Source organism: Microcebus murinus, chromosome 11, assembly GCF_040939455.1.
Source record: "Microcebus murinus isolate Inina chromosome 11, M.murinus_Inina_mat1.0, whole genome shotgun sequence".
NCBI classification, from domain to species: domain Eukaryota; kingdom Metazoa; phylum Chordata; class Mammalia; order Primates; family Cheirogaleidae; genus Microcebus; species Microcebus murinus.
In genome coordinates this window covers 27,644,736-27,788,914 of record NC_134114.1, presented here as the reverse complement: position 1 = coordinate 27,788,914, position 144,179 = coordinate 27,644,736, and the positions used below count along the sequence as shown (strand labels likewise).

Here is a 144,179-nt window from a genome sequence, read left to right as displayed (position 1 = left end):
TGGGTGGGACAGGAATAAGCTCTTTGAGTAACTGAAGCGGCCCCATTGCTACCATCAGGACTACATTATTCTTTGCATTTGGAGTCCTCAAAATGGTGGGTATATAAAGACCTTGAGGGCTTAGCAGGTGCTGGGAAAGCTACCACATTACTGATCCTTCAAGAGACCACTATATGAAATAGTGCTCTAACATCTGGTCTTTCTGGTTACTGTTACCTCTCTGTCATCATCTCCTACCACCCTCATTTCTAGCCACACTGGCCTCATCGCTGTTCCTTCAATGTGCCTCAGGGCCTTTGCACTGGCTCCCCTCTCTGCTTGGTCCACTCTTCCTCAACATAGCTACATACTTCACTCTCTCACCTCCTTCAGTCTGCTCAAAAGTCACCCTCTCAGGGAGTCCTAATCTTACAAAGCTAATTTAAATTATGCTCCTGAATTCCCTCATTTTGCTTTTTTTCTCATACTGATCATTACCTCTTAACATACTACAAAATTTTCTTAATTTTCAATGTTTATTGCCTATCTCCTGTTTCACCTTTCTTCATGCATCTCTGAATCTAAACTCTATGAGAATAATGAGTTTTTTGTCTGTTTTGTTCAATGGCAACACTCAGTGCCTAGAATAGGGCCTAACACCAGGAGGGCTGTGTAAGTATTTGTTAAATGAATGAATGAAATTAATACAAGTGGTAAAGGACTTGGGATCCTTTGGTTGTGGAATATGGCTCAGATATGTACAAACTATTCTGAAGTATTTCAAAAGGAAAGACATCCTCTGTTTCTCCCCCTTATTCTCCAAAATCTCTATGGATTTAGGGCTTGACATTCATAAGATAAGATTGCTGGGAAAAGTGCCCATCGATACATGAGTGGATCAATAAAATGTGGTATATGTATACCATGGAGTACTATTCAGCTATAAGAAACAATGGTGATATAGCACCTCTTGTATTATCCTGGATAGAGCTGGAACCCATTCTACTAAGTTAAGTATCCCAAGAATGGAAAATCAAGCACTACATGTACTCACCAGAAAATTGGTATTAACTGATCAATACCTAAGTGGACATATAGGAATAATATTTATCGGGCATCAGGCAGATGGGAGGGGAGGGGATGGGTATATACATACATAATGAGTGCGATACCCACCATGTGGGGGATGGACATGCTTGAAGCTCTGACTCCGGGGGGTGGGGGGGGAAGCAGGAGGAAATGCAATACACGTAACCTAAACACTTGTACCCCCATAATATGCTGGGAAAAAAAAAGATTGCTGGCAAAAGTTAATGAAGAAAGAAAAACGAAGAAAGAAAAGAAAAACGAAGCAGTTAAGAGTATGGGTTTGGAGTCAGACCCAGGTTCAAATCTATACCTTTCCGTGTGACAGCTGTGTGACTTTGGAGAAATGATCCTCTCCAAGTCTGAGGAGGAAATGTATGTGGGAAGCCAAGTGGTAGCTTGTATCATTGATGGAGATGGATGGAAGAAATGGAGCAGTGAATTTTAAAAAGGCAGTTTTTTCCACAGCCATTTAAATTGCCTCAGAGCAGAGAATTCTGTTGGTCTATTTAGACTGGAATTTCTGCATATGCTTCCCCAACATGTGGAGCCAGGTTACCCAGTGCACATGGAAAATAGCAAAATGCAAATTCTGTGGGTTCAGTTGAGGAAAGCAAAGGCAGAAAGAGTCTGAAGAGGCAGATAAAAAGTGAGCCAGAACTAAAGGCTAGGGAGGTGGCTTGGCAGCTTTTTATCTAGAGTGCCTGGCTTCAGGTAGAGACAAGGAGGTGGGAGAAGGGAAGTTAGAGCCACCTGGGCCCACCTCGATGTTGGGACTAACCCTCCTCAACAGCCCAGAAGAGGACTTGCTGGGCAAATGGCAGCCTCCCACTCCTCTTCCCGACCCAATGCCGGCTCCAATGCTTGGCTTCTTCTCTATACCGCTTCCCCTCTCCTTTACTGACTTCTTTTGGGAGCCTCTCCTTAATAAAGCACTTGTACCTTAATCACTGACTCAGGCTCTACTTCTGCGAGAACCCAATGAAAGACAAAAAGGTGCCAACAGCTTCTGGTGTCTACAGCTCTGGAAAGGATTCTGATTGGTTAGCTAATAGTCACATGACCCAAAGGGGCTTTGATTGGCAGCTGTTGCTTCGTTCTTACTCCCTCCCACACACCCATGAGCTTCTGAGTAGAGGCTCCGGCCTATTAGGGGATGGGCATAGCACCAGGCATTAAGGATGCTATGGCGAGCAGTCCTTGCCCTCAAGGGCTTGCAGTCAAACAGAGAGAGCATTAGTCACATAACTCCACACACAGGTATTTACAAATTGTGGAGAGTGCCATGAAGGAACAGCCCAAGGTGCAGTCAGGGGGCAGGGGCATGGAAGAGGAAGCGCCATGGTTGCTGCTGGAGTGTAGGTTGTCAAGAGGGCAGGGGTGAAAGCCACAGCAGGGAAGCTGGTCAGAGTTGGTGGTGGCTTGATCAGAGTGGTGGCCCTGGCTTGGAGAGAAGTAGAAAAGGCTCAGAGCCCTCTAAGGACCTAAGCCATTGCCACTGTACACCGACCTCATCCTCACCAAGTCCCTGTCGCTGACCCAGGTTTAAAGAAACCAAAAAACAAAACTACATTGCAATTGCATTGCTACACTAGAAAACTTTAGGGGGATCAAAAGAAAACTGAGTGGTGCCTGCTAGTCAAAATATTTGTCCTTTTAGTTAACCTCTCCCTCCCTCTTCTTTATTTTCAACAAGTGCATCCATCTCCACCCACCCATTTTAAATCCATCTCTACATAAAGAAGGATTTCTTTCTTGGCTTTTGAAAAAGATTGCCTAAAATGAACGTCCACTATGGAGTTTCCCCATCTTTCCATTCTTTTTATTCCCTTTGGGGATAGGTATCTAAAAGATAATAATCTGGTTCCTGTTCCTGATTCTGTAGGTGATAGAGGGAAGCTGTTTTCTCATGTGTCTTTCATGAAATTATTCACATATGAAGAAAAGAGATCTCGAAAATAGAAGCTCTTTCATAGTCTCTCCACAATGTAGCTATAGTCACCAAAGTGACTATTTTGTGGAGATGCAATAATTTGGAGTGGCTAAATCATAAACCTGAAGTGTATCAGATGCTGCCAAGGCCTCTCCTATTATAGGGCTGAGAGTGTAGGTGTTCCTGGTGGGCCGGGCGGAGGCCCCTCTCTTCTGCTGCTAACCTTGGAGTCAAGCCCCACTGGTCTGCACTTCCTCTGGGCAACAGCAATGGGTTTGTCTGGGGCTGCCAAGCATATTGAACCGGGCTTGTGTCTAAGCAATAGAAGGGGCTACAGCATGGAGGAAAGTCCCAAGTAACTCAACCCTGAGCCACTAGCTGTGGCTGAAAAAGAGGATTCCAAATTTTCAAGAATCCAAGTGATTGGTCCATGTTATTCCAGTTTGCCAGATCATTCTTTCATTCAGACCTTCACTAGGCTTATTAACAAATATTTACAAATGATACTGCTTAGAATACAGAGGGGTGTCCTTGTTGTCTTGTGTACTTTTCTTTTGTCTTGCGTATTTAAGCCTTCAGAATCCATCCGCACTCAAGCTCCTTGGCACTTCTAGTTCTCTCCCTTAAACATGCTTCCATCCCCCAGTATTCAGTTCCTTTTATTTTTGCCCAGTTCCCCTTAATTCTTATCCCATCTGTATTCTTTTTTTTCCCCCTTTAGTGTGCTGTTCCCTTGTCCTTTTTCTCCCCCCTTCGTTTTTCCCCCCATTATTTAGTCCCCTGCTACTGCACAAAAATCAGATTTGCCCTCCAAATGCCAGGTAATACCACATGCATCACCATCTATTCAGTGGCAAAGGCTGCTCCCTCTCTGGCCTGGAAGATGACAGTTCCCAAAGTGTTCACTGTAGTGGCTGACCCTTTTGACCCAGCTAATACCATCAGTTAAAATAATCCTGGCTCAGGCCCATGAGACTCACCAGTTATGATGCGGTATTGAAAAGTAAAACTAATTTGACAGCCTCGTTAGATTATAATCAACTCAAATCTTCCCTTCTGGCTTCTCAGAGCATAATATGTGTCCCCAGAAGTGGCAGAGGGGAGAAAACCACCTCTCCTGCCCAGCTAGTGGTATTTCTTCTAGGCTCTTGGCTCAAATTAAGTCTTTACTCTGTTAGAGCAGAGAGTCATTCATTGGCCACCATGCCTGTCACCAGAAACCCTAGTGGGTTTCTAATTTGTTTCAGGAGCTACTAGGGAGCCCCAGGATAGCATCTACAATCTCATGGATGCAGTTCCAGGGTACAGGTGGTAAGGACCAATGGATACTGGGCTAAGAAGTTTGGACCACATCCAGTAACAATAGTAATAATGGCTGCCACTTACTGGGTGCTTATTAAGTACCAGACACTGTTCTGTATTGACTGGTTTAATCCTCAGATCAACCCCATGGAGTATGTACTGTATTATCCTATTTTAGGAGGAGAACACTGGCACACAGAGAAATTAAGCAACTTGCCTAAAGAAACAGAGCTAATAGTTGGCAAAATCAGGACTGGAGCCCAGGCAGACTGGCTGCAGAATCTGTGCTATTAATACTTTCCTGTACAGGGAGCTATAGAAGGTTGGTAAGTAAGCATGACCTGAAGACAATGGTGCTTAGGAAGAGTCATTTGGAAACATATAGAGTGATTGATGGCAAAATCCAGGAATCCGTTAACAGAGTCTCTGGTAATAATCCTGGCATGTGAGTATTGAAATCCGAATTAGGGTGGAAACAGAGAATGAGGAAAGCTATAGATGTGCAAGATGGTAGGGAGGACACATTTGACCTAATTTGGGACACAGAGGGAAGAGCATGGTTTGGAGCATTCCTCCTGAGAGAACAGGGGTGGCAGAAAGCACCTCTGACTTGGCGTGCCCTGAGATATTGGGCTGACAAGGTTTCAAAGATGCAGAGGTGAAGCCACTCCCCACAATGCTCTGTCCCCGAAGGAGGGCTGCTGCTGTGCATTAGTTACACTCCATGGGGCCAGCATGCTAGAGTGGGGCTCTTGCTGGAAGAAGTGAAAAGACTATAAAAAGAATCACGCTGCACCTTGTCTCCCCCAGGTGAACTCTCTTCAGTGTCTTCCCTGCCAGGTGCTAGGTTATGGAAAGTCGGTCCAGAGCACCTCCGGGCCTGAGTATCCCCAATTCCCTTGGAAGCCCTTAGGGATGGGTCAAGGGGAAAGAAGCATAGAGGAGTGGCTTAGGGGAAGGGCATGCTGACGTTTTCCCACTTCCTCATACTTCCTTCTCTAGAGGGAAAATGGTAAGATGTGCCAGTGGGAAACATGGTGGGGGCAGGAGAGAAACCAACCAAGTAACAGGATATTTAACCTGCCTTCACTGTAGGTCTGGTGCTAAGAGGCAATGGGTGGCCAGGTGCAGTGGCTCACGCCTGTAATCCTAACATTCTGGGAGGCCGAGGCGGGTGGATTGCTCGAGGTCAGGAGTTCGAAACCAGCCTGAGCAAGAGCGAGACCCCATCTCTACTAAAAATAGAAAGAAATTAATTGGTCAACTAAAAATATATAGAAAAAATGAGCTGGGCATGGTGGTGTATGCCTATAGTCCCAGCTACTTGGGAGGCTGAAGCAGTAGGATTGCTTGAGCCCAGGAGTTTGAGGTTGCTGTAAGCTAGGCTGACACCAGGGCACTCTAGTCTGGGCAACAGAGTGAGACTGTCTATGGAAAAAAAAAAAAAAAAAAAAAAAAGGCAGTGGGGCCCTCAGAGCTCAGCTCCCCAGAGTAGGGCTAGGACTTTGGGACTGAAGCTCAGCCTGTGTTGAAGACTGTACATTTTCCCTTGAGCAGCATCTTCCTCTGTGCCCAGAAAAGTCATGAATGGGGTAAGATTTAAGAATTCAGAATCTGCCTTTATCAACATAATGGTTTTTTTGTCTACCCAAACTTAAATTCCCCTCTCCAGTTCTTTTGTGTCCTAACCTGCCTATATTTGGCAAGGAGCTAAAAGGAGCTATAAAAATAGAGACACCCCCCACACTCCCAAGTATTTTGGTGCTTGATAAAATGATGATATCTATAGCCTTGATTATAAAAAGCTCTCATTGCTAATAAACAAATAAAAACCAAAGGCTATGTGAATATTAATAATTTGGAGATGTAGGTGGAGGTATTGATATTCTTGAACAACATATGTTCACACTTCATCATTTTAATTAACGAAGTTCTTTTTCAGCAGGAGGTATCCCAGGGTAAGAGAACAAGACCAGGATTTATGTGAATAAGATTTTTTATTTCATCACTGAATCCAAATAGAGTTTTCCTAGTGTGAAAACAGATGGCGGAGACTTTATTTGTGGTCAAAAGCATTATGTCTGAGAGTGAAACTTTCTTTGGCAGGATATTTGAATAAATTCAGGAAGTGATTTAAGACATGATGTGTCTCCTAGAACCCAATCCACAGCAGGTACTTTTATTAACAAAATTTATACACTCAAACACAGTGACTGAGAGAAACTAATTTTCATTTTGGCAAATCATGATTTTTTTTTTCCTTTGGCCATTGACTGTATATGTGGAGATTAGAATTGTCTTGGAAAACTCACTTTGTGAGTCAGAGTTTGCATGTCTTTCGCATCCTAGCTAAAGAATGTCTTCTGATCTGTTTTTCAGGACCTCCATATGTTTGAAAGAAATTATTTGGGAGAGATTACCAAATCCTGGCTTGCTGTTCCCTTATTAGTCTATAAATTATAACTTTTGTATCTCCAACAATGCAAAGTTTAAATGAGACACTGTCTTTAAAAGATGCTTGAAACCATAAATTACTTTGCAAACGTAAGGAGGTGTTATTTTTACAACATACAGCTTTGATACGAAGCCAGATTTCTCCTACATTTTCAATGGAAATTGGAAAATTAGTTTAACTCTTCCCTGCTTCCAGAGTATAATTGGGTAACTTGGTTTTGGAGCCCAAGCAGGGTACCTGCAGGGAAGTTTCTGAGGGCTGTACATGGATGTGGGGATTAGTAGAAAGACAGAATGTGCTTGTAGTGACTTAAGGTTGTGATCTACTTTTGGATCAATTTCCTTTTCATAGTTCATCAGTGAACTTCTCTGATTGTAATTTCTTGACTTCTCTTCTCAGTCTTTTTTCAACTACACCAACACACTGACTCAACTTCATATAATGAAGGAGTGTTAGGTGACAAAGTGCCAGAATAGGGCTGAGAGCTCTGACCTGGACAAGGCAGAGGTGATGTGCACCACTCAACTCTTTACTCAGCTGCTTAGGGCCCTGTAGGTCTCCATTGACCTAAGGGATCTCAAACTTCAGTGTGATGATAATCTCCTGGTTTACAATCAATTATCTTGTGGAAAACAACAACAACAAACCAAAAAACAAATCCTGATCCATTTCTGGGATGGTGCCCAGAAATCTGTATTCTTAGCCATCATTCCAGGGAATTCTGATGCAGCTGGTTGAAGGACCACAATTTGAGAAATACTCCATAGAGAGAGAGTCCTAACTCTATGGCACCCTGGTGCTCAAGAAAATTGAGTGTAGCTATTAAAGTCTCTCCTTTTCCTTTTGTAGAAATAATGTAAGCCAGGCGTGGTGGCTCACACCTGTAATCCTAGCACTCTGGGAGGCTGAGGCGGGCGGATTGCTCGAGGTCAGGAGTTCAAAACCAGCCTGAGCAAGAGAGAGACTCCGTCTCTACTATAAATAGAAAGAAATTAATTGGCCAACTAAAAATATATAGAAAAAATTAGCCGGGCATGGTGGTGCATGCCTGTAGTCCCGGCTACTTGGGAGGCTGAGGCAGTAGGATTGCTTGAGCCCAGGAGTTTGAGGTTGCTGTGAGCTAGGCTGACGCCACGGCACTCACTCTAGCCTGGGCAACAAAGTGAGACTCTGTCTCAAAAAATAAAAAAAGAAATAATGTAGTTCCGTCTCAGCAAATACAAACATGTCATGTCTACTCTATGAGGCTTTGATGCTTCTGATTCTTTCTTTGCCAAGGTTGGGAGATGCAAGGTGAGAGTAGATAGCCTCAGAGATGTGACATGGTCATGGTGACCAAAGACAGCAACATGAGAATGTAGGTTCAAGTTTTCAATATTCTGCACATGAATTACTTTTGCTGTGTTGACTTGTAAACCAATAAAAAAAGCCACTGGAGTCAGTCAATTAGTAAATAAACAGAGAATCAGGAAAAGCACAGAGGATGATGACATAAAGCAGCAGGGATCTAGTTAATCATATAGGAGCAAGATAAAGAGTGACAACCCAAAGAGCTGTGAATTTTAATGCTCCAGGAGCTAAGTGAGCACAAGGCGATTCTTAGTCTCAAAATGCTATTGTGTGGCTTTAATAAATGTATTTATATCCTTATTTTTCTGGGGATTCACATATAGAAGGCTTAAGTGTGGGGCACAGCGTAGATAGCATAGAAATGTGTTAAGTGGCCTACAATGGTTTACCTTTGGCAGGCACTTGGAGGAAAATGGAGCTGCGGCTCTCAGAGCTTCTAGGTAATTTGACACATGTTTCTTGTGCACTTACTGCATGCTCAGCATTGAACCTAGGGCTGCCATCGGCCTGACTCATGTTCTGTACTGACGACCAGCCAGGCAGCTGCCTTGCATATCTCAGAGCTAAACTAAGGCTCACTTTCAATTTCGGGATGTAGTAGACAGGTATAAGCAGCTGTCTAGGGTTCTGTGTTTTCACTCTTTTTGAAGAGACGAACTAGATCCCTCAATATGGAGAGATTAAAATGTCAACTAATTGCTGCAGATCCCTGATATATAGTTCAAAACCTGGAAAAAAAATTACTAAGGACCACTGATACACTTGAGAGATGCACCTAACCCCATGAGTTACACTGTGTGGGAGAGAATATTGGGTAAAGGGGCAGGATATGGGCTTTGGAATTCCTAGATTTGATTTCAAATCCTGATTCTATCAATTCTTGCTCTCTCTGAGCCAGTTTTCTCCTCTCTAAAGACAGATAATTCTACTTACTGAATTAAGTTTATGTAACAATTAATAATATACAAATATATATAGCACAGTGCTGGCCCATAATAGAGACTTAGAAAATATAAAATGCTCCCTTCTTCTCCTTGTCCTCATATCCTGGGCCTTTATGAAATACAGTCTCATTTTTGGTAAGCCTCTAAATCAAACAGATAGTTCATTTTGATTCACACTTTCCTGAGATGGCAAATTGCTTGGGGAGAAGTCCTGTGTCAGAGTTCACTGCAAACTGAGCATAAAACATTTGAGTTCTAAAAAACAGAAATCATCATCTTTCTAGGGGCTTGCCTTAAACCCTGAGTTCCCTCCGTGAAGTAGATCATGAGACAAGAGTTTGCATGTAAGTAGCTTATTTTTAGAAGTGACTTCATGGAACTGGAGTAGGGAACTGGGGAGGGGGAAACAGGGAAAGATGGGAAGACATTACCTACAAAGTTGTGTTGTTAAGTTTGTTCACAGTCATGGAAAACTGGAACCTGATACTTCTGGGGCTCCCTGAGAGACATGAAGAATGCATCTCACAGTTGTCCACTCAAGGGACACAGTGGGGGCAAGGCATCCACAAGTCCCCATCCCCAACTGGTCAAGGATCAACCCCAAGGTGTTAACTCCCTCACACTGCCAGGTTTGCACGAGTTCTGGAAGTTCTGGTTAATTCCCATAGGTGTCCCAGGCCAAGTGTCTGAGAAGCCCCAGGCAAGCATGCAGCAGAGGGAGGTGCCCAGAGGAAAACTGGAGTAAAATGTTAGGTCCAGAGAATGTGAAATGAACTTATACCAAGTGCAGTGTAGGCCTTGGTCAGCAGAAAAATGAGCAAATCTGCTTTTGTTTTCAAACCTTTTACAAAAGCAACCACTAGAATATTCTTTAGTTGCCTCTATGGGTAGACTCACTGTTCTCTTGGTCTTCTGAATTTTAATTGCATATATAGTCTCAGTAACGTGGCATTTGATGTGCTTTTTTCCTCGTCCTATAATGTCTTTATATGTTTTAATTGTGTCTCCCTTTGCCATGAGAGACACCAAGCTCCTTGGGTAGCTTGAGATTGAGTCTTCAAATTCCTTTTTATCCTATCAGCACTTGACTGTACTCAGCAAGAACCCATTGACTTGAGCTTACTTGGTAGATGACAAATTCTTTCTCTGTATTAACAATTATCTTTTTAGAGGCCAGTGGAGTCTTCCTACTTCCTAACTATGTGGAGACCCTCACCAATTAATGGGGCTTGGAAAGCAGCCTTTTTAATGAGGGGAAGGGAGCAGGGAGCACAATGCCAGTGCCTCAGGGTGTTGTAAGGTTTTCATCAGCAATTCACTCTGCACTCTTTGTATGTGGTTTCATTCCAAGTGCTTCACAGCCAGTAGCACTCAGAAGAGACGTATATTTAGATTAAACTCCAAGCCTCTTATTGAAGCTTTTTGTATATAATGAAACACAAATGTGCTGGTCCTTTATCTGCCTAACTTTTTCCCTCACTACAGCTCTTGCTGGCAGTAGATACCGTCTAGGTATGAGTGGTGACAAGGACCTGCAATAGGTCTGCAGGGTACCAGTGTTTGCCAGATTCTTTTAGTTGGCAAGATATTCTAGTTACCTTAGTATTTCATAGTGTGAACTTGGAGCCACTTACATAAGAATTACTACTCATGGCTGCCACATTCAGCTGGGCAGCTTGTGTGCCGCACAACTCTCAGGGACATTCCTGTCATAGTCAATATGTATGTGCCCGCTAGAGGAGTGCAGTGAATAACCTGTGTGGCCAACATTGGCCCTATTTGAGACCCCCCCCCCCACCAGATCTACTGAATCAGAATCTCTAGGGAGCTAATCCAGGAATCTACATTTTAACAAATATCACAGTTTTCTATTGACGCTAAAGTTTGAAATTACGCTTAGATGATAGGTTTTAAGAGAAAGGTACACCAGAAGGAAAGAAGTGTGGCAAATTATCTCAGCCTCTATGCCATCCCTGGATCCCCTGCTTCCCAGGCATAAATGTACAGCTGGCTACATGGATAACTCAGTGAATAGTTGCCATTCCGATTATGCTGGCCCTTCTAGTGGTCTGGTCATCTTTTTATCTCCTTCCAAGCAGGCCTCTCTTGCTCTCTTTTCTGTGTGCTTACATTCATATATTTCAAGAGGGAAGATCTAATGAGGCTGGGTTGTCACCACCTGATATGGAGTACCCCAGTTGGGTAGGGTCTCAAGCAAAGTTATCCCCTTAGAAACTGGTCTTGCTTATGTTTGGTTTACTTATACACATCTGCCTTTGACCTGAGTACTCCTCTTTGGTTCAATGCCCATCAGCGATGGCATCTTAGGAAAGGACTTATGACTACTGTCCTCTGTAGAGAGCCATTGGCATGTCCAACACTTAATGCTTTATTTTTTGTTAGGACAGGAAGGGAATATAATTACTCAGTGTACCATTTAGATGCCATGTCCAATAATAATATGAGTGAATACGTATTGCATTGGACATATGTCCTAAGTGCTTCATTAGCACTCATACATAGAGTTTAATCCTCAGAAACAACTATCTGTGGTAGATGTTTTGTTGTCCTTATTTTACAGATTAAAAAATGTAGGCATAGAACTTGCTCAACAGTTCATAAATGGTTCCACAACTGAAACCCACATACCCACACAGTTTAGCTACAAACCTGCTGTTCTTTATGACTGTTGGGGTCATGATGAAGGTGTGTGTATGTGTGTGTGTGGTAAGTAAGACAGTGATAAGAGGGAGAATATAGGACACACCTTAGGTCAGAAAGGCAAGAATGTGCAAAAACTTCCACTGGCACGTTTTGGGGGAAGGAGCGGGATGATAGTGACAGATGCCACAAAGCAGCAGGACAGAGACAGGCTTGCCTTGAGGGCCACACAGGACTCTAGCAAGAGACTGTGGGGGCTTTCTCTTACTCATGCCTCCCCTGACTTCTTATAAAGTAGCAGAAATGGCATCTTTTTAAAAATAACACCACATTGAACACCTTCCTTTGGAGCTATAACCTCCATCCTAGCCAGTACCCTGTGGGGCTGGCTCTACTCGATAGACAAGCCTTGGGAATTTAGGGTTAGATAGAAGAGGATTTCAGTGTGTTTAAGGAAAGAAAATGGAGGGGGTCGTACTCGCATTGCTGAGGGACATGAAGTTTGCAGTAGGAATGTAGGACTGGAAGACTGCTCTACCCTGAAAATGACTCTTAGCATCCAAGCCCAAAGTAGCTACCAAGCCTGTAATCCAGTCTCCACTAAATATTGAGGCAATTATTTCAGTAATTCAGGAGGAGGGGAGCTATTGAATTACTAGAATAATTAGAATAATTATCTCCACTTCCTTTCTTTGCTTTGGTTTGTAGAAAGAGAGAGAGAGATCTTGTCTGCTCCCATCGATGTGTGCCATATCACTAGGCTGGGACTGCCTCTGAAATAGCTTTTTGAGTAAAACACCATAGTCAGTGAAATGGCCTTTTTCGGGGTTCATATGGGCCTTTCGAAGATCTGCTTAGTGCTTCTGAAACTGAACATTTTCACCCTCATTACCTAGTTTTCTTTCAATCCATGGCTTAGGGAGTAACAGGGGAGACTTGATTTGAGAAGAAAATGGCGATTTAGTGTCTCATGTCATTCCCAAGTCACAACTGGTTTCTTATAGATTGGGAATGATTTTGTATAGTCCTTACTGAAGGCAGGGGGATGAACAGGATAACCTCTGACCTCCCAAATTCTGAGCAGACACGGGTCTGCCCAATACTTGGCACACTGTGTGAATTGGATATTTATACACTCCAAATGGGTCTTGGTGCTGAGAGCAGACTTTGAAGGAGGGAGCTATAGTTCTCTGGGTCAGTCGTTCCTCTGAGAGATACTCACAAAGATGTTCTCTGTTTCAGGCAGAATGATTACTCCAGGGACCTTGGGAGTTTCAAGACAACTGAATGCAAGATAAGAAAGAGGATATCTTGGAAAAGATAGACTGTTCATCCCCACTGGGACTCTTCTGTATAGCGCATTATTGACTTCAAGGCAAGAGGCCATGAGAGTGCCTTTCCTTAAGACAGTAAACTCTGTTTTCTAAAGCAAATGGAAAAAAGGCTGTTTTGGTTCCCTATGTCAATTTCCAGAAATCAGTATATTGTACAATGTATTTCAGACTACAGTGCTACTGAATATATTAATAATTTACTGTTACTTGGATGATTCAGAAGCCCCTCTGGGATCTTGTCAAGATAAACAGCAACTATTTTGTGCGGCAGCTGGGCGGAGGAGACATTTCTCAGTGATTTCTAGCAAAGGGTTAGAAAAAAAGCCTTTCCTTGTTATAACATATTCCAAGCCAATCATTCAGTCAACTGGAACTTATAGTTTACCTATAACTGTCAAGGGATTATATCAGGTATGTGGGGAATATAAAGAAGTGTAAGCTATGGACTCATTGCCTGCAAACAGAGTTACATGTACATGGGTTCTTTGTCAGAGCTAAGACTAGAACTTAGTATGTGGGGTTTATGATGGGTTCGGTAGACCTGCTCCCAATTTCCACCCCACCTGCCTTCTAATATGCCTTCCTGCACTTGCAGAGGCTGGAGGACTAAATACCACATTTTTAGACCCCCTGCCCTTAGGATTCTGGATGTGATTTAAAGCCAGCCATTATGTTGCACTGGTGCAAGGTATGGAGGACAGAAATGAGGCAGAGGCCATGCTTTTGTTGCTTCTGCTTTTTCTTTTGGAATTGGATGTGGTGACATTTGGATTCTCTGTGGCAGCATTAGCAGAAGTTTGTGGGTGTCAAGAGGCAGGTCACAGCAATCTCATACTGCAGGTGAGGATTAAAGCATGTCTGGTCTGGTGTACAGCAAGCTTCCTATCCATGAGGGCTTCTACACTGTAGGGAATATACTGTGGCTTCCTGATGTTAGCAGTCAAACTGTGGTTTAAGAGGTGGCAGTTTCCTAATCTTGAGTGACCCAAGAGTTTCCTGGTGACCTAGTTCTACCATGTGGCTTTGGGAGTCATTTCTGAAATCTCAGCCTCAGTCTGTTTTCTTGTCTCTTTCAGTGATTCAGTGAGCTTTTTTAATGCTCACTAATAAATCCCTTCATGCTTAAACTTGCTAGAATGGCTTATGTTCTCTGCAATGGAACCCTAACTGTGACTGTTATTGGTACCAGGAGGGATACAGGCAATAGGCTCTAAAAAATGGAGCTCTGGATTTTTTTTTTACTTGATTGGATTTGAAAGGAGCAATGATTAGGTTAGCATTGGAATATGGAATACTGGTAGTGCATGACACGTGGTAGCAAAATAGTTGCCTAAAATATCGCCCATTGGTCACTTGGAGTGAAGTGCCCAGTGAAGGCAAGCTTTTGGTGGGCCGAGTGCCTCCCAGGTGCAATGATGAGAATGAGGGATACAGGACTGTGGAGTTGGATGGCTGTTTCTACCTACGCTGGAGAACTACAAGAAAGAAAGTTATATGCTAAAGATGTTAAATTTATTGGTATGAGGCATGATCAGAGGACCAAGGAGCTTCTGTGACTTTCTGGAAGAATCATTCATTTCATGTAGCTGCAGGGCTGATGCATTCTCACATCAGATACTTGGCTCTAGTAACCCAGCTGATCTAGTGGTGGTTGAAGTGTCAGACGAGGACGGTGCATGGAGCCTATAGCAAGCCTCTACAGGAGACTTACAGTGCTGTTCCGTAGGGCTGGGTAGCAAAGTCATGCCCTATTTGTCAGTTTATTCTCCCTTTGAGAAACAGGCTGGCTTCTCACGAGCTGTCCATGATGAGCAAGGTGTTATCTGATTAACCATGCTGTGAGATCATGATTAAATGACGATCTGAACTCACAGTGTCACTAGGTCTCTTATGTGAAAATTTGGGTATTGATTGGGAAAGAGTGGGAACTTGAGAACTAAAATGGGGCCATTTGGGTGGGTTCAACTGAATCAGAGTACATGAATCCCCAAAATGCCATTGAACCTTCCTTGTCAGTAGAAGCATCTTCTCCTCTGTCGTTGGGTTTCTAGGAATGAATATAGATGGCTAGTCTACCAGGATCATACTTGATTACACACACACATTCACCTCCCCCCCCAACACACACATATATATGTTTTGTATTATGCACATACACATACATAATAAAAGTACTGTAGATCTGGAAACCATAGGCCCAGCTTTGACTGCAATGGTGAAAGGTCAAAGGTCCAGACCTAGGCAGTTTATGAACCTAGAGCCATTGAATGGAGGGGAAGCCAGGACCCTGAGGTCCTACTAAGAGAATGCACTATAAATCTTCCTTCTAATATTCCTCAGAGAAACAGGTAGCTATTTAATAAGTCAGCTCTGGGTTTTTCCCTTAGAAAAAGGGAAAAAACAAGAGTTTTGAGGGCTTCTTAGATTCTCTTCATGAACATTAATCCCCTAAAACCAAGAATATAACTGTGGTTCTCTACAGGTGATAAATGAAATTCCAGTCTGAGTTTATCTGTCAGGATTCCTAGTGGGGTTGTAAAGCTGTCTTGTGATTATTTCCCCAACTCTTGAGTGCATAGTTGGAGTAGAAAATTCAGCAACTGGAGAACTGCCACATTGGCTTTGGGGAATAAAGGCTTGTAACTATCAAGAGTCAAGTGGAAGCTGGAACTACTCCTACCTATTCAAATGATACTCCCTCCCACAGATGCTACAAGCCCCCACAAATCACAGAGATTAGCACCACCCTAGAGGGTTTAAAAAGTGTGGGGGTGGTGATTCCTCTCATAGCTATTCATCTATTTGGCTTTTACAGAAAAACTATGGGTCTTGGAGATAGACAGTGGATTACTGTAAACTTACTCAGATGGTGACTTCAATTGTATTTACTGTTCTACATGTCAAATTAACATAGTTCCTGGAAACTGTCATGGTGCTATAAATTTGGCAAATACTTTTTCTTCCTGTGCTAGTTAGCACAGATATTAGAATCAGTTGTCTTTTACCTCACACAGAGAGAGTAGTACATTTTCCCTATCTCTGGGCTATGTCAAATATCAGGTTCTCAGTCATACTTTCAGTTTGCAGAGGCATTGATCATCACTCCATATTGTAGAACATCATACTGGCCCACTATATGCATGCCATCATTCTACTGGGCCTGGTGAAAGAAGTAGCATGTGCTCTTGGTAAGAGGCATACATGGCAGAGACTATTTTAAAAGTCATAAAAATATAAGGGTCTGCCACCTCAGTAAAGTTTATGGAAGGCCACTGGTCTGGAGCATTTTGAGGTATCCCATCCAAAGTGAAAGACTAGTTGCTGCAGGAAAGAGGCACAAGCCTGGCAGATCTCCTGGCTTTTGGAGATGATATCTACCATATTTGGATGTGCTGCTCAGACCCATTTACTGAGTGACCTGTAAGGCTGCCAACTTTGAGTAGGGCCCAGAGTGTTCAAAGACTTTTTGGATGATCTAGGCTGCAGAGCAAGCAGTGCTGCCACTTGGCTCTAGTAACCCAGCTGATCTAGTGGTGGTTGAAGTGTCAGAGGAGGACGGTGCATGGAGCCTATAGCAAGCCTCTACAGGAGACTTACAGTGCTGTTCCGTAGGGCTGTGGAGCAAAGTCATGCCCTATTTGTCAGTTTATTCTCCCTTTGAGAAACAGGCTGGCTTCTCATGAGCAAGGTGTTATCTGATTAACCATGCTGTAAGAATGGGTCTTCTCATTTTTTTCATTCTTCAACACATCATTGTTAAATGGTCTTGAAGGCACAGTGCATTGTATGGGCAGAGGGCTCACACTCTCAGGGGATCATCTACTGCTGCATCTTCCTCTCCCTCAATCAATACCTATAGATTCTTGAGGAGTGCCCAGTGAACAAGTTGCCCGAAAAAGAAAAAAATCAAGCCTGGTTTATGGATGCATCCACACGACATACTTGTGTCACTTGGAAGTCAACGGACATAGCATTATAGCACCATTCAGCGGTGACCTTGCAGTACGATGGGGAAAGAAAACCTCTCAATGAGCAGAACTTGTCAACATTGCCTGAAAATAAAGCTTTTCAGAGGTCCAGGTCAACACAGATTCATCAGTAATGGCTAATGGGCACTGGATTAGCTGGGTGGTCAGGAATTCGGGAGGTAAAAGATTGGAGAGGTGGTGTCAAGAAGGACTGGGGAAGAACTTGTAGAATGGGCACAGAATGTGAGGATATGTGTGACCTATATGTTTGTTCACAATAGGACAGGTATTGACAAGAAGTTGCTGAAAAATAAATTGGACACATTGACCTGTTTTGTGAATGTATGTAAGCCTCTTTCCCCAATTTGAGCTTCTTTATGACTAGATTGAGGGGATGCATTTTTGGCAGGAATACCACCTAACCAATGTTATGTCATTCTTAATGTAATACATCAAGAGGCACATGATCTCAGTGTGTCTCATTGAATTGGAATTTGAGATCACCACTGACCATTTGGGCAAAGTGTGTTGAAGAACCAACAGGCAAAAGGGGTCACTACTGTGTCAGCTCGCTGATTAATCCCTAGGATCAGGGGAAATAGGATTGCTGGTATATAATGGAAGTAGGGAGAAGTATTTTTGAAACCCAGGCATTACCTCAAAGTAGTGCCATGCTGGTAAAAACCACCTTAGAGTAGCATTATATATTTAATGTGTATATATATTTAATTTACATATTTAACATTAACTTTTAATGGAAGACTACAGAAATCTAGTATAATCAGAATCACCAAGGACTCAGATCCACTAGGAATGAAGATTTGGGTGACTCCACAAGTTAAATAACCTGTGTGCCAAATAACCAGCTGTGATGCTGACTGAGGCCAAAGTAACATATAATGGGTGGTGAAGGAAAACAATTGTAAATACCAATGATAGCTTTGTGACTGGGACTATCGTAAACACCAACATTTTCTTCCTTTCTCTGTTATGTATATTTTTAATATATTAACTATTTTCCTCTTCTCTTTCCTTCTTCCTCAAAATTTCATAAATGGTCTACTGATGTTGCTTAACTTTATAAGGTAATTTATACTGTATAGAACATATAAATGAGATTCATGATGGGATTGGACCAAGCTAGAGAAGAAATGAATATCACCCAGAGATAGATGCAGAGACTTAGGGGACTTTGGATTTCTCCTTTTAAGGGATGGTGAGTGAGCATGGTGAACATTTTCTTTTTTGGTACAAGGGACAGATATATTGTTCTTATTTGGAACTTTAAATATGGGGAGAAGGTAAGTATGGGTGTTAAATAACCAGAGAAAAAGTCTATAGAATTGTGGTGGATTGGTGCTCAACATCAACTCAAGCTTTCTTCTAGAGAACTTTCCTCAACTACAGAAGTTAGATAGTAAAAAATTATTTTTCCCAGACTCTCTTGCAGCTAAGATTCTGGATGCCATTTAAGTTGAGCCAATTAAATACACTTGTGCAAGATCTGGAAAGCAGAAGTGAGGGAGAAGCTGTACTTTTGCTGCTTTTTCTCTAGAAAGCACAGCCATGGAAGGATTTTTTTCTGCAGTGGCATTACTGTAGATACCAGCATCTGGTAACAAGTTGGTGAGTACTAAGAGGCTGACCACAAGCATTCCTTCTGCTAGAGTGTGCAACAGCAGGCACGGTGCAACTTCCCAGTGTGGCAGCTTCTTCATTGTAGCAGTTTCCTAATTGTGGCAATGGTGTGTGATTCTAGAGCTGGCTACTCCCTGGTCACATAACAGGCAGAAGCTGCTTTTATAACCATTTCTACATTGTGGCTTTTGTTCCTGAAAGCTTGGTTTCGAAGCTATTTCTTCAACTCTCCCAAAGATTCAGTAAGCGTTTTAATGCCCTGTGATAAATATCTTTTCCTGCTTAAAGTAGCTACAGTGGATTCAGTTCTTTGCAAGTAAACTCTGATCAATCAATGTAGGGCTTTAGAAACCCACTGTCCTGTGCCAATATTTTATACAAGGAGCAAACAAGGTTCGGGTGTGGCGTCTCCACTATCGATTATAGTTACACCTCTGTTACTCTGGGGAGAAATCTGTCAGTTTATATCTTTTATTGTTCTTTCATCAGCCTTTGATAGGAAACAATTATGGTCTGAAGAGTATGAGACTGAAAACTAGTGAGACACTGAGGGGTTAATGACAGTGGTTCTTAACTCACCTGCACATTAGAATCATCTGGGGAGCTTTTAAAATTCCTGATTCTTGACTTGTTTCCAGACTAATTAAATCAGGCTCTCTGGGTCTGGGGCCCAGGATTCAGTATTTTGAAAGCTTCCCAAGGAATTCCAAAGTGTAGCCAAGACTGGAGAACCACTGCTATCTGGGAAGAGAAAGAGGTGAACTCTTAGGTCATGTATGAGTTGCAGTTGGAGAGAAATAACATACTAGTAAAGTAGTAAATTTACAATCTGACAGTCAGCAATATGAAATAAGGTCTCATTGGGCTAAATCAAGGTGTTGGCAAAGCTGAATTCTTTTCTGGAGACTCTGGGGAAAATCTGTTTTCTTGTCTTTTCCGGTTTTTAAAGGTTGCCTGGATGCTTTGGTGCTTGACCCCCTTCCATCTTCAAAGCCAGCAACGGCTGGTCGAGTCTTTCTCACAATGCCATCTCTGGTGCTGACTCTTCTGCCTCCTTCTTCCATTTTTAAGTACCCTGTGATTACACTGGGCTCGCTGGGATAATCCCAGATAATCTCCTCATTTCAAAATCAGTTGATTAACAGTTAAACTCCATCTTTAACCTTAATCCCCCCTTGCCCTGTAACCCAACATATTCATAGGTTCCAGGGGATTAAGATATGGATATCTTTGAGGGGGGCATTATTCTGCCTACCCTGCAGTAAAAAGGGACAAGGTCACTGGGGAAGAGATACCTTAGGGATTCCTCTACTACATTTTTTTTTTCCTTTTAGAGATGGGGTCTTACTCTGTCACCCAGGCTAGAGTACAGTGGCATAATCATAGCTCACTGCAGCCTTGAACCCTCAGATTCAAATGATCTTCCCTTCTTAGCCTCCTGAGTAGCCAGGACTACAAGATGCATGCCACCATGCACAGCTAATTTTTAAATCTTTTGTAGGGACAAGGTCTCACTATGTTGCCCAGGCTGGTCTCAAGCTCCTGGCCTCAAGTGATCCTCCTGCCTTGGCCTCCCAGAGTGCTGGGCTTATAAGTGTGAGCTAACGTGCCCCTCACTCCCATTTTTTGAATCAGAAGAAGCAGCTGGAGGGTCCACAGCACTCAAGAACTGTTATGCTATTAATTTAGATGAGATGGGAAGCCTGGTACATAGTATATTCACACTTCTGTAAGAATTAGAGTTAGCCAAGTCAGAATGGATTACCAAGAAATTAGATAACTTGAGATTGTTTTTTTTTGTCTTGTTACTTTTATCTATTTGCAAAGTTATATTTCAATGATTTGAAACTTCCTTGCAGTCACCTGGATGCCTGGCTATAGATGACGAGAAAATGCAAACATGCAAACCTTCCAGTTTGCTGATTTGTGGCTTCATGTTAGGGACCAGGAGGGGCCTACCACAAACAGGTGGTTCTGTTAGCTAATTGTTTTCCTTTTTTCAAGAGCCACTCAATATTAAACATTCTAAATTGAAAATTATTCTTTTGGCAGATGTCCTCCAAAACATATTGCTTTATATCTAGTACCCACCTGCTACAGGCCAATTCATCTGGTTCCTCTGGGGGTATGTTGTGCAGCTAATTCATCCAGGCAGATTCACTGGGAAGCTGTTGCTCGCAAGGGTATTTCTGAGTTTGTTTTTTTTTTCATATTGCTAAATGATTGGTAATACCCATGTTAAATATTTCCCATGCCGAGAGTGTCAGAGCCATGATCTATAGCATAGAATGCCCCAGGCTTAGCATTATGCGTTGCTGTGCCAGAGTAGACCCTTTTCCTCTAGGAAATTCCTGGCTCTGTCCACAGGTACCCTGGTGGTGCTCACTTTGCTGCTTGCTTGTCTGCTCTCAAAAACATCCGGACCCATGCTTAACCAGCATCTCAGACTATCTACACTCCCAGTCCTTGACTGGAAACTATTAATAGTAATCTGTGCTTCGCTGGGGCTACACTAAAGGTGATGGGGGTGAGTTAGGCTGCAATAAGACGAACAAAGTTGGGTATTGCTGGCTCACTGGCTGTCTCTGTCCAGACTCTTGGGCCTTTCAGCCTCCCCTCCTTCTGTGCTTGGCCCTGCAGTCTTCCTGGTGATTCCAGTGGCTCCTGCCATTCCCTTCTCTCTCATCCTGAGGTCGGCCTCCTGGACCCTGGCTCCTAGGGTGCTGCTCTGGCTGCGGGGAAACTTCTCTCTCTAGCTCAATTTTAGGCATAATTATAGCCCCCATGTAAGCTGTCCTGGGCTTTCCCAGTCTCTACTTCCTATTTTTATTTACACTGCCTCTGCTGCTGCTGATTCTTTATTCTAATTTATGTCATAATATTACTGTACGTGATTTTCCTAAAAAGCTCTTCAAACCCTCCATGGACCAATACAGGACACAAATAAGTAAACAGAATGTTAGTGTTAATGTCCCTCTCCCCAGTGAAAGATTGGTGATGAATGTCAGCTGTTTATTTTACACCAACACACTGAAAGGGCAGGGAGGTGGTGCAAATTTCACCCATTTCACTGTGGTGATCAAGGGGGGTCTTGGTTGCCTGGCCAGGAGAGGGGAGCTTTACTCGATCAGGCACACTTTCCATATAGTCCAGATTGGTAAATGGCCCATGAAACCATAAAACCAGAAAAGAATCTCAGGGGTGAGAAAAAAAATCATCACCTGGGCCATTCATTTTTGTAAAGAAAAGAAAATAAAGAGAGCTAACTGCATTTGCATCTTGGAAATTGTTCTCTGATCTAAGTAAAAAGTATGACAATTTCAGCTCAATTGGCAGCATCGAACAATCAGATACAAATATTCATTTTGGAACGTGCATCTAGGGTAGAAGTTATCCTGAGGGAAAATTTTAAAACTTGTCTGATTGTTGGTGTCTCTTTTTCTCTCCTCTTTCTCTCCCTCCCCACCTCTTACTGTGCATTCCTCCTCATGTCGTTTCCTCCCTTTGCCTGCTACTGGATGCAGTTTCCATGTGGGCCCCACTGCTGTGCTAATAATAGCACGAGCTGCTATTTATCAAGCCTTTACCAGGCACCGTGCGGGCACCCTAGACACATGACCTCACTTATTCCTCCCAACAGCCCTCAAGGAGAATGGGCATCTTTGCATAATGAGCTCGGTCTGACATGGTGTTTAATTGCTCTATTATATCCTTTTTCAGCTCTCCAAATAATAAAGTTATTGGTATTTTAATCTTTTTCATGCTTGACTTACAATATAATGATAAATATGATGCTGGCCCTGAAAAGAGCTAGCAGGCCGACTGCAGGGAATTGGAATTATGCTTTGTTATTATTATTATTTTTTACCCTTTCCCTGAGCAGTAATTACTGGTGGTAAATGAAAGTTCTGGGAGCCGTTGTTTCACGTTGAAATTTAACTGCTTCCTTCCCCACAGTAGCACAGATACTGGTGAGCTGGAGCTAAGGTGAGTCGGAGTGTTGGATGCAGGAAGGTGCTAAGTTTTGAACTCAACTTCTCCTGATAGGCTCAACATCTACCATCAATTTCAATGCTTGATCATATGAGAAAAAGAAAGTACCAAGTCTCTGCACTGACTATTCCCGGGCAAGACCTTCTAGGCTGTCTCAGCAAGATCCAACCTTTTGAGTCAGAACAAATGAATCAAGAGAGGATGGAAGGTCAGTGGAGGAGGGGATTTTTGTTTTTGTTTTTACTTCCATTTGGAGTGTACATTACCTCCACGTTCTGCACTGTCCTAGCGAACCCACCTGTGTATGGAGCTCTCCAGCTTCACAGCTAGAGGTTGCTTTCAAAGTCACAACCCTAGGGGCTCCAGGGACTGGCGAATGTTCCACAGTCAGACAGCCCGGTTTTCACACGGGGCTCGGAGCCAACCTGTTCAGGCACGAGGGCACTGAGGGAGCGCCGTCTTGCATCAGACGCTGACGATCTTTCATCACGTTGCTCTGACAATGAGGCTGGAACAACCACAGTCGAAAACTGATGCAACAGGACGGAAGGGGCTGGTAGCCCTGGGAGTTAAGTTACCCTTGTGAAAGAGAAGACAGAAGATTAAAAACAATATCTGTAGCACTGAATTTAAATTACTAGCTGCATATTACCTGGGAATGTCCTATATGTTTTATGGTGACCTTAAAGGGAACAGAATTAAGTCACTTAGAGCGAAAATGATGAGGGACGTTAGAGAGCCAACAGAATGTTAGCTTTACTTAGTTTTATTAACATGAACAAGGTCTGGACAAACAGTTTTGTTGTTGTTGTTATGATTAATTTGTGAATGAAAATTCATTTAGGCCAAGCGTGGTGGCTCATGCCTGTAATCCTAACACTCTGGGAGGCCAAGGTGGGAGGAGCGCTCAAGGTCAGGAGTTCAAAACCAGCCTGAGCAAGAGTGAGACCCCGTCTCTACTAAAATTAGAAAGAAATTAATTGGCCAACTAAAAATATATAGAAAAATTAGCCGGGCATGGTGGCGAATGCCTGTAGTCCCAGCTACTTGGGAGGCTGAGGCAGGAGGATCGCTTGAGCCCAGGAGTTGGAGGTTGCTGTGAGCCAGGCTGATGCCACAGCACTCTAGCCCCCGGACAACAGAGTGGGACTCCGTCTCAAAAAAAATTCATTTAAAAAAACCAACTTACTATAGTGAACTAAATATACCAGGTGCCCCCTGAAGATACCAGTTTCTAATCCCTGGAACCTGTAAATGTTACCATATATTGAAAAAGTGTCTTTGCAGAAGTGATTAAGAATCTTGAGATAAAGAGATTGTCCTGCATTGTCCATTGGGCCCTAAATGTGACCTCAATGCAATCCTCGTAGCAGGCAATTAGAGAGAGACCTGACACACACAGAAGAAGGGGAGATAGCAATGTGACCACGGTGGCAGAGATGGGAGTGATGTGGCCACAAGCCAAGGATTGCTGGCAGCCACCAGCAAGGAACAGAGGCAAGGAACAGAGCCACCCCTAGAGCGTCTGGAGGGAGCATGGCCTGGCGAATACCTTGATTTTGGCCCAATGTTACTGATTTTGGAATTCTGGTTTCTAGAACTGAGAGAATAAATTTCTGTTTTTTTAAGTTACTAGGTTTATTGTAATTTGTTACAGCAGCCACAGGAAACTAATACATGTACCTAACTTAAGCCCAGTGAGTTAGATTGCTTCAGGGAAACACAAAAATAGTTAATAGGACTTGTCAGTGGGGTGGAAAGTGAGATAAGGGGGTGAAGGAAACTTCTATGGTTTACTCTGTATATTTCCTTGTCATTCAAATCTTTTACAAGGAAATGAATTCATGTACTATTTTTAAAAACATATGAAATAGGGAGGAGGGGATGGGTGTATACAACCACAATGAGTAAGATATACAACGTTTGGGGGATGGACATGCCTGAAGCTCTTACTCAAGGTGGGAGGGGGGCCTGGGCAATATAAGTAACCTTAACACTTGTACCCCCATAATACACTAAAATAAAAAACAAAACAAAACAAAAAACATATGAAATATAAGCAAAAGGATTTAATATATCTCTTTAAAATAGTTTAGAACAAGGAATGGCTGCAGAACCGTAAAGGATTCTTCTGGCATGTTTCCAGGATACAGTCTTGATTATCTGAGATTGACATGAAGACGGACCAGACTTGGCCATAACGTAGCACTAGATGCCATGGTCGTATACCACATGTTAGACTGTAATTGACCACGTGAGTCTTACCCTGTATGGACATTGTCAAATAGGTATTTTATTTCAGATTTCTAACCCTAACACAGCTCCTTCCTTCTTTCCTTGCTTTCTTTCTACAACAAGTGCAGGACTGTCGTAGGTATCACATGGGATATAAAGAACATACACTCGGCTCTTGCTTTCAAGAAAATGACATATTGGCTTGGGAGATAAGACAAATGAAAAGGAAGCAGATGATATGTTATAGAAGAGATAACACCATAGGCTCAGCATGTATGTGATTAAGTTTTAAAAGTGTAAACCGTCATAAAGTGTTGTGAGGTCTCATTACTGATGCAGATTACAGTAGATCTGACCACATAAGTGTAAATAAAACGGAACCCTACTTAATTCTCCTCCCGCCGATTGTTCTGAGTGCTTGCTTCAATATTGGTTCCCACTATTCTCAAACTGTTACTGTGAGATTAGCTGGCCCACATTTATTCTCCACATAAGAAGTGTGAATGGATTCCTACCAAGTGATTTTGCCAGTAGTTCCCATTCTTGCTGCAAAGAGTGGTATGCTCGGGCTTAAGCTGTAACACGTCCACACTCACCTGTCACCGGATAATGCCTCTGTTGGAATGCAACGTGCCCAATATCACACAGCCAGTGAGGGGCAGAGTCAAGAGTTGAACCAGGCAGTCTGTCCCCAAAGCCCCAAAGCCCCTGCCTTCAGGAAAAGCAAGGGAAACTAAGCCCTGTGGATTAGCTACTCTGTGCTAAGCACTCTGTTAATCACTTCCACACACATTGTTTCACTCAATCCTCATATCAATTCTGAGAAACAGCTATTATAATCTCCAGTTTGGTAGATGAGGAAGAAAATGTAGGCTCAGAGACATTATTAGGTAAGTTGCCTAAGGTCACATAGCTGGTGCACAGTGGTAGAGCTAGGACTCAAACTCAAGTCTTTCTGACTCCAAAGCATATGCCTGTTCCATCATGTCAGGTTGTAAGAATAAAAGTCTTTCAAAACATAGTAGTAGGGCACTAATAAAAAGGGGTCCTTGGTAATCTGGGGGTATCTACACCGTATGCCTGCCTGGCTCCACACTGGGCTTGCGGTTGTCAGCATTTCCACTCTCACATGTCCCTCCAATCCCTGTCATTTCCATTAAGGCATCCTCTCCTGCTCCTGGTCCCCTTCTCCTTCCATCCTTCATCCGTTTAATAATCTCATCTTTGATTTCCATCAATAACACCATGAGCTCCTCCATGGCTCTCCTGGTCTGTCCCTTTGGGCGCCTTATGTAATTTGTGTGAAAGTTTTTTTGTAATGGGTATTTCTGTTGCTTTTCCCCTACTCTGAATTCTCTGAGGGCGGGAACCAGATCTCATTCATTTGTCTTTGTTTCTCTCAGGTTCTGTTCTCATGGAGCAGGCAATCAGCAATTATTTCTTGACTTGAATTGCCTTCTAGTTGCTCACAGAAGTCCACTGTAACCTCTCCTTCCCAGCTGTATTCCTTTTGTGCCTTCTCACCCCCAGTTTCCACCCTTCTCAGCCTGTGTCCTTGTCCTGAGCTCAGAGAAAACTCAATGAATGAGACTTTCCGCCACGATGGCCATGTTCTCTATCTGTGCTGTCCCTGTGTGGCTTGGGAGCACTTGAAATGTGGCTAGTGTGAGTGAAGAACTGACTTTTTAGTTTCATTTTAAATAAAAGCAACTAATTAATTTAAATATTTGATTTAAATAACTTATTTAAATTTTAATAGCTCCCGCTATATTGGATAGCACAGCTATCCAAATATGGAACAAACAAGCTCCTCAATCTTAAGCCCAAACTGGAGCACGGGCTTTTGCAAAAATTCTGCAGGAGTGTATTCTTGAGTTTTCAGAAACGAAGGCTGATGGAAAGCTGCACAGTTCATTTCCAGGCAGGTCGTGGCTCACATTTGTCCTCACGTTGTCTTGAGCAAGTGATCATGCGATCAATCTGTGGACTAACATGTAGTCACCACCTGTTGTCTGTGGGGTGGCAGCTCCATTTAAAATAACTTTCACATCTATAGGGGCATATGGGGCAGATGCTTAAATGGTCCGTTATTGAATTGCCCTAAAATTCCTTCAATGACATTGAGAAGAAACTAACTGGAAAAAAAATTCCTTCTTTTCTTCCTCCCCTTCATTTCTGTCAAATTTAATTTTCTTGTTTTCTTTTCCTGAAACTCTAGTAGCTGTCAAGAATGTACTGCTGGAAGCCAAATCTGTCATTTTATCTTCAGCAGTTGAAGAACTTTCACTTTTCTTTCTAGGACTAATGCATTTTCATTTAGAGGACAGCTAAGTGAAAACGCACTCCTGAAACGAGATTTGTTCTGCTGGCTTCCTTGAATTTGCCAAAAGGACAAAAATCTTACCAGCCTCACTGTGTAATAGTGCCCTGAAATTACTTGGAATCATCTTCCATCTGCTTTTCTTGTCCCTATTATCCAATACGTGTAGTAGGGAAGAAGAAAATGAACATATTTACAAGGTAATGTTCTGCTTATACATGTATTGGCAAAGCTAATTGTTTTAATCAAGATGTTTTATCTTTGATTAAAGTGATCAGTGCCTATGAGTATAAAAGAAATGATGGCAGCCTTTCAGTCTTTTTCGTAACAGTGTCCCATACTTCACGCTTTTGTGTACTGACATTGACGATGAAGACACAAGGCCTGACTTAAACAATGGTTATCCTTCAAAATACAACGGTGGATTGGCACGTTTATTACAGAAATTCCTTGAGGTTACTTCTTGTCCTACCTAGTTAGAAAGAGAGGCATTTTTTGAAAAATCACCATTTGCAGAGAAAGAATCTAAGACCACCAATCAATCAAATCAAGGATTTTTGCTTTCCTGCCACAACTAGGTATCAGCAATGTTGAATATTCAACAAAACTTGTAAGCCTTCTAAATCCCAGCGCCATCTTCAAAGCACATAAGGCATTTCTTCAGGCTAGCCGTTTGCTTCCGATGCCTACTGCTTGTGTATTTGATGTTAACCACAGAAAATGAGAAATCAGGAAAAGATTCTTCTAGTTTTCACCAAGTTAGTCAAGTAGAAAATGGTGAATACTATGTCATCTGTGCCCTGGAAAGGCGACCAACACTTTTGTGGACCCTTTATCCCTGTCATGAGCAGACTCATCATGGTAATGTTGTTGCTGGACACTCAAGTTCACTGTGACCCAAGAGGGTCCCTGCAGCTTGCACATGACGCGTAACTGAGAAGCAATGGCCTTAGAGGTGAAATATAAAAATTCCGTAAACATTGTGAATGCCTGATTCAAGGAAAGTACACCCCATAGGAATCAGTGCCATCTTTTAGCTACAGTGGTTCTTGACCTGGGGAAGGTACTTTTAAAAAAGGATACTTAAAAATGTGTATGTAAGGGTATTTTTGGTTGTCATAGCAACAGGGATGAGAAGGTGGGAAATGGGGAGGGGTAAAGGGGAGGGTAGAGTGGGGGGGGGGACCTAACAGCATTTGGTGTCCAGGGGCACTTCTCAGGGCAGTTCCACCTGGTGAATTGTTTCACCAAAATGCCAGTAACACTGGTACTGAGAAACATTGAAGGGGAAGGGCACAGTACCAAACAGATGCTAACACTGGCCGTTTGGAATGCCCCATTTTATAGGTATATATATATATGTGATATGTATATATATATGATATGTATATATATATATGATATGTATATATATATGATATGTATATATATATTATATATGCATATATTTATTCTGTGTCAGGCACTGGGGTCCAGTGGTGAAGAAGACATACTTTTTGCCCTAAAGAAGCATGTAGCTGGTAGGAGATTGACCATATTCTGCCATGGTAGCAAGTAGCCCAGGAGGCCAACGAGAACAAAGAAGGGACCAGAAAGGCTTTCTGAAGGGCATGCTGCCTCCATCGAAGTCAGAGTTGCAGTCAGCAAGGAGAAGGTGTGCAGCATGGTTTGGGGGTGCAGGGGGCAGTTAGGGTAGGGAGGTGAGGTAAGGGAAGTGAGGCTTCCAGCCGAGGAAGAGCATGTGTAACTAAGGCCTGGAGTTAAGAGAGCACAGTGACATGGGAATAACACAAGTTCATCCTGCCACCACTTCACTTCCACTCTGACATGGGTGAGGTTGCAAATGAGGATGGAGAGGGAGTCAGGGGGCTGATAATAACGGGCCCTGAAACTCTGTGTAGGAGTTTGGGCTTTATCTGGAGCCATGAGAAGCCACTGGAGGGTTTAAGTCAAGGGAGTGATAAAAACCTCTGTCAGGAATGAATTGAGAACTTCCTTAGTGTCAGTATTATTGCCATCTGCCCTCCTACACAGGAAATCTGCTGAGAATCACCTGGGACTGTAAGATACTGGGCTATAAGGATAATGGACACCTTCCAGCTTCTGTTTACTGCTTGTTTGCTAACCGCAAGGCATTATGAGTACATTATGGGATGCAGAGGAAAAAGACAAAGAACTCGGAAACTGGAGTCTCTCAGCTAAGACCTGGAACAGGTTAGAGCCTATCAGGGGCAGGATGAAGATTCACTGTGGGGGCGGATGCATGACCAGTGTGTAAACAACTGAGTTATAAAAAGGGGACTAACACACAAAGGAGGGTCCCTGCCCGAAGAAGATGCCACTGCACTGGCACTCTGGGGGCTCAGACGCTAGCTCGAGCTAGACAATAAAACTCCTTTTGATAATTACAGCCTCGGTGACTCTGTCTCTCTGTCCTGTGGCCTTGTGGATCTCGAATAACAGGACCAGGGCCTTCTCTATTTATCTCCTTGAGGTCGCACTACAGTAGTGAGGTCACAAAGGCTGGACCAGCCTCCCTTGCCAGGGTGACCTGATTACGACCACTGTCATCAACCTCCTGGTGAGGAAGTGCCTTCTGTGGGCAGAGATGGCTTTGCTCTGAGATCACATGCTAGGTGGGAGGCTGGATTTACATGAAAGACTAAAGGAGAAGACTGGTTAAGACCAAAGATTCTAGATTTGAACTATCTGAGTTGGAATACCAACTTCACCATTTGTTTACATTGTGACTTCAAATTATTTTTATTTTATTTTTTTGAGACAGGGTCTCATTCTGTTGCCCAGCCTATAGTGCAGTGGTGTCATGATAGCTCACTGCAACCTCAAACTCCTGGGCTCAAGCAATCCTCCTGACTCAGCCTCCCTAGTAGCTAGGGCTACAAGTGTGTGCCACCACACCCAGTTAAGTTTTCTAGTTTTTGTAGAGATGAGGTCTCACGATGCTATCCAGGCTGGCCTTGAACTCCTGGCCTCAAGTGATCCAAAGTGCTAGGATTATGGGCATGAACCACCATGCCTGGCTTCAGTTTAACTTCAGTTTTCTCATCTGTAGAATGGAGATAGTGATCATAATTATAACAGGAGGCAGAGTTAAATTTAGCTCAAAAGTTAAGAGTATGCCCCTGGAGCTATACTATTGAGTTTAAAAATGTGTGGCCTTGGGTAACCTACTTAAACTCACCCACCTCATTTTTCTCATCCATAAAATTGGGGAGGATGAAAGTCTCTCTGCTTCAGAGGGCTGAAACTACTTGGTTTTACCATAGAACAACCTGGCTCATTGTAAGCACTCCATAAATATTAGTTGCTGTTTCAATGAAGTAAGGCAGGCAAGCAGTGATGGAAAGGAAGCAGGACTCTGGACTTCGAAGGACTAGAGAGTGTGGCCTTAAATAATAGCAGAAGGAGGAAGGGAACCAATATTTTTTGGATGCTTAATAAATACCTGGAAGTTAATATCAAAGGAGTTGTTTTTGAAGGTTAAATAAAATAAGATACCCCAGTGCCCACTGTAGATTGTTTTCTTATCGTAATTTTGCAGCTCAGTCCTTCAGAGTTTAAGTAGTTTGCCAGGATCCCATCATAGATTACGGCAGCTGGCGACATCTGACTCTAGATCCTTGTCCTTTCCCTCCACCCTGCTGAGTCCGGCTGCAATGGAGAAGGGAGGTGATCCAGGAGGGGTGTGGGGACAGCAGGAATCAATTTGCCCGAGTCAGGGTTGGTACTTGGTTCCCAGGTGGATGCTTTCCTTTAAGTTCGAGACTCAGGTGCCAGCCTCTTGACGACCACCAGATGTCAGTGCTAACAAGGAATTCCTCCACTTAGTTCTGTTTCCAGAGCTATGTGCCAGCGCGCACTTACTTCTCCATTTGGCAAGCAGCACCAGCGGCTACTGCTGTTTAAGAGAAATTTAACCTGGTCGTCTTCAAATTCGCCAGTGTGAGGCGATTTGGGAGGACTGGGTCAGAGGAACCTCTGTCAGCAGAGCCCAGAACTGAATTTGGGAAATGAGCGTTGGTGGAACACTTGGCTCTTTAAGATATCAATACAATCCCACAGCGTCACTTCCTAAGGAATAATTTGTATTTGGAAGATGGAACAGTCCCTTGAAGATGGTGAGTTTCTGGGAACTGAAAGGCACTCAAACTCTTGAATTCACAGGGTGAAAAAATTATCGATTGCTTATTGGTTATAGATCAGCAAAAGCTTGGAACTGTAGCTTTAAAATTTGTTAATCAAGATACAAGCCTACACACATGTAAATAATTCAGATAAAAATGTCCCCAAAGCAGTACTTTGATACATGTGCTATTTTCTATTCTATTCTTTCATTAAAAAAATGCTAACTGGGACACATTAAGCTGAAAACTACAGCTTGTAAAATGCCGACCTGGGAGAGTAGCCCACGGCTTGTTTTAGATGAAGTTCTGGTTTGCAGTGCTTGACCGGACTGACTTCCCAGGGTTAGTTTAAGGCAGAAAACACCTGCTTTGGATTTAGATGTGAACTCAAATGGCAACTCTACCTTGAGTTAAGTTATTTGTCCTCTGAACCGCAACTTTCCCGTAAATAAAGTGGATAGAATAATGCCTATACACTGGGTTGTTTGTGAGGTGCCTGGTATAAAACAGGCTTTCAACATATGCTTTCCCCTTCTGTACTTGAAGGTTTGTGTATCGTATGTGGTAAGAGAAGCTTTGCAATTTGACTAACGAGGACGTTTCTGCAGAGAAAGGGGAATTAAGGACTAAAACCAGCGACTGGAAATCTTTAAGAACAGCATAATCCTGTTTGTGTGGCTCAGGCGAAGTGGCGCTCACAGGCAGAGGCTGGACTCCCTGCCTCTTGGGGAGAGGAAGGCGCATTTAGTTGACAGTGTTGCCTTCGCTGGGATGCCGCTGTCTGACCCTCGGGGCCTGACTGATTTCTGGTGAGGGCCCTCTTCCTGGCTGGCCGACAGCTGCCTTCTCGCTGTGTCCTCACATGGCCTTTGCTTGGTACTTGCCTGTGGAGAGAGACTTCTCTCCAATTCTGTTGGACTAGGACCCCACCCTTATGGCCTCCTTTAACCCTAATCTCCTCTCATAAACTCTATCTCCAAACACAGTCAGATTGAGGGTTAGGGCTTTAACATATGCATGTTGGTGGGGGAGACATAATTCAGTCCATAGCACCCTATATTACACATGTGATAAAATGTAGCTCCATGAAGGGAGGGACTTTATCTACATTGCCCATGCCTGTGCCTGGCACATAGTAGGCCCTCCATAAATATCCGTTAAATAAATGAAGGAACTGCATTTTCTCCGTATGTACTAGTGGTAGTGTGAGCAAATTTGTGACCCCATTATTATAATACCCCAAACAAGCATCCTTTACCAAACATGCCAGCGACTTTACCTTTGTTTCTGATCTAATCCTCAACAATCCTAGAAAATAGAAATGATTGTCACCACTAGAGGGATGAACAAATTGAGGCATGGAGAGGTTAAGTAACTTGCCCGAGGTCACACAGCTCATAGGCAAAGACAGGATTAGAACCCTGCTCTGTCAACCCCAAAGTCTATTTCTGCTTAGAGTCTAGGCCAGTGGTTCTCAAACTTTAGTGTGCATCAGAACTACGTAGAGGGCTTGTTCAAACAGTTTGTGGGGCTGAGCCCGGTGGTGTGTGCCTGTAGTCCCAGCTACTGGGGAGTCTGAAGGTGGCTTGAACCCAGGAGTTTGAGGCTATTGAGTGTTAAGATTGCGCCTGAGAGTAGCCACTGCACTCTGGGCAACAGAGCGAGACGTTGCCTCTAAAAACAAAACAAAACTAAACTAAACAAAAAAAGATTGCTGGGCTCTACCTTCTGAGTTTCTGATTCCGTAGGTTTAAGGTGGGACCTGAAAATTTGCATTTCTAGTGAGTTCCCAGGGGATGCTGATACCGGTTAGGGGACCGCACTTCAGGGATCAGTGCCATTGCCACAAATCACTTCTAGTTCCTTTTTCCTTGCACCTTCTGAACTATTTTCTGACTCTATAGCCTTCCTTGAGCCGATCAGTAATCAGTTGCCCGTAAATGCTCTGTGTTTCCACGTGGTATGGTCTGGGCAGCTCTGGGCCATCCGGCGCCTAGAGAAAGACCTTTGCCACAGGGTGGCAGCAGCATGCCGGGCACAGAGGAGCCTTTGGCCCCACGCTCTGGACAGCTCATTAGCACACCATCCCCTGGGTTCCCACCGAGCGTGGGGCCTGACTGGCTCTCCACCTCCCTTGGCAGGCAGGAGGACAGTAGGAGGGGGCCTGGCAGAGGGGGAGGTCGCTGGCACACAGAGGGACGGTTTTGTTCTCTGGGAGACTCTGAGAGAGGAAGCTGGGTGGTCTCCTCAGAGCATTGGATTGTGCCCTTCACAAAACCGCCATGCAGCGCGGGGCTGCTGGGAGAGCCGGCTTGACAAAAGGCCTTGGAGGAGATGGGCAGGGGCTGCCGGGCCGCCCCGGGCGCAGAGGCCCGGGCCCCTCAGTGAAGAAGCCTGGCAGTTTCTCATGATGCTGGTTTCCAGGGGTGACGGCTCTGCAAAGCCTCCCTCCCGGGAAATGTAGGTCTGTGGCCTCCTCAGGGAGTTCCTTCCAGCTCACAGCAGGCCCAGATGGAGGGGAAGCCACTCTCCCCTTCTCCAGCATCACCCCCATGCTTCCTCCTCCTTAATTGAGCAGAGTTTGTTCTGAATATCTTAAGAATCTTGCTGAGTGCCGGGAACTGCGCTGAGATTTTTATATCTAGATGTCATCTACTAAATTCTCATTACACTGTCACAAAGAAAGTATTACCATACGATTTATGATGTGGAAGGTGAAGTTTAACCTATTATTTGCCAAGGATAGTTGACCATGTAAGGTCTACTTTAAGTCTAGTGTCCCGTCCAATACAGGGCAACTGATATGAAAGTTGGTTTGGAGATGGTGGTTTCCATCCAACCCCCACACATGCAAATAAGGACACTGAGGTGCACTGTCCTGGACTCTGATGAGCTGCTCAAGAATTCAGGTGTGACAGATGTGGATTCAACCACCACTCTGAAACTGAAGGCCTTTAGGTTTCAGAAAGCATGAAGCTGTTTTTAGTCTAGCTATGTCATTTTTCTAACTAACATATTTTCTCAAGTTTGTTTTCTACCTTTTTGGCTAAGCTCCTCATCAGCTTAAATGAAAGAATGCCTCACTAAGGCACTGTAGGGCCAAGGCAGTGGAATTTGGTGACAGTTTTCAGGCTTGTGCTGCTGATGAAAACTTTGCGTGCTAAGTGCTCCCCAGGGTGGATGGATCGTCAGTGCATTGCGCTGGGCTGAGCTAAGTCCCAAATCATCTTTATTTTCTCTGGCGACAGCTATGTCTGGAAGCTCCTGGCTGGTTGCTTTCAGGACATTCATGATCTCCTGAACCTAAAGAATTGAAAAAGAAACCCAAAGGTTGTCATCTGACACCTTCTTCTAGTAGACTCACTGTCATCTTTTTTTTTTTTTTTTTTTTTAAGAAATTACTATGAAATTCCATCACTGTCATCTTTAACATGGTACAGCATGTGTCACTGTTGGGAAAGAGTTTATGACTTTATTTTGCTCCTCTCTGCAGTATCAGTTGGGGCCTGCTTTTCACATCCTTCAGCCTTGGCTTAAGGAAGGGGCTTTTGTGGGAATGATTCCCATCCATCGAGGAGGCTGGAGTTTGCCCTGAAAAGACTTTGGAAAATGCCTCATTTCCAGCTTTACAGTGACTGGAAAATGATCGACTTTGAGTAGCACAATCTAAAAAAAAAAATAGGTGTTTTTCTAAAAGGTGCCCTCCCAAATGAAAAAAAAAATGTGTCCATCATTGGGAAACAGTGTGCGAATGCCAAAATTTCGAGCCCTATAATGTATTACATAAAACATCTTATGTTGAGGTGGGGGGAAGGTGAGAGTAAGAAGTGAGAGAAGGAATGAAGAAAATAGGGAAGGGAAGAAAAGAAAAACAGATGTGAGTCTTAAAATATTTCAAGCATGTAGCACAGTCATAGCATTGTTATAAAAAAAAAATAAAAATAAAAAAAAATATTTCAAGCATGGATAACTAATATATTGTTTAATTTATTTAAGACAGTTTTGTGAAGTCTTAAAGGTAATTCATCAGGCTTGTTAACTTCGGCCACAAGATTTACAAGCACATAATGAGTGATGATGTCCCCAGAACAAATAAATAGTGGAAAATGTCAGATCGAAACTGCCTTTTTAAGCATGTTTTTGCCTTCAGAGAGAAATTCAAAATTAGGATGATTATTTTATAACGAAGATCTTCCTCCCCAGCACACAAACTCTTTCACCTATAATATTCACTTCATTGATGCAAAAAAATTGTCTTGAGTTTTTTTTTCATTCGTAATGTAGAGTTACCAGGTTAACAAAAATACATGCAATATTTTGCATACGTACACTGACGCATTATTTCTTATTTAATATTTACATTAAAACATTATTTATTACTTATCTGAAATTCGAATTTCACTGGGTGTCCCATGTTTCATTTGACAACCCCACTTACATGTGCAATTCAGCAAAATGTGAACGTTTCCTATTTGAAGGTTGAGATGGCAGTTTTGTAGGCACGGTGGGAAATGTTACCATGCCACCTTCTGAATATCTGTCTGTGGCTGGGAAACCTAAGCGACAGTGGGAAGATGAGAATCCCAAAGAGGAGATGGGAGAGAAGAGAGAGGTAAGGCTCACGGCAGGCAAAACAGGATACCCAGAAAGGGAGGGGCTCCATTGGAGAGACCAGAGAAGCCAGGTGACCAGAGGGACATGTGAAATGGGGGCACTGAAGAGTTTTAAACAGCCTGATGGCTTTCACAGATTGATCCGTCTGTGCTCCTCAGACCTTGGAGTTCGATGTTACCCACATGGGATCTCTTTAAGAGGAAGTTCAGCCGCTCCCTGAGAGCTCCTGGCGGAAAAAATGTTAACCTGAAAAACTTTCCTAGCTCCGTTCGCGCTCAGACCTGAGACTACCACGTGAGCTCCGCGCGCCCCCTGGTGGCTGCGGTGAGCGTCGCGCCCGCGACCTGCCTCGCTCTTCCCGGAGACTTGACTTCTGCCACTTTCCCTCGCGGGACGCTGCCGTTCGCTCTCCCTTCCTTCTTTTCCTGTCGGCTCATTCATTCGAAGCCTGCCCTCGGCGTGACACCTCCCAACCTCTCTGGCCCCAGGACGAGGCCACACAGAGCTGGGCATTGTTGCCCAGTTCTGGGACCACCCGGGTGGGAGAGGGGGAGTCGCGGCCGCCGGGGAGGCCGGATGAGTGACAGCAGCCCGGGGTCAGCCGCGGCGGCCCGGAAAGAGGGCTGGCGTCCCCGCGTCCCCTCCCTCGGCGGGAACCGAGCCTCTGCTCCAAGCTTCATTCCATGACCAGCACTAAAATTTCTGTTTTCAACCTGGTGCAGGTGAATAAACGCATAGAAAAAAAGGATTTTATGGGTAAAGTCAGATTCTTCCCCTTGGGAAAGGGAATCCTGCTTCAGTCGGACCGTGGTGGTGACAGGATGAATATGGGAAGGCGGGGACATAGACTCCCAACTTCCGAGAGGAGGATTTTAAAAAGTTGCTAAATGTATTTTCATCAGAACATTTAAAATTTAAAATACAAATTTGTTAAATGTGTTTATTGGAAAAAAAAGTGTTAACCTGAACATTTTTCATGGCTCCATTTGGGAACAGATCCGTGACTACCAAGTGTGTAGGTAGGGCTGTACGCCCGCTTGTCAGTCCCTGCACACCCCCGCAGGGCTGCTTGTCCCTCAGCGGCAGTGGCCTCCCCACAGACCTGCACCCAGCGGGTGGGCTAAATCCAGCTCAGGCTGCAGAAGGGAAGGAAACTGGTCACTGCAGGAGGGAGCACTTCCTAGCAGTGGATTGATCTTTAGTGGCATTTCCCAGAATGTTTCTCGGTGTCCAGAATGCGCCACAGGTTTACAAATATTGGTTCCCTCAGGGGGCCAGGTTTACATCCCTCAGGCTGTGACCAGTCTTCCTTTTCCCAAAAGGGCCATGTGGATTCCAAATATGCCTTCAAAAAAGTTAGGATGGATATGGATCAAACTCAGTGATTTGCGGATTTGTGGGCAGGGTGGGTCATAGATCCTTTAGAGCAATTTATGGAAAGTAAGGATTTCACCTCACCCCAAAGACAAATGCACAAAACTTCTCCCACAATTCCTAGGGCTCTGAACCTTGAAGTCTTCATGTGGAGGACCTATGGGTCCCCTACTTAAGAGCCTTTCCTCTAGGTGGCTGCCATCTGCAGGTAGAGGGTCAAATGAAAGGATCTCCAGACACAACTTCAATCTGGATATTTCATGTTATTTCCTGCCAAATCTTTATTAAAAAGCACGAAGGAAATAAGTCATTCTTAATGAGTAGAGTGGTTCACTAGCACAATGGCTGTTTCTGGAAATCCCTTGAGATCTTATTCAGCTCTTTCCGTAAATGGTGGTAGTAATCAGAGAGATAAATCTACCTAATTTGAAGGTCAGACAGGAAATTACTCTTTTGGAAGAACCCATGGTGGCATTACACTTTTCTAATCCTAACGTGGAAATGATTCAATTTACCTGAGAAATTTAAGTCTGACACGGACAAGTAAGTGCAGGCTATTACAGCAAAGTGCTTCTTCCCTCACCTCCTCCTGTTTCCAGCTCCAGTTCTTGGAATGGAGCAGGGGGGGCATGTCCTTCCTTGTTTTCTTGTGGCTCCCCCAGACCCCACTGGTTCAGCTAACATCTTGCCCTGCTGCATGGCATCCTTCCCCAGCATGGCCTGAGCTCATTGCAATACTTCCATGAATGTAAAATTTATTTTCTTCTGGGGAGAAGAATGACAACAACATGCAAAGATATTCATGTAAAACTATTTTTTTTCTTTATTGAAAATACATCTACAAAGTAATGCTTCCCAGTCCACACTGGGTGCACGCGTATGCAGAGTCACCCTAAAGGACCTGCTTTCCATAAGAAATGGTTAGTATAAAAAAAATCACATTGTGTAACAGAATTAATTTGACAGGATTAATTTTTGCTCTACTAGTGTCATGACAGCCATGTACATTATCTTTTGTAGTGTATTTCCCAAATAGAGCCTTGACATCAAATGGTTACTCCACCATTGCCTAATGTTAACTTTTATACACATATAATGCTCGGGATCTATATAAAAATATCTCTAATTATATATCAAAGGATGTACGTCTAGATTTTCAGTCTGTTAGCATAATTAAGTCCATTCTTCACCACTTTCAGTCAGAAACTCAAAACACAGCTGGTATTGTCGTCTGACAGCTCCCACTCGGCGTCTCTGACGCTGATATTCCTGACGGGGTAAAAATTAATCTCCTCTAAACCTGGGAGCTCCCTTGCCTGAAACTAATGCCCCTGCTGTTTTTTCTTGCATTCTCATTGACACTGTCTTCATACTGATTCATCTTCTACCATTTCTCTTAGGATGCAAACAAAACAAACGAAACCCTACTCCGGCTGACGGTTTTGAATGACTTGGTAAGTGGGATTCCAACATAAAGAAATATCTTATTTCTCTCATTCTAAGAACTTCTGATTAAAGTAAAAAACATTTTCAAATATCAGACCACTCATCCACGCATAGATCTTTATCAGAGAGCTCATTCATTTGACTTCTTTAAAATACATAAGTGATCTTATATTTTGGTATACAGACTTCATTGGGGAATGATTTTGAACTGAAGAGAAAAAGTGTTTCAGGTAAAACAAAACTAAAATGAACCTCTCCTTTTTCATTCTTCCTTGAAGACCTAGTCTCTTAATATTTTTAAATCCATTTTTTATAAGGTCAACTTTGCTCCATTCTTTCCTAGCTCTTTAGTGTTTCATAGTACGACCACAAGCACCCTTGCTAATTACTACTAGTCTTCTGTTTTATTTTCAAGAAGTCTATCATCAGTTGAGGAACGGTGGGAAGAGACATCCTTCCCAACACAGTCCTTTCAGTTTGGGAAGAGTAGGAAAGGAGGGAATACTTTCTCTGTTGGGAAGAACTGGGCAGAGGGTTTTATGAGTAAAACCCACTCCTGGAATGGCCTCCCACCTGGCAACTCGCATACATTCCTGGCATTTTGACCACAGGACCTGGTCAACCACACAGCCATCCTCCTCCTAATTAGAAATATTTACTCACAGTAAGCATCCTTTCTGAAAGCCCGGTGCTGCAGGGACTGATACGTGGTACCAGGTGTTCCCAGGGAAATTAGAGTGCAGGCTCTTTCATGATGTCACAGGATGTCTGGGCTAGAAGTGACCAGGGAGGCATATAGGGAAGTCACTCATTTTATAGATGAGGACACTGAGGCCTAGAAATGACATATGACTTACTCAAAGCCATGCAAAAACTTCACTTTCTGCCCCTCCCCACCACTGTGCTAGGAGTGTATATTTACCTAGCTACTAATAAAATATGTATGACAGTGTGAAGAGAAAGGGAAAAAACTCTTCCACTGATAACAGATGGCAGTTCATCAAAGTTGTAATATTTTGAGACTAGAACTCAATTCTGTTCTGAAGGATTTTTAAATGGCAAAAGTTGATTTAAAAATGCTTCTAGCCTATTATTTGTTTGATTCTCTAACTTATAAAAAAATCACATTTATAGGATTATGTGCCACACACACTTATAAGATCTGATCAAGACTATTTTTGATCTCAGTACCTCATTGAGTAAGACTAATATGAAATGATTTAAAAATTTCAAATGTGGGATGAAAATTATACATTTTGGCCACTGCAAAATGCTCCCCTGTTTTTGGATGAATACTGTCCAATCTTCTCAGAGTAAGGAGGGAGGTGAGGGGCTTACTGGAGAAAATGAGCTGTAACGAGATGCAGACATTTTATAAAGGTTTTCAAACACCTGGTGCTCAAGAAAGCATTTCTTTATGTTAGTCTACATCTTGGTTTCACTGTCGATGGGTTTCTCAGTTTCACTGTCCTGGGAAATCAGCTGATATGGTTTCTTCATTTCATTTTCTTCAATCACCGAGTTACCCATTTCAACATCTCGGTTCTTCAGTTCATGTTGTGACAAGTGCTCAACAATCCCAGCTCCAAGGGAGTCTCCCAGCACGTTGGTGGTGGTTCGGAGGCGGTCCCTGCAGGCAGGGTGGGAAGGAAGGAAAAATGAGGCTCCTATGAACATCATGAGATTTCAACTTATGCTATGAACTGACTGGCATTGTCTTTAGAAGCATCTCTTAAAATTCAGTTTGGCGTATCCATCAACTGCATGATTATATAACAGATGCATAACATTTATAATAGTACCTATTAAAAGGTATAAGGACAGAGATGAACAATGTTCACTAAGTGACTAGTCTGACTGTAGCTAGAGTCCCAACAGTGGGGAATGACCCTTCTCATTCTCCTTTCGTTTAAAATTTCTCTTCTTCGGCCGGGCGCGGTGGCTCACGCATGTAATTCTAGCACTCTGGGAGGCCGAGGTGGGAGGATTGCTCAAGGTCAGGAGTTCGAGACCAGCCTGAGCAAGAGCAAGACCCTGTCTCTACTAAAAATAGAAAGAAATTAATCGGCCAACTAAAAATATATAGAAAAAATTAGCCGGGCATGGTGGTGCATGCCTGTAGTCCCAGCTACTCGGGAGGCTGAGGCAGGAGGATTGCTTGAGCCTAGGAGTCTGAGGTTGCTGTGAGCTAGGCTGACGCCATGGCACTCTAGTCTGGGCAACAAAGTGAGACTCTGTCTCAAAAAAAAATTTTTTTTTAGAAATTAAATACATAAATAAAATTTCTCTTCCTCTAACTCACACTCCTTTATACCAGAGGTTGCCAAAGTGTGGTCCAGAGATCCCTGAGGTCAAAACTATTCCCATAATATTACTGAGATGTCATTTGCCCCTTCCACTTTCATTTTCTTATGAATGTATGTTGGAGTTTTGCAAAGACTCCACCCACCGTGTGTGCTATCACAACACAGAGAATGCAGAAGCAGTTATGAAACTCTAGCTGTATTGTGCTAAGCCAGACAGTAAGGAAATTTGCAAAATGTAGAGTGCTGCCGTTCTTTTCACTAAATTTGTAGTTTGAAAATGGTTATTTTTCACAAAAAAGTTATTTATGTTAACATGTAATGAATGTATTAATGTAACCTCTAAATCAATTTAAAATTTATTTAATACATTTAAACATTTTAACATTTCTAAGTTTTTCTAATATGACAAGTAATGATAGATATAACCCATGTAGATAAAATGCTTTTTCATTCCTCAATAATTTTTAATGTAAAGATCAAAAACTTTGAGAACCGAGTGCTCACTGTGGGCCAGACAAGTGTGCCGAAAGCTTTCTAAGCATCATTGCCTTTGACCCTCACAGTACCACTAGGGGCTAGAGGGCATGAGCATCCTCACTGTATGGAGGTGGAAACTAGGGTGGTTGGATAACCTGCCCCATGTCACACAGGGCCACAGCGCAAACACAGGTCCAAGTAGCTGGGGAATAAATCTCCCTACCACCCCCCACAAGCACAGAGCTCGTGCACACTGTCGAGCTCTTTGTGGTCATTAGTTTCAGCAAAGTCAACATATGTTGACTCGGCACCTACTGTGTTCTATTAGGTATTTGGTTTGGGCATCTTGGGGAAAAATTTTTCAAAAGTGGAAGGGGAAATTTTGAGAGAAAAGGGGCTGAGAATGTCAGCTGGGTGAGTGAGGTAAAAGGACAGTGGGATGGGCCCTGGAGGTTAGGGCCGGAGGGTATGGAGGGTACATTTCTCGGAACTTTCCCCAGAATCAAAAATCGATTCTACTTAATGGTGCTAGCTGTCTTCCCACTGTCTGCATGACCCCTCCTCACCCTGTTGGGCTCAGATGGGGACATTGCTGCCACTGGGACGGGAAGCTCGAGGGGGCTGGGGGGCCGGGCCTGAGCAAGCATGCGGGGCCTGCAGTTCTGCTCCAGCCACTGTGGCAATAATGTGTTGCGCAATTCAGAGACGGCCTTGCTGATTAATGTCGGCTTCACAGAGAGCAGGTTTCCCAATCCCTGAGCTGCTTTATGGAGTGAGAAGTGCAGCAGCCAGATGCGCCCCTCGGGCTGATAGGCGAGTGAGTGCGCATGGCGCATGGCGTCTGGGGCTTCGTCTCCAGATAAGGGCCAGAGATCAGGCCACGAGGACAATTTAATTACCGGCCAACCTAATCCTCTTTGGAGTTCTTTTGGCAGGCATGCTAGGCTGCCTGGTGCCCTAGAGTGACAGAGAGGGGCCCTGCGACAGTGAGCCGGAGCGCAGTGGGGTGTACTCACAGGAACCAGTCCACGGCGATGATGAGCGTGATGTCATCGGTGGGCAGGCCCACGGAGGTCAGCACGATGACCATAGTGACCAGGCCTGCCTGAGGAATTCCAGCCGCCCCAATACTGGCGGCCGTGGCTGTGATGCTGTTGGATGAAGAACAAAACAGAAAACATTGTTACAAAGCCCTCCAAGGAGAGAGTATGCCCTGCAAAACACGCACAGTGCCCGCTGCCGACTTGCCATGTGACAGAAGAGGATGTGCTTCCGAAAAATGTAAATGAGATTTAAAAAAATCATTAAGATCATAATCATACTAATGGCTTTATCATGTGCTTATTATTATGTGTCATCTGATATGCTGAGCATGGCTTATCTCATTTGATCCTCACAGCAACCCTTATGAAGTTGGTCCTGTTGTGATAGTTGTTTTTAAAAGAAAAAACTGTCAGCTATATACTTTTTCATGTCCCTGAAAGTATTCTGTAAGGTCTAAAATGCTGTTGAGTTACAATAACAGTTTCTAATCATTCCCCTATCCAAGTAGAGGGCTGTAAAGATACTGAACAGGCATCATTAACTGTAGAAAAAAATCATTGATTAATTCAAAAGCAAGATAATTTATGAACAAAGTTCTATAGTGAAGTATAATGTTATGCTTTTAAAAATGAGAAATATCCATAGTATGTATTTTGCAGACATCATAAAAAGAATGAGCCAGATATATTTATAAATGGTATATTGATAAGCAAACCAACCAAGGAGCAAAGAGCATGTAGGATATGATTCTATTAATTACAAAAAAGAAGTGTGTGTATGTCTACATATAAGAAAAGGGTTTTCTAAGTCAAACACAAATACCTACAGAAAGACGTGGAGTGATATGGTAGCAGGCAAGTTTCCCGTATTTCTTTATACATTTCTGTTTTATTTGAATTTGGTTATTGAGTGTGTACATCTTTAATTTGAAAACTAATAAAAATATCTAAGTATAAAAATACAACTATTCCCCGCAACCCCAAACTCCTGATTATGTGTGATCCCCTTCCCAACCAGTTTTTTCACCCAATCCTGATCATCCTCTGGTGTTTTAAAGACAGTCTTCATAAAATGTTGTGTAGAACTCGTTCTTTGTACCTGATTGTAATAATCTGTCCAAAGTTCAGTTCAAAGTTGTTAACTTGAGCGATGAAGATGGCGGCCAAAGCCTCATAGAGGGCAGTCCCATCCATGTTAATGGTGGCCCCCACGGGAAGCACGAATCTGGTGACGCGTTTGTCCACACCGTTGTTCTCTTCCAGGCACTTGAAGGTGATGGGTAGCGTGGCAGAACTGAGAACAGTGGAACAGAGCACGTCAGCTGAGGGTCCTGGTAGTTCAGACTCTGTCTGTGTGTTTGGTCTTTTGCACAGACAGTTCCTTCCTCTCCTACATCCTAACTTAGAGGGAACTAAGTCAGCACTTGTATAAATAGGAGAGCGGGGTTAGGAACAGTGTGGTCCCCTCACGGGGTCACTTGGCAGCTCTCCTGTTTCTGGGTTCCTCTGTGAGGCACCACTTGTGATCACTCCCCATCACAACAGCCTGTGCCAAGTCCCTCCGGCCTTTCCCCCTATGGTAAATATCAACTGGAAGAGGGAGAGGAGAGTGGGCAGGAAAAGATAGTTGATTTCCATTTTGTCCCCCAAAAGAGTACATAGCCAGCCATTCCCTGAATCCTAAATAGGTCTGATGAGCGTCAGACATGAAGAAGCCAATTCATTATTCCTGGAAGTTAAAACCCAGAACAAATTGCCTCCTCCTACCCGCAACTTGAGAGGCTCTGGTTCAAAGTAACACTTCAAACACGATTTCTGATAGGAGTAAGCTGGACACACACACATACCTTGAAGAGGTCCCCATAGCTGTGACAAGTGCTTGCAGCAACCCTCCAATAAAAACCCAAGGGTTTTTCCGGGTTACCAAGAAGTAGAGGAGGGGCAGCACGATGACTCCGTGAATGAGTAAGCCAACAATGACAGTCACCGTGTACATGGCAAGTTGCCCCCCAATCACACCCATGTCTTCCATCTCCACGATTTTCCCGGCGATCAGGAAGAGGATGCCCAGAGGGGCGTACCTGCGGGGAAGCCACACGCGCACAGTCAGAGTCTGGTTTCCACCAAGCTAGTCCGCAGAAAGTCCGCAGAAAGAAAAAGGGAAAGAGACTTGATTTCCAAACTTTTCTGCCCATGGCACTTATTAGGACCTGTAGAAACTGCGAACTTCTTTCTTTTCTTATTTAAATATAAATTTCCCCTGGTTATTGCAGAATCGGGCTTTCCCCTCACTTAGTATTGCTCTAGGACGCCACTTTTTTTTTTCCTCTTAAACCTGTGAAAAAAGGCAGGTACCCAGCTATTGTTACTCATCTCCATTTTCCTCGACAGTTCTTTCGCCGCACCTGGGTCACTTTTCTGATCCTCAGATGCCACTCACCCCCTCTGCCTCCCGCTCCTCTGTCGAGTACCTTGAACTGCTAGAATCCACTGTACTGACATTCAGAGTTTGGAGACATTTTCCACGTCAGAGCCTGATTCCCAAGTCACAGCAAGAGGCACACAATGCTACGTCAGAGTTTCAGGTTCGCAGTCAGCTCTCTTCTTCAACGACCACTTTATTATTTTTCCATAGCTACACACCACTTGCAGTTTGACCTAGTATTATTCTTAAAACACCTTTTTTACTTAAGTCAATTTACTTTAAGAGAAAATTTTATGTTATAGTGCAAACGGAAAACTAGTACCACTTTCCATAAATAGAAGGTGTCTATAAACTTAATCATGTGCTTGTTTGTGTTCCCATATGAGGTTATAGGTGGTCTAATCAAGCAATTAACACCCACAGGCTGCTATTGCCTTTTGTGAGCTTTTCCCCTGCAGACTGTAAGAATGAACAACTGAGACACAAAATGACTTGTACATATTGAAATAACCCTGGCTGCTTAAAGGCCTCGCTGCCCCCTTTCCACTCCTTTTGTCTGATGTGTGCAGTAAATTGCAACCAAACTCACATTACCAATCACCCTTAAGGAATAGAGTCTGCTGGGAACTGTAGAAAACTTATTTCAAATTGAAAAAATACAATGCTTCTTTCAAAAGTCCTTAAAAACACAGGCCAGGAAATCACAGGAGTACCTGTTTTCAGAAATGTAATAACTCAATATTGAATGTGCAGGCAAAATGTACAGCTAGAAAGGCTACATGTGAGGTTCATTCAGTGGCCTTGAATGGGCTTCTTTCATAAAAGAGGTGAAAGGTGGAGGCATTTTAATAATATGAAGATAAATGTCCACTTTCATTCCTGCCAGGATTTCAAAGGAGCCTTCCCATTGGGGGCTCCCGTGGAGACCACATTCTGATCCGTCTTTGTGCGCTCGTTCATATTCATCTTGAATAAACTCCTGAAAAATGAATTTCTCTGGCCTTTGGTGGCATTAAAGACAAAGAACATTTTTAATCATGTTGGTGAGGGAGTGCTTTTCTTAGCAATGGATGTCTTCCTGCCTCAGGTGCCAAGGAGGAGTCTAGATTAAAAATAAGGCATAAAAGACAGGCAACCCCCACGTGACAGGCAAGCCAATCAAAGGATTCTCTCCCTGCTGGGAGAGTTAACTTTCCAAGGTCAATGTTCCTCTTTGGATTTGGTCTTTTCCTTTTTCTCCTGCTCTCAACTTTAATAAAGGAAGTCGTGTTATAAATTGTGGCCTGGTGCTCTATAATACTTCCCTTGGTTCCTTCACATACCGCAGCAGAACCGCCATTTACAATGTTTGTTAGGGCTGACACAGAGTGAGGAGACCTCCGTCTTCCTGGTAGTCTAGGGGCCTCTGCATTTGCTTTTCCCTCTGCTGGGAATGCTATTCTCCTCGCACTTTGTATGACTGGCCTCCTCTGGTTATTCGGGTCTTAGCAAAATATGTCACCTCCTTATACGCCTTTCTGTACCATCCAGCGCAAATTTCATGCCCTCTCCCCAGTCACCCATTATTTTGTTTTATTTTACTTTTTCATAGCACTTTCGACTAAAGCGTATGATTGATTTGTTTGTTTATCATCTGTCTTCCTTAAGAGGACATAAGATCCAGGGTATTCTTATATGTTTTCTTCATTGCCATATGCACAGTGCCTGGCACTATATACTTGGCATATAGTAGACACTCAATAAATATGGCTTGGATGAATAACTAAGAACGGGATTCCATCAGCACCTGGGCAAAGGAGCTGACACCTTTTGAAAATAAGGAAGCAAACTTATTAAGAGAGGCTTGCAGGTAGGTTTAATGCCTCTACAGGCCTAGAAATTCATTGATTTTCTTGTGCTTACCAGAGTGAGATAACTGCAATTGGCCATCCTGCCTTGTGGCATCATCCTCAGTACAGAACACATGCTGATAGCAATAAGCACCTGGTGCACATCATATACAGCAAATGGCAATACATACCACATTATCACTGCTACCAATCTCATGATGGCTTCATTAAGACAATCAAAGAAATCTTTTAGGGCCTGGCCTTGCTCCTTCATGTTGCCAATCACAAAACCGAAGCACATGGAGAAGACAACTAGTCCCAGGGCATTGACCCCATTCACAGATCCTGGAACTGGAACCAGCTCCTCTGTGATCCGAGTGAGAGACTGCATGGCTTCCGACACGTTGTTTATCACAGCCCCGATAAGCGTTTCGTTGGACTGGACGGGCACTTTAAAGCTTCTCTTCTCATAGTTGGTTTTAAACTTAAAAATAAAAAGAGCAACAGGAATTAATGGTGATTTTTACTTTTTCTCTATACTTTCCTGTTGTCCAAATTTTCTATAATCGTATACATTACTTTGTATTCAGAGAACATTGTCATAGACAATATCCATCTATCTAATCTGTAGCAAACCCCTACTATCTCCTCAACACGGACAGGCAGACAGACACACGCACAAATAAATAAATGACTCATAATAGGAAAGAAGTATTTGGTTAAAGATGGTGGACCAAACACACACGTATGCTTTTGCTCTCTTCTGAAATCCTAATAAAATTACTACAATGGGATTAAAACCCCAAATAATCACAATAATCCTTTCACTTTCCATGAGGATTGTGCTATGGGATTGTAGACAAATCACCTAACATCCTTTGTTTCATATTCCACAGCTGTGAAACAGGAATAATTGTGCTGGTTCCACCTCACAGGCTTGTCTTGATGATCAAATTAAGCAGAATATATGAAAACATCTTGTAAATTTTAAACTACTATACTAATGATGGCTAATGGTGCTCAATAACAAAGCCCTTCAGGGATGAGACTTAGTTGGAGATTTCAGTAGGTATTAAAAGTTAAAAATTGCTGGTCATGGTGGCTCATGCCTATAAGCTCAGCAGCTCAGGAGGCCAAGGTGGGAGGATCACTTGAGCCCAGGAGTTTGAGACCAGCCTGGGCAAAATAGCGAAACTCCATCTCTAAAAAAAATAAAAATAAAATGTACAATAAAAAATAAAAAAATAAAAATCCCCACGCAAACAATCTTTAAGCCATTCCTGATATTATCAATTCTTAAGAATAGATGTCTGATTTAATAGTTCACAACCCACTTTCTCCAAGTCTGCAGTGGTGTTTCTCTTTTTCTAACTCAAGAGATGGTCTTTGCCCCATAGTTTCTGTACAGGTGCCTCACACAGGAGATGCTGAGGACGTTACTGGGGCCACATGAAACACTTGAGCCCATTCCTTTATGATTTTAATGAGAGTAGAATTCCTGGTCTTGATGGTGATTGTAGTAAAGCATCAGTGAGAGTAATAATGTGTGGGTGGTGACAGGATCTAGAGTCGGGGGAAGCACTGCCATATATGAAGTGCTTGACCATTTCTGTACCAGAGTAAACGGGAGACTTTCTCGTCCACTGGGAAGCCACTATTCCCAAACAAGGACATGCCCAGCTGTCAATACTGTGGACACATTCCAAATGATCAGTAGCATTGCTGGCAATTTCAAACAACAAAACAACTGGCCCCTGTTCATCTCCTATTCTAATCAACTCTCAAAGTTCTTTATTCCACAGGGTGCCTATGCATTTATGGATTGTGTGGGGTAGATTTTCAGTCCTAATTAGCCTTTCTTATGTCTCCAACTCTGTTCCCTTAGACACAGTTTGTAGCCTACACAGAAACTGCAACCTTGTTTGCATTCTGTCTAAGCCAACTAGACCTGGGGAAAAACATTTGCTTCCCCTTCGAAATCCTGTAAATGCAATCCCAAACCAAACATAATAAATCTGCACGAGTCATCACTTTTCTCATCTGAAAGATCTAGAAATCAGCGTTTTTGATATCACCAAGTGCCAGCTGACTGACTGGAATAGTCAGCCCCATGGTGCTGGGGTTGGCTGGTCAGATTGAAGGGGTTCATTATTTATGGTTACAGTTGTTTTTGAATAAAGAAAGTTAGATTTTGGCCTCTTAGGCTTTTTATTTTTTAAAGAAAGAATTGTTTGAATTTTGCAATGTGTGCATGCATTATTTATTAAAATAGACTTAATAAAAATTTTTAAAGGGGAAAATAACAGAGGGGGGACTTAAATGTATAAAACCTGGTCCTCCATGGGCTGGGTTTTTTTTTTTTTTGTTGTTGTTTTATACAGATCCTAAGCAGAAGGGCTAGGGAATTACAACAGGGAGAATATCACCTGGAGAAATGTTTGGGAAGCATTATGTAACCTGGGATGTCTGTTTCCCTGTTGATATTTTGGGCAACGAAGCCTTTATATTCAAGTGAAGTTATAATGAACCTGATTGATTTTTATCCCCTAATAATAGTAAATGTAATTGTATCCAAAGCATAGACCACCAAGAGTCGCTTGGATATGAGCTCAAAAGGAACCTCACCTCACTGTATCCTCCAGGTAGGTGTCTCATCACCCTGGATATTCCTTTCTTGCAAGCAGAATGGCGTAGTAGAAAGAGAATAAAATCTGGAGCCAAGACAAGGGATTTGAATTCTGGGTCTGCCATTTACTACTTGTGAGAACTTGTGCCTGTTACATAATCCCCCTGAATTCTATAGTTGAGTTGCCTCATCAGTGAAATGAAGACAATGATACTCATCATATTTATGTGAGGACTAAATATAACATTAGTGCCTGGCACATAGCATGCACTCCATAAATGATGATGCCATTCCTTTCTGATGTGGTTCTCCTTTAGAACCCACAAGGCCCTTAGTAGACGTCTAAAAACCAGTGCACTGGATTTTTAAATCAAACTCAGAAACCTGAATAATCTCTCAAATATTCTCTAAAGCAAGTTGTAAATGTATTTTATATTGGAATTTGCTTGCTTGGTAGACTTCTGCATGTGGGAAGTGTGGGCAGTGTGAGGGGATCTTGTGATTAGTCTTCTTACCAGGAACAGAGACTCAATGGCTATTTGTATGTAAGACATACTGTGTCTGGCAACTAATATGCCTTCAGTACAAGGTAAGAGCCACTCCTCCCTGCAAAATTGTAGAAAAATAGAAAAAAAGGGTCCTATTTGGTGTGGTATGCCAAAAAGGAATTTCAAAGGTGAATTCGTGGCTGTAGAGTATTTACCTGTTTAAAGCAGGCTTCCACCAGATTTGGAGGGAACATGTTCCTGCAAAGAAAATATAGTAGCTTGAAAATTTCTCCAAATAATGTTTGTTCCTTAAAAACTATATCATTGTATCTAAAGTAAAGATTGCATTGAACCAAGCAGCAAAGGGAAAAAGAGAAAGATTTTGGCGGATTTTATGACTTGAAATAGAACCTATGGTCCCCCCTAAGTTGGGCCCATGTAGTTCATGTTTTTTAGGGAAGTCTCCAATTCAATTCTTCTATCCTCTTGTCAGTCTCTTTGTGCAGTCATTAAAAATTATCAGAACCCTGCTCCTAGGAAGAATCAAAGTGAGAACAGAAAGGGCTTTTATCATTAGCATTCTGGCTAACAGAGGTATTATTCAATAGTAGTCATTTTGGTTATTGTACCATGTGTTTAGGGACTGAATGTTCTGAATCAAAAGTCATGGTCAGACTTTGGAATTTTGTTCTCTGAAAATTCCTCCTAAAGGCCTTTTGAGGGCTGAGATATTGGCACTGAACTGTTGAAGCTTTTGGGGCTCTTTGGAGGCCAATGGAGAGATGGCCCACAACATTTGAACTTGAGGCCCACATGGCAGGGTTGGTCACTTCCTCAGAGTCTATGTCAGAGCAGTGTTTGAGTTTGTTGGGGTGGTGAGGGAGGAGCCACACTTTGGTTACGGATTTCTAAGCAGCTGTGTGGCATTGGCCAAGTCATGGCGCCCATTTATGTCTCGGTTGATTCATCTGTTAAAGAGGAGATTGGATTAAACTGTCATTAGGGCTCCAAGCTGGAAGACCATGGAAGAAGAAGACACGACCTGGACAGTTGTCTCAAGCTCGAGATCACCGCAGTTGTGTGCTATTTAAGTTATATTTTATGGTTATAAACTCTTGTCCCTTTCATCCTACTACCAAGACCATCTTGTTGTCTTTTCCTTCCTGTCTATGCTCAAGGGTTTGTTTCTGAAAACCTTGATAGAAGTGTGCATTCAGGAGATTTCAGGATAAGTGCTCAAGTTAAGTGACTGGGTGGGGACAGGATAATCATACACTTGTCAACTGAGGCAAGAAGAGGCAGAAACACAGAGCTCTGACCAGACTAGGGATGACAAGATCTTAATTCTTCAAACAGCGAGTAAAAATTATAGGGGAAGAAAATATAAAATATAATAATGTATTCCTAATCCAAACTACCAGAGGGTAAAGCTCATGAAGAAATGGTGAAAAGCCTTAATTACTTGTATGAACTAAATAAAAGCATAGTTATCAGGCAACCACCTGATATGAAATAATGTTATAGGATGGCTTGTTATATTCAGATCGTTGTGATTAATTCCCTGAAAAAGGGCTTTCAAGAAGAGGCCCTATGGGTTTGGGTGGTGTTTACGTATAGAGGGTACAGGGTCACCCATGGTGGGAATAGAGAGATGCTGCTGAAAAGATGGTCTGTTCCCCAAATAGCTCTTTAATCTACTTGCCACAGACTCATTCTTTGAGGTGGCAGGTGAAATCAATCCCTTGAAGGAGTTTCCTTCAGATGATCAATGGAGCACCTTTTAGAGTAGGATTGGCAAGCCCAGATCCTTTGCAGGGATGGGAGGGAAGGGCTGGGTTGGGAGGGCAGGCAGAGAAAGGCTGCACAATGGGGGACTGCTGAGCGGGTGGGGTATCTAGAGGCCTGGGCTGGGATATCTCCCCTTTACCCTTCCAGATGCACTTTCCATTCTGCTCTGTGCCCTGGGACACTGAGCCCTGAGATACTGACCCCTGTGGACTATAGCATGTAGGTTCTCTTGCTTCCATTTGGTTTATCTAGTGGTATGCACTGACAGATCACAGGGTACAGGGAGAAGGAAGTCCATGTGTATACTCTCCCAGTTATCTTTGACAGGTTTGGAGGCAGCTTCCTTTCTCCAATTAAAGCTATGGCTTCTACCCTGAAGCCCCTTGCTACCATGGCTCCAGCTCTTTGTGGTGGGTTCCAGTACCAGCTCCCTTCCTTTGCCCCATCATAGCCAGGAGTGGTAATGAAACAGCTTCCTATTGTTGTTAGTATTCTGAGGCTTCACCATCCCTGTGGGTTCCCTTAACTCTGCATGCACCTTTGCAAACCTTCTTCAGTGTTCCTCTCCAGTGCATGGTATGCCTCTGTCGGGACCTGACTAAACCAGGCCAGGTGTGTGGAGAGAGAAAGCAGGAAGAGCCAGGATCAAACTCTGACTTACTTCTCAGCCCTGTGCAAGGCAGCCTCTAGGACCAAGTCTGCTCCAAGTGTTGGATAAGACTCATTTGTAATCAGTGTGTGGTTTGTACATAAAACGATGCTTAAGAAGCCATCCTTTAAATCTTTTATTGCTGATCTGCCAAATGCTTTCTTCATAAATAGTACAAAAGGAAAGCCCTGCGACAGATATGACCAGATGATCTAAAGAACTTATAACGTCCCTTCTGGAACTAACTTGTGTATAGTGGAGAATGATACAGATCACAAGTGCTAAATCAGAAGAGTCAAATGAACAGGACATACTTGAATAAAAATTAGCCTTAAGGGGCAGGACTTAAGAAAAATAGGTTAAGAATTATTAAAATTCCAAGATGAACAGCATATTTGAGAGGAGAACTGAGTGACCAGATTCTGAGTCCTAAAAGCAGGGCTCTCAGACTCTACATCCTCTCCTCGTTCTTCCCGCCTCTTTCATATGAGATCAGAAAATGGATCCTTACTGGAATTTCTGTTAGAAGGAAGCAAAGATATAGCCTTTGTTTTAAGTCTGGCCAGGCTGGGTCAGTCAGATACCCCTTCCAGGGTTTGATGAGCTTCCCAAAATAAGAGGGGTTGGGTGGGTCCGAACATACCCAAAGACAGGGGTTTGCAAGGACATACCTGATCAAGTCCAGGAAGGCATCTGCAGCCGTCACTTGTACAACTTTGCCTTCTCTGTGCATGTTTTCCTTTGAGCCCTTCCCAGGATGGATGATGATGACAATGATTATGCCAATCACCACGGCAATGATGGTGGTAGTCATGTAATAGACTACAGCTCGCATCCCCATCTTCCCTGATGCCTTACTATCTAGGGCCGCCATTCCTGGTGAATGCAAACAGAAGATTTTCAGGAAGTCAGTCCAGGGAATTCTCCAATGGAAGACAGTGGGAACAGTATTTCCTTTTACACTCCCCTACCCTCATCCCGGCCCGCAATGGGATTCTGTACATGTTATGAGAACTTGGCCCCAAATGTAATTAGGACATCTCTAAAGGAAAAGAGAAAAAGCCACAGAATGGCTAGACAGCAGCTGTGTCAGCAAACAATCACTCGTTCTCCACCCCAAGAGTTGATGTCTCATGGCCAAATAAAAATTGCTCTCCAATTGTCTGGAAGTGCAATCAAATTCTTTCCTACGTTACTTCTAGTTGGGAAGCTATAAGTGTGAGTAGTGAGCAGTGCGTGTGTGTATACAAAAATATTTTTTAAAAATTTCTGGCAGGATAATATAAATTTAGCTCAAGTTTAAGCATTGTGATGATTCACAAAGATTAACTGCCATTGAATTATGTCAAAAGAAGTATTATTTTGTCTATGTATTTGGGAGTCTTTTTGGATGATTTTAATGTAAAATTTAAGCTATTATTCTGATCATCTGCTGCTCTATCTTCAATTTGCATATAAGGTAGACATTGGGTAATAAGGCCAAAATTCTCAAATAATTTCTCTGTTGTTTCATTTCATCTCACCTAATCAAAATTTAAAAATTAATTATTTTGGCCAATCTGAGCAACATAGTGAGACCCTCTCTCTACAAAAAATACAAAAATAAGCTGTGTGTGGGTGTGGTGGTGCATGTCTGTAGTCTCAGGTATTTGGGAAGCTGAGGCAGGAGGAGGATTGCTTGAGCCAGGAATCCATGGCTGCAGTGAGCTATGATGATGCCACTGCACTCTAGCCTAAGCAATAGAGTGAGACCCTGTCTCAAAATAAATAAATAAATAAAAATAAATAAAAAAGAAGAAGAAGAAAGAAAGAGTCCTACCAATAACTTAAAAAATTAAGAAAAAATGAAATGAAATAAAAAAATCATCTTGGTGCAGTAGTTCCCATTCTTGCACCCTGCCTTCCTCCGCCTTGTCCCACAGGTCTGGGATACCTCATCTCATTTTAAAAACCTCTCTTGTCCTGAAGATTTTCAAAGTCTACCTCAGGCAAGGCAAGATAAAAAAGGAGGCATGACTTTTAAGCCTTCCCTAATGGCTCTAGCTAATGGAATACTTCCCAATTCTTCTTAGGCCAGAAAATAATTGGAAATGACACAAAACTCTCAAAAGATTAAATTATCTATAATACTGTGGGCTCTTTAGTTTCATTAGCTGTTTCCTCACTTTTCTTCCTTCTGTCTCACTAAAATACTAAAATCTAATTACAGTTAATCAAACTATTTTTTTTACTATTTAAAAAATTGCATTTCCATAAATGTAATAAAGGGTTACACTATATTTCAATGAGTATCAGATTCTACCATTTAGGTAGTGACTCTGTTCACACAAACATATTTAGACGTAAAGTATTGAAAAAAATAATGTTCCTGATTGCCAGATAACTGGTTGGGTTTTTTCAAAATTTCTGATGCAAAGGTAATTAACTGAGGTGGAATTGAAGCCATGATATTCAATTTATAATTTCATTTGAATTTGAATCGTATCATTTATAATTTTCATAACAATCATTTACTTAGTACCTGATATGATATGCTCTTATTTTTAACAACCTATAAGAGAGATTAAAAACCAATTAATTGTCTAAGGTCTTCATTAATGCCAAATAGAATGGAGCAGGAGCTTGAACTCAGATCTTACGTAAGTGGGTTTCGTGCACTTTCTGCCTCTGAGAAAACCAACTGCAGCTCCCACAGATGAAGCCAATTTTGGCTTTAGTGTATGAGCGTTAACCTCTTTTATCATCACCCACGTTCTTGAAACCAAGGGTTAAGTATTTATTTATTGGGACACACCACTTTAACACTTTAACTACATTAAAAATGGGCTACATCTGTTCTCAACCCAAGCACCCCATTCCCCCCATTTTCATTCTCAGGTCTGAATCACATCTCAAAATATCTCGGCTTGGCTGTGCTCACAATGAGTTTTCTCAGAAGGGGCCCACTCTCTTTCCCGTGATTGCCTGAACTTGTCGCCACTGAAGCCTGCAATTCTTCGGGCTCTCTCCCTGTTGACCTCGCGAGTGTTGTAAGCACAATAGACCGGGTATCTCTGGGCACCAGGGGGTACCAGGCAGCAGTATTTTCTTCCTCCAAGACGCTTGTTTTCCCTCTTGCCTTCTATTCTGTGGTGCTGTTCGGTTCTCACGCCAACTCTTCGCTGATGCTCCTGCCCACTATTCCCGACCTATAGCTATTCAGAAAGAGCACTAAGTGGTCAAGGCCGAGCACTGGAAACCAAAGTGGCAAACAAAGGATGAGGCTCAAGTCTCCCTCCTCCACCATGGGGAGAGGGCTGGGGAAATTTATCCCAATACCCACAGCTACGAAATGAAGTTTATAGGTTTTTTAAAAAAATGTATTTTTAAAGTAAAAACCAATATGAAAGCATTTCCCCATTCTTTCTACTTGCGAAATAGGTGAAGACAACCATCAAGGCATTTTTTAGCCATAAGCACAGAAGGAGAATCAATAGTCAAATGAGAAGCCTCCCCCACCTCTGCATATTGGCCCCTTTTCCTTTGAAAGGGAGTTAAGCAACAGTCGGTATTGTTTCTGCCAAGAAAGGGGAGGGGGAGTATATTTATTAACCAATTCTCCACGTAGATCCTTCCCCTAACGGAGATCCATGTCCCACACGGGGCTGGCTACCTGCCCACCTCTGCTCCAGGTACTCCAGCTTGTAAAACTAACAAGACCACCAGGAACAAGGCCATATACTGTTGCCAGGGCAACAGCAGGACAGATGTGTACAATCTGCTACATACACAATGGCTTTGATACTGGTGGAACCAGGAAAACAGAGGAAGAACTATGGAAGACAAAACCCCTAAAGAGCAGGTTATCATTCTTCCTCTCACTCGCCTAAACTCTGTGACCATCTCCTTTCCCCAACCTCATGAAACATGAGAGACTAACCTTTACACAAGTGTCAAGGTGTCTGGGGCAAGTTAAAGTACTAAATCACTTTGTAGAAAAGGGTACTTTGGCAGAACTGCCCTAAATGTTTCAGAAGGAAAAAGTTTACATTGGGCCTTGTCACTTTAAAATATATGGGAGTTTTCTCTTTTGGGCACTGTGGCACTGGGGAGATAGGAAGTCACCTGGGAATGCAGGTGCGTCTGGGAGTGGGTTATAGCCACACATGCTCACCTAAACATGTATTTGAGAAACACATTCCACAGAAAATGGCAAAGATAATGACCTTGATTAACCTCTTTTTCTTCATTTGATCTGGGCTTAGCTAAACCAGCCCCATTCAAAACAACCTGACATCTTTATTATGAAAACAACCTGCCATCAGAATCAAGACCCTCTTGAAACCCAAAGAAATATTATATTGTACTATCGCTACAAGTATCACAGTGGCTCTTCCAGTCACAGTGACATGTTTGTATGTTTGTGTGTTTTGTATATTTTGAGTTACCTTTTATGCTGGTCTACCAACTCAGTCACCAAGTCCTACCTCTGACTGATGGCACATATTCATTTAATTCCATGACAAGTTTATAATGCAGATATTGTCAATACTATTTTATCAACAATGATAAACTATGAAGAAACAAGAGGCCATCCAGAGAAGTCAAGCAACTTGCCCAGTATTGCACAGCTAATTTATGGAGGGCAGAATTTAAACCCACACTTCCAAGAGAATACCCTTATCACTATACCTTTCTTCTTATGGACAAGACAGGAGTCACCACATTTCATTTGCTTGTTATCCATGCTGACTTTCTCTAACTTTCTTGCATTTGAGTTCAATGTTGAGATGAGCCATTTGGCTTGAGGAAAATTCTGTGGAGTGAAAACTGTCCAATTCCACAGCATTCCCTAAAGCTACTTAAGGCCCAGCTGAGTAACACTGGTCACCAGAAGGGCCAGCTAGAGAGATGATATATCACTGCAAATTCTTCACCATTCCTAGAAAAACAGCCCAGAGCATGTTCTAATGGAGTGTGGAGGGCCATGGAAACTTGCTGGCTGTGAAGGCTTGAGTCTTGTTTTCCTTTCTAAACTGCTACCCATCAATAACCAGCGGTCAAGCAAGCAATCATTTTTGTAAACCTATTTATGTTTAGCAATGAGTTAAACATCAAAAGGAGACCGAATAAGACACTTTCCAGAATGTAAAAGATTAAAACTTTGCTTCAAATTATCTGGGTATTTTAGGCAAGAGTCACTTGGAAGAGAGAGGAAAGGAAGAGAAGATAATTTCTTGAAGCAAATAGGTAATTACCTCTTTATTTATGAAGACAGTCTTTTGGTAATTGGTTTAGCAAATATGCACTGAATTCATACAATTGGTTGGCGGGAAAGAGGAGGGAGTGTTTCATAAATACATATGTGGAACTCTGTGAATCTGTATTGTAAATTAGATATCTTTTGGTATAATAATTAGTATGACTTCTTGGATAAATAAAACATGTATTCATCCAAATATTAAAGGATAACATAAATGATGCCAAGGTGCCAAGGTTCTGTCATTTGGCGGGATGTCATTCTCCCATCTGCTGAAAATCTATGTCTTACGCATTAACATGTCTCAGTGTACTCCCCCCCCCCCCAGGCAATTCCTGTCTCTGGTTTTGAAACATGCATCTAGAGAAGCAGCCTTCTGTTTTGAATTCTTTTCCCACTTATCCCCATGATGTTTCATTGCCCTCTCAAGGCCACTGGACCAGATCCAGAAGGAACAGAAAAGGGTGATGGCAACTGCTGATTCAGGAAGAATTGTTCTGTTTCAGTTTTTATTATAGTTGTACTCCTTCTCCACAATGCGCTTCTCAAACACTCATCTAATGAAAGCCGCCTGTTCTCAACCCTCCTAGAATTTCAAGATGGGCAAACTTACAACAAAGAAATCAAGGATGAGCTCCAGTATGTACCGTATTCATGCGAATACAAGGTGATGGGTTTTTTAATGAGAAAATGAAACCCTAAAAATATAATATACTTCATATTTACAGATGGAAAAATGGGCTCCTTTGTCCCGAGCAGCTGCCCACTGCGGGAGCCAGGGAACACCATCATCCCAGGAAGGAGAGGGAGGCAGAGGGCCAAAGCTCACCCAGGACGGGCACCGAGGGAGCGGACTAAGCACGAAGCACGTCACTTTCAATCTTCTAGAACTGTATGAAATTTTCCTGCACTAGCATGTTTTCTTCTGGCCCCTTTATAGACTAGATTGTAAAAACACAGTAAAACAAAACAAAACACCCTGTAAAGTTCTATGATCCTGAGGTTCTGGAACTGAAGGCAAATCCTTAAAAGTTAGATTCCAAATTGTTTATAAAGAATGGTTGTATCACAATTTTGAATTATAGTTAGTAAGCAGGTTATGGCTTTAGAACTTCATCTGGAAGTTCTAGAAATACAATATTCAAACGACTTAAGGCCAATCTCAGGCATTTTGAGAAGAACATTCTTTAAAAAGAAATTATTTATGGCACAGTGGTTAAGAGTTCAGGCTCTGAAGTTAGAATACCTGGATTCCACTTTTGGCCATGGTACCATGGGGCCTCTCTAAGCCTCAGTTTCCTCATCAGAAGAATGAATAATAAAAGAAGCTCCCTGATATGGTTTTCATCAGTATTAAAGGGGCTTCTATACAGAAAACACTTAGCATAGTGCTCAGAACATGGTAAGCATTAAGAAATATTCGTTGTCATTATTTCTAATTAAGCAGATATATAATAAAAAAGCTTCTCTCAAAGTATTATTTTACCTCTGTAAGCTTTTATTTCCCATTTAGAAAAGAAACTAATAATTCCTAGATTGCAAGATAGAGAAAACATACATAAAAACTCAGTACAAAGTAGGCCCTTGATAAACAACAGTTATAATCTCCCTCTATCAGAACTTTAGTACCAAAATAACAGGACCATCTGTTTTATTCATTGCTGTAGCTTCAGTGCCTAGAACAGTGCCTATATATAGGAGGCGCCCACTAATTACTCGTTGAATAAATAGTCATTCTTCTTACTATTATTGTTGTTGTGTTGGGTAGAGGCTGCATGCTTTTTAAAAAACACATTGGGTTACTGTGTGAATTATAAGTTCTAAAATTGCTTTTGTTAAAATACTCTTTAATTCTCACTAATTTTTGTTGATCTTCCCCCAATTAATCCAAAATATGAGGTTCATTCTGTCTGGAACAATGACAGACAAACTGTGTGGGGAAACAGTGACAAAGCAAACCCAGCGTCATTGGGAACTTCATTTCCGGAGCTGGGGACCAATTCATGGCAGCGGGTCCCCAAGGCCGTCAGGAAGGCTGGAGGCTGGCAAAGCTCTACATTAAGTAGAGCTCCCCACCACGCCCACCCATTGGCTTTCTTTTTCTTTGCCTTCCCTCTCCCACTCCTAATATTATTTGCTCTCTTTTGCTAACATATTTCCCTCTTGCAAATAAGCCTATAGAAGTAACTGCTATAGTTCTATCTGTCTACACGTTAGCAGGGGAATGAGTGAATAAATGAAAAAAATGCAGAGAAGGGAATGGAACAGAAGTCTCAATGCATGCTTACTATGCGTGTTATGAAATCAATTTACTAGGTCAGGACTAGCATTCTTATCAATTAATGAAAGAGAATAGAATAGAAAATAACAGAGTGCATCATACATGGTAAGAATTGTTTTGTGGGAATTTTTTTGAGCTCTCTGTGTGTATGTATGTGTGTGCCAGGTCACAGTATAAAATATATTTATTATTGTAGGTTCTGGTTAAAAAAAAAGTTTGCAAACACTGCCATAAACCCCCATTCTGTTAATGGCAGAGGCTTTAAAAAAGGACCATGAGCTGTGGTCTTCCCTTCCTATGCCTCAGGCTGCCCACGCAACCCAAGAACTTACTTCATTCTCACTGGTGGAGACCAAGGAAATGAGGGGGCTGATTTCTCGGATCTGGTCAATTTATTTGAACAGAAATTTTATGGGCTTTGCAACAAGGGAAAATGTTTTGGAAAACGTTCATTTCGTGGAATTTTGAGCAAAGAAGGCAATTTACTTTTATCGGTGATTCTTAGTGAAGAGAGTTAAACCATCTCCACAAAGAGCTGAGAATGATTTTGTAGAATTCACAGTCAATTAAATCACAAGTATTTTCACATGGCTTCTCACCCTGGCCAAAGTTTCCTTCCCATTATGGCTGTTCATAATATCACAAAACTCAACATTTCATTAGCCTGTGACACTACTTAGTTTTATGAGGTTATACTGCATGAAGAGGAGGGAAGCGCTTTTCTTACAGATATGCTGCTTATTGATCCTTAAAACTTGTCAACAAGACTTTTTTTTTTTGAGCACCAGGAAAATGAAATGCAGGAAACCAAAAGAGAAACATTCTCTTTTGAAAGATTGTTAAATGGAAAAATCAGTGGAGAGGACATTATTAGGGGCAGAAAAAGTCAAATAAATCATTTTTATCCTCAGTGAGGCAGGACGAAGCAGACAATCCCTTTTCTCTGGCTACAACGTACTTTGAGAATTAACTTTCATATGGAAGCAGCGAGAGGAAACTGAGGCCCAACTTCCACCACCACCACCATCTCTAATGCGAAAGAGCTTCTAGTGTCTTTTGGCTTAATATTTGGGGCAGTGACTGCCTCTCCTGAGGAACCGGCCAGTGGGGTCCTTTGAGTGCTCAGGCTTTGCTTGTCCCTACACGGGTCTTGACCATTCAACACACTCTTTTGACAGCCCAGCAGAGCCTGGAGATGTCCTGGTGATGCGGTTTGCCACAGAGCCCACCGCAGGGACTTCCTCTCACTCTGGGCAAGGCTGCCGGAAGCTCTTCTCAAGAAGGGGCAGCTCTGAAATTCGCTCCTCAGAGGCCCACAGCTGCCGGCGCGAGACCCACTGTGAGGTGATTTAGATACCCATTTACCCTTCACATTAGCCCGTCCTTCGCTCACAGTATTGGAATGTGCCGCACAATATGCTTTTTTGAAGAGGAACCAGAGAGTAATTCATCTTCTTTATGTGTGCTAAGCAGAGCAAGAGGGAGAGGCGAGCGGGACCCACGATGGGCTGGGGAGTAGTGATTAGTAACAGCTGACAGCCTCAGACCAAGAGCCTTTCTTTGGTTACCTCATTGTAATAGCCGAGCACAAAGGAATGACTGTCCTCTTGCCAAGATTTAGAAACCCAGGACCACAGAAAATTGCAGCAAAAAGAAAAGTGTGTGTTGGGCAGTGGGGGCAATGGGCTGACCAAAGCAACTCTGGGTTATACCTGCACAGCCTGGCTTCGAAAAGAAACCTCTACCCGGCGGACAGACGACACGCCTCCCCGCAGCAGGCGCCCCCAGCACCCGCTCATATTGGGGACCCTTCGTGAAGACACTCACAGAAAGAGCGTGGGGAGATCAACAAATCGCTTTGGTTCAATGAGAGGAAGTTCTTGGAGGGCCCTAGCCCCAGCCCCTCTGCCTTTTTTTCCCCCCAAATCATGACTTACAACCAACCCCTGGGTGACTCGTTTGTAATTTCCAAAATAGCCCTCTTTCCTTTGGATTATGTTTCTTGTTATGGAAAAGAGTGGACCTTTCCCTCATGACTTTCTTGGGAAGATGATCAAGATAGCACGTTTCCCAGCTGGCAAACGGCTAAATTGGACCGAATTCCACAACTGGGCTCGACTTGTCCAAAGTTAACCAAAGGGTGTCTCAAGTTGACTGCAGGACATGTCAGATGCAAGGAGCGCCCTTTCTTCACAAAGAAGGCCTGTCTCTCACAGAAGAAAAGGAATTGAAATGAAAGCCACATAGAAGCTGAAAGCAATATACGATGTTAAAGACCAATTCCACCTGGCCCTGCTTCCCCAGGGCACAGCTGAAGCAAGAGTGTGACTCCAGGCCTAGCAATGCGGCTAGGAAGCAGCAGATTCCCTGGTCCAAAAGAGCTACACACACACACCTGTGTGGACCGATGTCCACCCACCTCCTCACCCCCCCCCCCATTCCTTGGCATCAAAAGATTCTGGAACCCTAACCCAACCTGAGCACTCTGAAATGGCCTGAGGTTAAGCCTGTTGCTCGAAACCAAAATTAAGATTTTTCAAGAAGGTGTATTTCTCATAAAAAAGAGAAACAGCCACAGAATAAAACATGTTCACCTTGTCTATTTTCTAAATTAAGTCCAGAGTTGTGAATCTTATCTACTATACAGGAGAATACATTTTTAAAATGCAGGTCCACATTTTGGCCAGTTAAGAGAAAGAGTGTGCAAGATTAAATCTCAGGATAAAGCTGGGGGCTGAGGAGAAGAGAAAGGGGAGGTAGTGGAGATGAGAGTGTTGAGAGAATGACAGAAGGAGAGAGAGAGAAGAGAAAACGTGGAGAAAGAAAGGGAGATGGAAAAGCAGAGGCGTATGGAATGGAGAAAACGTTTCAGTAGGTGCTTTTATCGCAGTCAGCAGATTTCTTGGGCTGTGGCCAACAACACCCCCTTTAGTTGTGATTAGTTTTCTGAGCATTTAAAAACTCATCAATTTTTCTTATCTAATCTATAAAGGAATAGTCACACCCAGGGAGTGGGAGATTATTCTCCCAGCTACCTGAGCCAAACAATAAAGCAGCATCATTTCATAGAGTGACACAAACTCAGTAGTGAGCTCTGGCAGTGGTTGGCCTCCCTCATCTCTGCCCTGTTCGCGGTAAGAGAGTATTTTCTCCTTGGAACAGGAAAAACTGCGTTATCGCCCCCAGGCCCAAGAGCAACAATGGAATTGAATTATTCCTGATATATTCCACAAGTTGTGACAAACACTTTTACAGCTTTCTTTCTTCTATAGAAGGGAGCTGTTTCTGCATATTCTACTTGAGTTTTATAACACCCAAGTGCATAACTTCTATCCACTTCTCAGCTTCATATTTTGATGTTTTCTTCAAGAAGTATTTAGGAATTCCCAAAAATTCTCCAAAGAGAATGGTGGACAGTCCCTTCCATCAAACTTCACTTAACATGAATAGATTTCAGCCTGTTGCCCAGGCTGGGCTTGAACTCTGGCCTCAAGAAAACCTCCTGCCTCAGTTTCCCAGCGTCCTGGAATGATAAGGCGTGAGTCACTGCCCAGTGACAGTGATGTTTTTGTTTTTTACAAATATTTTTGGCTCTGAAAGGGTTCCTTGGAGCATATCTGTAAAATATGAGAAGTCAGTACAATTAGACCCTATACTGCCAGGCATTGTGCTAAGTGCATTATCAATTTTACTGCCCCCAAATAACCCTCGAAGGTGAGGACTAACAATGGTCAATCCTCATTTACAGGTTAGGAAACAGGGAGGTTAAACTTAATCTTGCTCCAGATCACACAGCTAATAGGCAGCATTACGGACATCTGATGTTTTCCCAACTCCAGAACCCACTACTTCTATTGCTTTGTAGATTATCTGTGAAATAGATTCTTCTTCACATTTGATTTGTATCAATGGTTGATTTGCATTTGATCCATCTAATGGAGAATTGTGACAAAAATCTGTTTAAATCCATATTTGAAAGGACACGTTTATCACAGTAGAAAAGGCATGTGTTGTAAAATAACTCAGGGAGGGTAAGTGGCTACTGTCCCAGCACTGGGACAACCCAGCATTGGAGTTTATTTGCCATCTCTCTTTGAACTACAGCTTTATTCAGAAGGTGATATATTAATGGATAGCCTACATAAAAGAAGAAAGAAAACTCAACCATGGATAATTACATTTTGCAAATTACATGTGTAATTATATTTGCAACGTGTAATTGGGTAATTCCTAGAACTCCCAGGCCACGTAGTAAAGCTGTAGCATTTCCCCCACAACTCCATTTAGAGTGTCAATTATTAAACTCTCTGAGTCTGTCCATGATCATGTTCATAATCTCCTAGGTTAATTCTTCATTATTGGGTAGCTTCGATTTATTTTATTTTATTTTTCTTTTTTTAGAGACAAAGTCTTGCTCTGTTGCCCAGGCTGGAGTGCAGTGGCATGATCACAGCTCACTGCAGCCCCCAATTCCTAGGCTCAAGCAATCCTTCTGCCTCAGCCTCCTGAATAACAAGGAATATAGGTGCGTACCACCATGTCTGGCTCATTAAAAAATTGTTTTTTTTGTATAGACAGGTCTCTCTATGTTGCCCAGGCTGATCTCAAACTTCTGGTTTCAAGTGATCCTCCCTACTCGGCCTCCCAAAGTGCTCGGATTATAGGCAGTGAGCCAGTGCACATAGCCCAGCTTTAATTAAAACAGAAAGAAAAGTGCCTGGGCATGGTGGCTAACCCCTGTAATCCTAGCACTCTGGGAGGCCAAGGCTGGAGGATTGCTTGAGCTCAGGAGTTCGACACCAGCCAGAGCAAGAGCAAGACCCCATCTCTACCAAAATTAGAAAAATTATCCAGGCGTGGTAGTGCATGCCCATAGTCCCAGCTACTTGGAAGACTGAGACAGGAAGATTGCCTGAGTCCAGAGTTTGAGGTTGCAGTGAACTACGATGACGCCACTACACTCTACCTGGGGTGACAGAGCAAGACCCTGTCTCAAAGAAAAAATAAACATGAAATAAAACAAAACAAATGTACTTAGAGAAAAACTGAAACCTTGTTCCTTATTACCCTTGTCTCTTGATATAAATTTTTGCTTCTGGAGGAACCCAAAGCAAGTCTGGCTTACATTTACCGGGGGGACTTTGGTCTCCTTTTCTCCAAGGGTAAATGCACATCATTGTTTCTCCAACTGATCCTCATGTATCACTATTTCCAGATGCACCATCCTGCAGTGCCTCCCGCTGCCTACCAGTCAATGCCCTCAGTGCCCTCATGCTCTGGCTCAAACCTTTCCTCAGCTTCATTTCCTACTCAGGCCTACCCTATTCTTCCAGGCAACCCAGATTATTCAGTATTCCCTAGACAAGCCTTGAGTTTTCCAGTCTATGCATTTTTGCTTTCCAGGCTTCCTCTACCCTCATCCTCATTGCCTTTGGAAATCGTACCACGAGTCCAGCCCCTGAATTCTCACAGCACTTTCTTTGTGCTTCTTTGCTTCATAGTCTGTTTTGTTTTACAGTCTTGTATGTACCTATCTAGCTCTTCATTTAAATTTTCAACTCCTTGAGGCTAGAGACTGGCAATGTCTCTTTGCATCTTTATTGCCGGCACCCGTTAGCACATTGCCTGTCCCAAAAGGAGTCTAATAAATGTATCTTGGATTAGATTCAACATCCTCTTAGTAGCTATTCTGCTTTGTCAAAGTCTCTCCTGAATGTGCTCGGAACTAAACAAATTACTCCCGACGCAATGCGACCAGTGTAGAGTACAGTGAACTATTAATATTTCTACCGAGGAAGCACACGGCTATATTCATTCTTTTCTAGCCACCACTTCCTACTGTTGGTTCACATTAAGCCTTTTTAGTCACATGAACTGCTGCCAAGCTCAGTTGCTCCCCATCCTGTAATTGCGCAATTGCCTTTTGAATGTGAAAGCAGAAATGTACATTTATCCCCTGCTCAACTTCATCTTGTTGGTTTCCATCCAGCATTGCAGCCTAACGCAGCATTGAAGTCATTCTGAATTGTGATCACAGGCATATGGAGTAGAAGCCAACCTCTGTGGGCTTATGTCATCTGAAAACACTATGTAGGTGCCTTCTACGTCTTTGAGTCATTGATAAAAACATGGAACAGGACAGGATTTTTTGAAAAGTTATCAGGGTACTTTGCCAGGTGTCTTTCCAGGTTGACATGGAGCCTTAAACACTCATTACATCCAAATGTTCAGCCAGCTTCAAATCCACTTCACTGTTTTTATCAGGCCCTATTTTACTGTCAAAGAAATTAGGGAAGACTCAAAAATTTTCCAGAATAACCAAAACAAATGGTATCAGGAATTCCATAGCCAAAAAGCTATTATAGAAAGAAAGTATTTTTAAAATATAAAAAGATTTCTTATAGTACATGAAGCTATTGCAAGATGTTTTTGAGAATATTGTAAGCCTGACTTTGTAACTTTAGGAATAACTTCCTTTTCCTAAAAGAATCAGTAGTATCAATCTAGAAAAGTATAATCTGATAAATATCCTTCCCAACTAAATAGGAATGTCATATATTTGGGCAGAGATGTAAATGCATTAATTCAAGGATTAATACAAATACAAATTATTCACATGTGAAAGAAATAACATCATAATTATTTTAGGCTTCAGAAAAATTCACTGGATAATTCATTAGCAAAAAATTCTGGTTGGGCTACCTTACTATAAAGTTTATTATTTTAAAGTACATTATTTTAGTTCTTCTTCACTTTTATTCCCTCTATAACATACCAGCTTGTGATTTTCTAGTCACAGAACTTCAACTATAATAATACGTGATGGTCTGTACTTATCACTGTATGCCAGTAGCTAACATTGAAGGAACTCAATATATCTTTGTTGAATGAATGATGAATGACAAAATCCTGCAAATTTAGCAAGGGAGAATAATTAAGCAACTGTGCCTAACCTATAAATCAATGAGTTATTTTTTAAACATTTACTACAATAGGAGCTCATCGCTGCAACTAGGGCTGTGAAGCAAATATATAAGCAGTAGTTCCTATGCTCAAGGAGTTTTTTTGTTGCATAGACAAGTCATAGTCTCAGCAAACAATTAGACCAGTCATATTCTCACCAAATAATAAAATGTTCAACTACACATGATATAAAAAGTTAAGTACACGGGTATGGGAAAACTGTGGAAAATATTTAGTTCAGGTGGAGAAAAGACTTTGTTGTAGGAAGCAAAATTAAGGCAACACATGCATTTTAGCATTATAAACTGATCCAGTATAAACCTGGAGGCTACACCATGTTAGGGATTGCATGGCACTACAGAGAGGGGCTTTAGTGACACACAGATTTGAGTTTGAATTGAGGCTCAGCCACTTGCCAGCAGGGAGACCTTTGGGAAGTTCTGTAACCTCTCTGAGACCCAGTTTTCTCATCTGTAAATTAGGGACAATAAAAATGACCTTGCAGAAGGGACAAGTATCTGTGCTCAATAACTGGCCATTTTTTATATTCAATAACTACCAGCAATTATTATGGCAAGTAAAATAAAAAATATCACCAACCAATCACAGACTAAACCTGCAATCAAGATGATCATTTTAGCACTTTAAGGTAGAAAAGAGTAAACATGATCTGAACTGCAATATCAATGTTCTCTAACATTTATAGCTTCAGATGTAAATCACACATTATTTAGCTAATCACTGAGGAGCAGCCACATGCCAAACTCTGGTCTGGGCTAAGGAAACCCTGTAACATTGCCTCCAACTTGCACTTGTCTAAATTCAACATACACTTGATTGCAGAGAACATGATCCTACAGAGAATCTGCGAACACCCTTGGAAACCAATTCTGTCATCAAAACAGCAAAAATTAAATGGCTAAAACTGGGGCCAAGTTGTGGCTGAGGCCCTCCAGGTTTGGTGAGTGAGGCTAAGGAACCCCAAAGGCTCACTGATGTACAAAATGACACCTCTAGTTAGTGGCAAGGCGAGGGCAGAATGCAGGTTTTGTGGCCCTCTGATGATGCAAAGCAGTGTAAAGCTTTCCTTTAAGAGACCAACTTGAAACTGGCTAAGTTTACAACAAATAATGTTTTCTCAATCTTGGAAGTTCACCAGCTTCTTGGTAAAGTGGGCTTTTTATTCTAACAGAGAAAATACAGTGACTTCAGTGGTTTACTAAGGGTCACCCATCAGCAGTTTTCTCATTCAGAAATACCTTTGAGCAGCAGTGGGCAGTATTTAGGAGGCAGCCTGTCTGCGGGAAGGGGGTGAAGTGACATGCAACATGATCTCTGAAACTGCCTACCAATTAGCAACAAAGCCAAGGCGCGGTCAGGGAGAATGCCATCAGATGACCCAGGCCAAGGCGAAGGAAATGATCCTCAGTGGGCAGACCCTACATGCAAGTGCAAGGAGGGGTCTTACACTTGCTACTCTCGGGCAAGGAAGCCAACAGGGCCTTTGACGTTTACAGTATTGAAGTGGAATCTCAGAGTGGCAGTAATCACCAGCGGTAGTCCAGGGGCCCTAGATTCATGTAAAGCACGCTCACAGCCTCACTGAGCTTACCTCTGGGGCTCCCACGAGGCACATACGACAAGTATTTTTATTACTCTTACTACTATTATTTCCACTCTGTAAAAAAAAAAAAAAACAACCATGAATGCCAAAGAGACTTCTCCCCCAGCTAGCCAGTGCTGTGAATGGCACAGAAACCAGTCTGGTAGCTCCAAAGTTTGTGCTCTTAAGAACCAAACAGGAATTACCACAAATAAATGCAGCCAAAGAGGAGAGCCCCTGTTCAACTTTTCCAATGTAAACATCTCCCCTCTCTGCAGAAGTGGGGGACGCAGGACTCCGAGTCTATGTTGAACGGCGCTGGACTTCCTTCCCCGGCACCTGGCATGGCTAACTGGAGGAGCTCAGTATTGAGTGAATTAACAACCTCAGAGAGACAATAGCTGACGTGCATGACTCAGAGCCCAAAGGCAATGAGGACAAGGAAAGGAATGAAGCAGGACAACATACAGCAGATGCTGTCAGGACCATTGACTGCATATCCGGTGAAGACATAGCCACACAAGGTTTGCCCGGGAAATAAACGAAAAGGTGCAGTCTGGGGCTCTGAGAAGTAGTATGGACAGTCTTACGGAGCCCACAGCACATGTAAACACTTCATGAATGCCTGTGGAATAACTTTCGAATGAGTAGTGGTAACTTAAAATATTTCTAGTAGGGAGATAAACTGTATAAAGAAGTGGAGTGAACGGGTTCTACATAAACAGGGAATCAGTGCTTGGGTTACACCGACGACCCTCCACCTACCACGAGTGCTGTGACGCATGGGGACATTTCCACGGGCTCAGCCACCCACGGTGCAATTTGCGTACACCCAAACAGACCCCAGAGGGGGATAAGAACCCCCTTGAGGGTGGATTTTGAGTCTTCTGACTCATTAAAGCTCATTAGGAAGAAAACATTAATATTTTCCTTGTTCTTAGCTAACTATCCTTGGCCCATTTGAGATACATTTATTGAGCATTTATTGTGTGCCAGGCTCGGGAGATATAGAAAGAAATACAACCTAGTGTTTGCTCTGAAACCCACAAGCCCAGAGGGAGCACAGCATTCTTCGAGACAGAACAGTGCGTTGGTTGAGAGAGAAGCGATACGTGTGTGTCAGAAGAGAGAGGCTGTGAGAAGGTGGCTTGGGAAACTCTAAAAACCTATACTTTGCAGTTCTGGCTACACTTGACTTTACTGTCAGGGACAACTGGAAATGCTCATCTAAAAAGAAAAAGAGCAATTTTAGTGCCAAAGCAGATCTGCCCGTGCATGCTTACCAGATTCGACTTTGAGGGCCAAGAATTTAGTAGTGGTGTTGTCAGAACCAATAGGTTGGGAGAACTCATGAGAGGTAGGTATGGAGTCAGAGGTTAAGTATTTATGTGAACACTGGAACACACTGAAGGCCTAAAAACTGTTGAAACTCTAATTATCAGACGTGAAATAACCAACAACATGAAAACTAGTATCCCTCACTATGCTGCCAAACACCTAGCATCTGTTCAATTCTGTTATGAACCATTTCCTCAGGGAGAGAACGTGAGGGAATTGGAAGCAGCTGCTGGGAAGTGGGCTAGCAGAATGTGCTGCTTCCACGCTGCAAATTTATGTGCAAACTTATTCATTAAGTAATATGACCGAGCATGGCGTGCTGCAAAGTGGGCGAGGAATTCAATCACAAAGTAAATGTGAGGTCAATATTGTTAAGAGGTCATAAAACAACTTTAGAGCTAAAACATCTTAGAAAATGCATTAAAATGCAAACTGGCACACCTGATATCTCACGTTGGGTTTACGAAGTGATACCTAGCACTCTCCCAGTGGAGGCATTTAAATTTTCAGTACTGTACTGTTAGAGGCAAGGACCCTCAAAGACCCTCAACTCCCCTATGACTCGTCCTACGCACGGACTTCGCCCTGGAAAATTCCAGCTATAGCTCCGAGAAGAATGCAGTCCATGACGTGCTGACCACAGGATGCTCCAGGGTACGCTGACTGCAATTGCTCCCGACCACCTGCCAGGTTGGAGATGAGTAACCAGTCAAAAACAGGATACCGATAAGACGCTGATTGGGGCTGATTAACCCAGACCCAAGCCTCATCGTCGCCACTCTATTTTTTTGTTTCTACTTCCTTGTTTCTGTATGCTTATAAAACCTACTAAGAATCTAAGTAAAGCAGACCTTGACAATCATTCGCTTGGTCTCGTTTCTTTCTCTCGCTCATCTCTTTCAGGCACGGTCCCCCTCGCTCCCGCGAGTAACAGAAGGTCCCGCGGGTCGGGACACTGTACCCTCGCCCAAACCATTTCAAAGCAGCTTGCAATTTACAGCAGCCATGCCAATTTCTCTAATTTAACTTTTAGAGGCATTACCTTTATTTTGATTTCTGGAAAATGTGTGTGTATGTGTGCATAAGGTTCCTGTGAAGTGTTCTTGGTGAAGTTTCCTTCCACTGTGGACTTACATCCTAGAGCCACTATGGGAGGAGAATACTAAAGCCATGTGATACAGCAGTGTTAGTAATACATAGCTATATTGGGTTACTTTCTTTTTACTAAAACATTTTAGGCCCGGTTCTTGCTCTGTGGGTAACTCTGGGAATTCTCTGGAGGCCTGCGGAAGTCGTGACTCTAGCTCTTTGTGTCTGTAACTGTACACCTGCTATTGATGCCGAGGATGAAAAGAACACACTAAACCCACATTGTTCTATTTTTAAGCTATTGTACTCGGCTCCAGGGGAGGGAAAGATGCCCTTTCTCCCCTTGAAAGTTACCAAGAGCCAGCCGTTCTGCTGTAGCATAAACTCAATTTCCAAACTTTGAAGACAGATGATCCCAAATACTGAGCTTGAGTAAATTGTGTGTGTGTGTGTGTGTGTGTGTGTGTGTGTGTGTGTGTGTACACGCCCATGCCAGTTGGAGCTGTGGGTGCCAAAATAAATCTTTCCTCACATCCGGAAATGCCTGTCAGGGAAGCGAACGAGCTGGCAATCAGAAAACTCTCATGTAATGCTCACTGTTCAAGGCAGGCAAACACACACTCTCATGTCCTAGGGCAGAATTACATGCCATGGCTTTTGCAGGCATTCCACCAAATATTAACTGAAAGATTGAATCAGTGAATCTTTCCAGGAAAAGCATGGCAGAGCTCTCTTTGCCTGCTTAAAAATAAAATAAAAAAAACAAGCCAACCACATAAATTGGCAGTAGGGTGCAATATTCTCTAAGTCAGGAGTCCAAATGCTGGCTTTTCTGGTCTGATACTGCTCAAGGGAGCAGCATAATAGTTTCAGGATCTTGGAACTTTGGCCCTTCCTCCCTTCCATCATAACCTTTCTGAAAAAGGTTACGACGCAGTGTATAATATCATTTCTCATGAAAGCGGAGCCTTTCACAACACTTTATAAAATAACATAAGCCTCTCTGAAATCTCAAAACATGACTGTTACCAGTCCCCAGGGATAGAGTGCTGGACAACATGGTCCCTGCTTTCAGGATATGGTTGGCTGGAGGAGGCGGAGACTGGCAAGGGGACCACCTCGCCACGTGCCACAGGTAGGAAAGCTTTCCTGGAAGAAGTGACATGCAAGACAAGGCCTGAAGGTAAGGGGGCCTTCAGGTGGAGAGGCAGGGGAGGAGAGTCCAGGCAGGAGTGGGGAGGGGACGTGAGACATAAGATAGAAAGACACAAGCAAGAGCCACTCCAGACATGCTCAGAAGTCCAACCTTTACTCCAGTAGCAATGTGGGGAATAAGCTCAAAGCTAAGTTTTAGGAAGAACATACTGTCTTTGTGTTAAAAAAGAAAAAAAAGTGGATAAGAAAAGAGCAAAAGCAAGACGCTGGAGTGTGGGGCAGGGGGAAGGCAGGGAGACCAGGAAAGAAGTTACTATAGAATAGGATCAACATGGTGTTGCTTGGATTAGAGGGCAGGTGGTGGCCATGGTCTGGTCAATAGAGTTAAGGAGGAAGAACCAACAGGCCTGGCCTCGGGGAGGAGTCTCTGGCTTAGCCCCTAGTTCTTTTGATTAAAAAAATTTCCTTTGATTTTGAATCAAATTTCAAATTTGATTCAAATTTATTTTTTATTTCTTTTGATTAAAAAAAAAGAAACAAACTTTTCAATAGTTTTCCTACTTTCTTGCTTTCTAAACCTAAAATAGCTGAATTCCCCTCCAGCTTATGTCCTTTTACCAGGAATACATTTATTCTACATGCACTCACCATCTTCATCTTAATGAACCAGCTCTGTAAATCTCAGTAACTTGAAAGGGACCAATGGAGCTTTTATAGGCAGGGAGATGGGTTTAGAACTATGAAGTCTTTACTGAACCTATACGCTTATTTTGCAGACAATTCTAGTTATATGTATAAGTGATGACTGATCCTGTAGCTTTTTTCTATTTTGAAAGAAAAGAAATAATTTATGTAGGTCTAAGGACATAGCCATTGTATTGTCAAAGGCTGGCCCAGCCTAACTCAATATTCTTTGGCCAACTCATTTTTACCAGCTCCTAAAAGCTGGTAAAAGTGGTTACTGAGGCTCTTCAAGGCCTCTTTCAGCTACAGAGTTCTATCTGTGAATCTCATGACAGAAAAAACAATGGTCTGAGGGACAGAGGAAGATGTTAAACACCACACTGTGGAGATATAATCATCAAAATACAGATTGTGAGAAACTAATTTTATATGACAACAACCTGGCCTGTTCAACAAATGGCATGCAAAAGAAAAGAGGGGGGAAGATAGACAGAGATAAGAGAGAGAGAGAAAGAGAAAGTGAGAGCACACACACACATGCATAAACCTACAGATTAAGAGACCTTGACAAACAAATCCAATATATGAATGTGGCTTGATTCAAACCAACGAACTGTGAAAAGAGAAAGAGACATAAAAAGGTGGGGAACCTGAGGCCTTGGGGCTACACGTGGCCTTCTGGATCTTTGAGTGTAGCCTTTTGTCTGAATCCAGATTTTACAGAACAAATCCTTTTAATTCTCTTATTTATCAGATAATGAGTATTAGAGTTATATCTAGGGAAACAAATGACTCCAACAGAAACCAGCCTTTTCTTTAGACTATAGAAAGTCCCTATTCTGTATTCTGGAGAGAAGACTTCCACTTTCATCTGAGTTAGAAGTCAAGGTAGAAACAGAGGACAAGGTCACCCAACATTTAATCTAGTTTTCCCACCTGCCTCTCTACACTGAGAGTTGAATGCCCCCAAAACAGTAAGGTAGACAGACAGTCCCAAATGCAAATTTCACATCTCTCCAGCAATGGATTTGTGAAAGTGAAATTAATGTTCCTAAAAATTTGAGTCAAATTTTAAATGCACTAACGTAATCTGTGATGGGGAATTTTATAATTCATTATTTTTGAAAAATTCATGAAATGATTCTCAATTGGGAAGGCACATGTAATTCAAAAGTTGGGGAGTGAGGAAAATGAGTATCAAAATAATGTTTAGAGTTTTTAAAGCCATACAAGTTTACATAGCTCCTTCTGCTTCCTCCACACCAACAATAAAAACAAAATAAGAGGTTATATTAACTATTATTAATTACTGAGAAGAGTGACTCCTTATCTTGAAAGTATGTTAGGACCAAAAAATTTTTGAGAATCATTGATCTCAACTTTTCTTTAGGATATTTTTCTCAAAGTGAAGTATACCTTGTCCTTTCAACACAGTCAGGAATTGTTTTAGAACCAATCTGTTAGAATGACATTCCTAAAAGAAATAGAAATATCTTTCTTTCTAGCAGACAAATAAGTAGCCACACAAAGGCTATAGCCCTGCTCTTTACGTCACTTTTCAATCTTGGTCTTGTCAACCAACAGAAGATAGGATGGTGTTTTTCTTTGGGAAGCCTAAAAATAGGAATTTACAACAATTGTCCATTTTTTGTGTGTGTGATAGAGACAATGAAATTCTCAGAGAATCTTTTACCAGTAAGCCAATCAGATAAATTCATTCAGCTAGGGTAGATTTGTGACTTTTACAACTAAACATGCATAAAGAATATAATAACTACATTGTGAAGTAAGGAATGTTCATTATATATAGTATAAAAGTGTATATTTGTGGTAGTTTTTTTGAATTTTTTTTTCATATTTTATTTTGCTTCTATTGGAATCTTAGTAACTTGTGAACTATAGGTCATTAATACAGTTAGGGCCATGAGCGATCAAAGCCCTGCATGTTTCCCCATTGAGTCCCTTTACAGTATATGTGGTTGAAGGGAAAACTGGTGAGAATTGCTATCTCTAACAACCAGTTGTACTCTGGGTCTGTTTGTGCCTAAAAAGTCCTTTTCAAGTCTCTTTCTTGATGAGGTTGCACTTTTTGAATGTGGATTTGGACTATCTGTACATGTGGGAAGTTGTTATCAGTAGCTCAGAGTCACAAGGAGGCCAGGGGGTTATCCTACAAGAACACTGTGATTATGAACAAAGCCCATCCAAGCCATAAATACCTTCCAAGGGCAACCAAAGGTTATAAAAGCCAAACTCTCAAACTACCCTGAGGAAGAGATAGTACGAGGTATAATACAGAATGCATTGGAGGTTGTACAAAGGTCTGACTAATTATGGGGGTAAAAAAATTGGTAGATTTTGCAGGTTCAAATGAACTTGCAACTTTGAACTGTGTTCCAAATCACATAAATCATTAGTAATATGGTTTCTTGACACAAATCTCAAATTTCCTTGAAAAGTTCCTAAGTCAAATTTTCAAAACTTAAGTTTGTTGCTCAGAGTGGCACAGTCCTGCCTCTCTTTTCTGAGCAATGTTTGGAATCATTTAGAATGCTAAAGGAAATATTTTCCTTAACAAAAATATACTTGAATTTGAGCGTATCTTGATTGAAAGTCAAAAATGAAAACATTTATTGGAAAGGATTGAGGGTGCTTTGCTCCAGAGAAATTCATGGTAGATAATTTTGCCTTTTGTATATTAAAAATAATCAAATTATTTCATTCAAATCCTCCAAATAGGTTGCATTATGACCGGCCAGTATGTGGCTGAAAATAGAAATTGGTCAACAGTGAGTGTTTGCTGAGTATTCACAGAGCTCGAAGAGTATTTTAAGAGGAAAACAACCAAACGAGACTCTCATTTGAAACTAAAATAGAACCAAACATTTCCAACAGGGTAATTAAAGCAAAACAAATAGAAATGTATATTTTTTACCATGATGTCCTGTGGGACCTATATTTTATTAGAATAGATACATCTTGGCTAGTGACATCAGGGCTTTGGAATAGTGGTTTCAATGAGAAACATCCCACGAGACCAATTCTATCCCCGACCTTCAGACCCCAGTAGCACAATTAACATGGGGCGAATACAGTATCAGTTAAAAATTCCTGCCAGCAGCTCTGAGGCAGAAATGACCTGTATCTGCAAAATTTTGAGGAATTTGAACATTACTTGTGGGTGCTATTGAAATCGAAAGTTTTCGAAGAGTTAGGAGCCACTTGGTGGAATTTTCTCCTTACAGAGACCACAAATATGACACTGCTAAGTATCTTCCTGGAGAAGGTCCCGTCTTCCCATCAGGGAGGTAAATCATTATTATCAACGTGAACACACACTCACAGAGCGCCATGTCTCTGCGGCACTTACTAAGGAGCTTGACTGCAAGGCCTAATCAAAGCGGAGACAGGCTGTCTGCCTTCAAGCAGCTTGCACTTGGCGGGGAAACTGGCTCTGGGCCACCCAAAGCAAATCACAGGGCTGAAGAACAAAGCTGACACACATACCAGAGTGTGGTTTTGTCCAACCACGGTGAGCAGACATTACCGAACAATGTCTAACATTTACATTTCCAAAACGTTTGGAATATTTTGTTTATTTTTTGAGGGTTGTTATTTTACATCCCTTGTGTGGATTTCAACACAGAACAGATAATCTGAAAAAGCAAACTAAACAGAGGAAACCAGTTTTTCATGAAAAAAAGCCAGCCCTTGTTATCTAGGAACCTCCATGCAATGCTCTATCAGCGCTATTTAAAATTCCAGTGCATCCTTGGTCAGACTGATAATCCATCCTGTCTCCAGCAGTTGCATCAACAGAGCAGGGTTGCCCTCCTTGACATCGACTTCAAAAGACTCAATCATCTTTAGTTTTCCCTTAACAACATAGTTTTGTTTCTTCAGAGTATTCAGAGACTTACATTTAGCTTACTCCAAAGAGCCCATTGGGGGTTTACTTTAACGAACCAAAGGAATGACTTGGAGTCAGCACACACATCACTTCCATATCTGAAAGAGGACGTCAACATTGATGCAAGAAGTTCCTTGGGCTGTAGCTTTCTGTTCAGGAACAAAAATTAGCAATAATCTGTTCCATGATAAACTGGCTTATCATATAAAAGTAAATTTTGTACAGGCCCTGCTGGGAGTTCAAGGCATGAGATAGGAGCTGAAGGAAACAACCCCAAAATTATTGATGATGGTTGACTTTAGAAAGCCTTTCTGGCGAGCTTCACTTTTGGCCTTTCCTTACTGATAGTCAAAAGGCAATGGAAGTCACTCGTCAAAGATGCACAGTTCCAGATTTGGGTGTGAGGTCTTACTCACATTTGGGTGTGAGTGCTTTCAAAGGGAAAGAGTCCTGTTAAATCCAGCCTAAAGCTGCCTACAAATCTTTCTTGGCTCAATTAAACTCTATTATATTTAATTTGTTTAAGTTTTTTCTTTTAGCAGTCCCAAGAGAACACAACTTGAGGAGCTCTTCTTGCAGACACTCAAGTGCAGATACTTACGGAAAGCAAACACTGACTTTCTCTCTGAACCGCAAATAACTGACTTAGAATCATCACTCATAACACAAAGTATTATAATGAATATATAATTCAATACTATAGTAAAAGTCCTAAACAGAACTTTTAGCAATAGGGCCATCTGTAAATTGATCTGTACCAGGAGACTAAAGCAGCTCATAAAATCCAGTTCATACAAGTGACATTTGTCTCAGGACTCTAGTCTTAGTATTGACACTCCTTAAAGGGAACTGCGTAAGTACCCACAGGTCCTCTTGTTGTGGTCTGTGTCTCCCCCAGCCCCACCCTAATTCTCAACTACCTCCTTAGGGCAACCATAGGGGTGGCTGAAGAATGTCTCGACTTAGAGAGATATCTGAGCAAAGAACTAACATTCTGGACAATCCGAGTACCTGTTTTACTCATGTCAGAGAGTGAAATGCAGGATAGGTAGAAGCTATCTAAGTCAAAGCAGTATGTAATGTGCCTTGAAAGCTTTGTATAAAAACTCTGTGCTAGGTTAGACTGATAAGCATATAAACATTTGGAATGCCCTGTTCAAAAGAATGATATGAAACTATTATATCTGCCTTTAAAAAAATTTTAATTGTAGCAAAACATACACAGTTCAGTAGTGTTAAGTATATTTAAAATGTTGTATTACTTGCCTTATTTTTTCAATTTATTTTTATCCACTATAACTGAAGAAATGAACACATTTTAATGTAACAAAAGTTATAATTGACAAGTTTACCATCTACATTTCAAAGGATTTCAACAATTATTTTAGTGTAGCCAAAGCCTTCAACATGTGAATTTTACCATTTTTGAAACGTAAATGTACAATTATAATATCCAGACTACATATCTTATGACTTCAAAGTTTTAGCTAAAGCACGAATCTATACAGATAAAAGCAAGAGTCCTCCCATGCTTAGGACAAACAAAATGTATTGCTAATGAAGTGCCACTTTCAGGGGAGGGAGAAATTCGATTTCAGAAGTACATAACAGTATAGAACTAGCCATTTTCACCAGCATTTTATTGCTTGCAATACACTGTAACAAGCACTTACGGATGCTTATTAACTACAGTAAGGAATCCTTCTCTAGGATGACCATGACTGTGACATATGACAAGCTGTACAGTAATCCCTATATAGTCTAGTGTCCAGAGCTTTTAAAAAGTGCAACTTTAATACATAAAGAACTATTATAATTCAAAAATAAAATGACAACTTAATTAAAGAGTGGGCAAAGGAGCTGAATAGACTTTTCTCCAAAAAAGACATACAAATGACTAATAAGCAAATAAAAAGATATTTGACATCATTACTGATCAGAGAAATGCAAATTAAACCACAGTGAGAGAGCACTGCATACCCACTCTGACAAAATGACAGATAATAACAAAAAGGCAGATAATAACAAGTGTTGGTGAGAAAGTGGAGAAATTAGAACCCTCATACACTGTTGGTGGGAATTAAAAGAGTACAGCCACTTTTGAAAACAGTACGGTCATTCTTCAAAAGGCTAAGCAGAGTTACTATATAACCCAGAAATTCTAAGTATATACCCAAGTGAAGTGAAAATATATGTCCACAAATGTTCATAGCAGCATTATTTATAATGAAAAAACAAAAACAAAACAAAAATGGGGACAACTCAAACATCTACCAACCAATAAACAGATAAATAAAATGTGATATGTCCATATAATGGAATATTATTCAGCCACAAAAAATGAAGTACTGATACATGCAATAACATGGATGAACCTTGAAAACATTGTGCTAAGTAAAAGAAGCTACTCACAAAGGACCATATATTGTATGATGCTATTTATATCACACGTTCAGAATAGGTAGATCTATAGAGAAAAAAGTAGCTTAGCGTTTGCCTAGGGCTGGGGGAATAGGGGAATTGGGGAATGATGACCAAGGAATGCAGGGTTTCTTTCTAGGGTAATAACAATGTTCTAAAATTGTGATGATGGATGCACAACTGTAAATATACAAATAGCCATTAAATGGGTAAATTGTATGTATGTGAATTATATCTCAATAAGCCTGTTAAAAAATAAGTATAATCTTGAAATAAGAGAAACCTAGGTTCACCAATACCAAGGAATAATTTTAGAGACTTCATGTAAATCAAATGAAACCTCTCTTTTGCCTGCAAAATAAATTTCTACCTTCTAGGGAACAAGGGGAGATTGGTGGTGGGTGGCAAAGTTTGTCAACAAGTATGTTTTTAGCACTTGAAAGTCTGATATCCATTGCTACAAATGCATCTTTTACAGAAGGAAAATGTGCTTATGTGATGTACTTTTCAGGTACTTGACCTCAGGTAGTTAAATATCTAAGTTCAGATATTGACTTAATGGAAAATTATATAGTGACTTCAAGTCATGTTCCCACAGGACATCTGCATTCCATAAGCTAAATCCAAATGTTTTCTGCTAAAATCAAATGATGCCATGTGCCCAATTCAGAGAAAAAAATATATTGGCAAAGTTAATAGATTAAATTCTCTCAATTTTAAGATTTTTCACTATAAATTTTTCTTCGGCCTTTCTTGCCCTCTACTTGTCTGAATACTAACAGAAAAGGGGCTTGAAAGCTATGAAGTATTATATTTAAATGATATTAAAAATTTGAGATTGTCAATCATGCTTAAATTCAGTAGCTTTTACTATTTATGGAAATACGCTTATAGTTTTGCTTTTATATTGCATAAGAGCTATATTTTCTCATGGCAAATGTGTTCCTACTTCATATAATAGAATTCAATATACAAACAGTTTTTACTGTACCCACAGGAGTATTATGAATTTTCAGTTCGTTTGAGAACTACTACACTGATGTCTGGCTTTACAGCTATCTTTCGGGTCCATGCCAAAAGAACACTTTCAGATATGCCATTAAGCACAGGGTCCTAAGATAAGACTATCAAATTCTATTCTAAAGTGAAAAAGAAAGTGGATCACTGTATTATGATTTGGAAAAATTTGTGATATACTTCCAGGAAGTTAGCTTTAAAATAATGTAACTTCAGCTCTTAGCACAAATGCTCTTGAGAGCAATACATTCAAATTACAGCTCAACTAGAAATTAATCTAGTTGAGAAAGCTTAAAGTACAGAAACAAATTCTGGAAAATTAAAGAATAGTCACCATCAGTAGAGGCACTGTCATACTACAGCGCTTTTTAAAGTTGGAAGGACTTTGGAAAAAAGAACAAACATTCAAAGCTATGTGGGCACATACACACACATTGTGCTATAATGAAAAACTGCGTCCCAAAATTTCATAGCATAAACATTTTAATGCATCATCTTATACTAAAGATGTATCATGCTCTGGCTGCAGGAGGGTTTTGGTAATTAGTATAAAACACTGGTACAAAAAGCTTGTACTATAAATTGGAAGAAAGACAAGAGCTTGGTTAACAATTTCAAGTGACAGCTCTTAGTGTGTGTGTATGTGTGTGTGGTAGGGCATTAAAGAAACATAAAATATGTTAACACTATCTTAAAATATTATACCTGTTCTTTGCTTTTAGAAACGTAATGAAATATCATATGTTTTCTTCAAAATAATCCAGTAGTGGGAAGGGGTGTAGCTGGGGGTAGGGCTGGGTGGATGAGGGGGTCCAGGAGCATTGTAGATGAAACAAGAATGTGTGTTTATATATAATTTCTTTCTATTTTTCCACCGACAGTCCTGGTAATACAGATGTCATTTTAACAAGCTGGATCTAGAAAGTTTACAGTCATCTTGCTCCTCTTACAGAATTCTTCCCAAAAGATTAGCCAACAGTTTCTTCTGACTTGTTGACTTACCCCCAGAATCACAGAGCCCGGCCAGGGACCACCCTTAATCCAATGCCCTGTGAGAAAAAACTCCCTTGGTGATTGAGGAGAAATTTCTTCCCTCTAAAGAAAATCCAGATGGAAACTCAAATAATTGTTCAAAAAAAATAAACACGAAGATGGCAAAACCTATTTCCGCATATGAAGAAGTCCAGCTGAGAACAGCGTTACACTGGGCGTGTGTAGTTGATGGGTCAGTGAAACACGTGCAGTCTTGGGTAAGGCACTGGCCTCCGGCCTGGGGATTTGAGATTATGGCAAGGATCTTCTCCATGAAAAGCTAAAAGTTGTTTATTTTGCCTGCTGAAACGAGTTTGCAGAAACATAAGACCTGGGAAACTGCATTCTACCCAGACTCAAAGTTGGAGGGATCATTCAGGTGAATTAATACTCCAGCAGAGAATATCATTATCCCAAAGCTTTCTTTGTGCTTATTATGAAATGACCACTATACACAGCAGAGGGAAATGTGGGTTCTGTTCTCCGGAGGTGTACAGTCCACACCACGGCCACAGAAAGCCTTGTCTGGCTATAGATTCTCTCTCTCTCTCTCTCTCTCTCTCTCTCTCTCTCTCTCTCTCTCTCTCCTTCTGTCTCTTTCTACTGGCAGAAGCTCCAGCATCTTTTTGTTTGGCTTTATGGGGTACAGAAATCTTTTATATGAATGCAATTTCCCAGTTATTTCAAGGGCAAGCAGCTCAGAGGTCTATTCAAACCACAGTCAACATATTGGGTGTATCTGTGTGTGTTGGGGCGCGGGTTATTTCACGTTTTGCTCTGTATAAAGCATTTCTATATTGTGCTCAAATGGTAAGCATTCATGTGCCACTTGAGTAGTAAAAATGACTTTAAGTAAAACTGTATGGAATTTATAATGGGTAGTATCTTATATTTCTGAAGGAGTAGGAGAAAAGAATTCTTTGAGGAGCATAATTTTGAAAGTTAATTTAGCAACATCTCTCCAGGTTTTAAATCCACATACCTGGTGCTCTAACAATTCTCCTGTTAGTATCAATCATTCAGAAATAGAATATGAGATCCATACATTAAGAAGTTTACTGCAGAATTACTTGAAAGAGCAAAATACTGGAGATCACGTAACCATTTAGCGATGGAGGCACATCTAGATAGAGGGGAATACCCCACAAATATATTTATCCAAATACAGCATATTACAGAACAGTATGTACGATTCTACCTTTGTAAGCATGGTGGTATATTTGTGTGTAAGCTTCTAAAAAAAGTGTGAACAATTAGGAGCTCACATTTTTAGCAGCTATTGTGTCAGGCAGTGGTCTAAATACTTTATGGGTATTAATTTGCATCCTCACAGCAATCCAATGAGGTAGGTATTGCTATTATCTCTATTCTGTAGATGAGGAAACTGAGGCTGAGCAAGATAAAGCAGCTTGCCCAAGGTCACTGAGCTGAGAAATGGCCAAGTGGGGCTTCCGACTCAGTCATTCTAGCCAAGAACCTTGCCCCCCACCGCACACTGCTCCCCCGACAGGTCTCACGCTGTTGCTGGTGGTCACCTCTGCCGAGAAGCATTTCCCTGTTCACTTTACGCGCATCGCATCAATATTTATGTGTCATTTAACACACTGGGCGCTGCTTTTGTGATTAAGAAAATAACCATTAAAATGGTTTGCTGTCAGGCAGGGGGAACTCAGCTATAAGTGCCACGAAAACATCTAAAACGTGGTCCTAGTGGAAGCCTCCAATTTAGTTTAGAGGCCAGTTTAGTTTAGAGGCACAAGACACTTGCGGCCTGCGCTGGGAACATACGAGTTTCGGCAAGACGTACTCCGGGCGGGCGTCCTTCCTTTTATCTGCAGCAAGCAGGGACAACGTTATGGAAATATTGAAAGCTAAGCTGGACCCTGAGGAGTTAAAGCACTCTGATGGAACTGGGGAAGAGGTCGTTTCCAGAGGGAAACACACAAAAGGGAAGATGAAGTGCTGAGGACATTAGAATGTTGAAAAGAGGGAGCAGAGTTTCTGTCAGGGAGGCAACAGGCAAAAAGGCTGGGAACAGGGGTCGTGAAAGCTGCAAAGGGTCTCATTTGCCATCCAAGAATTCAGACTCTGCTCTCCAGGCAATGCACAGAATGTGCCAGGTGAAGGCAAAGTACCTTCAAGAAGTCTTTGTGAGGAAGACAGACAAGTTAACAGCAAACTCCATTGCGGTGCAGTAATGTGATGAAACGGACGAGAACCTAAGCCTCTGGAGCATGTACTAGCAGGGCCAGGGGAAACCAGGGAAGGCTTCCTGGAAGAGGGGGTATCTAAACGAATAAGGGCCTGAACTAAGTGGTAACATTGGGGGACAGTGGAACTAGAAAACAAAGAACAATTCTAGAAAAATTATAAAGTGGTGGTTCTCAATTCTGGATGCACGATAGAATCACCTGGAGGGAAATAAAGAAACATCAATTCCCAAGCCCCATTTTGATCAGCTAATTAAAGAACCCCTTCCGGGGGCGGGGATTGGAGCCTGGGTGCTACCTCCACACAGTGCAATTAATCTGAATGGGACAGTGCGTACTCTCAGAATACAAACTCTAAGTGCAAAAGATGTTTCGCTTCAGAAGCAATCTTCACCCACAACCCCCACCTGTCACTTCCAGGCCTCAAGCCCAAACCTCCAAGTCAGAACTCCTCAGGTAGCTCATGCTCCCAGAAACCATTATCATATCCACAGAAGGAGATTCTGAAGGAGTTTATCAAATTGATGATTTAAGCAAGGAGTGGGAAGGAATCTTACTTTTCTTAGAGATAAAGGAAGCATTTTAATTTTCTTTCTTATTTACTTTTTTGAAAGCTTTCAGAAGTTTCTTCCAAACCAGAACTGATCAAAACCACAAGCTAAGTTGAAGCTGCTGAAATTAGCAGATAAGAATTTCCAACTCACACAGGCCAGAGCCTTTGAACAGCGGCATCCCACACAGAGCCTCGAGCCCACTGCCCCAGATCTCTCAACTGAAGAACTGCTCCATTTTCACCACAAAAATCTTTCCACAAACATTCAGTTCTGTGGGATTTAGTTGACCACAAGCTTAACTCCTCTAAGCCAGTGGTTTGTTGCAGCTGGTAAGACAGCTGACCCAACCTCAGCCCGTCTTAACAGAGGATTGAGTCCAGATCACTGTCCCTACCCAGTCGCATGACATCGGGAACACCAGGATCAGTTCTGGGAACACGGCGGGGGCTGGAGGAGGCCACCAGGATGGCAAGGGCCCAGGGAACAGGCACAGAAGCAGCACTGGGACATCTAGCTTGTGCTCAGGTGCCCGAGGCACTAGGAGGTGCTCTCCTGAGACCACCTGAAACACTGTCATCCTCTATTGCCCCACATAGCGCAATCCAGCAGGTGGACCTCACAGAAGACTCCACAGTTCAGCGGCTGGAACCGTCTCAGAATGGAACGCTCAGGTGGAGCCGGACAGCCACTTTCCAGAGGTGCTGGAGAGGGGATCCCGCTGTGGGAGGACGGGTGCACAGCAACCCAGGGGACGCCTACACCCAGCCTCGAGTCCCCTGGCTCCCTGCCAGCGGGCTGAGTGCTCCCCTCTGAAAGGAGAAGTTTCTGTGGTTGCAACCCCGTCTAGCACCTCTTCTCCCTGACTTCCCATTTGTGAGGCCCCATCCTCCAGGGTGACTTTGGCTGGGACCTCACACAGCCCCACCTCTGGCTCTTACTGCATTTAATGGTGAAATACTCAGGAGTGACGAAAATAACGCAGGACAAAAAAAAAATTGCTCCTTCTCCTGCTAATTGAGCTGTTTCCAGGCCAGGGCACGTGAACACCGGAGGGGCAGGGAAGAGAAGTGGGCACGTCGTTCCCCCACCGAGCTTGCACTGCCCGAGTCACGGTACCCTGGATATTGCAATCACCAGTTCATCTCCCAGTGAGACTGTGAACTCCTGGAGGCCAGGAGCCTTGTCTTCTTCATTTTGCTATTCTCAGCTCTTACAAAAGCACCTGGCACACAAAAAGCCTCCACAAATGAATAAAGTTGTGTGTAACAGAAGAGTTGACTTTTTCTGGGATAGCTAGACTTAAATGACTTATACCTCATGCAAACCCAAATCCACACCCCCCCACACACCGCACACATTTAATTACCCAGATTTCCTTTCTACGTGACGCAAAAAAGCCGGGAGATTGTTTTACCCTACAGAGGGGTTCTTCCCACTATATGGTACAACCTCCTTCCTAGATAGGCATGGCTTGGCTTCCCTTCCCAGGTCTGTGAACAGCCCTGCAGAGACAATGAGGCAGGACCAGCCTGCTGGCTTCAGATGGACTGGGCTGAAGCTTCTTCCCAGCTGCCATGACGTGTGTCTCAATGTTGGGACTGAGGCTCAGTTTGCCTCAAGTTTTGGTCAGTCAGAAAGGCTCCGCTCACTGTGTGTGAGCGGCGCGCGGAATTTGCTGCCCCGTGGAATGCAGGGTGCCACTCGCTGGGGCCGAGCTTCTCGGGGAAGACTGGGCAGTTGTATAACCAATGATAATATTTACAAATATGCAGCTGTGATAAGGTAATCGAATTCCATGCCGCAGGAACCAAACCCCTCCAGTAATGAGAAAAGAATTCTCTCTGGCTCCCATGTTGTTACTGGATTATGGTTTCCTTAATTTACCTTAATAGGAAAGTGGTCACTGCAAGCATCACAGACAAATGAGACTCATGGAATCTGGAGCCGTAATGACGAGCCCCCTCTCTCTTCTTGCTCTAGAATCTTCGTTTACACAATGGGAACCATCAGAGGACAGCCTTTGATGCTACTCTTACTGCCAACAGCAACCACTAATGGAGCACATAATGTATGCCAGGCACAAACCCTTGAAACAACCCATGACACTAGTATCGTGTCACCTTCATTCCACAGAGAATGACAGGGAAGCCTAAAGAGACTCCTTCCAATATTTTTTCAATACATTGTGTGTGAGTTTAGGGGTGGGAAATCCCTTTCTTGTCCATAAGTGCCCAGAGTAGTCAAACAGGACTTCGCTGTACACTAGAAACATGACAAGAAATAGTTTAAAATAATAAATTTCTCTTAAATGATTCTGGCTGTCATTTTTTGCAAGCCCTCACAAACTCTTCACATGCCCAAGAATTAAGAAGTGTCTAGCTCATTTTTTGCCCTCGTGTGTTAAATGGCAAAACTGTAGTTCACTCTTATTGTAACTGTCATTTCTATGAAGCCAAAGGACTATCCTTTGAGGTCCAACATTTATTGTTTTTACTTTTATTATTTTCTCAGGTAAGAAAGCTCTTCGCTGGTGATTCCGGCTTATTGGCTCCAACAATTGTTAAGTCCCACATTCCACTGAATTTGCTGGTCTACAGATTTGAAAGGAAGCTGCCCAAATAACATGTGACACATCATAGAGCTTGTCACATGGAGAGATGACCCAGCAGACAGGGGTCTTGTTTTGTTTTTCTGTTTTTTTTTTTTTTTTAATTTGTTTGTTTGATTTTAGATACACAAAAGAATTACATGTTTTACAAGGACAGATGGGGTCCAAAGATCTCTTGGCCTTGGAAATGTTCCGGCAGAATCTGGACAATCACTTGGAAGGGATCCTACAGGAATGGTCTGACCAGGTCAGTATTTCCTAACGCAGGGTAAGTACCGTGGTTCGGTGGTAGAGGAAGCCTTCCTTAGTTAATATTAAGTCACAGTAAGAAAGTCATTCTTTCCAATTCTCTTTCAGCTCTTCAGATTGCAGGAAAGACATTTTGTAATATTTTGGTGCTAATGTGTATTTAACACCTTGTTAATATTTGCTGATCCCTCTTCTTTTTTTTTTTTTTTTTAACTATGAGAGTGGGAGTCTTGGCTCTCCAAGCCTTTGTCAGGCAACTGTATTAATTCAGAATTGCATATCGTTGTAATTTCTTATCTCCTTCACAAGGTAAGTAATAGGAGGTTCACATTTTTGGTAATAATTTAAGGCACTGGAAGAAAAGTAGGTTTATTTAAAAAACTTTTAGGTAAGACTAGGGATGGTGCCCATGTTAGAAAATTCTAGACTAGTTGACTTTGGGATGGAGATGCCATGACTCTATGAAAATCAGATTAAGGTCATGTTTTTAAAAATCAAATTGTCCCCTTCTTGTTGGGAGTACAGAGAACCAGCTTTAGTAACCCTTAGCAGTGGAATGGGAATTTGCTTATGTGTATTGTGAGTTGAGGGATGCGGGAAGCTCTCTCTTCTCTGTACCCAAAATACATCTTCTTGGGGACCATATCTCTGTGTTCATATATCCCCAGTGCCCAGCTCAGTGTCAATCAGAGTAAGAGCACAATAAACACCCATTAAGGAATGACTGAATGAGTGAGTGTTAAAGGCTGAATTTCATCTGTTTGATAATCCTGTCTGGTGTGCCCTGCGGCACACCTGGATGCTACAGCTGCTTTTACTGTTGCTATCAACACTCCTCTCTCACCTCTTACCTACAGTATGCCCAACTCCACAGAGATGGTCAAAGTTATGCTCCCCCCCTTTCAGAAAGCTGGGGTGCTGGAAAAGATTCCTTCTGAGGTAACTGATTGAAGGAGAATGCCCAATTGAATAAGAAAAGAAGAAAGCACTTGTTTTCTGAAAAGATTCAGAAGTGAGTCAGAGGTGATAGTTTTGTCTACACAGCACAACCAGATACAGTATTTAATGATTATCCAGTGAATTTAATCTGCCTAAGCCAGCCAAACCAACTCATATTTCTGGCATAAAATGTCTAGTTTGGCTGCCTATCCTGACCAAATCAATAGACATTGGTGCCAAAACCCCCTATTTTATTGTGTGGTGTCTTGGCATAGATATATTCTTCTTACTCAAAAAAATAGGTACTTGAGTACAAATTCAGCCATTAGGCTTTCTCCCAGCTTCTCTCTGGCAGCTTCTGGAATGCTACACACCAAGGATGTTTGGAAAGATTGGCATTTCAAATTCAGGAAAAGGAGAATGTGGCTTACAGGGACTATAGAGCCATAACTCACAAACAGATGTTTCAAGTATAAAAATCCAACTTAGATTTCTCAGTTGTAACTTTTAATTTAATTGTAACTTTAGTACAATTAAATGTATAGCATGTTTCCTAGAATCTTCCAAAACAAAATGCTTAGTCCAAGAAATGCAGTAATGATTTCATGCATTTCAGTTTCTGTCTGCACAGACTCTGGGATGTTTGAACTTAGGACTGCTAACTCTATAATGCATTTTCCCACTGGGAAATACCTTCCCATGGGAGCATGACCTCTGAGTTCTTCCTCTGGTGCTCCTGACTGTGCAGAAAAGACCAGGACAACTACTACACAACGTGGTTATCCTCAGAAAATGGAGAGGAGAGGCTTTCCAATAGCTATTTGTTCAGTTGTCAGTCAACATGGCGTTCAGTATTTAATTCCACATTATGACTTACGCTTTGGACCAGGACTACAAAATGGTTAAGAAAGGCCATGCATGAAACTCAGTTGTTAGCCTGGTGGGTGCACAAGTTTAGCAGTGCATTTCTCATAATTAATAGCCCAAACATTCAAACTTAGGTTCCAATATTAGTAGCCCAAGGGTTGGAATGGGCCTTCAGACGAGCTGTGCTTGGCTTGCAGTGTTTTTCGTTTTGTGAACTGTATCAGAAAATCTGGAGGTTCTTCAAAAAAAATTAGATTTCTAGATTCTCTTGAGAAATGGGAAGATTTGGCCTTGTTGACACATGGCAACAACTGGTGGGAGCTGATTAGTTTTATGCTTTTCAGGTCCCAATAGCCGCTTTGCCTCCCTTCTATCTACATTATTCTGCCACTGGTCTCTCTCTGCTTATCATGATACTTTTCCCTGTTATTTCTCCTGCTGAAGAGAAATACTCTCCCCTTCCATGACTCTATCAAAGTAGTAAAACAAAAAGTGGCCTGAAAGGGCAGCGTCATCACCCACTTGGCCACTGTAGGCATCTGAAATTGCCTTCTCATTCTGAAATAATGGAGCCCGACTTTGTTCCCTCCCAGGCAACATATTTTCCAGTGACATCCACAGTGACATATAGGGAGGCCCTGTGGGGTCTGTGTAACTCACAAGAGTTCCACCCTCTTCATTCCCACTGTCTCATACATCCCCCTTTGGTTTAGAATGATTGTATTTAAAACCATGAAGGAAATTCTTATTGAATCAATCATTCATTTCATTTGATCCTAAATATCTAAATTGCTGTGTAGTGTGGAAATCACTCTTTTCAGACTAACACCTTAAAAAGATCTTTGGCAAACTAAACTATGCCCCTCAGGCTTTCTGTCTTAACACAGTCCTGGATAAGAGCTAAGACTCTTAATGGTCCCACTTGGCAGCATTCCCAACTTGTAATTAGGTTACATTTAAAAAATTCATCTTATATTGGTTGTTTGCAGCTTATAATTCCTTTCTCTTTAACAATGATGTTATAAATGCTGATAATTTCTTCAAGGTTTGACAAAAAAATTTTCTTTAGCCATGCAAAGGGATTGCATCATAGTATATTTTTTTCCTGCAAAATTACTCAACCAAAGCTCTTATTCTTTCAGTAAAGTTGATTATTAAGTAATAAAAACATCAGGAAATTCCACTTCAAGGTAACTGTCAACTGGGACTGCCACTAAAGGGAAGTAACATTTCTCTAACTGTATGTATAAGGGCTTTTCTCTTCTAAAGAGTAACACAGTGGGGTTTTAGCGCAATTATGAGAAAGCAGAAACCTCTAAACATTGGCTCCACCCTTGAGAAAAAGTATAAAGGAAACCAGGACCTTCAGTTTGTGTACAGGAAAACTTCAGGCACTCAATACAAATGCCCTGCCAGTAGACACGGTGAAGAAAGACTCACTGGTCTACTACATAAAATGTCAGAACTGGATTCTGTCCCGTAAATGCTTTCTACAAAGAATTTGTTTCCTGGAAAAATGGCGGCACATGGATAATCAAGTGAGCATGTGCCCTCATGTCATCGTTTAATATAGCTTCTGGGATAAGAACTATGGTTGCTATGGTTACCCCTAATCAGCAATGGACCAGCCCCATTTCACAAACAAGTACCCCACATCAACCCCATGACTATTTTATGGGCAATTCATCCTCCAGTGAAAGCTCCTGTACATGCAATCACTTGTCTAAGGCCCTGGGCAAGTGGAAGTCAGCAGAGACCTGCAAGGCATTAAGGAAAAATCTGACATAGTTCCTGCCCAAGTAATAGCCAGTCCTCCAAGGCATGTACGGACTGAATGTTGCCCCATCAGTTTTGAGTTGTACTGTGAGGTTCTCACTACACAGAGATCTTGAAAGAAGAGTCTAACTATCTTTGAGAACTCCCCGGGCGAGGGAAAGATGCTCAGAGCCTGCTCACTTAGACGCGGAGTGGCCTTCCTAAGGCAGGGACGGTGGGCCCAGGGTGGAAAAGAGAACGGGGTCAGTAATACCCGAGTTTGGGCTTTAGCTACCAACCTAGAAACCATCCCGCTGGGGCAGTGTCTATAGAAATTCCTTCTCTAAGTCAGAGATGTGCTGAGGGAAACAGAAGACTGGGCAGGAAGGAATGTACAGTAACATTTTCCTGCAACTTCTTGGCTCCGTCTGTATTCACCAGTCACATATGCTCATGACTCTTTAACCTTTTCCCATGCAGGAGCCAATTGCTATCTCCCTGTCATAGAAAATAGAATCCTATCCTGAAAAGCTTCCACTGGTTAAAAATCCAAGTGTCAACTGATAAAATATCCAGATGGGGAAATCTCCCACCCCCTCCCCATTCTCCCACCAGCATAAAAGGTAATGGGGGTAGGGGGCAACTGGAGAAGGAAACGAAATCATGCGGGTACACCAGGAAAAGACACAGTGTTGGTGGCAGCAGAGTTGGTGAATGTGTTGTGGGCATTACCTCTTGATGAGGCTTCCAAGAAGGCTCCCGCTCAAGTCCTGGTGGCTCTGAGAACAAGCATTCTTGCATCAATAGCTAATAGGCTGTCCAACCAGATGTTATCTGGGTGGGATAAGAGGGTGAGAAAACAGACCTGTTGTACGCTGTTGTCAACTACATCACTGTGGTCAGAGAAGGCTGATCGTGTGGTGTTTAGCAGGGCACCTCGTTCGTGGTGAGGCAGACCAGATTACGTGGCTGTTTAAATCTGTTTCCTCTTGTGATTGGTAAAATACGAGAGTTATAATCATTCATGCATTACTAAAGCCTCCTTTCCATCATTTTGAAGGGACTTTTTTTTTCTAGAACAGAGCATGCATCCAGCAGAAACCCAAAGCATTTGCTTTTCTAAGCAATCTTTTGCAATAAGCACACTTTAAAAAAAAAACCACAACTGCATATGGTACCTGTGACAAGACTGGAAATGATAAGTGGTAAGACTAGCATCTGTAACATCCTCATCAGAAGTTCCCCAGGAAAGGAGAAGTACTTGACTTCCCGGTAGCTCATTTTGTATGGTCGAAGGGTAAATCCAAGGATTGTACCTGAAGGCAAAAAAAAGAAAGAAAGAAGGAAAGAAAGAAAAATTGAGTCTTTTTTGAAACTGAAGCAACAGTCCTAGAAAAATGAGCAAGTATTTGGCTACTGGTTGTATTCCTTCAAGCAGCAAATATTTGTGCTGCTTTGGGAGGAAGGGGTACATCTATCTTTGCAGGCATTATCTGAAAAGATCTGGCTGAATCCAGGGCTTCAAGTAGAACTTATAGGAAAAAACAGTTTCTGGGTTGAGCAAATGAAAAATTCCTTTGTGTAACTTGAATGCAGTGGAGCCCATTTTGACATGGCTCAGTACAGAGTTACAAAGATTGGGGCATAATTAGGAAACAAATCATGCGTTCATGAACAAGGTGATATGGGGGGAAAAGGCCTTATTATAATGAAGTTCCTTTATAACAATAGATGTTAGAATTGCTAGCTTAACCACTTATAAAGGGTAGCGTGATTTTTTTCCAATTAAAAAAACCCTCATGTTCACGTTGTTAATCCATTTTCATCATCTTCCTGTCTGCACGCCGAGTTTTCTCTCTCTGCCTACATGGTCTTGACATTGCCTTGGCAAGAGTTCTGTACAGACTTGTTAGTCGCTGGCAAGAGAAGACTCTAAAATGAGCAGAGACTTTTCTCCCAAATTTTTTCCTGAAAACTTAGGGGCAAATAGGGGAAAGAGATTTCCCTTAATGTTCTCCTTAATGTTCCTTCTGCAATTTTCTCCTTAATGTTCCTTCTGCTCCTGGAACTTTAAAAGATTTTTAGAATGATAACTTTACATGTAAATCAAATTACACATGACGCCTTTTGTAACGTTCAAAAATTAATAGAGGTATTGGCATTAATAAAGATATAAATTTTCTCTCTCCCTTTTCCCTAATTTACTTTTCTTACCAAAGAAAATTTACTTATTTCAATATTGTAAATATTTTCAATTTTTTTGCTGTGCTATTACTACTAAAATGTGTGATTTCATTTTTTTAAAAGGTCCATTCTGTACAAACCAACCTTGTTAAATGAATCCTTATCCTCCTAGCCATTTCTCCACCCAATTAACTACCCTAACCTTTTCTCTTATCACATTTTCACAATTTACTACTATTTATCCAATTCAGTATAGGATGCCCAACTCTAACTGTATCTTTGGGTCTTCATTTCCTTATAAGAGTTCCCATGTCACAAAAATTTATATTAAATAAATTTGTATGCTTTCCTCCTGAAAAGAAAAAAAAAGGTCCATTTAAGTTATAGAGAAAAGAAAATGCCCTGTATTAGGTTAAGCTAGAGGTTGGCGGTGGAGGTAAGGGTGGGGGAGGAGGGAAGACTACTAGGAAGCCAGAGCTTTTCCAGAAGAGGCAAACCATGCTTTCCAGAAACTGAAATATCTTTACTTCTTAGGAAATGGGCTTTTTTCTCTTATGAAATGGGACTCAACGCCGGGCGCGGTGGCTCACGCCTGTAATCCTTGCACTCTGGGAGGCCAAGGCAGGTGGATTGCTCGAGGTCAGGAGTTCGAAACCAGCCTGAGCAAGAGCGAGACCCCGTCTCTACTATAAATAGAAAGAAATTAATTGGCCAACTAATATATATATAGGAAAAATTAGCCGGGCATGGTGGCGCATGCCTGTAGTTAGTCCCAGCTACTCGGGAGGCTGAGGCAGTAGGATTGCTTGAGCCCAGGAGTTTGAGGTTGCTGTGAGCTAGGCCGACGCCACAGCACTCACTGTAGCTTGGGCAACAAAGCGAGACTCTGTCTCAAAAAAAATAAAAATAAACAAAGAAAAAAAAAAAAAAGAAATGGGACTCAAAATTCATTTCAATTATCACTGCAACTCCACTTTCAATTACTGGGTCTCAGCCATCATGAAATATCCGTTCTTTGACTCTACACTGTGACATTCTAGCAAGAGTCTGAATCTATGGACTCTTTTTAGCAGGACTAGAACATCCTGATGACCCGGTTCTCAGAGACTTCAGGAAAATATTTATTGTTTTATTGCCAGTGTAATGGTACTATGCTCCAGAGAGAAAAGTTGGTTTGGAAAATGTTGGAAAGTGGGGGCAAAAGCCTGCCCATATTGGTTCTACTGCTTAAATAAACAGCAAATAGCTAAAGCCTACTGTACACACCCGGCATTGTTGTCAGTGCTTTACTTGTATTAGCAAACTCAGTCCTCATGACAGCCCCAGAGCTAGTACTATTTTACCACCAATTTACTGATGGAGAAACCTAATCACAGTAAATTTAAAACTTGTCTAAAGACAAAAAATACTTCAGTGGCAGAGCCAGGATTTAAATGCAGGCGATTTGGGCTCAGATCCCATGTTCTTAACCACCTTATGTATTTCCTGCCTCTCCTGTACAGCAAAGTGCTTCAGTGAGTTTCTTTCCGGAATGTTCCAACTCATAGTTAAATACATGGAAAACAGAGAGTATACTTTTCTACGTATGATCCCCATAAATGTCACTTTTACATCTCACGATATCAGATTTAATGACTAAATCAGCATTTACTTAATTCTCCCTCTGCTGTTGAACACTTAGGTTGTTTAGCATTTTTCACTTTCATGAAGAACACCACGATGAATATGTGAAGGCTATTTTACATCAAGGAATTTTTTTTTACTGTAGTTTTAGAGAAAGGGAGCCAGTACCTCAAAGCATATGACCACCTCAATTCATGTTATCAACTGCTGTCCCAAGGGGGTGGCCCAGTAGCTTACACTCCCCTAGGGAGTGAGGCCTTGTTTCCTGTACCCCGGAAGCAGAGTATTACCATAAAAAGATTAAGACAAGCAAAATTTGCTACTGTGATAAGTAAATAGTATATATTTTGTTTTATTTTGTATTTACTTAATATCTAATGATGTGGAGCATTTCTCCAAATTGCATTTTCTCTAAGCATCTATTAGATCCTAATATAATTTATGTGTATATGTGTGTGTATGTACATGTATCTGTGTGTGTGTACATGTGTGGTATAGATTTCTTTGCCTATATATAAAACATTTGCAAAAACTGTTTTTCTAATTTGCTTGCCTTATATTATTACTTTAAAAATATATAGGTGTTTTGAATTTTTATAAAATAGTGCCTGCACACCTTTTTAAAGGCGATTTCTTCAAGAATTATAAATTTTAAATTCCCTCCCCCTCTCAAGTTTGATAGATTTTTAATTCATTTTTTTCTCTGTCTGTTTGCTTTGTTTCAAAATATTTAACCATTAATCTTCCTGAAATTCTACTTGGGGTAAGGAAATTTAATTCTGATTTTTCAGCAGCATCTGTCACGTGTAGGAATTAATAAAAGGCTTTGGTTATATCTGGTTCTTTCCTGCTTTTTCACATAAAAGCCAAGTCACTCAGAGATAGTGCTTCATCTTATAATGAATGAATAAATAAATAAATAAATAAACATTCTGCTTTACTTCCAATCAAATGCAATTTTACTGGAATTGATTACATTTTCTGGTCTTCATTTAAATGCATTTAAACATTTGCCATTTGGTTGCAACAAAACATGTGCATAAGAAACACAAGAAATCTGGAATTTGAACATACCAGGCTATCAGGAATTTTAGATCTCCCCCAAATAACAATTTAAGACCAGGCTTGGTTTCACAAATTCATATATAAGTTGTTATTAGAAATGCATTTATTTACGTACAACAATATTTCCAAGGGTGCATAGGATCCTGGCTAGTCTCGAAAATTTATTATTTGTAATTTACAAATGATTAATAGAATAACTGCTCTACTAATGATATAGGTTCTAGGAGCAAGAGCCAAACCAGTAACTATGAAGGAAGCAATTATTCTTTCTAAATACTAGGTGCACTCGATCTCATCTCTTGGAGTCTAACTTGTGCCAATGCTGATTCTCCTCTCCTCTGTACAACTACACTGGCTGTGTACCAGCCTCTTTCTCCCCTTGCGTGTTCTACTACCTTCCCTCCACTTCCCCCACCCAACCTCAGTGCAACCAATTTTCATTTAGGTCTTAGGAGGGAAAGTAAGCCAGTTCAGTGAGTGAATTCTGGGCAATGTGTGAATGACAAAGTCCCTTAACTCTCCAACCTGCCAAATAGATATCTAACAGAACAAGAGCAAGACAATCAGGGAGGCAAAATATCAAGTGGTGGTGATTTGTGTGTGTGTCTCTCCTTACAGTCTACAAGTCTTACATGGACGTGCAGTCCTGGCATCAGGTACTCTAGGATGTGCCTCAGTTTCCTTATATTCTCCAATACAGAATCTACATTGTCTAAAAGCTCTTCTTTAAAGTAGCAACAACATAGAGGAGACATCATTTATGTATTGGAGATGGTTCTAGGTCAAATGTTTTAAAGAGAAGAGTTGTTTAGAGTGACAGTAGATTGCAGATACACATTTTAAAACATTTTTGTCCATGACTATGTTTTGGTTGGTTTACTGTCTCTGGGTTTACTAATTGAGTCATTTCTACTCTTAGGAAAGAGGAGATTATATCGAAGAAGGAGTATATTTTATTGAGCCCTTACTATACGTTAATGGTGGTGTTTACCCCTCATCACAACTTTAGGAGGTAGACATTATCATGTCTATTTTAAAGATGAATAAACTAATGTTCATAAGTTAATTTGCTTAAACTTGCAGATCTAATAAGTGGTTGACCTGGGGCATTCTAAACAAAGCCCAGTGCTCTCTCTATTTCACTTTTAATGCCTCTTAAACACAAACACATCCTTGTTGCCTGGGCCTGAGGATATTTCTCGAATGAGCCTGGCTCCTAGATCTTGAGCATCTCTAACTCCTACATCCTGCGTGTCTTTGGTATAATAATCTTGGATCTCCTAGGGATGTCCTGGAGGCACCCAGCACATCATGGAACTCTTTACAGGTCTTCTTACTTGCTGAAGATCTCAAAATATGGCTTTTAGTACCAGGTCACTATTTATTAAAATAGCTACACCAAATCCCTTTTTATGACTTAACCAAACTTATATAAAGTTTATTAATTAAAATAGCCTGCCTTTTCCCTCCACTGCACACATTTTTAATCGCTGAAAACCATCAATAATAAAGGTGAAAAAGACATTTAATGAAAACATGTTTCAGGGTTTGCATTTTTAACAATAAACAATAGCTCATAGTCACCGAGCCCACGGCAGGTGCCAAGTTCTCACCAGCACATTGCCTCACAAACACTGCTGCGGCTAGAATAATAGCACTAGCACTATTATTATGAACATCTCACAGATGAAGAACCAGAGTCATTGAGAGGGTGGGTGGCCAGGCATGGTGGCTCGCACCTGTAATCCTAGCACTCTGGGAGGCCAAGGCGGGAGGATTGCTTGAGGTCAGGAGTTCCAGATCAGGCTTACCAAGAGCGAGACCCCGTCTCTACTAAAAATAGAAAGAAATTAGCTGGACAACTAAAAATAGAAAAAAATTAGCCGGGCATGGTGGCACATGCCTGTAGTCCCAGCTACCTGAGAGGCTGAGGCAGGAGGATCACTTGAGCCCAGGAGTATGAGGTTGCCATGGCACCCTAGCCCCAGTAACAGAGCAAGACTCTGTCTTAAACAAAATAAAATACAAAAAAAGAGAGGGTGGGTAAATTGCCCAAACCACACAGCTGGCAGGTGGGAGCCACACTAGGCTTAAAGAGGGGTCAAGTGCCTGCCCGAAGCTGTGCTGAGGGGCTGAAGTGGACTTCACACCTAGGCTGCCAGGTTCCAGAGTCCAGACTCACTTAACTCTATTGCACTCATGGCCTCTCAATAGTCACGGTATTAATTTAATGAGCCTAAGTTAGTACACAATGTTTTGCCTATTTTTTCATTCTATTTTGAATTAGATTAAATCTAGAGCTTAAGTTGGGGAAAGGTTTTGTTGTGTGAACTAAGATAAGATCTTAAGCCTCCCAACTAACTGAGTAAACCCCTTCTTGGCCCAGGGGACCCCAGAAACACCTTCAAGCTGAGTTGCTGGCCTTGAGAAGGGAGGTCAGACAAGCCTCATTGTGCCCCCCTCCCTTCTTGGAGATATCCTTTGTAACTCATTAACAGGCCCAGGTGTATGCAAGACAAAGCTTAAACCACACCTGCAGGTTATCAATTTACTTAGCCAATCACTTGAGTCTGGATATAAGTCTACAGTATGTACAGCTCATCTCCGATTAACAGACTTCCTTATCTTAAAATATTCCAAACCTTTAGACAAAGCTTCATTACTTTAAGCAATTACAAATCCAAGAATCTTTAAACCCACCTGTAACCTATAAACCCTGGCTTTGAAATGTCTTGCCTTTCTCGGCCAAACCAATGTACCCCTTCTATGTATGGATTTATGACTATATGTATGATTCCTGTCTCCCTAAAGTGTATAAAACCAAACTGTGCTTGGGAGTGGCTCCCAGGGGTTCTTGAGAGTGGCCCTCTGTGTCATGGTTGCACACATTTGGGTCAGAAAAACCTGTTCAAATTATTTTACAGAGTTTGGGTTCTTTTCCTTTGACAGTTGATTTTACTTAATGATGTCAACATCTAGCTTTTTCAACCCATCTGTTGAATGAATAAACAAACAAAAGGCATTGTTCTTCACCTTTCTCCTCCCACAGGCAGCACTAGAAGTGAAACCAGTGGTGGGGTCAATCAGCTGTCAGCATCTCATCAAGAGGAAATACTCTAAATGCGAAGATGTGTTTCTGATCACATGCCAGCCCAGCAATGAGAAAAGCCTTCCCTGAGACACGTTCTCACAGCATGATGCACAGACTTTCCAGAAACCTCTTCACTCCATCCTTTCAACCAGTGCAAGGTAGCAGGATGAGGTCTTAACCCTGTTTCTCTTTGGTAAAGCAGCTCTCCTTTTGCAAAACTGAGGTCCATTAGTAGGGACTTATTGACGTACATCAGTTTATGGTCCCATGGCTAATAAAAAGCTTTAGGTACTTTGGGAGGCTGAGGCAGGAGGATCTCTTGAGGCCAGGAGTTTGAGGCTGCAGTAAGCTATGATCATGCCACTGCACTCCAGCCTGGGTGACAGAACAAGACTCTTTCTAAAACAAACAAACAAAAAAACAACTTTATGGTCACCAGATCCTCAGTGCAAAAGAGCAGATCCTTCGTTATCAATTACTCTGCAAAAATAACAATCAAAATCAGAATCAATACATTCCCAAATAGGATTTATTAAAGCCTAAACAAACTTTGCAAAGTTTTCATCTAGGTGACATTATACTATTTATATATATGGATGTCATGTGCTGTATTTGGATTGGTCACTCTTGCTTAACAATCTGACAGTATTCCTGTACTAGTATTTTTATAAGATTACTAGAATCTAGGAAATATTTTAACTAGAAAGTTAAATGTGATCAAAATTAACTGTGTCAGCTGAATGCTAGAAATAATGATGCAGTTTTTGCTTAAATACTTTATATTTCCTAATGTGGAAAGCCCAAGAAAGCAGTCCTTCAGGGGTTCATTGTTTCCCCTGGGGAGTCTATACAACAAATACTTCTTTGGAACATTAAAAATCATCTCACTTTCTAAACTAAGACACAAAGTGCCCACTGCATCCTCACAGAGCACACACCGTGGGCTTGCTTTTTAAGGCCAAACACGCACAATAAGTTAAATGTTAAAGAACTATTGTATGAATTTGGTCCATATTTAATTTAATAAAACTATTGAGAATATTGAGAGAGTATTTAAGAGTAAAAGATGAGGCACGATTTGAAGTACAATTTAGATCAAATCACCCAATTTAACTTTTCATAAATATTGGAGTCTGAAATAGTAACATTTTCCTTAAGGTCTTCCTCTGTCTGCAAATTTGTTCATGACAAAATTTGCAGACAAAAGCCTTCTAGAGTTCTTACTCACAATGCACAGTCCTCCAGAAAAAGAGGTGGCCCCCAAAAGGAGCTCAGGTGCCCAAAAGAAATCTCAAAGCAACAGAGGCATTGATCTTGAGAAAGACCTCACATTCTGAGGCCAACTATAAGATAACTACCGGGTGCCCACCCAAGATGAGGGAGCCAGCTCTCCCAGCATTTATACTGCACACCAGCCAGAGGGCATTCTCACTCCTGTCCAGAAAAAGCTTGCCCAGCAGATCTTCAGCCAGAAAGGAGGCCATGTTGTCTATTTGCATGTGCACTATCCCAAGGAAAATCACACTATCAAATGTTTGTGTTGATAGCACACGACGGCTATATGGGACAAAATGCTACTGTTTGCCTGTTAGGATCTTTTTATTTATTTATGTAGCCAAAAACCCCCAAATAAAACAAACTGGCACTAATTTGTCCCAAGGTTAAAACAATCTGATGCATCATGTAATAAAAATCTCAGAGATGACATCCCTTCACCTTTCACCTTTGCAATATTCCATTGGTTAGAAGTAAGTCACAGGTGCCACCCACAGTGGACAAGTGAACCACACAGGGAGATTGGGGGTCTAACATGCACAGGTTTCTGAGCCTCCTCAGTAGGCTGCTCCTATTTTCACGGACAAGATGCTCTAAAAATGCTTGGTGAATGAATGATGTTGAGATTCTAGTCCTAGCCCATCCTTTAACTCTCCATGTGACCCTGGGTAAGTCCTTTGCCTCCTAAGGCTCAATTTGTTTTTTTCTAATTCATTCATGAAGAAGGCTCCAAGATTTAAAGGTTACCCTCCTTCTTGCCTAGACTAGTCTTTTAACTGTTTTCCCTGCTTCCACGTTCCTATAGACTACACCCAACATAAGGCCCAGAAGGACTGTTTTGATGCCTAGGTCATGACATCACTGCTCCACTCCCTCCACTGGTGACTCACATGGAGTCAAAGCTCAAGGCCATGCAGTGGCTGCACCAGGCCCGCTTCACGAGAGCCACCATGCCCAGAACCCATTTCCTACTCTGCTCCTCTCACTTCCGTTTCCCCTTCTGCTTCCTGGTCGTTTTTCCATCACCTTAGATATGATCCCACTTTCTGGTCCTTGCACTAGCTCTTCCCTTTGTCTAGAACACTCTTCCCAGGTATTTATTTACAAGGTTTACCTCCTTTAAGACTTATTCAGACATCACCTTCTTAATGAGGCCTGCCCTGAACAGTCTTCTCTCTTAGCTGGCTTTATTCATTTCAGTAGTTCTTATCATCTTCCAAAATACAATATAATTTTCTAATGTATTGTGCTTGTTGTTTATTATCATCTCTGCCTGCTAAAATGTAAGCTCTACGAGATCAGGGTTTATGCTAGTTTTGCTCACTGATGTATATTAAGCCCCTAAAATAGTTCCCGGCACATAGTAGGTGCTTAATATATTGTGGAATGAATGAACAAAAAAAATGCTTATTTTCTTTTAGGTGACAAGTGTCCACCAGTGGCTGGCCCCCTGCTGGTGTTGAACACTTTCTGAATGCAGGAATCTCTTTGTTCAGTGCTCTCGGTAAATCTTAGTCCTCATTGCACTATGTGAACATAGGAACCTTCCCCAAGGAACATCCCCTCTGTTCAAAACTGTGTGATTTCTCTCTTATGATCTGTGAACTGGATCTTCACTAAACTTCGATTTCTCATGTGCCTAGGTTTCTAGATTCACTCATGAAGAGTGACAGCTCTTGATCCGTAATTCTCTCCTAAGGTAGACTTTTTGAGCAGGCGGGAGAGTAAAGGTGTGATGCTGTAGAAAGATCATGAACTGGCCAGGTGCTGTGGCTCACGCCTGTAATCCTAGAATCTGGGAGACTGAGGCAGGAGGATCGCTCAAGGTCAGGAGTTCAAGACCAGCCTGAGCAACAGCGAGACCCCGTCTCTACTATGAATAGAAAGAAATTATCTGGCCAACTAAAATATATAGAAAAAATTAGCTGGGCAGGGTGGTGCATACCTGTAGTCTCAGCTACGGGGAAGGCTGAGGTAGAAAGACTGCTTGAGCCCAGGAGGAGTTTAAGGTTGCTGTGAGCTAGGCTGATGCCATGGCACTCTAGCCTGGGCAGCAGAGTGAGACTCTGACTCAAAAACTAACTAACTAGCCGGGCGCGGTGGCTCACGCCTGTAATCCTAGCTCTCTGGGAGGCTGAGACGGTTGGATTGCTCAAGGTCAGGAGTTTGAAACCAGCCTGAGCAAGACCTTGTCTCTACTAAAAATAGAAAGAAATTAATTGGCCAACTAATATATAGAGAAAAAATTAGCCGGGCATGGTGGCGCATGCCTGTAGTCCCAGCTACTCGGGAGGCTGAAGCAGGAGGATTGCTTGAGCCCAGGAGTTTGAGGTTGCTGTGAGCTAGGCTGACGCCACGGCACTCACTCTAGCCTGGGCAACAAGTGAGACTCTGTCTCAAAAAAAAAGCCAAAAAACAACAACAAAAAAAACTAAATAAATAAATAAATAAAAATAAAATAAATAAATAGAAAGATCATGAACTGAGAGTCAGAGATGAGGGTTCTGGGCTTAATTCTGCCAGTAAATTAGGCTAAAAGATACTTTATATAAATTACTTAATCTTCACATCAAACCTATAGGATTTATTATCACCATCTCATTAATGAAGACCTGTAAAGAGTAACCCATTAGCCCAAGGTTACATTGCAGTGAGGACTGTGGGTTTCAAACTTAGATCTGTTCCCATAGCTTCAAATCACAATCTCTCTGGCCCTCTTTTTTTCTTTTTTAAAAATATGCAAAGTATAAAAATATATAATATTTGTATATAAAATATACAAGACGTATCTAAGATCTTCCTGAAATTTTATTCTCACCTAAATGTTCTAAGTTTAAAAGAACCATGTAAACCAAATCATAAATCTTAGCTGCTTTACGTGAATTCACCTTGTTTCTTCTACTCAATTCTAAACTCTTTGATACATAACAAAGCATTTAACAAAACAAAAAATACTTTCGCAATTTGGCCATTACAGTTATTATGGCATGTATGCAATAAATAATTATTTGAGAGATTGAATAAAAGTTGCTATTTCAGGACTTGGTCCAATTTGGAGAAGCCATAAAAAGCCTGTTTCATGCCAGCTTAGTGGGCATAAAGTTCCATTAGCTTATTTTTACAAAGAAGGCAAGGGCATAACAGTGAAATTACCTGGCCAAGAGTTCCTCTGGTTCCTGGTCTTTTGTTTCAGCCAAACTTCGAGGCATTTCCTGGTGAGAAGCTACTCCGTGTTGGAGGCAACCTCTCAACCCTCCCTCACTCCTCTGTTCCCACATCCTACAGAGATTTGAGCCCCAGGCCTGGCTCATTCTTTTGTCCTTTGGTATTTCCTGTTGTTGGAGGTGGGAAATACCTGCTCCAGCCTTGTTCCACCCGTGGTGCCCCAGGATCCAGCCCTGGGTGACTGATGACCAAGCAGGGTGCAGACACACACTGAAGTCCCAATGACGTATCACTTCGTGGGACAGCTGGATCAGAAGAACCCTGGAGTTCTGAGAAAGGCCTGGTTCTTTCTCCCTAAAACTGCACCAACAAAGGCTCTGTGAAATAGTAATTTAATTTACAAATAATCCTATGGCCTTGTAAGTGTCCTATGCACTGTCATTGAAAGAAATCTCATGTTCTAGATATACCAATTAAATCATCAGAACCTGTGGTCTTCCTTTCTGGGAAAAAAAATATTGTTATGAGTAGAAATTGGAAATGAAATATATTTAAAACTTCCCAAGTTCCTCTTTTGCTTTTTGCTTTTGTGTCACATGCTCATGCAGGCAAGAGTGCCCCGTTTCCATCTATGCCCCCTCGTGCTCTTTCAGAGCCTCTGCTAATTTACATGTCTCTGTGCGGCACGCTCCTATTTTCTGACGTCATGTTCTGCCCTAGAGTCCAGCGGACACCTGTTTGTGCTCAGATCCTCAGACCATTGGGACCAGGATTCTGGGGAATTATTTGGGGGCAGGTTGCTTCACCTAAGACTCTACCTGAAAGAGCCAGGGCTGGCCTGGTGGGCAGGGGTCTATGTATCTATAGTCTTATTTCTGGTGATATCTTATTTTGAAGTCCCTTGAACAAGTTGCTCAATATTTCAGTTTCTAAACTTTTGTTAAGTTGGGCTGGGGTTCTGGGAGGGACAAAAACTGAAACCCAGTTCCATCTTTCTTATTGTTTGTTGCAAAGATCATAGATGGAAAGAGTTGTTAAAGTGCTTCGAAAGATGAATGCATCATACAAATAAAAGTTTTGGGTGTCAAAGCTGAATTAAATTTGGGCTTTGGAAGCAGAGAGCTGAGAAATATCTACTTGATTCTACCCCGAAATTGCATTTTTTTCAATGCACAGATTTCTTTAGGTTTTTTTGGTGTGTCTGCTTAGCCAGCCTGAAGTTCTCTGAGCTTTACCTTTGGCAGGGGCAGCAGTGAGGTTAACTCTTTTTTAGGGCCCACAATTTGGGAAAACAAATGACCACAACCGCTGTAGGGTACAAATTAGCAATATTTATCAACATTACAAATGTGTGCACTTTTAGACGCAGCAATTTCACTCCTAAGGGTGTATCCCATAAATATACTTTACCAGGCTGAAATACCTTTCACATAAGATTATTCATTACACCATTTTTTAAATGATAATATCCAAGGGCTGGAAATAACCTAAGTGTCCATCAATTGGGAATTGCTTAATAAATCCTGGCATACCCGTACACTGTAGCCCCAAGAATGAAGAGCCTCTCTATGTACTAAGAAGGAATAATATCCAAGGTATATTGTAAAGAGAAAAAAGCAAGGTGGAAGGTAGGCTATGTATACTATGCTATCATTTGTATACAAACGGGTAAAAAAAAGAATAAATATGCATTTATTTTTATATTCATAAAATTACTCTAAAGGCACACAAGAAATGAATAACAAGGTAACGGGATTCCTGTGGCACAGGGGTGGGTGGGATACCTTCTTTTTATATCCTTTTGTAATTTTTTATTTTGGACTATGTAAATTTATTCACTGCATATGTAAATTAACAAAATAAATAAGCAAAAATTTAAAGGGCCCACAACTTAAAAAAAAAATCTTACTGCATTCTATTTTACATCATTTCTACTGGATGCCTGGATCTTTCTAAAAAGCTACTCTGGGTCTGGGTTAGTTTCTCCTCAGTCCTACTTTAATTTGCTTCAACAACGAGTTTTTCTTAGTTTGGGCCGTGGAGAGAAATGCCACAAGTTGTGTTCAGATTTATAGTGGGTAGATCACCTTCTGACTAAACAGCTCTCTTTTTCTGGAGAAAAGGAAATGAATCTGATAAAACTTTGAGCTCAATCGTTACAGGCTCTTGTGCTGCTTCAACCCATTAGCCTTGGAGTTACAAGGATGCTGGAACCCAAAACTCACAGCCACAAACTATCATTGTAAACCACTCAGCAGAGGCAACATGCTCCTTCGTTATCCATCATCCTGAAGGCTAGAACTTACAAAGCCCTGAAAAGTTTACTGAATCTCACATTTGCTTATATGACTCCTTCATTTGCTCTAAAAAAGCAAATCTAAGAAAACAAAAATAAATAGGTAAAAACAAGACAAATTTTGTCATAGGCAGTCTCTTCATAGACTCAAAATTTCCTTCTTGATGTCTTTCCTTCCCATTCATCAATAAGCTGGGGGCACCAGCAAACTCCCAGTCAAACACATGTACCCCTGGGCTTCCATTATATTTGCTTTAAAGATGGAATTTCAAGCGATGCCATGTGTCTGAAAGCAGGGACTATCTTTGCAGGGTGAGAAGTGCAGTCACTGTCCACCCCTAGTCTCATTAGGGATAAATGAGCCTCATCTTACAAGGTTCTGAATAAAAAGTCTCTCACTAACAGCCCAGTGTCTTCTCTTTGAGAAGCAGCAGCGGGTTGTGGCCTGGAATAATTGTTGGAGAACGGCAGAGGTCTCTTTGGTCTCTTTGAGGACAAGAAGAATGGAGTTGCCTTCTCTGGAGACAGGAACTGAGTCTTGAAATTCAAAACTTGATTGTGTCTTTCAACTCACTGCTCCTAAATTTACCTTCAAATCTTTGATGTGATACACAGAGGAAAAAAGGGAGGGCCCTCTCCCTTCCCTGTCTTAACTCATCTGGGGCGTATCTTCCTTCATCTAAACCTTTTGAGGCTTTTATTCTGCCTTTTTTGGTTTTAAAACCTCTTGAGCACATGTCTTGATTGAGCCTAATGATGTGAATATTCTTGGCCTAGGAATAAGCTCTGGGCAATTTTGATAGCACCGGAGCTTGACATAAAACTCATCGTTTTGATACTTGGTGAGTGTAATTGGCTGAACCATGTGCCCTGAAGTGCTCTGTGTGTTTTCTCATCCCACAGCGATGATACAGCTCACCTAGCTGCCAGACCAAATACTTGATGAATGATGGCATCCCAGTGTTCCATAAATATCAAGTTCTCTAACACTGGGAATGTACAACTTGGGAAAGACAGTGCTTAAACTCGGGTTGCCTCCTCCCAACAGTGTAGGCTCTTTATAATCTTGTTTATTCCATAGCAAAAACAAAGGCCCACAATTTTCTTCCTCTAATTTATGAGAGACGGGAGGAAAACTGAAGGGCGGAGGGGGCTCCCATTCGTGTCTTCAAACACTGGTTAGGAAACACTGATCATCAGACTCAGACTAAGGACTTGACAACCTTCAAGAAGTCAAGGGGAGAGATAGCTTGTTGGATTGGAGAGATGGCTCCCACAATGGGTTGGGGAGCCATCAGCCTAGGGGACAGATCCAACCAATGGTCATAGGATGGAAAAAAAACCTCCCAAACAAACAAAAAAAAAAACCTGTGTTCCTTATTCCACATACTCTGATACTTTACAGGAAGGCAAACTAGATTTAAAATTATAGAATTTTGGAGTTAGAAGCAGACATTAGTCCAAATTTACTTTCCTGATGAGGAAATGTGGGGCCCAGAGATTTGTCTTAAATCAGAAAGAAAGTTCGTTGACGGCACAGCCGGGTCTGTACCCAGGACCTTTGGATGCTTTCTCAGCTGCATCCCAGACATCTGCAGATACAAATTAGATGGTGGACTGAATATGGACTCACATGCCACAGAAAGTGCAATGGAAAGTGTTTCATAAACTGCAACACCACAAAAACGGAAGGTATTATTATTGTAGGCAATTGTTTTGAACACACTTGCTTATTTGATTACCTACTTGAAAGGGAAATTTGAAATTGCCTGCTCAGTTGTCTTAATATCTGAATTCACAGGAAGAAAAATAGAGCAAAATAAAATCTAAAGATACTCTTAGAACATTAAGCCTTCTACTCGCTGCTTCAAAATAACTCGTACTCTCTTGGAAACGAGCCACATTTCTCTCATGGTTTCAGCACCCCTCATCTCTCCAGCCCCTGCTATGATAGGGATGGCAGTTAACAGCTCACACCAACGCTGGGAAAAGGAGAAAAGAGGGAGGTGGTGAACCCTCAGATCAGCCCCAAGTGGTATGAACAAAAAATGCACAATTGAATGATTTATTAAAAATATTTCTTAAACATTTCTTAGCAAGTCCCCGTTTTCCTGAGAGAGGATCTACTGTCAGGCACTCCCTCCATTGACAGTCTCTACTCTGATAACAGCTGCCTGGGGATTACTCTCTGGGTCTGCTCGGGAGGCCAGGTAGGCGAGGGACAGATAATGACCGGATCACTTACTCTAAGGCTTTCATTTCTGCCTCTCAAAGCCCTTTGCAACTATGAAGTCTCTTCCTACAACTCTCTTGGCTCTCTTCTTTAGCTAAGGAAACAGAAGCCACTTCTCCTAAACCTAAAGCACGTGAATATCATCTCCTATCCCTGTCCCCATCCTCCCCAAATCCCTGGGTCTTGTGGTTCTCTGGCAGGTCAGTGTCGTCAATCAGTGCATAGTTTATCAACAACTCGATGCCATAGAACAGAGATGGACATAAGGATGAGGGGTTTATAGTTTCTATGGAAACTTTACCTGCCAAGCATTTAAGGAAATCATTTCAGGTGATGTGTCTTGTACATGGCCAACTGGGCTACAGATCTTGGCAGAGAGTTTTCATAAGCATCCCATTTTTCACATGAACAAACAGAGGCTCAGCTCTGGAAGTGGGACACAAACCGAGGCTGTCTGACTCCAGAACCCACAGCTCTGAACTCCACTACACCTTACCGGACTATTCCCTTGCACTAGGAGGCAGCTCCCTGGGGTGCTTTTTGAGAAGGTGGAAGAGAGCTGGGATCCATGTGTGCTGTGAACACGTGTCAGGCATTTGCCATTAGCAGCCCTGTCAATTCTTCTGTATTTGTGCTTCCCGGAGACGGTGAAGCAGAGTGAAATAAGGCCATCCCCTCCTCAGACCATGTCCCTGTGTTGCGTCTGCAGAGTAAGGTACTGCAAATCCACAGCTTCCTTCCCTCCCACTCCTCTGCCCAGCCTCCGCTGAGTGACAGCACAGCTGGGCTCTGGTAACGCCAGAGGAGGGCTTGCCTCAGGGCTTCCGGAAGCACCTCTCTCCCTCCGCATTTCCAGGAAGCGTGGAAGAAACCATAGGTCTTAACTTGGAAATCTGGCCGCCATTCTTTGGATTCCTATTTCTCAACTTGTGTGGAGAAGATGTCAGCTCTTCTAACCCAAGCAATTGGCTAGTGTGGTCTCACTACCAGTTGGTTTAGCCCAGTAGCTGATAGTAAACCACATCGATTAACCCATTTGACTGAATGAACGAACTCAGCCAGACAGTGTCCAGGGTGCAGAACACCACTGTGGCACTTCTGAAAGATTACTGCTCGCAGGCACGAAGGCCCTACAGTCACCGAAAAAACTTTTCTGAGAATAGACTCACACTGAATAGCTTCTGCAGTAGGATAACCTGATTCATTGATCGTTATTCGCTTAAAATTCAAAAACAGTACCATCCTCTCTTAGTCTGGAGATCACAGGAATATTTTCCAAACCTTTACTTAAAGTGAGTCGCTTCCATTAGATAGCCACCGGTGTGGTGTCCCGCCTCTTAAACTCAGCAGGTCCAACGGGTATTATCCTCGTGCATCCCCCACCCCAATCTTCCTCCTGTTTTCTGCCTTCATAGTTGGCACCGTGAGCCTCTCTCTTCGGAAACGGGGCAGTCAGCCTGCAGTCCACCTTCTCTCATTAAATCAACCTCCAAGTCTCACCAGTGACCTCGCAATTCAACGTTTCCATTCCATCTTTCCTGTCCTACTTCAGCACAGACTCCTGGCTAATTGCTGTAATAAAACCAGAATGGGAAGTCCCTGAGAGCAGGGACCAGGCCCCAGACAAGCGTGGTAGATAAGACTACGAAGCTGGAGCCAGAAGAGTGGATTTGAATTCCACTCAGTACGTGAGACAAGGATCTGAGCTTCAGTTCCCTGTCTGTACAATGAGAGTAATAAAAATACCTCCCTCTCTAGGGAATTGTGAGAATTAAATAAAGTTCATATACTGAAATACTTACAACAGTGCGTGGCATACAGGGTGAGTGTTAGCTATTAAGGTTAGCAATATATAGTATAGCTATAATGACAGATGGGGAAACGGAGGCTCGGAGCAGTTAAATGCCTTCTTTTGGATCACACAGCTATTAAATGTCAGCCACACAGCTGGCATATCAATCCAGGTCTGTCTTTCATCAAAAGCTACACTCTTTTTTTTTCATATATGGCACATCTAGGGATCCCAATGCATCTGGTAATGAGGAAATGGAATCTCTAAAGTACCAACACAGAAAAATGTCATATATTCTATAAAACAGTAGGATATGATCTCATTAAAAAATGTTTAAAGTTAATTATAAACATCTCTATTACTGTCTCTGATCATATGTTCCTTTCTCATCTTATTTTTCATTTATGTCTCCCACTAAATTACCTGAAAACAGGGAATCTCCATTGCATAACACAAGGCAAGATACATGACATTCGATATTTGTTAAATTGGTGAATAGCATTGAATTTTTAAAAAAATAATTGAACTTATTTAGTAGATAATATATGAATGAGGCAAAGAAACATTCAAACTATGCAAAAACTTATTCAGAAGAAAGTAGTATTTATTTTGCCCCATTCCTGAGATACCCAGCTCTTATTTCAGGAGACAGCCATGCTGACCAGTTTCTTGTATATCTTTCTAGAGATACTATAGAATTGCACTGAATTTTAGTGCAATTTAAATTTATTGCCAAAGAGCATGGGTGAACAGGGTGGGGGTGGGATGCTTTATAAAACTTTAGTCAGTATGTTTTTGTTCCCTGAGAAGTCACCAAATTCTCTGAAACCCATATAAAGGAGAAATCAGCAAGGGCAAGACCAGCATCAGAAAAAGGTGCTTGTTACTATGTTTGTGAACTCCTTCAGGTAAAACCATGATCCAATTCTATTTACAGATTTCTACCCCTTGCAGATGATCTTACGACCCATTTCTTCATAATTCTTTGGTATGTGATTTCATTTTTATTGTGCGATTCATTCCCTAGACATGCAAAGAGTCAGCATTCTATGACTTGAACCTGACAAAGGACTTTCCCTTTCTTTCAGCGAGATGTCTGAGGTCACTCTAATACAACTTACCACCCCATTTGAAATGAGAAAGTGCTTTCTGGAGGTAGAAAGACAGTGACCACTCCTCTCAGTGTGGTTTTTGTTAGAAGGATTTCTGCAACAGCCCTGGAAGACATTAGCTAATGCTTCCATGATCAGCCCTCTTAATAGGACTTGGAACTTGGTACTATGTTCTCTCAGGTTGCTAATCTGCTCTTGTTACATGGGCTTTTGTAGCATGGCACATTCAGACTTTGACATTGCTTGGAAATGACATTGGAAATGACATAAAATCACACAAGTGGTTCTATACTTCTGCTTGTAGAGAGAATTAATACTGAAATGTTTATAATTCTCTGCTTTATTCTGAATATACAGGTTCACATGTCTCTACCTCTGTTCCATATTTTTCTAGTGTTCACTTTCATACATTAAATGCACATACATGTTATTTCAAAAAGGCAAAATGAAACAGATTGAACAAAAAATTCACCCCAATACATAGATTTTCCCAGTGTATTTTTAAAATTAAAAACAATGAAAACCTAAGAATTTGAAAAGTGGGTAATAGCTAGAGTTCTTCTTATCTTTGGGGAAATAACTATTTCCTTCTTCCTTGCTAGCATCTTTCCCATTTTTTCCTATGCTACAGCAAATAAATTAGAGTTTGTGTCCAGACATACACTTTTCCTGTTATTTCTTTTAGGCTGATGTAGACATGCAACCCAGTGACAAGCTAAATAGAGCCTTTATGTCTACTGGCCGTCAATGGAAGACACACCAACAGATAACTGAAGGGTTCTTCCTTTACTCCTAAATCTGTTACTAAGTTGTCTATTTGTTATTCCGAATCTTTAGTGTAGACTCAGTGGTCTCTCTGACTGTCAATGAGCTCTTTTTATGTGTTTCTTTGTTAGTGCCTTCTTCTTGGTGCTTCTACCTCTTAAGTTTCCATTAGTAAAGCCAACCAGGAGGGCATCTGGCCAACTTATCCACCGCAGCTCAGCCAACTTTTATTGCAGTTCTCACAAACCTTAGGAAAGGCCTCATTGGGTGAGGAAGTGATCCCAGAACTCCTAGAGAAAATGGACTCTTAAATCCTGGTATTATCTTCCTTTTATTAGCTATATTATTTCTTCATACTAATCGCTTAGAAACTTCCTTCCATGTTCAGGTTTTATTACGTTCCATTCCTCTGTTCTTTAATGGAAACATTTCTATATTAGAAATCAAACCTTTCTGGTGTTTATAATACCATTTTGAATAAGCATTTCTGCATCTTTTTCAAACGTACTCCATTATTACTGAGCTCTATTATTATACACCTGGGATTTCCTAGGATTACGAAATAAATGGGTATTTGTTAAATGAATGAGAGGGAAGTGGCTTAATCGTTTGTAGAATTGTAAATTTTCTGCTGAGTTTAACTGGGTAAATCATATAGTAAAATGACAACGCTATGTGAATACATCTAGCACTGCTAGCTAATTTGCCTCCACCAACACATGGGAGAGTTTCTCTTCCTGGCATCTCTCACAAGACGTCAGTTGGTAAGCAGAGCAGAAAGGCAGGATGGTAGAATGGTTAGGGCCTCTGGCACTAGACTTTCTGCTCTAGCATTTACCAGCATTGTGACTTTGGGCAGGTTGCTTAATTTCTCCATAGTCAGTTTCAGCTATAAAACAAGGACCATCTTAGTAATAATCATCCCTTCTTGCTCACTTCTTGGCTTGTTTGAAGATTAAGTGAGCTAATATGTGCAAAACACCTAGAAAGTAGCTGGAATAGTACTATATAAATGTTTACTATTATTATTATGCAGCCATTGCCTGATTTGACACTGACTGTGATTCAGAGCAAAAATGAGGTGAGCATATTACATTTTTGCATTGACTTCCAGAACAAAGGCGTGGTACTGAAATGCTTCTAGGAATATATTTGAACCTAGGAACCTACTATAGAAAGCCATTACTTCTGTGGACCAATCAGGACACATGCTCTTTGAATATCTCTAAAATTAACTGAATGATCATTAGTCACCAACAATTACTCAAAAGGAGCCAAAGATGTTGAAATGGGATATATCTAGAGTCTTATGACAAATGCTCCTGCTGTATTTCTATTTGTCTGCCATTTAGGAATTCTATTTTTTTGGACAAAGTTATAATTATATTTACACACTACAGAATTTTCTAAATCTTTATGCAGTTATTACCTCCGTATAGTTGATGGAAATCTTGACAAACTCTAAGGTAGAGATTAAAACTATATGTGAATAACTTTTTTGTGGCAAATTGGTGGAAATTCAAGTTAGAGCATTTTTTACAACTTGGCATTGGCTCATATGTTTGCCAACTTAAGGATTTCTATATTGGTTTGGTCAAAAGTTCAAAATAAGTAGTTCTTTCAGCTATCTTTTAAAGTAAGATCAATGCTACCCATAAGTAATAAACTATGACTTCAGATACCAATAAACTAAATAAAAATGTTTTATTAGTACAGATTGCTGTCAACCATGCTAAATTAGAAAGAGACTGAAATGTTTCAAAAACGGTATAGCTGGTTATGGCAGTCTCTGCGGGGCAATGAATGAAAGAGATCTGTGTTAACATTTTCCCCAATTTACCTTACCAGTTGCTGAGTGTAAACACATAAAAGATTCGGCCTCTATGTTTAGGCATTGCTACTTAGCACCAAGTCAGCCTCAGTTAGAATATAATTACTATTAGGGACCCATATCCCATTTTTGGTGTACTCATTATATTAATCAGTTTTAAGGGAAAGTGACATTGTATAATAATCACATTTTGGCCAAATCTAGCATACCTGCTTTTGTTATTATTTAACTGCTCATGCCTAATGCTTAAATTATCACTCTTTTTTCCTCACATGAAATGGGAAAACATTTGATTTATTTCACTTGCTCACATAGGCAATTGATTTGCATAATGCCTAATAACTAACGCTGCTTTCAGATTCCCATGTGTTTACCATTTATTGCCCAAATATGCCAACAAACTGTCATTTTAGGAAAAAAATCTTCAAGTTCAGAGGAAAGCCTGGGCTATCATTTTGAATACCTACAATCAGTCCGTCTGATAATGTTCCCAGGCAGCCAGATGCCCCAGAGAAACGAGATACAGGTTTTTTGTTTTTTATCAAATGACTCACCCACAATGACAGCTGAGACAGTGAGCAGTACAAAAGCATTCCGAAACAGGTAACTTTTAACATCCTCCTTTGTGATGTTCTGTACTTTCTTCTTGGCCAACAGTGTGCGTTTACGGACTCCTTGCTGGAATCGCTCCATCCTGCCCCCCACTTTGGGCTCTTCTCCATTGCTTTTAGTCATATTTTACTTTTCTCTGGGCGCGTCTTCTTTGCACCTCAGTGTCTCAGAATCACTCCCAGAAAGCCAAACCTCCTCGCTGATGTTAGGGAACACAACTAGAATAAGAGAAAAAGAGACAAGAATTACAGCTTCCAGGGGCGAAAAATCAGTGCTGCCCACACACCAGGCAAGCTCTTGGCAAAGTGTATACTCTCAGTAGGAATCAAGGACTGGGCAGCCACAAGACCAGGCTTCAAGGCTACCATGTGCATATTTTACTAGACCATGTGTGAGAAACGTGCATAAATTCAGAATATATGAGCAGAAACTCATGTTCTCTCTTTTTAAAAAATTTGTCCTTCCCTCTCCAATGAGGCTATAACAGGGTTCCTCAAAGCTAGGTGTGATTGAGCACCCCCATCCCCACCCTACTCCCCAGAACCTAGCCGAGAGCCTTGAACAACATACGCACTTGGTAAGTGTTCAATAGAATTGAATGTACGGCAAGTGCTCAGTAATTACTTGATAAACTATGTTGCATACATGGCTGAAGGCATAACCAGGTCAATAAAAAGGATTAAGATTTTGATATGCCACAGTTGAGTCTTTCTGCTACATGTAGTAAAGTAACTAGCTATTTTCTTCATTGAGAAAAATACATGATAATATCAATTAGTAAATACGATCGTAAAAAGAACACAAGTGCCCACAGTCAAATGGGAAATACATTTGACTATTTTACAGGGTAACTTTTCCATTTCTTTGATGAAATAAGCAAAGTGCTCTGGCACATCTATAAACGATCCGAGATCATAATTCATTTTCATTTTTATTAGGAGTATAAGTACCAAGTGGCATTTGCCTTTGGGGGCAAACACAGTGGAGTCTTCTGGGGAAACTATCGCTGACTTCTAAGTATTTTAAAAATCTAGGATTTCTAGGAGAGGAGACGAATCCAATTTTCATTCCAAACATTACAGTGTGTGTGTGGTTTCTGGTTTCTTTAAAGCGCTCTTAGGTTATTCAAATACGTTGGAGTGAATCTCTTTCCTTGGTGGAAATCGGCTGTTCTGAAAAATCAAGAGATTGCTTCGGCTGCTTTACAGGACTTGTGGTCCACAGCCTTTTCCACGATCAGTGTGGGGAAACCGGCCGCGCGGAGGACGTGGGGGGCTGGCAGCGCGAGCAGCCAGCGTGTGCGCCTGCGGGGGTGGTAACTGGAAACCAAGGGACTCCTCGCAGGCTTCTGGCAAACCCAAGGGTGGGGGGAAAAAGACTTGACTTAACAGTTTGACTTTTAAATAAAATTGCAGGTTGGGGGGCCACAGTAGTAACACCTACAAGTTGTTTAAGACTTCACACCCGATTAAAAGCTTAGGAGAAAAGTGGAGAAGGAAGAAACCAGATTTTTTTTTTTTTTTTTTTTTTTACTAATAGCTCTGATTCTCTCTACCACTTTTAAAGTTGGTCAAGCTCAGCCTCGGCCCTAGATATGTCTGACCACGACCTGCCCCCATCCGCCCTGGATGTACTCAAGTCCGAGCTAAGAGAGGACGGGAATAGAGAGAGACAACCGCACACGCTCACGGCAGTAAATGCCTAGCACGGACTTTATCTACCAAAATGGCTAGCTTTGCCTCTCGCTGCGCCTCTGCTTGGGAAACGAAATACACTACACCCTGGCGGAGAAGTGGAACCAGACGCGAGACACGGCAGGAACACACGCTTACCTTCTCTGCTTTCGTAACGGCTGGAGGACGCCAGGCAGTGGCAAGGCGAGTTCCCCCGCAGGTACGGCGGAGCGGAGCCGCGGCGCGCGGGGCAGGCCAGCCCTGACACTGCCGGGCATGTGCTCTGCAACTGCAAGTTACTACCGCGGCGACTTAAGAAAAGGGGAGGAGTCCGTGCCGGGAGAGGGGGAGTGGGGGAATGAAAACAGTGCGGGGCAGGGGGGCGGGAAGCCCGAGGTTTCTGGAATATTGATTAATCCTGGCACACCAGAAGCATACTTGCTGGCTTTGTTTTGCTCCTTAGACCACTTTCACGCTTTGTCAGTTCACTTTCATTAGAAATGCAAAATCGGGTCCAGGAAGAATTGAAAAATAAAGTGCACACACTCGGAAAGCTGGAAGTCTTGATTAGAACGTTTCAAAGACTTTTTCTAAGGCTAAATTTAATTACCTTACATTATTGCAGGTTTTTTTTTTTTTTCCCTTAAAGGAACACGAGAGTGTGCTCTTTTGCCTGGTTGTACAACTGTTAGGAAAAAGTCCCTTTTTTTTTCAGAAGTGGGGAAATAACTGACGTTTCTTGGGAAGACCCTGAATGCAATCAAGTATGGAGAAAAAAAAAATGCTAACTACGATTTTCTAAACTTGTCTAAAGTTACCCAAAACACCAGATAAGACATGTCTCTATTTTAGCAGTTTAAACTTAATTATAACAAATCTAATCTAGATCACACTGCCTGTATTGCAAAGACTGAAAAGGTAAGAAACATAAAGAGACCAAGATCTTCGCCAAACTATAAAGTGAAAAGCATTTTAACACCAAAAGTGCAAATGTACGCTTGAGGTTTGGTAATTTCAAACGATAAGTCAGCTGCCTCAATTTTGAAGGATGCTAAAGGTCTCCTCCCCAGAAATACACCATTTTTAGGAGTTAGAAAATTCTCATTGCCTTATATAAATATAACTTTCTTATATAAATATAACCTCTAGTCTACTTTTCTTAAAAGGGAAATAAATTGTGAAAATATATATTAAAAAATTAAAAATTATTTTTTTGAGCCTGATTCACCCATAAAACTTAAAACTTGTGTATCAGGAAGAAAACAGTTCATCAGAAATTAAAACATACCAAAATCACAGCCTGAGTTCTGTTTTCTTGTTCACTAAGGTTCATATTCCCCATGCAAAATCTGCTCAATTCTTGGTCCATTATCCAACACAAAAATATATCTTTTTTCCCCTCATTAGCAAATCCCTGGAGATTATAGAGCAATGACTCCTGCCAGCTTCAACGGTTCCATGCATGTCCTTTTGAACAGCAATTGGTTGGAAAGCGGTAGTGAATCATGTAAATACTTTAAAATCACAAGTTAGCAGCAATTATAACAACTTTCTAATTTGGCATCACTTTAAGAATTTATTGAAAATACATACTCTCGACAGTCCCAGCCCTCAGCCATCTTTCCCTTCCTGTGATCTAGGTCACTTAACATCTGTGCCACATTGTTTAACACTTAATTATACTGCGGTCTTCTACTACATCCTTTTTAAAATCATGTTACGTTTTTACTTCTCTACTAAATTATAAGTTCTTTAGGGGCAAGAACCTGTCTATACCTGATACACAGTAAACATTAAGTAACTCTTTTAAATGGATGGCATAATACAAGGGTGTGAAACGAAATGCTTCTTCAATTGACAGAACAAAACTGTTTATTTTTATGTTGGCACCTTTGGCCTAGGTGGATGGGGTAGGTCTTAACACCATGACTACTTTTTAAAATGTTTATTTACTATACCATGTCTTATCTGAGGCACGGGTTTAGGTCTAATTTGTTCACTTGTGTGTGTGTGTGTGTGTGTGTGTGTGTGTAATGAACTTGAACTTGAAAGAGGAATCTGATGCTTTTAAATGGGGTTTCAAGCCCAGTGACATTTCCCTTTTTTATTCTTTTGTTTTTTAGTAGTCAAGAGAAAGGGCTGGAAAACCACACTTTGGTTAGCATAGAGATGAGAAGACCCTGGTGCCCCTTCTTTTTTTCCTTTTCCCCTCTCTAATCCCTAAAGCTTGCTTAAAAACCATTTCATTATTTCAGTTTGTGCAGACATTATGGGACTTTGGTGTTCCGTTGAGAAGGGAAGTGATTTACCACTGGAAGTTTTGTTGGCTGTAATAAAACCTAATGAGAAAATGAGATGCAAAGAGTCTCAGTTCAGGGTTCATCTGAGTTACAAGGTTTCAGTCAGGGGGAAATTTGGAAATTACCTCTTTTAAGCACCACTTTCTCTTTTAGGAAAGCTGTATCAGTAATGCCCTGGGGGCCACCTGGGTTTACTCAACACATATTTCTATGTTTTTTCTCCTACTTTATAGGTAAGATCCTTAACCTTTAAAACATTTTTTTTCCATCATAGAAACACTAAAAAATGAAATGTCAATAAATTATGAACAAACCTGTGAATGCTATATTTAATTTAAAGCTACTTGGGGTGAGGGACATAGAGTTAGAGAGTCATATTAATGTTGGTATTCTAGAATGAAAAGAAGAACAACAACAACAAAGAAAAACATATGGCAAATGCTGCTCCTTTTGAAAAATTTGCCAAGATTTTTCTTTGAAAATTCTATGATTAAATATGTTGTAGGTAAATTCTTTCTTCTGGGAAAAAAATGTCAGTCTTACAAGAAACAAAATCTAACTCATCCTTAAATGAAGCATCCCCATTAGAAAATGAATTAGAAAACCTTTAAAAAATATTTTCCACTTTTACTTTTAATTTTATGAGGGATGTTTGTCATTGTTTATTTAAATGGCTTGCATTTTAGGATCATCATAAGAAGTGTCAATTCTTCTTTCGACAATTTGAAAACTGTAGAATGTTAAGACAACAAACAGGACCAGACTCAGATGTGCTAGAGGCAGGAGGAGTAGACATGGTACTTGTGGTAGGTGGTCTTTCATTTTGTCTTAATTTCTTTCCTTCTTAATTATGAAGGTAAAAAGCAAAACAATAGAAAATCTGTGACGGATTCTGGTTAATTGGATTTTTAACTGATTTGGGTTTTATTTTAAAATCATATGAAGCCTGAAAAAATCCAATTACAGAGAAGAGAACTACAATGAACATTTATCATATTCATTGATTCATTCAACAAACCTTGAGCAACCACTATACTCCAAATACCAGTTCCTTTCTGCAAGGAGCTCACAAATACACATCTGTAATCATTAGGCAGTAGGGCTGTGGGAAGCCCCCACAGAGAGCTGTGGGAACTCTGTGTGCTCAGGCCCATTTACAAGGTAATCTGCCAGTAAGACTGGCAGCAACTTGAGGGACACAGCTGTGGCTGGCTCCCACGGCGGACACAGCATCTAGCATGTGGCAGGTGCACTGCAACATGGCGGGGGCGGAGGTAGGGATTCAAGTTGAAGAATAGGCAGGGAGGGCCCAGACCACAAATATTAAAGAATGTGAACTCTATTCCTAGGCAATGGGGAGCCACAGGATTTAAGCACAGGAGTGACTTTAATTGTAGGTAGAGTGCAAATCCTTTGAGTAAAAAAGACTTGGCTTTGGAAGCCAAGGGGGACGACCATTTACAAACTGGAATAGTTCACATTCACATTTAAAAACTAGATTCTATTGAAAAATACAATATTGGGGCCCTTCAAGGGATGGGCTCAAACTGAGTGGAGACAGCTCCTTTAGATGAACTACGTACCCTCCAGGCCACTTGGCCTCCCTGCGGCACTCATTTAAGTCACCAGCATTTGCCTCTAGCAAGTTCTACTATTTTGACATCTCAAGGGGTTTAAGAAGATTCTGAGCGAGGGCAGAGGCCCAGGAACCCCAACACAAGGGAGAAGACAAGCAAGAGGGTCCCCTATATAGATCCCCAAACGGTGAGAGGTTATACTAAACATTTCTTTTTTTTTTTTTTATTTATGTAACCAAGATGTTTGTATATACTAAACATTTCTAACACAAGTTAGCTAAGAGGTGAACATAAGGGTGGCTTAAAAAAAAAAAAATCAAACATGTTTTCCCCATTCTAAAGCTAAAGAGGGTCTGCTTTTTAATGAAGACTTCACAATGTTGCTGTTATTATTGTTTATATTGAAATGTGACATTTTTACAGCATCAGGGGACCAGAATCTTGGTTTAGTTGGGAAAGATCATGTAGTTAATTGGAATTAAAGCCCTCAGCAGAGTGTTAGCAATAACAATAGTCAACATTTTTATAGGATCGTATGGTTTTACCAGTACTTTTACACACATTATCTGATTTAATCTTCATGATAATACTTTTGAGATACATTGTATTATTACTCATCCTGTATACCCAGACATTGAAATGGAGATAGATCAGTATCTATTGCTTAATCTCTATTAAGCAATTTGCCCAGGAATACAGTCAGACAAGCCCAAAAGTTCTTAACAGTTCTCGGAACTTTGTTGTCTCATCTTTCCCCATCTTCTCCAAAAGAAGTCTCCAGTAGCTTTTATTAAAGACAGATAGGAAAGAAAGCAAAGAACATTAAAAAGAAGGCTTCCCCATCTGTATTTCTTCCAGGAAGTCAACTCTAAACACCTCCCACAAATCCAACAGGACCAGTTGCCTTTCGGATGTGCTCCCAAGGCCCCTGGGTTTAAATTTCCAGAATCATTAACCCCTGTGCGGCAGTTCTCCCTCGCTAGACCATAGGCTCTTTGAGAGCAGCGCCTGTGTTGATAACTACTATATACTCAGGAAACAAAACAGAAGGTGCTCAGGAAAGAGTTGTTGCATGAATAAATGGAGACAGTGTAGTCATAAATACAAGAGAGTTCATCTATCCATCTCCAATTCTAAGACTTGGAGAAAGAACATCATTAAATATCAAACTTAAGAAAAGCAAAAACGAAAACAAAAAAGCCTGTAAGTTCCTTTTTAAATCATTACTGTATAAAATGGATCCAAGTGGGGCTGCTCTAATTGAATGAGTAGCGGGTGGAAGGTAGAGCTTACCTCAGTGTCCCCTTCCTCTTATGCAGGCCCTTAAGGCACCTCTTCGGTCCATGGATTCTACCCAGTTCCTGGGACACAAGGATAAATGAGGAAGTCAAGTCAAGGCGGCTTGTGCCATAATTCCTTAGTGCCAGGTTCAGGTTTAGAACTTGGGTCCCTGGTCTCATTATATTTGTAGTCACCAACCCACATGCTCCCCCATCCGCCCCCAATTTTGAATGTCATCCATAAAATTAGGTTAGACTAGATTATTTTTCTCAAGTTGCTTTCCCAATTTGAAATCGTGTCATGCCAATAAAAGGCTTGCTGTATCCACTTTGGTCTATTTAGTTAAGGACACAAATTTTTACATACACTCAATGATTAATGGCTTCTCATTAGGTTTCCCTGCCTCAAATTAAACACAAACATAATACAGCCACCAAAGGAAACTTATTGAAGGGCACAGGTTTTATGAAGCATAGTGATGACATGAATCTTTTATAACTGTTTGCTGGTATAGAATCATAATTACAGCAATCAAGACAGATACACATCTTTTGTAAGGAAAAAAAAAGTAATTATAATTTAAAAGCACACAGCTAAAAGTTGCCATCACAAAACGACTATTATAGCAACTATTTCCAATTTGGACATTTTTTTGGCAGGAGGTCTGGGCATTGTTTATTGTAAGTCAGAAACAGGCACTGAGAAAATATGCAAATTTTTTAAGCAACAGAAAATGCAGCTTTGAGTTGAGAAAACAGGGTGAATGGTGGAAACTGTCTGGGCCTTGAGCACAAATCAACCTTAGCGGCTGAAATAATTTTTGATCATTGGATGCTCTTGTGGAAATCTGGAAGTAAGGTTAGAATAAAATTAGTTCATGCCTTAAAACGTGCGTTCAAGACTTGGGCTGTGCTCCTCAGTCAAGGTCCGTCTCCTGCTAACACTGGGCCTACGGGCTGATTCTAGGCCGAGAGACCAGGGGAGAAAGCCATCGGAATGCCGGGCAAAGGAATTGCTATGGCCTGGTGAGGCAGCTCATTCTGGGTCACAGAAGAGGCACAAGCAAGCCTCCCTCCTCACCCAGCCACCTCCTCACGAAGGGAGAGTCCCACTCGCTGAAATAAAATTAATGCTGGCGACCAGTTCACTCGCACCAACAAGCCTCAGTGATGAGAGCCCTTATTTCTATGAGAGCTGCTGAAGTCCAGTAAGTTCTTCAAAAAAATCTCTTAATATCAACAGGTGAAACCAGGGTAGGTAACAAGGCATTAGAGGAAAATGCACAGAGACTAGGTGCAAGGACACCAGGGCTGTGTGAGTTTAGGCAAATGTAGGATTGTAGGAGGGAAAGGGGGAGGTGAGATCTGGGTTTCAGATCTGATCTTTTCAACCCTTTGTTCAAAGAAATCTCATGAAGAAACAAATATGCCGCATCAATTATGAGCCTGAAGTGGGGTGAGGAGCCCTTCTCTTATCCATCACCTGCATCTGGACCCCAAGCGTATGCCATGCTGCCAGGGCAAGGTATGGAAATGACTGGATGGGGTAACTCCAAGCACTCGAGTTCTACAAATAAACTTTCCTTAAACTGGAATTACCTCTGGGGAGAAAACTCAAGGCATGAAGTAAACTCTAGGAACCCCACAGTACTAGAGATATTTCAAGGAATAAATCTCCTAAAAACACAGCTTGTTTTAACAAATGCAACCACAGGAAGAATGTGCAGGGGGGATTGTGTTTCAGGTCTCAGGCTGAGGCCAGGGTAGGGGGTGGTAATGAGACAGACTGGATTGAAGAGGTTGGTCCTATTTTTTATGGCCTTGTGACCTAGCTAAGCCCCTGGACAGATGTGGGAAATAAAAGAGCCAAATGAAATGGTTTGCCCAAAGTGGACCAGGGAATAGCAGAGTCCAGACCACAGCCTACTATTGGTTCTCCCAGTCCTAATCATTTTCAGAGAAATGCATTGTCCTACAATTCCAACTACATTCAGTGAAAGCTTGGTACGATATAATTCATTTATGAAGCAGATATGTTCAAATTCTGTTATAAATCTGTGCCGCCCAATAGGGTAGCCATAAGATACATGTAACGAACCAATCAGACCTTGGATTGTGCTAGGAGGAATCGAAATGCGCTGTTTTATGTGTAAGGTTTATACTGAATTTTGAAAACCCGGTCCCCTCAGAATGTAAAATATCTCATTAGTAATTATTTATATTGATTACATATTACAATGACAATATTTGGGTATATTGAGTTAAGTAAATACGTTAAAATTAATTTCACATCTGTCTTTTTGCTTCTTTTAATGTGATAGTATGAAGATTTAAATGACCTATGTGACTCATTATGTTTCTATGGGACAGCATTGTTCTAAAGTGACTGCTTTTTATACAGGAGTCTTCCTCGGAAGAGGATAGAATAGGCAGGACTAGCGAAGTCCCCTCTGCAGCCCAATTGCTCCCAATTTATTCAAATAGATTAACATGTGGTAAGAATATTTTGGTCCCTGCACAAAAGTTCAATGCTAATGGCAATAGTAGTAATCATAAAAATAGCTACCATTTATTAAGTCTTTTGTATGTGTCAGGCACTGTGCCAAGTGTTTTACATTTGCTTCATTTACTTGTCACAACAATCCGATTGTTACTAAATTTTATTATTCCCGCTTTACCAGTGAAGGAATTGAGATTCTGAGAGAATTAGCAACCGCCAAGGTCGCAAGCTGGTTAAGTGGTTGGACTGGGATTCCACCCGAGGCCTTCAGCATTCAAACCTCAGGCCACAATTCTGAGTGCCACACAATTCTGCTTTGCTGGAACTAACTGTCCCAGTTAAAATTCTGCCCTCCGGCTGGGTGCGGTGGCTCACGCCTGTAATCCTAGCACTCTGGGAGGCCAAGGCAGGCAGATCGATTGAGGTCAGGACTTCGAGATCAGCCTGAGCAAAAAAATCGAAAGAAATAAGCTGGACAACTTAAAATATATAGAAAAATTAGCCGGGAAAGGTGGCGCATGCCTGTAGTAGTCCAAGCTACTTGGGAGGCTGAGGCAGGAGGATTGCCTGAGCCCAGGAGTTTGAGGTTGCTGTGAGCTAGGCTGACACCACGGCACTCTAGTCTGGGCAACAGAGTGAGATTCTGTCTCAACCCCCCCCCTCCCAAAAAAACCCCCTCTGCCCTCAGAATCTGTAGATTCCCACCATGTTTGAAGGCCTGCAGGGAAGGTGGCATAGATGTGAAGGGGGGCAGAGTGATTAGAGCCCTCAAGAATCTTGCCCTATGGGAGGGAAAACACATGCACGATGAAATATATGACAGAGTAAGACCTAATGAGAGAGGTTAAAATTAAAATCCCCCAGGCAGACAGGAGAGAGACGAATTCCCCGTATGTGGAAAAAGGAAGAGTTTCACAGAAGAGGCAGCACTTCAGAATGAAGTCTAAAGATGGGTAAGTTTTTTCAAGAGTTGGGGATAGCTAGGAAGAGCCCTGCCAGGTGGAAGAAATGTCAGGAACAAGACACAGAGCCCTGTGAGGGGACCAGCAACAGACTGGCTGCTTACCCACTGCAAGAGGTGAGAGAAAAGACCGAAGAGAGAGAGAGGACATTTCACGTTCTAGACAAGTCGAGGAGTGCGAAGAAAGTAGAGTGCTTTCTCTTGACAAGGCAGCCACAGCATTTCATGTGTTGGAAAAAAGTCTTTAGGTGTGACTTTCACAATCAAAGATAGCTTTGCATTGATGCACTTTGTGGGATGCTAAGGGCTTTAAGCAATAACACCAACCTCAATGAAACCAGCCTCAAGATCTTCCAAGAACTACCCAGTCTCCATGAGCCAAAAGGAATATGTCCCAGTGTGACAAAGACACCACGGGAGTGATCCCCAGGAGGCCAACATCCTTCTGTGTTCTGGAATATCCATTAGCAGAAAGAAGACATCCCACACATCTCCATCCATTCTATGTCCAAAACCCTGTTTTTTCTTCTATTTTATTAGAGGAAGACCTGTCTTGGGGGTAATAGATTCGCCATGGGGTAAATAATAATCACTAACATTTACCAAGCAGGCAGAAGAAATAATCAGAATGCCTTTGAGATTCCGCTATGTTTTTCAAATGTAATATTTCAGACAGAACTTACCCCCTTGAAACCTGGACATGGTAGCTGGAATCTTCCCTTCTAGAGTGCTGCTTGTACTTGAGTTTTTCCTTCACCAAATCCAAAAGGACTCAGAGCTTTTTTTTAACATACATATTAAAATATATATAATATAAAAATTATATATATAATTAAATATATTTAATTAAAAATATATATTTTATTATAATATTTAATATAAAATTAAAAAATATATTTTAATATATATTATATAATAATATATATTTTTAATATATTATATATTATATAATATAATATTACATATATATATATATATATATATATATATGTAGTTCTGCTTACAAATTCTTCCAGGAAATTGGGACCATCAAGTGAGGCCTACTGGGCCTATTGTTGTGAAGAAGTTTAGTGATTAAAATGTGCACACAATCTAATCCCAGCTCCCAGCCTGGGGCTTACTTCTCCGTTAAAGTATGTGGGAGTGGCACTAGGGAAAGGAGGCCTGCTGAGGGGTAAATTTATTCCAGGTTAACTCCCTAAACCAGCCTCTTACTGCAAACTCTTTACCATAGCCTGGCACCCAGCGAATCCTACTCCTCCCAGACTGGTCCTGTCCGTGGAGACGATTACTGTTAATCTGCAAGCCGCCTCTCTGGCATTTCTTTTACCCACCAGGAATGTCTGGTCTTCCCAACTCCTTATCATAGACAGAAAAAATGATCATAAATCCACAAATCCTCAGGGCCTGGAGCTCCTAGCTGGGCAGAATTCATTGCTTTTCTTCATGGTTATTTTAAACTGTTTTCTCAATTTTAATCTTTATTTTGAGGTATCGAGGCTTTATGCAAGAAGCCCCTTCCTTCAAGCATGCCTTGATGCACTGGAAGCTGCCTGCAGATTAAGAAATGCGCATTGACTGTATAAATTGAAATTGATGTTACTAGGATGAGAAAAGGGAAAAGGACAAACAAGAGAGTGATGGGCAAGGGCATAGATGTTATTCAAAAGACTAGAAACAGGCTCCAACTAAAGCTAGGATTTGATTCTCATTACAAAGTCAGTACAGACTAGAGAATGGCTTCTAACTGATCTTCCTCTTAAAGTTGATTTAACATTTTCAATTTCCTCAGCCCTACTCACCTTGGCCCCACCGATTTTGCTATCTTATTCTAGAGCTCTTTCCGTTGTTATATAGAGCTTGGACTTAACAACTATAAGTCATTTCTTCCCTTTAAGATTTTTGAAGACTAGGCCGGGCACGGTGGCTCATGCCTGTAATCCTAGCACTCAGGGAGGCCGAGGCAGACGGATCTTTTGAGCTCAAGACTTTGAGACCAGCATCAGCAAGAGTGAGAACCTGTCTCTACTAAAAAAAAATAGAAAGAAATTAGCTGGACAACTAAAAATATATAGAAAAAATTAGCCAGTCATGGTGGTGCATGCCTGTAGTACCAGCTACTCGGGAGGCTGAGGCAGGAGGATCACTTGAGCCCAGGAGTTTGAGGTTGCTGTGAGCTAGGCTGACGCCACGGCACTCTAGCGCAGGCAACAGAATGAGATTGTCTCAAAAAAAAAAAGATTTTTGAAGACTTAGGTCTTCAAAACACCTTTTCTTTGCAAAAGAGCGGAAAAGATAGAATAAAATGTTAGTGCTGCCCTCTTTCCTGTACTGTTTAACCCTCACTCCACGTGGAGCAGTTCATTCTCTCTTTGTGCAACAGATATCTATTGATGCCTACTCTGTGCCCAGCACCATTTAAGGTGCTGTGGATAAAGTGGTGAATAAAGGAGAGGATATCTTCACTGTTGTGAAACTTACATTCTAGTGAGAGGAAGACAGACCCTAAACAAATAAATGCACACTACTTCAGGAAGGGACGTTGGATCTGGCTCAGAGCAAGACAGGAAGCCATTGTAAGGGCCTCATGCGGAGGAGTGAAATGGCTTTTTAAAAAGGCTAACTCAGGCTGCAATTGGGGAATGGTTAGTAGGGTGATACACTAGCTAGGAGGCCACTGGAAAAGCCCCAGTGAGAGATGATGGTGGCTTGAATTAGGGTGACTAGCCATAGAGGTGGTGAGAAGTAGTGCAATTTGGGGGTATAGTTTAAAAGAGGAACTGTCAGGATTTGCTGAAAAATTGGACAAAGTCAGAAAAGAGAGCCATGGAAGATGAAGCTAAGGTTTTAGGCTGGAGCGACTGGGTAAATATAGTTTGAAATGAGTTGGAGGGCTGAAGGTCCATGTTAAGTGTAGGGGAATGAAGAGCTCTGCTTTGAATTCTTAGATCTCCAAATGGAGACATCCAGGTGGCAACCGCATTCTAGAAAGAGTTGAAGCTGGAGCTCTTGGCTCTTGTCACACACATGGAATCTAAAGCTGTGCAGGAGCACACTAAGGAAGCTTGAGAATGCACAGAGATGGCGAAGATTCATAACGAAAATGGGCTGGAACAGCTAAAAATTGAATAGTCAAAGTTGTTTTATTTGACATTATGCATGTTAGTACACCAAACACTATTGCAGAGGCTGAAATTATATCTATCCAATCTCTATTATTCTGCCTTATTTTCTTAGCCAAATTTTTATAAGCATTTATTGGCTGTAAAAGGATGACACCACAGTTTTTGGCTTGCACCCCTGCAGGAATGCAGTTGTAATTTACTGATTTGGGGAAGACCAGAAACAGACTTGTGAGGGGTGTGGTCAGAGCAGTAAATCAAAATTTGAGACCATAAAGGGGAAATGTTGAATAGACTGTGAGATAGGAAAGAATGAATTCAGGAGAGAGGTCTGGTTTGAGATTAGATATGGTTTTATCAAGAGATAGTGTTCCCAGAGGGTGTGAGTAGCTAGAGAAGAGATAAGCAAGGATTGGGCCCAGTGGGTTGTCCAGTGTCTGGAGGTGGAGAAGATATTGGGGAATGGGAAAGGAAACAATGAGGTAAGGGACAAAAATACAGAAGCTGTACCTAATATGCCAAATTATCTTAAATATTACAAGATCTTAAAATACCAAATAGTCTCAGAGTCTTTCCAAACTTCGCACAAGCATAGAGTATCATGGGTTTGATTATTTCACCTCTGCATTTAATTCTAAAGATTCCCAGGATTATAGATACATATTTGCTAAGAAAATAATTATGTCATCCAAACAATTTTGGGATTGCTTTCCCAAGGGGATGTTTTAGGATTCTGTTTTCAGCTAGTCTGTGTTGCCCACTGTCTGCAGATTTTGGCTGAGTGTGATTTGTGAAGCAGGACAGTTGGTGCTGCTCCTCACCCCACACTACCCTGCAAAGGATGATGCTCTCTCTGCCATGAATTTGAAGAATTGAAGACTGGATGGTCACGTGCCTCAACTCCCAGGGGTTTTATCTCCCATCCAAGTACTAACCAGGCCCGACCCTGCTTAGCTTCCAAGATCAGATGAGATCGGGCGCGTTCAGGGTGGTATGGCCATAGACGGTTTTATCTCTTTACCTAACTTTAAGTAAGCCCAAAGTGTGTGTGGGGGGGTACGCTACATCACTTGACTAGACTTTGCATTTTGCACTTTGCAGGTTGTGCCAAGATCTTTCCCTGGAACACTGAACCTGCAGTTGGAGAAGGCCCCCAGTGGGTCTGTGGATAATCTGTGAATTGGAATGGGGAAAACATTACATCTTTATTTTCATTAACTTTTAGTTGAAATTCAGCAATTCCTTCAATATGGATATAGGTAGCAAATTCTATTCGTTTTAGCAGTACCTGGACTTTGTCACCAATAGAAATCACAGATAGTTTCATATCATCTTACAATTGTTTCAGATATCTCTAAACGTCATCTGTGCTTATCACTATTTCAGAATTGCAGTAGTTCTTAGACTTGCTGCTATTATTTATTGTGTTAGTAATGAAGCACATATGCACATTCCTGTATTTCCAGGTAATTGGTTTCCTCTGTAATCTTTTGCATTTTGCTTTATGTACTTGATGCAATTCATTGCATTCCGAGAAGGAGCTTCAGTAGACTTTGGTAGGGGACAATGGTGCAGAAAGGCGGAGGACCCTGCTATCTCTGAACTTGTGTTCTCTGTTCTTTGTTCTCTTCTTGGCATCACACTTCTCTTAGAGATAGTGTAATGATACTTTCCTGGATATCTTGATGCTTTGGTCAATGACATGGTGTCTTTTCTTATCAGAGATTTTAAGTGGTGTAGTATGCTATTATTACTTTTTCCTATGGCTTTCAGGTTTCCAGTATTTCCTAGAAAGGCCTTTCTCATTAAAAAGTTATAAATGTATACTGTAACTCTCCAATATTTTCTTCCAACGTTTGTATCAGGCTGTTTGTTGTTTCCTTTTCTAATTTTTATTTTATCTGTTTATTTATTTATTTATTTTTAGAGATGAGTCTCTGTATTTTGCCCATGTTGGCCTCAAACTCCTGAACTCAAGCAATCTTCCCATCTTAGCCTTGAGTAGCTGGAACTGCAGTGCGTGCTGCTGTGGCTGGCTTGTTTTGTTTTTCATCTTGCACTTTATTTAATCCAATTGGAATTTGTTTTTATGCATGCTGTGACGTAAGGATCTAACTTTTCTGTTTGTTTTCCTAAAATGGCAGTCAAATATTCCAACATTATAATTGGGTAGTCAATCTTTTCCTCGCTTACCATTTTTTAAGTAGCTTTATTATACTGTAACTTCTGTACAATAAACTATACATATTTAAAGTGTCTGATTTGATAAATTTTGACATACATACACACCCATGAAACCATCACCACCATCAAGAGAGTGAACTATTTTTATTTTTGATAACTTACATTTTATTTCTTTTTTGAATAGTTAATATATTCACATGGTTCAAAATTCAAAGTCACAAAATGTTATGTTGTAAATAGTTTCCTTACTGGTCACACCCAATCTCCAGACACAACTGCTTATCTTCCCTCTCTGGATGCAATCAATGTAATTAGTTTCCTTTACATCCTTACAGCGACATTTTATGCATATGTAAACAAATACATGTACTGTATGCACACATACCCAAGATTATATTATACTCATTGTTTTTCACCTTTCTGTTTCTCCCTTCATAATAAATTTTGGATATCATCCCATATCTGTATTTCAAAAGATTCTTCATTCTTTTTCTGCTATGTAAAAGTATCTTGTTTAGATATATTCAACAAATATTTATTAAAATCATATTACATGTGAGGCACTTTTCTAAGCTCTGATGTATCAGTGAAAAAAACAAACAAAAATCACTTCCCTCAAGGAGCTTATATTCTAAATGGGATATATCATAATTTATTTAACCAGTTCCCCAATGAGGAACATTTATATGGTTTTCAATCTTTTGCTATTATAAACAGTGAATACCTTATACATACAGTCATGTGTCACTCAACGATGGGGATACATTCTAAGAAATGCATTGTTAGGTGATTTTGTTTTTGTTCAAACGTCATAGAGTATACTCGCAGAAACCTAGATGGTGTAGCCTATTGCTCCTAGGCTACAAACCTATATAGCATGTCACCGTACTGAATGCCATAGGCAACTGTAACACAATGGTAAGTATTTGTGTATTTAAATATAGAAAAAATACATTAAAAAGATTAAAATTACAGCACAAAAGATAAAAAATGGTATAGGGCATTTATCATGAATGGAGCTTACAGGAGTGTAAGTTGTTCTGGGACAGTCAGTGAGTGAGTGGGTCAATGTGAAGGTCTAGGACATTACTGTACACAGCTGTAGACTTTTTTTTTTTTTTTTTTTTTTTTTTGAGGCAGAGTCTCACTCTGTTGCCTGGGCTAGAGTGCTGTGGCATCAGCCTAGCTCACAGCAACCTCACACTCCTGGGCTCAAGCAATCCTTCTGTCTCAGCCTCCCAAGTAGCTGGGATTACAGGCGTGTGGCATCATGCTCGCCTAATTTTTTCTATAGATTTTTAGCTGTCCAAGTAATTTCTATTTTTAGTAGAGATGGGGTCTCACTCTTGCTCAGGCTAGTCTCGACCTCTTCAGCTCAAACCATCTGCCTGCCTCAGCCTCCCAGAGTGCTAGGGTTACAGGCATGAGCCACTGTGCCTAGCCACAACTGTAGACTTTATAAACACTGCAGACTTACTCAGGCTACACTAAATTTATAAAAAAAATAGTTGTGGGGCCAAGCGTGGTGGCTCATGCCTGTAATCCTAGCACTCTGGGAGGCCAAGGCAGGCGGATCGCTTGAGCTCAGGAGCTCTAGATCAGCCTGAGCAAAAGCGAGACCATGTCTCTACTAAAAATAGAAAAATTAGCCAGGCATGGTGGTGGGTGTCTGTAGTCCCAGCTACCTGGAAGGCTGAGGCAGGAGGATCACTTGAGCCCAGGAATATGAACTTGCTATGAGCGAGACTGACTCCACGGCACTCTAGCCCAGGCAACAGAGTGAGACTCTCTCTCTCTCTCTCACACACACACACACACACACACACACAAAAGTAGTTTTCTTTCCCCAATGATAAATTAACCTGAGCTTGCTGTAACATTTTTACTTTCTAAATTTTTTATTTTTAAAAAACTTTTTAATTTGTAATAACGTTTAGCTTAAAACACAAACACATTGTACAGCTACATTAAAATATTTTCTTTCTTAATATCCTTATTCTAGAAGCATTTTCTATTAAAGATTTTCTGCTTATTTTTTACTTTAAACATTTTTTGGTTAAAAACTAAGACACAAACACACACATTAGCTTAGGCCTGCACAGGCTGAGGATCATCAGGACATCACTAGGTGGTAGGAATTTTTCAGCTCCATTAAAATTTTATGGGACCACTGTTGTAACACGGTCTGTCATTGGCTAAAACATTGTCATGTGGCTCATGACTATATGTTATTTTGCACCTATGTAAATAAATTCTAGAAGAGGAATTTCTTGGCCAAAGGGTATGTGGTGCATTTTTAATTTTGATTGATATGATCAAATTATTCTCAGTAGAGAAGGCATTAATGTATTAATTTATACTCCCACCAATAGTGTATTGGTATTGCTGGTTCCTCCATGCGTTGTTTTATGTAGGTTCTTTATTTTTGCCAAATTAATAGGCAAAAGATGGCAAGTATTGTAGTTTTCTAAACATGTTTCTTCTGATGAATGATAATGGACATCTTTTCATATCTTTAAAAGCCATTTCTATTCCATATCCTTTGCATGTTTATCTATTGAGGTGTTAGTCTGTTTCTTATTGGTTTGTAGAAACTCTATGTATTAGAAAACATTGGTCTTTTTTTCTCAGATTTCAGTTTTTAATATATTAAGCAGTTGGTCATTTTATCATTTGATTATGCTTTTGGTGGGTCTTGCTATACTTAAAGTTTAGATTTTTGTGTAATTGATATGATCAGTGTTTCCTTTAATGGTTTCTGGAGGTTTTATGGTACTTTGAAAAACTTTTCCCACGCAGAGTTATGAAAAGACTCCAATGATTTCTTCTTGGATTTTTATTATTTCATTTTGTGAATTTAATTATTTAATCTAACTGGAATTTTATTGCCACAAAGTATAAAGTATGGATCCAACTAATATCTTTTCCCAGATGGCTGCTCCAACACAATTTATTAAATAATCCCTCTTTTCTCTACTGATTTTAAATGACATATTTATAACTACTAAATTTCCACATGTATTTAGATCTATTTCTGGATTCTCTATGCTGATCCATCAATCTGTCTGCATAATCAATGTGCCAACACCACAGTTTTAATTATTATAGCTTTACAGTATAAAGACTTTCCTTTACTACTCTTGTTTTTTCACAATTGTCTTAGCTATTCTTGCTTATTTTTCTGTGTGTACTTTAAAATCAACTGATGTATTCCAATACCTCATTTTTTTTTTAGACAGAGTCTCACTCTGTCGCCTGGGCTAGAGTGCTGTGGTGTCAGGGTAGCTCACAGCAACCTCAAACTTCTGGGCTCAAGCAATCCTCCTGCCTCACCCTCCCCAAGTAGCTGGGACTACAGGCCTGCACCACCATGCCCAGCTAATTTTTTCCACTTTCAGTTGTCTGACTCATTTCTTTGTATTTTAGTAGAAACGGGGTCTTGCTCTTGCTGAGGCTGGTCTTGAAGTCCTGTGCTCAAGTGATCCTCCTGCCTCAGCCTCTCAGAGTGCTAGGATTACAGATGTGAGCCACCACGCCTGGCCTCCAATACCTTATTAAATCCCAATATTTTGTTGAGTTTCCCAGGGAATCCAATATATAATATTTCTGTTCTCTTGTCAGAGTTCTGAACCAAGAAAAAGAATAAAAAATCAGACATTTGGGAAATCAATATATAACCTTCACTGGGGATCGAGGCTGAGTTGGATAACTAAGTTGACCTCCAAATGAGCTTGTAAATGGAACCACAGAATTAGGCAGATATAGCCCCTGCACTCCCAGCTGCCCATCACTGTCACAGGCAGTGACAGATGGCCCCGTGGAGTGGGAGCAGTCTGGGAGCAACTCCACTGCCCCTTGTGGCCTGCTCACTTCCAAAAAGAAGGAAAGAATTGAGCCAAGAACATCTTCTTTATTCTTCCAAAATGTGCCAGTCTGGAGCTACTCCTCACCCCAGACAAGTAAGCGAGACATTGGAAAGAGGCCTCGAGAGCTGCTCTTCCACAGGGAAGGAAACTGCGGCTTAACTAACAGTTTGACATTGAAGGAGTAAATTATTGCCCCACTTTTTCAGAGAAGAGACATAACACAGAGATTTATTAAGAAGAGACCCAGAAGCCAAGCTTCATCTTCTATCTCAGTTCATTCCATATGCAAAGCTTTTTGTGCCTTCAGCAGATTTCCTGCACTAATTATTTTAATATTTTGTTTTATTCTCTCATCCCAGCACAAACATGAGAGAAATCGTAAGCATACATTTCTCCATGGTTTTGTTTTTTTCTCCTTGAAATGATTTACAAATACAACCTCACAGACAAATAATCCTCAATCCATCCTTCAACTGCTTCCAGTTGGAATTCAGACATTGAGTTCAACCCTTTCCAGTGGTACTCGTTTCAGGATAGCATCATCCATCTTTCTTGGCATCTAGCACATGGCCTGGCTCTGTATACGTTTTTTACCTTGATTTAATTAACCCTGTAGTGATACTAAGCCACTTGCATGCATAAGTCCCATGTGTAATGTCCCATTCATGTCCTGGAGGGTATCCGGGGGATTACTGCTGCAGACTCTGAATCTGGAAGGGAGAGACCAGCATCCTTTCTGGTTTGCTGAACTTGAAACTAGAATTATCAGGGCTGATCATCCACAGCTAGAGGTAGATACACAATCTACCCTTGTCCCATGGGATTTGGCTGCCTTAAAATAACCAGCAGTGGGTCAAGTAAGTTTCATGAAGGATTGCCTTGCTCCTTCTAATCCACATGTCCTCTAGCTGGTAGGTCCGTCTTAGCCCTCCTAACCCTGAAACTTATGCCTGGGACACATGATTACTTAAATTGATATATTTACTTTTAATTTGATATGTTAATATCAAATTACTTTTACATTGATATATTAATGTAAATATGGTAGGTGCACACAGAAGGAGAAAGAATAATCTTAAATGTACATAAGTATTGGAACAGAAAGAAAATGAATTTATTTTGAATGTACTAATGAAAAAGAATTCAGCTTTATTGCACAACCTCCCAAAGAATTAATGCAAGTCATGATTACAGCAAGCTTTTATAGCCTTTCTCTGTGTGTGTTTTGTTTTTGCTCTGTTTTTGTAAAAAAAAAAAAAAATTTAGTTGCAAAAATCATTCTCTAAGTGCCACCAAGTTCAAGCACACTCCACTGAAGAGGTTCATCACAGCATCTGTGTTGTATTTTGGGAGGTCCAAGGAACTTAATTAGAAAGAAAGTTGGCTCTAATTTCTCCTTTTTTGTCCCCCCACTTGAAAAAATAAAGCCGGGCTGTTTGAAGACCCTTTAAAAAAAATCATTCTTTAGTTTCCTCTTGATTTGTGTTTATTGCTCAAAGTTTTCCCAGGGGAGGGCTGAAGACAACCCTAGAACAGTTCAGGCGTCCTGCTCTACTCCCTTTCTATCTAAGGGCTACAGATAAGAGCCCTGAAGAAGGGAACACATTCAGCCCTCACAGCAGGACATCGGTACTTTATAATAACCTCTCCCACAGCCCCAAGCTCTCAGCACTGTTCACTTTCTACCAGTGCCCTTAACACAGCACAAAGGAAGACTTTGAAAGTCCCTGGACCCCACATCCCTGCTGTGAGCTCAGGATGCAGGATACTGCACAGCAGTCTTCAAAAAGCCCCCTAATTTTATTTCCGTCTCTGATTTCTGGGCCACAGTCTTCTGCTTAAACAGGGGGAAGAACAGCTGTGTAAATAAATACAGATGACTGCAACAGGCTGAACACTTCCCAGTTGCCTCATACACTCTGTTGCTTGTGTGTCGGATGGATAAAGACGTGGACCCACAATGCTCCAACACGTGGTATTCTCTGGGGAGAAATTTGTCGAGTATTAAATGCCTGAAAGAGTGTTCTGTATAAAATAGGGATACAGGGCTCTTGGCTGACTAGAAATGGTTAACTGTACCACATTATTGTAGTTATAAATGTTCAAACAGTTTTCCTGAAATCAATCAATCATTCATTCAACAAATATGTATTGAGCATGGGCTATATACAAGCATTTTTTCCCAAGTGCTTTCAGGGACTCTTGGCAAACCTGAATGAGATCTGTCTAGGCCTTTAAGAGCGTAGTTTCTGAAATCAACTGCTTGGAGTTCTAACTCCATTTACCTACCAGCTGTGTGGCTTTGGGCTATTTGCAAAGCCTTTCTGAGCTTCAGTTTCTTCCTGTCTAATACTATCTTCCCCATAATATCATTGTGAGGATTAAAGAGTACGATGAACAGTATCTGCCTTCCTGGCCTTCTCCACAGTAACCCTTGTGCAATCATGTGAAATCCTGAGCCCGGGGCTGGATGACTTCACTGAGGTAAGAGGAGTGAGATGGATGCAGGGGGCTCAGAATTGCCCACTCAGGGCCTTTTTGGGGAAATTCTTTGGGGGGGGGTGGCCAAGGAAAGTGTTCAGGTGGTTGGTACCATGAGGCAAGCAGCTCCTGTCTCCCTACTCTGGGTACCAAGCTGGGAACATTCTTATTGCCGAAGGAAGGACCTGAGCTGGATCTTGGGGAAGAGGATTGGAGGAGGCAGGAGTGCGGTGCCAGCAGTCAGGATGGTGCAACTTCTCCTTTTCTTGTGTACTTTGTGAAAGATATCCCTCTTTTCTTCTTTTTCAAATTCTGATGATGTAGCTTCCATTTCCTTAGGAGCAATGCTTCTTTTAAAAAAGTCTTATTTGTGCCTTTAAATAAACAAACAAAACAAACAAATAAGAGAAATATTTATCCACTGTAGAACATTTGAAAAATATGAAGCATCCTTAGAAAATAAGAACTATGCATATTTCCACTAGCCATGGGAATCTACCTTTGGTAGTATTTCCTTTAAATGAAATAGTTGCATAGATAGTTGGAATAATGTAATACATAAAGTAATACATCTGATTTTTAAAAGCTAACGTTATAATAAAAATTTTTCTAAAATTTCTAACTCTGCGTTTACTTGTTGTGTTGGGAAATTACTTAACTTCTCTAAACCTCAGTATCCTCATCTATAAAATGGAGATAATAATAGCACTTCCTTTACAAGATTGCTCTCAGACTAAATAGGATAATACATGTAAAATTCTTAATCAGTGCCCGGCATATGGTAAACACTCATTAAACATTAGCTAATATTAATATTTTTCATGTCATGCATGAATTCATCATATTATCAAAATACAATTTTACAATGAGTACATAATATGCCATTATATAGCAGTACCATGATTTATTTAACCATTTCTTTTTGGGGACATTTATATTGGGTAAAATTTTTACTATCATAAATTACATTGCTATTGAAGTCCTTCAATATAAAACTTTGCTCATTTTTTGGATGAAGTCAATTCTTGGAAGTGGAAGCAATTATTGAGGGAAAGAGAGAGTTAGAGCTTATCCAGCTTGGCCCAAATTCTTCATGCTCTCCTACTGCTGCTTCGGATATAAGGTCCCTAAGAAAGGAGAACAGTTTGGGGCTGTTTTTTAAATGAATCAGGGTTGAAGGAGTAAGGGGGACACTCTGGAAGATTTCTAATTCTTCCTTCCTCTTTGTCACAAATTCTCAAAGGGATAGGAATCACTAAACTGGGAATTAGAAGACCCAAGGTCTAATTCCGGCTTGGTCGCTAACTTTCAGTAAGGTTCTCAACTTACCTGGACTTCCCCCTTGGTAAAATGAAGGAGTTGGGCTTCACTTCTAATGTGCCTTTGAGTGCTAGCCATCTGCAGATCTAAGACTGACAACTTCTTAGCCAGTACCAACCTACCCCACTTCCTATTTCAAGCGGAGAATCTAGTTCACATAATCTTCATTCATTCATTCATTCATTTGAGAAGCATTTATCCACCACCTACCATTCATCTATCACAGAGATAAATTACACAGTGTCTTGTCCTTGATGAACTTCCAATCTAGCAGGGAGATAGGACAAGAAAATAATTATATTGGCATGCTGCAATAAGTGCTATAATAAAGGTTATTACTAAATCTCATGGAATGACAGAAAAAGGAAATATCTGCCATGTTTTTAATGGTGCTGGGTGGATGGGTTAGATTAGGAATGGATTCACCCAGGGAAAAAAATCAGCTGTCCCCCATCTCCATGGTATATGAGCCTGATTCTAAGTATTAATAAAAGCTCTGTCTTTATGAGACCCTTGTCTGTCTTAAAATCTCTCCATAAAGCATAGATTGTTGCACTTCTCCAGAGTGAGAGACAGGGAGACGACTATAAAGATGAACAGGACCCTGGCCCTAGCCTCCAGGACAGTGATGGAGAATGGTAGCTACAAGGTAATTGAGGTGGGGTTGGGGGGGGTGATTTGTACAATGTGCTGGGAGTGTTGGGGAGGGGGTGATTCTATCCCTGAGAGATCAGGGGGAAGTGTTCTTTCTCGAGTCGGTTTGGAGTTAGGAGCCAGGTTCAGCCAACCCCAGGGTGTTGGGTAGTTGCCTATCGACTGTGAGCATCCGTGAACAGCCCCAGGAAGGCTTATCTGAGGTGACGCGTGTCAAGCCAGACTCTATGAAACACTGTAGACGATGGTCTTTTCTCCATCTAGTTCCTAATCTGTCAGAGTACCAGTTTGCACACCCTACAGGTGCGAATAGCGCTTCTCCCCGCAGGAGTACGGATGAAGTGACGTGCGTGGAGACACTTGGCAAATGCCAGAGCATCGCTGCGGTTCTGGAGGAGGCAGGAGATGAGCTGAGATCCTAAAGAACTGACTTCTCCCGCAGGCTTTTTAAGGAAGACTCTGGCGTTCACCAGGGAGTTGCTGCTCTTCAGCACAAGGGCACTGTCCAGCAGCCGCTGCTGAACCGGGGCCTGGTGGTGGCGAAAGCGCTGGGAGGAGAGGGAAGCGGAACAAAGTGGAGGCAGGCGGGCGCTGACCGCGCTGCAGTCAGAGCCGCCCGCGGGGGAGGGGGGCTCAGGTGCGGCGGGGGCGGGGGCGGCTGATCCGGTGTGCAGGCCACCTAGCGCGGTGGAGAACGTGACAAGGAGCGACCTCCGCTCCTTCACCTTTGTCCTTCCTTGTTATATTCCAAAGGGAAAAGCTGTGATGAAAGGGCTTAAGAAAAAGTAGGGCAAGGGAAAGATAAACCAGGCTGGGTTCCAGGACGATAGCGAATGGGACAGCTGGGCTGGGTGTCGTGTGGCCCGAGCAGTGGGGGAGGAATGCTCTGAGGAGCGCTGTGCTTTGTTTCACATTTAAACTTCATGTGCACGATCCAGTGGAATCCTCCCCGCCAGCCCTCTTTCCTGACACCCCCAAAGTCCACCGAGTGGGGCGGGGGGAGGTGAGAAAACTCATTTTGGTGTGGGGTGCTTTGGAAACAACATAGGAGAGGGAGAAAGGGGGTTCAGAGAGAGAGAGAAAATGAAGGACATCTTAGGATGCCCTCATATGGGCACCAAGAGAGCAGAGGGAATTCATAAAGCTGTGCTGGGAAGGTTCTCTCCACATGGATGGGATGCTCACTTTGTGTGCGGCTCTCATGCAGGTGGCTTCCTTTGGAAGGGAATAGAGTTTGTGCAGGACTTGGGGATGAGTTACTTTGGAATGTATTTCCTGGGCAAGCTCTCCCTTGCAGTAGACTTCTGTCCCAGATGCCCCTGTTGGGTAGTGTAGGTGCCTGGTTAGATCTTGGGCACAGCACTTAGTGTCTCCCATAAGCAGAGAAGCAGCAGGTGTAGAGGCTAAAAGCACGCACTCAGGTGCCACACGCTTTGGGTTAATACATGCAAAGCACCAAGAAGGTTGCCTGGCACTTCATAACGCCAGGCGTGGTAATAACAGCGAAGTGCGGGCTGTCGTCATTATCACATATTTGATACTTAGAAGGTATTCAATAAATGTTAACTGCTGTCAGAAAAATCATCATAATAGAAGACTTTCTGAACCACCAGGTGTCCATGATGCCCTGCTCTATGCTTATTTACAGTGCAGGATGGAAGACATATTTTCCACCCAGGAACTTACTTTCTGAGGTGGGCACACTGATGTGGGCATACTCAAAGAGTTGAAGAATAAAATGAGAATAAAGCACAAAAAATAATGCATGAAAAAAAGAAAAATCTGAGCTAAAAAAACCAACCAAAATTTGTGTTGACTGAGTACAGTAATCTCATTTTTACCAGTAAGGTTTTGAAATTGGTTGATAGATGGATTTGTAGCTGTTGAAACAATCATATGCCTACCTGGAAGGAGGTCTCTACTAGAATAGCACAGGCATAATTTTTAACTTGGTGAATAATTTTTCATCATAATAATATTTATTAGTTGTTAAAATATAAATAGTTATATTTGACACATTGCATTTAATATTTAATGTTATATAGTAAATATATTTATAACATTATTTTAATTATAAAATAATGTATTAAGAGGCATACCATCTATTATGTCATTTAATCATCCCAAGAATCCTGTGATGTGAAATATTTACTATTATTCCCATTTGAAAGAGGAGAAAACAGAGTTAAATTGAAATTGCCCAAGTTTGCTACAGTTAATGAAGGGTGGAGCTGGTATTTAAGCCTAGAACTATTTAAATCCAAACCCATTGTTCTCAATGACAAATAATCCAAAGCTAATAATTTGGATAATCAAAAAGATCTCAAAAGAAATAGAGAGCTATGGACTGAAACTAACAAGATTAGCTAAAAAGGTATAGATGTAATATTCTGAATGTATATTCATAAAAACAGCTGTTTGAGTTTGAAATGGGAAATTATGACTTAGTAACAGTTCATGTAAATAAACTTGAGTATATATATATACATATATATTTAAACTTCAAGTAGTTTAATATAAGCTAACAAATATGTAACATGGTTGTCCATAAAGGCTAGTTGCCGATGTTGCAGCAATAGCAGTATTATCTGCAGAAATGCAACTATAAAGGGACAAGAACTGGCAAATGGAACACAAAGAGAGCATTCCTGACAGCAAAGGGTTTGGAAAACATGTCGATTTCTAACAATTTCAACAAGGAGGAATTGTTGAAGGAATTACAGTATTTGTTTTTCTAGAAAGCAGAAATAATTATTATGATGCCTAATTCTGATTTAACAGTTCCCTTAACTCAATTATATTTATGTTTATTAACTCTTTTATTCCTTACAACAGCCCCATGAGTAGACCTATTATTCCCATTTTATAGATGAGGGAAATTTGTTGTGCAGCATAAAAAACTAAAACAGTAGCCCTCTGTCTTATACTTTTGGTCTTGCTATGGTTACATCTAAGATGCATACGTAGTAAACAAATTTAACATGGTTAAATTTGAAAGAGGACCATTGAAAAGTCACATCTCTTTCCTCAACTCTTTCCAGATGCAATGTACTTAACCTTTCCTTTTCCAGAACAATATGCAGGGGGCTAGATGTTAAAGGAAATGCATCCACTCTTGATGAAATAATGACAGATCTTTCTGCTATTTGACACTGCTATCTCTACTGGCCACTTGGTCCATCAGTCAGTTGTACCCTGGTACGTGCCTAGCTATGGCCAAGAAAAGTCACAAAGCCATAAGATTGTCCATCAGTGGGAAATACAGAAAATTACAGGTTAGGTATACGAGAAATATGTGCTGGATATAAAGGCTGAAGAGTATTGCCACGATGGTATATTCAGAAAATAGTATAAACTTTCTTGCTATAATGGTTTTGTCATTTGCTACTTGCTTACTCTATTAAAAAATTTTGCAACAAATACTTTCAGCAGCAATGAGCTTTAAAAAAAAAGTAAAACCAACCACAATGATGACAACTACAACAGCAAAAACCCCCCCAAACCCTAAAAGAGCATATGTAATGAAAGATTAGATCTTAAATGTTCATTTGTCAAGATAGTTGATGATGAATACAAATCTTACACAAAATGTTTGTTGACATTTACTATCCATCAAAGGGTTTTAGTGATATCACTGAACATATAAAAAGCAGATGACACACATCTGCCAAAGAAGTAACAGCACCTACTTCAAAGTTAGAAGTTATTTTAAGAGGATTGTGCTCAAAGAAAACAATTTAACATGTGCAGCTGTGGAAAGGTTTGTTTACACATCACTCTTTGAACTGATTTTTCATTTAGATCAAATGTCTATTCTTCTAAATTAATACCAATGATTTTCACTACCAAGATTTCTTGTACATGTATAAAGCAATGTTAAAATGTTGGCCCCATTAGCAAATTCTTCTCCATAGAAGAATTTCGCAAACAAATAATTCCAGTTTTAAATCAAGGTCATCAGATACTTTACATAGGAAGTCAATCAAGTTAATTTCAGTTAATAGCTCAAGTTTTTTTCTTTTGACAATTCATTAAGTAAAAGTTAAGCTTTTAGAAGTTTATTTGTTGAAAGCAAAACATCATTGTGAATACTGGGATCAATCCACTTTAAAATTCAACATTGAAAATGAAATTATTTGTGTCTGTGATGATCTTATGAATATACATTTTGGTGGAGCATAGCCCTGTGGTAAAAACTATATTCTAATCATGATTACCTATAAAGCAGAAATGTATTTGAATTGATTGTGGTGCACACACAACTCCTAACTGCCTCCAAACAGATATCAATATTTTACCATTGAAATAGGAACTGTTAGTGGTTAAATTGTATACATATTTTTGTGTGTGTACTGAATAACTAAATTTTTATTTTTGGTGATGAAACTAATGTTGAAAAGCAAAAAAAAAAAAAAAAAAACTTCAGTGTGCCAGTGTATATCGTCTCTTTACCATTCATCATCAATTGGATCTTATAAATGTTTGAATTTTTGAAGAATTACTTGGCAAATCAACCTAAATATAAACCATGATGAAGTCCTCTTTGTGTTGGTTGCCTTTTGTTCAAAATCAGTTGTAAATATTTAATCACATTATTCAATAAAAAGAACAACCAAAAATTTCAGCATTTTTTTGTTTGTTTGTTGTGTTTTTTTTTGTTTTTTTTTTTTTTGAGACAGATTCTCACTCTGTTGGCCAGGCATAGCTCACAGCAACCTCTAACTCCTGGGCTCAAGTAATCCTTCTGCCTCAGCCTCCCAAGTAGCTGGGATTACAGGTGTGTGTAATCTGAAAATAGATTTGGTGTGGATTTCCTGAAAATAAGGATATTACATTCAAGAAAATTAATATTACTATAACACTATTGTCTAATCCATAATCCCTATTTAATTTTCATCTATCTCTTTTATTCATATTTTTTTTCCTTTTTTTGGGACAGGTCTTGCTTGATTGCCCCAGCTAGAGTGCAGTGGCATTGTCATAGCTCACTGCAACTCAAACTCCTGAGCTTAAGTGATCCTCCTGCCTCAGCCTCCTGAGTAGCTGGCACTACAGGCAGGCATGTACTACCACAACTGGCTAATTTTTCTAGTTTTTGTAGAGCTATTACTCAGGCTTGTCTCCAACTTCTGGTCTCTAGGGATCCTCCTTTGGCTTGGCCTCCCAGAGTGCTAGGATTAAAGGCATGAGCCACCACGCCTGGCCCAATTTTCATGTCTTGTCCCAATAATGCCCCTTATAGCTGTTTTTTTTCTCCAGTTGATAATCTAATCCAATATCACATGTAGTAATAGTTGTCAGATGTCTTTGGTTTTCTTTAATCTGAAACAGTTCCTCAACTTTTCTTTGTCTTACCTAACCTTGACATTTTTTAAGAGAACAAACCAGCTGTTTTGTAGAATGTTTCTCAGTTTGTGTCTGATTAATTTAAGGCCATGCATTTTTGGCAGGAATAATTATGTCCTTCTTAGTACATCACATCTGCAGGAACACAATGTCAATTTTTTGCAATATAGTGATTAGATCATTTGGACAAGATGGTGTTCAGTAGATCTTGTAAGGTGGAGATATATTTTGTGAGAATTACATGGAAATCATGTACATCAAACTTTTACCAACATAGTTAACATTGGTTGATTTCATCCACTTGTCCTAGATTTAGTCAATGAGACCTCCTTCAAGCTCCTTATCCTTTTGATATGCTTCTTATTCTTTAAGAGCTTCTTTACTTTTCGGCATGAGGTACTATAGGATCATCTTGAATTCTTTATGTACTAACTGTGGAATCTGTATTTTCACCATGCTTTTTAGTAAAGAATGGTGTTAATAAACCAAGATCTGAGCACTGGGTGTGCTTATTGTTACACATGTGTCATTGCTTATAGGCCCTTCCAGTGGTGGTGCTAACGCACACACACAAACATGTACATGTACAGATTTATTTATCTCTATGTATGTATGTATATAGAATCATGAATTTACGCTGTTACTTCCAATTCAATCCAACACCACGGAATACAGTCTGGTATTCTCCACTTACATAGCTATAATCATTTCTCTAATAGTGAAAAATCTGGCTTCCATCCTCAATAATTACTGATTTGCCCATGGCTTGGATATAGAGAAAGTAGCTTCAGAATTGCTCACCCCTACCACTGTAAAAAGTTACTAGCAAGAGTTTAATGTATGTTTATAGTTTTATCAGGTAAAATTGCATAGAGTGAAATTTAGAATTCTTAAGTGTACAATTTGGTGGGATTTTTCAGATGAATACAACTGTGTGACATAATCCCTGTCAAGATAAAGAGCATTTCTATCACTCCACTTGAGTTCCTTCTTGTCCCTTCACAGTCAATAAGTCCCTTCCTCTCCAGTATATATACTCCAAGGTAACCAATTTTCTGATAATTTAAACCACTTTAGTTTTACCTGTTCTAGAACTTTATATCCAGGTCATGAAGATATTCTACTAGATCCATTTAGAAACTCTAGTTTTAGCTTTTGTTGTTAGATCTATGATCTGTATCTAATGAGTTTTTGTTAATGTTGAGATAGGAGTTGAAGGCCATTTTCTCCCTTGTACATATATCCAGTTGTTTCAGTGTATGTGTTGAAAAGACTTTCCTTTTTTCTCATTTTATGCTTTGGTGTCTATGCTGAAAATCGATGAACTGTGTAACTGTATTTCTGGACTCTGTTCTTTTTCATTGATATCTGTCTTGATTACTGTAGCTTTATAGTAAGTCTTGAAATGAGATAGTGTGAGTCCTCCAATATTTTCCTTCCTTTTGCAGATTGGTTATACTAGTGATTCCCCCCCGTTTTTCATGTATTAATACTTTTAGAGTTATCTTGTCATTATCTATCAAAATACTTACAGGAATTAATAACTATA

At 41.3% G+C, this 144,179-nt stretch overlaps 1 protein-coding gene across 1 annotated transcript; it reads right to left on the bottom strand.

The window, feature by feature from the left end:
• Positions 1 to 40,129: 40,129 nt before the first annotated feature.
• Positions 40,130 to 115,345, bottom strand: SLC1A3 (solute carrier family 1 member 3). The gene is made up of 10 exons (XM_012736441.2): positions 115,199 to 115,345; positions 113,309 to 113,584; positions 91,501 to 91,638; positions 53,080 to 53,284; positions 50,187 to 50,229; positions 47,049 to 47,341; positions 44,451 to 44,684; positions 43,703 to 43,897; positions 42,577 to 42,711; positions 40,130 to 40,407 (listed from the first exon to the last, which is right to left on the bottom strand). Exons 2-10 carry the CDS (start codon positions 113,487 to 113,489, stop codon positions 40,203 to 40,205), a joined length of 1,629 nt encoding a protein of 542 aa, XP_012591895.1. The 5' UTR covers positions 113,490 to 113,584; positions 115,199 to 115,345; the 3' UTR covers positions 40,130 to 40,202.
• Between the last annotated feature and the right edge of the window lie 28,834 nt (positions 115,346 to 144,179).

Bases quoted from the DNA above. Each gene is read 5' to 3' on its own strand.
- SLC1A3 (XM_012736441.2), bottom strand. From the start codon at position 113,489: ATGACTAAAAGCAATGGAGAAGAGCCCAAAGTGGGGGGCAGGATGGAG. The intron at 53,285-91,500 runs GTACCATATGCA...TGCATTCACCAG, and splicing joins CATTTCCAGTCTTGTCACAG to GAATGGCGGCCCTAGATAGT. The intron at 47,342-50,186 runs GTAAATACTCTA...TTTATTTTTAAG, and splicing joins TGGAAGCCTGCTTTAAACAG to TTTAAAACCAACTATGAGAA.